The 140,566-nt window shown below is 49.1% G+C and overlaps 2 protein-coding genes, 3 long non-coding RNA genes and 1 other non-coding gene across 11 annotated transcripts; 2 read left to right on the forward strand and 4 right to left on the reverse strand.

Annotated features, from left to right (window-relative positions):
* Window positions 1-2,423: 2,423 nt before the first annotated feature.
* Window positions 2,424-37,189, forward strand: KAT7 (lysine acetyltransferase 7). Of its 2 annotated transcripts, XM_086355482.1 has the most exons (15): window positions 2,424-2,592; window positions 5,313-5,460; window positions 9,681-9,857; window positions 10,973-11,212; window positions 15,581-15,663; window positions 18,542-18,631; window positions 20,076-20,174; window positions 22,307-22,417; window positions 24,092-24,283; window positions 29,650-29,739; window positions 29,954-30,094; window positions 31,114-31,207; window positions 33,897-34,043; window positions 34,639-34,745; window positions 35,525-37,189. In XM_086355482.1, the coding sequence occupies exons 1-15, from the start codon at window positions 2,578-2,580 to the stop codon at window positions 35,624-35,626; spliced, it is 1,836 nt and encodes a 611-aa protein (XP_086211608.1). In that variant the 5' UTR covers window positions 2,424-2,577; the 3' UTR covers window positions 35,627-37,189. The 2 variants fall into 2 exon arrangements, with proteins under 2 accessions (XP_086211608.1, XP_086211609.1); XM_086355483.1 differs by lacking the exon at window positions 18,542-18,631.
* Window positions 37,190-43,662: 6,473 nt separating this feature from the next.
* Window positions 43,663-53,011, reverse strand: TAC4 (tachykinin precursor 4). 2 transcript variants are annotated; one of them, XM_086355485.1, is made up of 5 exons: window positions 52,764-53,011; window positions 47,654-47,740; window positions 45,782-45,811; window positions 45,053-45,103; window positions 43,663-44,030 (listed from the first exon to the last, which is right to left on the reverse strand). In XM_086355485.1, exons 1-5 carry the CDS (start codon window positions 52,878-52,880, stop codon window positions 43,791-43,793), a joined length of 525 nt encoding a protein of 174 aa, XP_086211611.1. In that variant the 5' UTR covers window positions 52,881-53,011; the 3' UTR covers window positions 43,663-43,790. The 2 variants fall into 2 exon arrangements, with proteins under 2 accessions (XP_086211611.1, XP_086211610.1); XM_086355484.1 differs by having other exon boundaries at window positions 47,647-47,740.
* Window positions 53,012-64,068: 11,057 nt separating this feature from the next.
* On the forward strand, window positions 64,069-72,457 carry LOC147351838 (uncharacterized). The gene is made up of 3 exons (XR_015146903.1): window positions 64,069-64,241; window positions 69,791-69,973; window positions 72,352-72,457. It is a non-coding gene; the product is annotated as an uncharacterized LOC147351838 (long non-coding RNA).
* A 9,751-nt stretch (window positions 72,458-82,208) lies between these two features.
* Window positions 82,209-83,582, reverse strand: LOC147351839 (uncharacterized). Of its 3 annotated transcripts, XR_015146900.1 has the most exons (4): window positions 83,457-83,582; window positions 83,245-83,322; window positions 82,995-83,097; window positions 82,209-82,345 (listed from the first exon to the last, which is right to left on the reverse strand). It is a non-coding gene; the product is annotated as an uncharacterized LOC147351839 (long non-coding RNA). The 3 variants fall into 3 exon arrangements; XR_015146899.1 differs by lacking the exon at window positions 83,457-83,582 and having other exon boundaries at window positions 83,245-83,378; XR_015146901.1 differs by lacking the exon at window positions 83,457-83,582 and having other exon boundaries at window positions 82,226-82,362; window positions 83,245-83,378.
* A 2,536-nt stretch (window positions 83,583-86,118) lies between these two features.
* Window positions 86,119-92,422, reverse strand: LOC147351840 (uncharacterized). Of its 2 annotated transcripts, XR_015146897.1 has the most exons (4): window positions 92,258-92,415; window positions 90,215-90,416; window positions 87,902-88,115; window positions 86,119-87,367 (listed from the first exon to the last, which is right to left on the reverse strand). It is a non-coding gene; the product is annotated as an uncharacterized LOC147351840 (long non-coding RNA). The 2 variants fall into 2 exon arrangements; XR_015146898.1 differs by lacking the exon at window positions 90,215-90,416 and having other exon boundaries at window positions 92,258-92,422.
* Window positions 92,423-113,398: 20,976 nt separating this feature from the next.
* LOC147351841 (U6 spliceosomal RNA) lies at window positions 113,399-113,506 on the reverse strand. Its single transcript, XR_015148533.1, has one exon. It is a non-coding gene; the product is annotated as a U6 spliceosomal RNA (small nuclear RNA).
* Window positions 113,507-140,566: the final 27,060 nt, after the last annotated feature.

The raw sequence follows: 140,566 nt of genomic DNA on the forward strand, positions 1-140,566 counted from the left end.
TGTTTGAAAATTCAGTTTAAGTGATTAATTAATGTTGAACATCTGTAATGTTGGTGTTTGTATGATGAATAGTTAAGTCAGGATAAGGTTTTACTCTAAAATACTAATTTCCAGGGAGGCATACTTCACCGTCTTTGAGTGCTATACATTCAGACTGTGAAACAGTAAACATATTATGATTGACCAGCAAGAATTTACTGTAGGCTTCACAGGTGGCGCTAGTGGTAAATAATCCGTCTGCCAATGCTGGACACGTCTGCCAATGCAAAAGATGTGGGTTCCATCCCTGAGTCGGGAAGATCCCCTGGAAAAGGAAATGGCAACTCCCTCCAGTATTCTTGCCTGACAAATGCCATGGACAGAAGAGCCTGGCGGGCTACAGTCCATGGGAACGCAGAGTTGCACACGACTGAGTGACTAAGCACAGCATAGAATGGACTGAGTACTATTAAGGATGGTATTAAAGAAGTGAGACATGCTCTTAACATAAGAGCTCCTGACCAACAGTTGGGGAGCCAGAACACTCAAAAATAACCTTAGGAACATACCAGTAAGTGCAGAATAAAAGTAATAGTGTGAAATTAAATGCTTAAGTCCTGAGGGGATACAAAATAAGAATAAGCAGGAGCCCTTTCCAAATAAGATCTTATGTGCACCTCAAACTAAGTAAGGTATCCAAAAGTATCTATAGTAAAGACTAAAGGCTAAAATAATAAAAACAAAATACCAAAAGCTGTCTGCCTTAACACTAGCCCAGAATATCTCCCTGGTGGCTCAGCTGGTAAAGAATCCGCCTGTAAGGTGGGAGACCTGAGTTCAATCCCTGGGTTGGGAAGATCCCCAGGAGGAGGGTCTGGCAACCTACTCCAGTATTCCTGCCTGGAGAATCCCATGGACAGAGGAGCCTGGCGGGCTGCAGTGCATGGGGTCGCAAAGAGTCAGACACGACTGAGGAATTAAGCACGCAGAGTATCTCCAAGGAGAGTGCTAGCTAAGGGTCTGGAACTTCAATCCTTCAGAGTCCTCTGTTTAGCACATCAATCAAATGTTTGCCTTATGCTGCTTCGTTCTTAATCTCAGCTCCAGGGGCGGGGGGGGGGGGGGGGAGATATCCATTTTAGCTAGCCTTAGGTGACACTGGGGTCCAGGATCCTAAATTAATGACTGAGCCTGCCTGGATCCCACCCATGCGCTCCAGGTCAAGCCTTGGTCCTCTCAAGGCTCTTCTTTCAGCAAGCTAAATCCTCAACGGGCTTCTCTTGTGGCTCTGCCGGTAAAGAATCCGCCCGCAATGCGGGAGACCTGGGTTCGATCCCTGGGTTGGAACATCCCCTGGGGAAGGAAAAGGGTACCCGTTCCAGTATTCTGGCCTGGAGAATTCCATGGACTACAGTCTATGGGGTCGCAGAGTCGGACAAGACTGAGCGACTTTCACTCACTCACTCAAACCCTCAACGTCTGCTATCCACGTCCCTGCCTTTAAACTCTTCTAGCTTACATCTTCCACAACTTCTTCTTTCGAGGCCCCCTCACTATTATTTAAAAATCAGTGCCTGAGATCCAGCTTTACTAAAAATACTCCTTCCTGTTTCTCCGTCCCCCAACTCTTGGCTGAAGCAGCTGAATTTCGAGAGGTCACTTGGGCTCATGAAGTTCAATGCTTCTGCGGCTCTGGCGCACACACATGCACACACATTCTCATCCTGCGGGCCACCCAAGGCGCTCATACCCATACAGGATGGGGTAAGGAGACGGGCGCTCACCACAGAGCTAAACTGGCTCTTCTTTGGAGCTACAGCTTCTGGAGAATGGTTCGGTCTCCTTTTGCGATTGAACGAATTAATCTACTTGATGTTTGCTAAAGGGCAAGGACAATGTCTCCTCTACCAGACAAGAAACTTCCTGGTGATGGACACTACCCTTTCGTTCCTTTCCCAAGCTCCCATTCCTCACCATTTTGACACAGGATAGCTGTTAAACTTGTTTCTTCTGCAAAACATCCCTTCCCAACTTTGAGTTTATGCCCATAAACGGAAACGTCCTTTAGCCAATTCGGCGACGAGGGGGTTAAATCTCAACAACCTGATGGATTCTGGGGCTTTCCTTCCTCGACTTCAGAAATTAAAACGACCAGGAAGGGAAATTTTGCCCAAGGTAAAGATGAGAACCGTTAACTTCAATTGTCAGGCTTCTGCCCCAAACAGGAATGGCTACCCACGCCTACAAAGGGTGTCATTCCCCTAACTAAACATGGCTGGCCCCACTTTCCACCACCGGAGCCACTTCCTGCCCAAGTCCAAAATGGCGCTCAGTAGCCTCACCAGGGGAACGAACCTCCCAGAATCCTCTCTGACCCGTAAAGTTAAGTGACGCAAACCCCAGCCGGAAGTGGAGGAAAAAGCGCCTCAGCCCGCGGCGCCTGCGCAGAAGGCTCTAGACGCTGAGAAGCAGGAGGCACTTGGGATCGTCCGCAGGATTGGGACTGCTACAGAGGCCGCCACGGAGCCCGCCGGAGCCACCGTTCCTGCTGCTGCCGCCGCTGCCCGAATCATAACCGTCGGGCCGCAGCAGCCGGCAATGCCTCGAAGGAAGGTGAGAGGAACAGGACGGGAGGGATGGCGGGTTTCTAAAGACAGTCGTTTGAGAAACATGACGCAGTTGGCCACGCCTTACAATGATTGGGTTCCAACTTGCCGCTCCCCCGAATCTAGCTTAGCAACCCTCTTCTGTCCATACCCAACAGAAAAATGTGGGCCCGACCCTGGCCTCGGCCTATGGTTGCAACTATTCCCGCCCTCTGCTTGCCTGGCTCGGAGGCGTTCTTCTCGTTAATTGGTCGCTGAAACGTCTAGAAACATGTTGATTGGCTGGTGACACCGCCCATTTGGGCTCAACGGTCACCTCCCCGCGTGTGGGGGCGGTGTCTGGGCCCGGCTCTATCGCTGTCCGAAAGGCCGTAGAGAACGATCTCTCCTCTCTTGATTGGGTAGGCCTGCCAGTCTGTCCTGTGGGGGCGCGGTGTATCGGGACCGCGGTTGGGTGACTCGAATCCCCTCCCTTCCGTCTGATGATGCTCACAGAGGCGGAGTTTTGGAGCATCCTTCCTTTCCCCGCGGGGGACACAACAAAGCCGAGAACTGGGTGGTGGAGAACCAGCGCCCACTCCCCAGGGATCTCACTCTCACCTGTTGCTCCTAAGCTGTGATTTTTCCTTGTGTGCTTAGTTAGCCAGCGCCTACAAAATGCAGTTCGTTAAATCAGAAACTTTCTAGAATTAGATGGGGTTTATGAGATCACCTAGGGACACCCCCACCCCTTCTTTTCTCAGCTAAACAAACAGGCTTAATGGAGTACCCCAAGCCGCTCAATTAGGCAATGCAGAGCCGGGACTCCAGAACAAATCTAATTCAATTCAACAAATGTTTATTGACTGCTTTTTACCTGCTGGCTGCTGGGGATTCAAAAATTAATTAGACATGATCCTTGGCTTAAGGAAATCTGAGTCTGATGGGGAAAACAGACTCGTAAATAACTTGAAAAGATCTAGTAAATTCTCTACTTGGCAATAATAGACAAAGCTTAATGGCAGGAAAGTGAGAGAGCAATTAAGTCTGCTATGGAGTAAGATGGGAAGTAGATTAGTGAAAGCCGGGAGAGAAGAACTCGATTCCATGATCAAGTCAGGAAGGTGATGGTCAGAGATGGTCAGGGATTCAATATCTGAGTAACTGGACCGGATGACTTTTAAGACGCCCCTTTTATTCTGTCAATTTTCTGTGACTGTCTCTGGAGCCTCCACTCAGTATCTGGGCAGATTAGCCTTGGAATATTTGGAAAGTTGATTGTATTTTTGTTCATTTCTGCAGAAATGTTTCTCTTCCCAGAGGCTTTCAAGTATTTATACTTTTTAATGTCTCCTACAGTGATGTACATTGATAGGTGGTATTTATGTTAAGGCTCACCAAATGCAACAGTAGTACTGGTGCCTTGGAATAGGCCCACAGTTCTCTTTCTGCAGTTCCCAAATACAGAGAACTTGTGAAAATGTGTGCTTTTTAGTAGCTTATTTGGTGGCATAAACTGTCCTGAGGCGATTTACAGTTTTTGTGTGTCTCATTTAGTGTGAATGTTTATACATTTTGCTGCAGAAAGGGTATTATTTGCAGATGCATGCAAATTTTTCCCTTTCCAAAAATCTAAAAGATTATGAATTCTAAACAACTGGTGCTTAGGATTTTGAATAAAGAACTTCTATCAATAATTTGAAGCTTCAGTGTTGTTTTTGGTTTTGTTTTTTATTTTTTTAGCAAATGTATTTCTCTTTCTGGTTTAGTCAAAGGTATAGTGTTAATAAAAGTTAACACTTTTATTAGCACAGTTGATAAAAGTTATCTCTGTGGCTAATCATGCCTAAGAAGGCTAACAATTGGTAAATAATTATTAATTGAAAAGGTGATTTTTAAAAACTTTCTATTTGCTACTGCTACTGCTGCTAAGTCACTTCAGTCGTGTCTGATTCTGTGCGACCCCATAGACGGCAGCCCAGCAGGCTCCCTCCTCCCTGGGATTCTCCAGGCAAGAACACTGGAGTGGGTTGCCATTTCCTTCTCCAGTGCATGAAAGTGAAAGTGAAGTCGCTCAGTCGTGTCCGACTCTTAGCGACCCCATGGACTGCAGCCCACCAGGCTCCTCCATCCATGGGATTTTCCAGGCAAGAGTACCGGAGTGGGTTGCCATTGCCTTCTCCAACCTTCTGTTTATGCTTACCTATAAGTCTTTATGTGCAAGTCACTCCCTTCCCCCCTTTCTTAAAGCACTTTTGGCATTCAAATGGAGAAACTTTAAAAGTAGATAACATAAGAAAGAAGAATGTTACTCTCTTTCTCCCTAAGTTCTTTTAGGACCATGACATTTTGAATTAGTGTGTGGTTTTTAAAAATGTAATAACTGTTCATGGAGACTTTGAACAAAAGCTACTCTAAAGTTCAGTGGGGTCTAGCACTAACATTTTTCTCATTACCCTTGACTTACTGTAAGTACATGTTTTATGTCAACCAGACTGTTTTGAGTAGAATACTTTATTAAAGTTTGTTGTACTGACCTAATGAACTTGTTTTAGAATTATAATAATACAGTAAGAATTCTTCTGTATTTAATAAAGGTGCATTATTTGTCGGTTGTTCCATTTAAGTAAATAAAAGGAACGTTTGAACTTGGTGTTATCAGCATCACAGTCTGTTTTATTTCCAGTGTTAATTCAAACCCACTGAGTAAATGTTTCTGTGCTAATGTCTGAATCTATGGTGTTACAGAGGAATGCAGGGAGTAGTTCAGATGGAACCGAAGATTCCGATTTTTCTACAGATCTTGAGCATACAGATAGTTCAGAAAGTGATGGCACATCCCGGCGATCTGCCCGAGTCACCCGCTCTTCAGCCCGGCTAAGCCAGAGTTCTCAAGGTAAAAGACAGCTTCCTTTTTCATGATCACACCTCACAGCTTATTGGACATCATATTATTGTGCTGGTTAATGTGGAAACTGGTCCCTTGTCTGAATGTTGATGACAGAATCTGGTAAAATACAGAATAAATGACTGCGAAGTATTACGTGTTTAAAATGGTTCCATTTGGGGAACTGTCTGATTTGTAGACCCAAAAGAACTGTGTCTGCTTTAATAGATGTGTGAAACATGAATGTCCTGAGTCATTTAATTTTTTATAGATTGCAGTTTCCCAATCAGTAAAATGAGAGTGTTATCTTTTCACTTCCTAAAAGTGGTTTAGGCCTAGGGACTTAAAGTGGTCTCTTGAAGAACTTGTTATTATAGGAGGCCTAGTACTTTGAAGCGAAGTGAAATGAAAGTTGCCCAGTCATGTCAGACTCTTTGTGACCCTATGGACTATAGAGTCCATGGAATTCTCTAGGCCAGAATACTGGAGTGAATAGTCTCTCCCTTCTCCAGGGGATCTTCCAGGTTGATCTTTGATCAACCCAGGGATCAAACCCAGGTCTCCTGCATTGTAGGCAGATTCTTTACAAGCTGGGCCACAAAGAAGTCCCAGTACTTCTAAAACCATGTTTAATTATACAATATAGTCAGGTACAGTTAATAAATAGAAACAGTTGACCAGCTGTCAATTGTAAATACCCAGAATTTTGCTTTGGTGGTAGAGAATGGGGAATCTCGGTTTTGGAAGGTTCTATAGTGCAATTGGCCATCTGGGCTTAGATTTGGAGGGTATCCCTGACCCTCCTGGCTCTGCTCTGGGATTCTCTGGGGAAGACAGAAAGTTGTAATTAATACAGAAAGCCGACGAGACGATCAATTAAGAGGGATAGTAAATTAAGAAGGAAAATATAAAATACTTTGAGCACTTAAATAGCACTGATTTGGTTATTGCTGTATGAGCATGTTGCAGAATAAGAGAAAAACATCTATTATTTTCCAAGCAAGAAGGTGGAAACCTTCTCTTTTAGCAACTGTTCTTTATTTTTGAATCTAATATTTGAGCTGAAGTATAGATGTTTCTTGATTTCTCAACTTTAAGTTTTTATCTTTTGGTACAATGGGAATATTGATAAATGGTGACTATAATTGAGGTACTATGCTATGTTCTGGAATACCATGATAGAAAAATCACACTTCTTGCCCTCAAGGAGCTTACAGTATAGTGCAGGATGTAAACTGATATGATAATGTATTGTGGAGTGGGCTCTGAGAGAGGTTGGCATAGAGTGCTGTGGAAGTCCAGAGGTGGAAATCTTAAAGGATCTAGTAGGAATTTACAAGTTGAAAATGGAAGAGTGGTATTATAGGCAGAGGGTATAATATATGCAACAGATTGTGCATAAGTGTTCTTAGAAAGTAATTGGCCATGCACTGCACAGCTGAAAGTTGTAAATATTCAAAATAACTAGGAATTATTAGGTTGGTGCAAAAGTAATTGCAGTTTTGCATTGTCGAATTTTGCCATTTGATACTGGAGTACATTCTTGAATAAAAGTAATTATCTTACATATCATCTCAGTGCTCATTTCTTGGTTTATGTTTTTGCTAATGAGTTATTACTTGCTGTTTATTTTTATATGTATTTTAAACTATGGAAATGATGTTAGACAAAAAGCAGATTTGAGCAATTTTCTTGTTCAAATTCAAAATGGGTCATAAAGCAGCAGAGACAATTTGCAACATCAGCAACACATTTGGCCCAGGAACTGCTAATGAACGTTCAGTGCAGTAGTAGTTCAAGAAATTTTGCAAAGGCCTTCAAGATGAGGAACACAGTGGCCAGCCATTAGAAGGTGACAGAGACCAGTTGAGAGCAATCATAGAAGCTGATCCTCTTACAACTACATGAAGAAGTTAACCAAGAACTCAATGTGGCTTGTTCTACAATTGTTTGGCATTTGAAGCAAATTGGAAAGGTGAAAAAGCTCGATAAGTGAGTGCCTCATGAGCTGACCACAAATCAAAAAAAGGATCGTTTTGAAGTGCCATCTACTACTAGGTTGGTGCAAAAGTAATTGCGGTTTTGGACTGTGAATTTTAAATCATTATAACTAAGCTCAAACACATCTTTATTAATCAAAATAGGAACCATTAAAATCAACACATTATTGCAAACAAGAAATAAATTTATTTGTGTAGTGTAAAAATCCATGCTTTAGAATTCAATGAACTCTGGGAAAGCACTTTCTGCCTCCTGCTGATTGTGGAAGCATTTTCCCTGCAGAAAGTTGTTGAAATGCTTGAAGAAGTGGTAATTGGTTAGTGAGAGGTCAGATGAATATAGTGGATGAATCAAAACTTTGTAGCCCAGTTTGTTCAACTTTTGAAGCATTGGTTGTGTGACGTGTGATCAAGCATTGTAATAGAGAAGAATTCTCTTGATAGTATTGGTTGCAGGTGTTGCGATTTTCAGTGCATCTCATCGATTTGCTGAGCATACTTCTCAGATGTAATGGTTTCAGAAAGCTGTAGTGGATCAGACACCTGCAACAGGCCACCAAACAGTGAACGTGACCTTTTTTTGATGCAGGTTTGGCTTTGGGAAGTGCTTTGGAGCTTCTCTGTCCAGCCACTAACCTGGTTGGTCGCTGGTTGTTGTATAAAATCCACTTTTCGTCGTCAAGTCACAGGTGATAATCCAATCGATAAATGGTTCCTTGTTGCATAGAGAAGACAACACTTCAAAATGACAATTTTTAAAATTTTTGGTCAGCTCATAAGGCACCCACTTACCAAATTTTTTCACGTTTCCAATTTACTTCAAATGCCAAATGACTATAGAAAGTCAACGTTGACTTCTTGGGCAATTTCTTGTGTGTTCGTAAGAGGATCAGCTTTGAAGATTGCTCTCTATTGGTTGCTGTCACTTTCTGATGGCCAACCATTGCATTTCTCATCTTGAAGGCTCTTGTCTTCCTTTGCAAAACTTTGTGAACCACCACTGCACTGTATGTTCATTAGCATTTCCTGGGCCAAGTGCATTGTTGATGTGTGAGTTGTCTGCTGATTTATGACCGATTTTGAGCTCAAGTAAAAAAATTGCTTGAATATGCTTTTTGTCTAACATCATTTCTATAGTCTAAAAATAAACAGCAAGTAATAAGTCATTAGCAAAAAGATAAAGCAAGAAACGTGCATTAAAATGATGTATAACATAACCACATTTATTTAAGAATGTATTCCAATATCAAACAGCAAAGTTCAGCAATGCAAAACGACAGTTACTTTGGCACCAACCTAATACCTGAGCACTTAGTCTCTCTAGTAACACTTTATCACCAGTAAGTTACACAACTCCTGAGGACACCATTCACACTATGATTCATGTTACATGGCCCTTTCTAAAACAAAATGTAGACTACATTGTAAATGGAGCCCCTTGGAGATATGCAAACTGAAAACTGAGCTGTGTGCTAAGTTTTACAGGAGAGTTTGAGAATTTCAGTTTTCTTTGAAGAATCTGTAAGATTTACATATTAGGATCTTCTGTTGTTTAAAATAGACTTTAACTTCTGAATTGCTTTTTTTCCTGTAAGTGTCTTCAGATTGGAGATGTAAAAGAACTATTGGCTGCTTCAGAATAGATTTCTGCATCCAAAAATTTTTAAAGTTGTATCCCTGCCTTACCCTTTATGAATCTAGTATTATTTTGCTTTAGAGTGTCAGACAGGGTAATCAGGAAGAAAGAAAGGTCCTTTAAGAAAGGAAATATTTGTGTATTGTTATATCTTTAGTAGTAGAGTATCTCTTTTCTGGTGGGTTAAAGGAAGAAAGAACATGTAGCTAATATTTATAAAGCACTACATTTAGATATCTAAGGATCTTATTAAGTCCCTTATATGATTTATTTCACTTATTTCTCACAGCAAATGTGTGAGGAATGTGTTACTAGTATTTTCCCATTTTTTTAATAGATCAGGAAATAGGCTTGGAGAGATTAACTTGCCCAGTATGCCCATCTAGTTAGTATGATGAAGTGGAATTGAATTACATTCAGCCTTGATTCCAGTGCCTAAGCCATTAATTCTGTGCTGTACTGCACCTCTCTACCATCTCTATGTTGCTTGTATGTAGGAGAACCTACATGCTAATAAGTCACACTAATGGAATATAAAACAGATTTCTTTCTTTTTTCTTTAATTGTTTTATTATTTTTAAAATCGGGATCAGATTCCAGTCCTGTTCGAAATTTGCAGTCTTTTGGCACTGAGGAGCCTGCTTATTCTACCAGGAGAGTGACCCGTAGTCAGCAGCAGCCTACTCCAGTGACTCCGAAAAAATACCCGCTTCGGCAGACTCGTTCATCTGGCTCAGAAACTGAACAAGTGGTTGATTTCTCAGATAGAGGTGAGTGGGTATGGGTGATTTGGACTCATTACAGAGAGGATCTAATCAGTTTCCTCTTAGAAGAGGCTTGGAGCCACTGCAGATAGATGCCCAGTACAAAATTCAGCTAGGTGATTGCTGTTTGTCTGATTCCTTTCTTACCTCTTGCTGAGGACAGTTTGATACTCTGCTACTCTTGAGGTCCAGAGTAGCTGGAGTATTATTTGATCTGGCTTGCAATAGGCAAAAGAAACTGACGACCTCTTACTGACAGATAAAGAAGGCTTAAAGCAGATTTTCTTGCAGTCATGCTTATGGGTCCATTTATCTCTGAAGTTCTGAGGAGGAATGACTGTCAGTAATGGGGAATGAATGGTAGGCTATTGAGGTTGTGATTCACCAGGCCAAATTAGAGGCCTTAGAGCAAAGACTATGGACTACTGAACTTCTAACCTGCCAACATGGTCTGTTGGTTTGATGGCATCATATTTACTTTCTTAAAAAAAAGTGGCCAGTATTTGAAAAAACAAAGATTCTATGTAAAAACATGAGTTACTAGTTTCTTTTAAAAAATGGAAAGCTCTGGGAACGTTAGGTGGCCATTCACTACATAATTGACTGGAACTGAATAGTAGTTATCCCTTTGAGAGAGACAGTCGGCTCTTGATTTGGCCTTGCTCAGCACTAGTAGGCATTTGGTTTGCAACACCTGATTCAGAGTCAAGTCCTTTCACACTCACACCAGGTATGTTCAGTGTCATCCAGAAAGAATCATTTTCATTTATATTCCATTCTATGTATCTCCCAGCAAGAGAGTAGGATGATAGTGTTTTTTAAAAGTTTATTTCCATCCAGGTTTGATTATTCATGATTTGGGGCTTGGGAGAAGCACAAATTAGTGAAATGTATCATGTAAACCTCAAATGGAATTTTAGTCAGAATTTAAAGTTGCAGAAGAGGAATGCTGTTATTAGTTTTTCTTCATTTTGCATTTAGTTTTATGGCAGATAAATGGCAAAAGTTCCTGGTTAAATCACAGGAAGAGGATCTTGGGAAGCCTGTAAACTCTTCTGAATATAATAACCCTATAAGTAAAATAAACTCCATTCCTGAGTTTTACAATTGTTTTACTTTAGAAACTAAAAATACAGCTGATCATGATGAGTCTCCACCTCGAACGCCAACTGGAAATGCCCCTTCTTCTGAATCTGACATAGACATCTCCAGCCCCAACGTGTCTCACGATGAGAGCATTGCCAAGGACATGTCCCTGAAGGACTCGGGCAGTGATCTCTCTCATCGCCCCAAGCGCCGCCGCTTCCACGAAAGCTACAATTTCAATATGAAGTGTCCTACACCAGGCTGTAACTCCCTAGGTAAGTGTGCCTCCACCTCATGACACCGTGGATTGTGTGATTTTCTTTCTCTCTGGAATTAGGATCACCCATAAATGTTTAGTGTTCATTACGACTTAGTTTCTTAGGCTCTTCAATGACCACTGCTTAGAATAACACTGAATTGCTCACTTGGATAAAAGCATTCCTGCTTCTTGGCTTATTGTCCATAATAACAGATTTGGTTACAAGGAAATTAACTATGATGCACCATTCAGTTTATTGAGAACTCCTCCCAGTGAAAAATTCTTTATTTTTTCCAACAAAAACAGAACGTCAGTTATCTCCAAATACCTCATTGTATGGTGCATAGTTCAAGCGTATCGAGGACTAATAATAGAGTGTAGGGTGAATAAATTATGGTTGTATGGCCATAGCTATTAAGGAAATGAGAAAAACATTTTTTGATCAAGAGGCACTGAAAGTGAGGAGTATAGATGAGACCCTGACCTTTTGTGACTTTAGTAGTTTTAGGTCTTGTGGCTTTGTATGCTTAGAAGTATAAACTAGATAAATATTTCTTCTCAGATAGATTAATTATATCATTGTTTCCTTAAGAGTTATTTTTTCTCCTTACTGAGGGATTCTAGTAATGTTTTAAAAATCTTACGTGTGTTCTTTAAGTGAGCTTAGGTGCAGATGTTGGTCTAAACTTTTGTCTAGAGTTGGAAGGTGCTGATTGGGAGACAATGAGCCTCTCTTTCTGTCTACCAGTTTAGCCTTTGAATGTGGCCTCCAGGTTCAGAAAAAAGGTAGAACAGAAAAAGTTGCTGCTTTGCAGACTACCAGTATGTTTTCCCTAGTATTTAATTACCAGCAGTTTCTTAGGTAATTTCAACCCATCAAATGCATAACTAGAGCAGAGTTCCCCTGGATGCTATACCAGTTGTTACTTGAGGTAGTTGTTTCAGGCCTAAGTCAATTTCCTTGAGATAAATAATGAAAAACTAAGAATAGATGGTATTATACAAATACTAATGCAAGAGATAGCTAATATACTTTAAGAGGATCTCCTTGCCACACAGCAAGAGAAGGAATTTTCAACTCTGCTTGTTGCTGTCCATGCATCCTTAAATTGTTCCATTTATTTTATGTACTGTTTAACCGGTCATTCAGTGCTTACTGAATGTTTTCCTGTTCCAGGCACTGTTTTAAATTCTGGGGGTGGAGTTGTGAACATGTCAAATTCCCTACCTCTTGTAGCTTGTGGTCTAACTGGGGAAGACAAACAGATGTATAACACATAATCCGCTAGAGATGTGTGCTGTGAGGGTAGGATACTGCACCTGCACACGAGCGTGCCGTGTAGGGACAGCCACTCTGATACGCTGATACGTGAGCAGAAACCTGAAATAAGTGAGAGAGTGAGCCATTTGAGTCTGTGGGAGAGAAGCATTAAGGGCACAGGGCACAGCAAGTGGACAGGGTCTGGGGCAGGAGAGTGCCTAGCCACCTTGAGTAATGCTTTAGGGGCCAGTGTGCCTGGGCATATAGACCAGAATGGGGAGGAGGAGATGAGGTTAGAGTAGGGGTCTGATTTAAGTGTTATTTATGCCCTGAACTCAGTACTCTGAATGTGGTAGACCAGAGGGTAAATATAAATCTTTTGCATCATAGGGAAGTTTACTTTGACTTTTGGTTTTAATGTCTGGCAAAGCTTGAAAAGTATGAACTTGAGCTTCTGCAATGATCCTTGATCCTGTTCCACTCCTCGTCTTAGCCAAAACAATGTCATTAGGTTTGAGGGTGGGGTGTGTTTTTTTGGGGTTTTTTTTTTTTTTTGGTAATTTTGGTATGAAAGTATGATGTGCTTGTGAAAAATTAAAACCCTTTAGGAGGGCTTGATTGCTAAGTAAAAGTTCTCCTTTATTCATATCCCCAGAATATGTCCTAGATATAAAAACTGCTATTGGTAGTTGTGTATGAATACTTCTAGTAAGTTCCTATACATACATAACACATGTATATGCACACATATATTTCTTTCTCTGTTGTTATTTATAAAAAGGAATATAAACAATGGTTGGTTTGACATCTTAGATATTTTACATTGTTGGCACTCAGCGGTCCCTCTTGTTTAAAGGATATAGAGAATTCCATTATATTTGAAAGTTCAGAAATTACTTGAATTACCCTGTATTGATTGATATTTATATTGTTTCTCCTTTTTTAGCTTTTAAAAGCTATTTAGAACAGGACTCTAATTGATAGCCTTGTATGTATATATATTTTAGTGTCTTTCTAGAAATCTACTGGATGAATTCATAGCAGTGGAATTTGCTAGGTTAATAGAACAGCTATCATTTATAAACTTTTAATACAGGCAGATTGGTTTTAGTTGACATATTATAAAATAAAACAAACTTGAATAATTTATTTAGAAGTTACAGATAGATGCATAATATCTAAAAGGCTTGCTAGAGCCATGATACTTTACATTTTGTACATAGGTTTTGATCACTGAGGGTAGTTTTTGGTGTCTAAGATAAATGTGTGGATCTCTAAGATTGCATTTTTAATAATATGTGCTGTGCTGTGCTAAGTTGCTTCAGTTGTGTCCAACTCTGTGATCCTATGGATGGTAGATTGCCAGGCCCCTCTGTCCATGGGATTCTCCCGGCAAGAATACTGCAGTGTGTTGCCGTTTCCTTCTGCAGGAGATCTTCCTGACCTAGAGATTGAACCCATGTCTCTCTTATATCTCCTAGATTGGCAGGCAGGATTTTTAATAATATAGTCTTGGAGAAATGGCAGCCTGCATATTATTATATTAACTCTTGTTCTTGGGTATGTGTGCTCAGTCATGTCCAACTCTTTGTGACCTCTTGGACTGTAACCTGCCAGGCTCCTCTGTCTATGGGATTTCCAAGCAAGAGTATTGGAGTAGGTTGCCATGTCCTCCCCCAGGAAATCTTCCTGACCTGGGGATCAAACCCACGTCTCTTACATCTCCTGCATTGGCAGGAGGGTTCTTTGCCACTAGTGCCACCTGTAAAGCCCTGTATTAATTTTCCTCTCCTGCAATACTTGCACTGTTTTTACCCTTTATTTGTTTATTTATATATTTTTTGGCTGCTCTGCCCAGCTTGTGGGATTTTAGTTCCTCAACCAGGGATCAAATCTGGGCCCTCGGCAGTGAATGCAGAGTCCTAACCACTGGACCACCAAGGAATTCCGTGTTGCTGCTGCTGCTGCTAAGTCACTTCAGTCGTGTCTGACTGTGCGACCCCATAGACGGCAGCCCACCAGGCTCCCCCGTCCCTGGGATTTTCCAGGCAAGAGCACTGGAGTGGGTTGCCATTTTCTTCTCCAAAGCATGAAAGTGAAAAGGGAAAGTGAAGTCACTCAGTCGTGTCCAACTCTTTTGCTACCCTTTAAAGCTTACTCTCTAAATCTTGTGTAATTTTTAAATCTCTTTTAAATGTCTCCTTTACTACAAATTAAATGTCTTTTTTCCATGAAAGAAAGAATTTTGTAGATTTGCAGCTTAACTTAGCTAATTTATCTCATTAGCATTGTCTCACCATCTGTCTCAGTCTTAGATGTTTGATGAACGTTTTGATTGAAGAGACATATAAAAATGAAATAATCAATTACCTGTGTATTTTCACAAACCATGTGAAAAACAGAAAAATAAATACCCCTTTAGATAAAAAAGAGCTTTCTGTATTGTCTTTTCTAGTATTTTTCCTTCTTTCCCTTGCACAAACTACCTGTTTAAAAGTTTGATTATGTATTTTAAAAACGAAGTAGTAATAATTTAAAAGTTTGATTATAAAAGAAGCCTAAATCTTTAAACAAAATCAGCCACCCCTCCACAAAAATGAATATATTTAATCTGGTCCAAAATTACCAAAGTATATTTCCTCATATGTTAGAAAAGACCACTTCCATCTCCATCTTCTTTTGATTATTGTAAGAAGTTCAATTTAGATTGGATAACATTGCACAATAGAAACCACACTTATTAAATATATGACTTGATCAATTTAGCATAGGAAAGTTAAGTTCTACCAAAAGAAAATATTCTTGCTTATAACTTTGTGCCTTTTAAGTAAATTTATGGGTTTCTGACATTTTGGAATTTGAGAACTACGTGATCAGAAAAGAAGGAACTACAATTTATATTGAATATATGCAAATATGTTCAGAGATGGTTAGGTCCAACCTGTAGAAGAAAATAATTTATTGTGGGTGCAAGTTATGACCCTTGCCTTTGATGGATTTAATCTGTAATCAGACATATACTTGATAAAAATGGTATTGTAAAAAGGTTTATTTTAGTGAAAACTATTACTTTCCAAGCTTAGATCTTTCATCTTGAGGTTAAGTTTTTTCTTCTTTTAACAGGACACCTTACAGGAAAACACGAGAGACATTTCTCCATATCAGGATGCCCTCTCTATCATAATCTCTCAGCTGATGAATGCAAGGTAATTATATATTGTCGTTTATTCACCGTATACTTATTGAGTGCTTACCGTTTGCCAGGCACTTGGCTAAACAATGGGGATACAGTGTGAACAAGATGGGCAGGGTCCTTGTTCTTACATACTAGTGGAGGAAACATTATGAAACAGCTGTGTTTAAAGAAAGGAAAACAGACTCATAAAAGGATTATTGTCTGTAAGGAGTGCTTTGAGAGAAATTAACAAAGGGATTATCTATGAAATATTTGGAACGTCACCCTCTAATTGCATCAATATTTTCTGTTGAAAATTTTCTTCAAAGATTGCTAGGGACCTTTTCCACTAAGGAATAATTTGCATAAATATGTGGTCTCAGTATTTATGCATTAGTTTCTCTTACAAATCTATGAAGGTATTTTACTTTTTAAAGGTTTTTCTAAATTCTCTTCCTCTATGTCTGCTTCTATGGAATACTTCTCCTTTTTGTTACTCTCAATCATACCTACTCTTGGCTAATTCTTGTCTTACAATCTTGAAAAATACAGTTCTAAATAACTTTTGGAATTTGAAATAATGGATTTAAGAGTAGAACCTAAGACCCTATTTTGTATGTGTCTGTCTGGATTGTTGCTACCAAGGAGAAACCAAAAAACGAATTATGGACAAACAAGTTGAAAATGTTATTAATTAAACGCATTGCTCAGGTAGTATTTGGATAGGGTATCCAGGTTGGTTAGACCAAAGTATTAATTGTTGCTTTTGTGGTGATTATTTTGCTAACAAGGCCAGTATGACAGGTTTGTTCCTGTCTGGGCCAGATTCCTCCTGAGAAAAATGAGATTCCCTAGTTAACGTTAATCCTCCCTGATTCAGGAATGTGTTCTCTTATTTACAAGTGGACCACAGGAGAGAAAGCTTTTTTATGTGTTGTGTTTAGTCTTTCAGTAAAGCAGTATACTCTCGGTACTTGACGTGAATTTTGAGTATGTGGACCCTTACCCTTGTTTTCCTTCATCTCAACTTTCTCTTATAAGCAAGGCAGTTTATTCTGCTGACTGTAGAAGTGGTAGGTCTTGCCATTATCTTCATGTTAGTATGAGACCAGATCAAAACAGAAATAGCTCTTCCGTCTTCTCCTTCAGAAGCTGACAAGGCATTAGGTGCTTCTTTCTCTGAAAATAACTGTGATCCCTGTTTTTTTGGGGGAGTTGTCTGTTACTACTTGTCTTTAAATGTAATAATCTAATACTATGGATGGTTTTACATAAAAGTCTTCCTAAGGTATAAAATTGTTGGATGATAGAGAAAGACAATTTCCAGTTTGGGGAAGAAAATTTTGGAAAGAGAAACATATTTCTTGAACTTTACTCTTTTGTGGTCTCTGTTTCAAAGGGAATCAGACTCAGGATAATCCATCTTTACTACTGGACCGTGTGGTTAGAGGATCAGGAGTATTTCTGAAAGATACATATTTTATTACATTTAGAATCTCAAATGGAAACATTAGACTAATTCCTCACATTTATTAAAAGCCCCAGAGTTTTTAAAATACTTGGCATGCACAGAATTACTCTGACTTTTCTGATAAATGATTGCAATCAGCAATATTACCATTTTTATTCAATCAAAAGACCGTATGCAGTGAGTGTACATTTTCATGGGGAGAGGTATAATCAACATAGAAAATTAGTATGAATTTTATTTAGTGGTAAACGTTGTGAGAAACAAAAAGACTAAACTGAGAGTGACTGTTTTGGAGGTGACAAGGTGGCACTGCTTTTGCTTGGGCTGTGAAGAAAGACATTTTATCTGAGCCGTGGGTGATGACAAAGAGGCAGTTGTGTCTAGATGCTGAGTAGAAGGATGGGTAAGCTCAAAGGCTGTGAGGTGGGGAAAAAATGGTTGGGTTTGAAGGATGGAAAGTAGGCTAGTGAGGCTGAAATGTGATAGGAAATGAAGAAGTAGGATCCAGATCATGAAGGGCCTGTAGGCCTTGGCAAAAGGAGTATGCTTTTGTTCTGACAGCCATGAGAAGCATTCAGAGGGCTTTAGCAAAATACCAAAACACTTTTGAAAAATCACAGCTTGCTGGTATGTGGAGAATGAACTGGAGGGGGAAAGAGTTGACACAGGGTAGACTTGTGGGAAGGCCACTCTGAGGTTCAGGCAGTAGATGGTGGCTTGGACTGTTGGCAGTGGAGATGGTCAGAATTGGCTGAACTTGGGATGTGTTTTGGAGAGGGGCAGCCTGATAGACTTGCTGATGAATATCATGTGAAGTGGGAAAGAGAAGAATCAAACATCATTGATGTTCAAGTTTTTGACCTGATCGGTTGTTTAAAAAGTGCTACTATTTATTGCTATAGAGGAGTTTGGGGGTGGAGCAGATTTGTGGGAGAGTGTTAGTCGCCCTGTTTTGACCATGTTGAGTTTTAGTGTTGATGTGAAATAGGGAGTTGGATATGAGTCCTCACTGCCCAGTAGATGAATCTGAGACTGTTGGTAATTGAAGGTGGTTTATCTAAGGTCATAAATGCAGTTAGGTTTCCCTTTAGACTTGAAGTATCTAACCTTTTCTTTGTACTTCTTTACTCTGTTCTTGCACTTCCTCACACTTAGCATTGCACAGTGGAAAGAGGCTCAGAGTCATCAGACTTAGTTAAAATCCTAGCTTTACCACCATCCAGCTGTAATTATGTCACTTTCTGATTCTCAGATAATGGCTGAGAAAACAGAATATGAAGCTTGCCTTATCTGTTTCTTATACAGATTGTGCTAACGTGAAGACCCTTTGAAAGTGAAAGTACAGTGTAAATTCAAGGGATTACTGCTGTATTCTTACACTTTAAGTGAACATAGTTTTAGAAGCAGGTGGATTGATTGACGTTGTTGATGGTTGCAGGTGAGAGCACAGAGCCGGGATAAGCAGATAGAAGAAAGGATGCTGTCCCACAGGCAAGATGACAACAACAGGCATGCAACCAGGCACCAGGTACGGGCCTTGTTAACGCTCCGGCCGTTCACAGTTGAGAGCCGAGTCTTGGATTCTCTCTGCCCCATAACCATTGTAGCTATGTCCACTCCTCTTGTTTCCTGTGCTGCGTCGTCATAAGTGGTCTTCAGTCATAAACTTAGAAACAGTGCTTTTTCCAAATAGTAAATTTTCTAGAAACAAAACTTCTACCTCATAAATGAAGGAATCATGCTACTTGTGATAATAATAGGTAATCTTGATTATTTGCAAGATTATATTCTCTGCTCTATATCCTCATTTTCATCCACTTTCTAACCCATTATAATTTACTTTCAGGCCCCTCTACTCTGCTGGTATGTTTCCAATGGCACCAGTGACTTTTTCTTAGCATTGACGCTTGTTGATTATGTCATTTTTCTTCTACTTTTCTTTGCTGTTGGATTCCAAGATGCTGCTTTGCTCTAATCTTCTTGTCTCTCTGAACATTCATGCACGTTGATTATGCTTAATTCCTTGTCCCCTCCCCTGCCCCCGAATGCCTTTGGTGTTTTCTCTTGCTGTTTTTCGGCCTAGAACTCTATACTTATACCAAGAAGAGATTGTGTTTTTCCTTCAAGGCCTTGTGCAACTCTTAGCTGTTGTCGGAATTCTTCCCAAATCTTGTACCATTAATGAATTTCTTCCTCATGTATTCCTATTTGTAATGTTCTCAGAATGTTAGTTTAGGTTTTGGCACATTTTATATACTCATATCTCATCATATGGATGTCTGTTTTTGTGGTTAGATTATAAGTGGATAGCAGAGGAGGCATGGTGACGGGAAAAAGTTTGACTTTGGAGCCAGACAGGTCTGGATTTGAATACTGCGATTCTGTTACTCTAGCTGCGTGGTCTTAGGCAGGTCAGCTAACTTCCCTCAATTTTATTTCCTTGAATAATATCTACCTGGCAGTGTAGTCAGCTAAATTATGCATGTAAAGTACCATAAGTACCTGTCCTCAGTGCTTGGCAGGTAATAAGCACTCAGTAAGAGGTGGCTACACTTTTCTTCATTGTTTATCTTGGGTTCTATTCTTATTCAGTGTTTAAATTTTTATTCATTTTCCGTATCAGTGCTTGGAAAGCAGTAAGCATTCAATAAATGCCTAATGAATTGAAATGATCTTGATTTTATTCCTGTTGTTCCATCCTTAATCTATATTCCATTTGGATTAATATTAAAGTAAGTACATTTCCTAAACTCATCTTAACTGACAGGGTAGTGGTCTAGGTGATGAGGGAACCCCATTTGGAGTTTAAAAATTAACTGCAGCATTCACAGGGTGGCTGTAATATACTTCACATCCCACCCTGACCGTTTTTCCCTCTACCCTTTCTTTGGTGTATGTTACTTTCATTTAGAGACTTAATTACATAATGAGTTTTCTAGCTAGCTTCTCGATTTTCTCCTTTTTCTTTTTAGGCACCATCAGAGAGGCAGTTGCGATATAAGGAAAAGGTTGCTGAACTCAGGAAGAAAAGAAATTCTGGGCTGAGCAAAGAACAAAAAGAGAAATATATGGTGAGGATAAGTTAAATATTTAGTAGCATGAACTCTTGCTATCACATTTGATTCCTTTTGGTTGCTAAGATTCTGCTTTTCACACTTGCCATTTAGTATGCTCTGTAACAGGACTCTTTGGCAGTTAGAGTTCACTGTATATATAATTCTCCAACAAGAGTGGAACTGGGCGTCCTCAAAAAACAAATACTGTTAGAATTTAGATTAAGAAAAGATAGAATCTTCTAGTTTATAAACCTCACTTTAGGTTTAAAGGGTTAAATTTTCTTGTTTGAACAAATACGATGTTAACGATAAGGAAGAATATTCAAGCCAAGCATCAGTCCATGTCTTTAAATGAAAGAATAAAATACCTACACGATAAAAGGTTTTAATTGGGTGATATATAGTAAATCTTTTTATAGTTTTTTATTTTTCTAGTTTTAAAAATAGTGTACATTTATGACTTCCGTGGTGGTCCAGTGGTTAAGAATCCACCTACCAATGCAGGGTACATGGGTTCAATTCCTGGTCTGGGAAGATCCCATATGCCTTGGAGCAGCTAAGCCATTGCACCGCAACCACTGAGCCTGACTGCTGGAGCCCGTGCTCTGCAGCAGGAGAAGCCAGTGCAGTAAGAGGCCCCGCACCTCAAGGAAGAGTAGCCCCCATTCCCTGCAGCCAGAGGAAGTCCATCCCAGCAGCCAAGACCCAGCTGTAGAATTGGGCTTTCGGGTGAAAATTGTGTGCTTCCCCTCTGTCTTGTTCAGTATTTTTATCTACAGGTTGGGTAGAGATGTAATAATACGACAATACCATTTATTAAGTGCTTATGTGCTAGGCAGGCACTGTGGTTATGTTGCTCCCATAATCTTTGTTACAAAGATGGGTGGTATTTCAGCTGTTGTATAGATGGAAAACTGAGATTTAGATTATGATTTTCCCAGAATCATAAAGGTAGAGAGTGTCTGAATAAAAGCTCCTGAAATTTACCTTACATCTGCTTTCTAGTTTGGGCTGAACCTTCCTGGTAAAAAAGTACTGGATAGGATTTTTTAAAGCTTTTTTAAAAAGTACACAAAACTAGAAGAAATACTTAGAACCCAAGGCTTAGATGACAGAACCCCAAATTAAAAAGATATCCATCAAAGGGGCCCAGATAAGCCAGAAGAAATTTTAATAGGGGTAAAAGTACTGGTGAGTGGTTTCTTCATACGCTAATATATGAGTAAGGTCTACAGCATTCTTCCTGGAATGAGCCTTCTGATCCTCTTAGCCATTATCTTCTACTATCTTCCGATCCTCTTCACCTTCTGCTAGGAGGCGGAGTCTAAGAAGGAGTGGGAAGGGCTAGAATTGAAGGTTAAAAGGAAAGTTGCTCCTTTGGATTTTCTTTCTTGTGTATGGATACTTGTGTACTGACTGCTATGGTAAGATTTGATATTATTTATTTAAAACTGGATTATTTTTATGATTCTAGTTTTCAATGACTGTTCCCTCTTTTGTACTTGCTTAATATTTAGTAAAGCATTTCTCAAGGAAGCTAACCTTTTTTCCTGTAGACTTGGACTGGAGTTCTAAAGTGGGAGTATTCCAGTGCCTTTGGTGGATTGTGTTATGGTAGGTGCAGCAATTCAAGGGAAAGAGTTTACAAAAGCCTGCTTAGTCCAGCTGCTCCTTCCTACCTGTAGATTTTATTTTCAGCCTAAAATCTTAGAAATGAAGGCTTAGAGATTCTAGTTTTTATTTGGTTTTGTTTTTAAATGATTATCCAACTAGATCTCAGGATTCTAGAAGTTGGTAGTGCATTTGGGTTTTGTTATATTTTATTTATTTGTTTTGCCATGCACATTTTCAGAGGAAGAAATGGAAGCATAAAATTCTGAAGAATGAAACTCCCTTTAGGGGTGGTTATTAGGACATTTCCTTTCCAGGTTCACTAGAGTGGGTAGTGGGTATCTTCTGGAATTAACCTGTCTGATAGTTTGTTTTGTACTTGATCCCTAGTGCCTAGTATAATGGCTGGCAAATATTAATAGTAGGTACTAAATAAATAGGTATGGTTATTCTTGGCCCTCTGATTGGCATCCGTTGAAATGCAATAGGTTAAGATCTTAGAAGCAGAAAGTATCATGCTCTGGTTATTTTCCTAGGAACACAGGCAGACCTATGGGAACACTCGGGAACCTCTCCTGGAAAACCTGACGAGCGAGTATGACTTGGATCTTTTCCGAAGAGCACAAGCCCGTGCTTCAGAGGATCTGGTGAGTATTAAAACTTCCAAGGTGAGGACCACTTGTGAGGGTCACTTGGAACTGCCAAGGAAAATTAGCACTCAGTTTCCTAGGGATTAAACATAACTTGCTGCTTGACTCTTTTTCCCTTCCCCCGGCCATCCTTATTTGAGACTTCCTTCCTATTGATATTTAAAATTAATTACCCCTCCTCCCTTCCTTTGTCCCTTAAAGTTTTCCCTCTCCACCTCAACTCCTGGAAGGACCTATTTGGTAGAGGTAGTTATCTGGGTAGAGCAGTAGGTGCCCCTTTGTGTCAGTTGGATAATTTGCAGTTCTGAGAAGCCCTAGACTGGAAGGTACCCCTCTCTGTTGTCCTCTTAACCTAAATAGGAACTCCCCTTTGTGGGATTGCTTCAGCCTTTCATTGCAGCTATAAAAGAATGGGAGAGGAATAATGATCAAGGTTGTTGTCAGATAGTTTAGATATTTAGAATCTTTATGTCCAAAGAAACTTAAAGTTTGTAAAGTGAATTTCATCTTCCTTTTTTTTTTTTTTTAATTATAATCGAATATTTTATTTAAGAATTCTGGATTCTGTAGCGGTCCATGGGCTGGTTGGAAAAGAATTTCCAGACATGAGGCAGAATGAGAGGAGAACAGAGTTTCTTAGAGTGGGAGATGTTATTAGAACAGCAGGCTGGCTCAAGGGAGAGCTGACCCCTTTCTTCGGCTAGTTGCCAATTTTTATACCCTCAAGGCAGAGAAAATTTCAACTGGAAAGGTGACATTAAGTGATTGGTTAGAATGTTTCAGGGTGGGTATTTTACCTAATGCAGGGTAAAGGACCTGGCTGATTTAGATCAGGAGGCTCATGGCAACAGTTGCTACTGACCTTGGTTAATTACAGAAATTTTTGTCCTGTGACCTTGGTATAAGGCTCCATAGAGGAGACTTGTTAAAATTTTGGGAGAGCCAGGGTTTGATCGCTGCCCTTGTTTAGGCTGGGCTACAGCTGCTGGTTTTCTCTATCTTACCCTGGTATTGAACATTTCCTAGGCCAGCTTTTTAGAGCTCTGCCTAATTATTCTTCAGAATTATTTCTGTGACTAACTCATAGCCACTGAGTGGGGACAGGTATTCAAAAATATCTTCTACTTTCTAGCTTTAAATTCCAGAATTAAAGCATCATCCCTGTTTCAAAAGTGTTTTTTAAAGGACCCAAGTTGAGAGCATGGCCAGCATGGGTGCATGTCATGCAGATCCATACAGCTTTCTTTATAAAAGCTTTTGCACATGTATGAAGCGCATTCTCGAGAAGCTTTTGTTTAGTTTTAGAATGTTTGTTAAGGTGTAGGGAGTTTGTGATAAATGGTCTTTTAAAATTCGATTTGTTTCAGACTGATAAAAAGTAAAATTTTACGAAGGGCTTGTTCTGATGTTCAAGAGATGAGGCCCAAGTGGGTAGGTAGCAGAGAAAAGCCACTCTCAAGACCTGTGCTCTGGGCAGTGTAGACAGTACATTTTCTCTAGCCTTCCTAGTGACCCATGCCCCCATAGTCCTCTTCATTGCAAGTTTCTCATGAGCTAGAAGCCAGATATTATTTTTTTCATAGCCAGTTGTGGTGGCATGCACACAGCTTACAACAATAGAAATGATTAATTCTTATCCTCCTGTAACTTGATTTCTTCTCTGCAATACAGGAGAAGTTAAGGCTGCAAGGCCAAATCACAGAGGGGAGCAACATGATTAAAACAATTGCTTTTGGTCGCTATGAGCTTGATACTTGGTACCATTCTCCCTATCCTGAAGAATATGCACGACTGGGACGTCTTTACATGTGTGAATTCTGTTTAAAATACATGAAGAGCCAAACAATACTCCGCCGACACATGGTAAGTTGTCCGAAGGTCCATGACCACGGTGGCGATAAGCTGTAGGATGTCTAGATCGTTGTTTTCCAGTTGCTCAGTCGTGTCCAGTGCTTTTCCACCCCATGGACAGCAGCACTCCAGGTTTGCCTCAAAGCTTCCCTTTTGCTCAAGCTCAAGTCCATTGAGTCAGTGGTGCCGTCTAACCATCTCATCCTCTGTCATCCCTTTCTCCTCCTGCCTTCAATCTTTCCCAGCATCAAAGTCTTTTCCAGTGAGTTGGCTCTTCACATCAGGTGGCCAAAGTATTGGAGCCTCCACTTCATCATCAGTCTTTCCAATGAATATTCAGGACTGATTTCTTTTAGGATTGATTGATCTCCTTGCTGTCCAAGGGACTCCCAAGAGTCTTCTCCAGCACCACAGTTCAAGAGCATCAATTCTTCAGCACTTAGCTTTTTTATTTTCCCCTCTCACATCTGTACATGACTACTGGAAAAACCATAGCTTTGACTATACAGAACCAGTCTGTTGTTCCGTGTCTGGTCTAACTGTTGTTTCTTGATCTGTGTACAGATTTCTCAGGAGGCGTAAGGTAAGGTGGTCTGCTATTCTCATCTCTTTAAGAATTTTCCAGTTTGTTGTGATCTACACAGTCAAAGGCTTTAGTGTAGTCAATGAAGCAGAAGTAGATGTTTTTCTGGAATTCTCTTGCTTTTTCTATGATCCGAGGGATGTTGGCAGTTTGATCTCTGCTTCCTCAGCCTTTTCTAAATCCAGTTTGTATAAATATAGAAGTTCTCAGTTCACATACTGTTGAAGCCTAACTTGAAGGATTTTGAGCATTATTTTACTAGTATGTGAAATGAGTGCAAATGTGTGATAGTTTGCACATTCTCTGGCATTGCCTTTCTTTGGGATTGGAATGAAAACTGACATTTTCCAGTCCTGTGGCTAGTGCTGAGTTTTCCAAATTCACTGACACATTGGGTGCAGCACTTTAACAGCATCATCATTTAGGATTTGAAATAGCTCAGCTGGAGTTCTGTCACCTCCACTACTTCCTGACTCCAGGATGTCTGGCTCCAGGTGAGTGATCACACCATTGTGGCTATATGGGTCATTAAGATCTTTTTAGTATAGTTCTGTTTATTCTTGCCATCTCTTCTTGATATCTTCTTCTGTTAGGTCCATACTGTTTCTGTCCTTTTTTATGCCCATCTTTGCATGAAATGTTCCCTTGGTATCTCTGATTTTCTTAAAGAGATCTCTAGGCTTTCCCTTTCTGTTGTTTTCCTTTATTTCTTTGCAGTGATTACTTTAGGAAGGCTTTCTTACCTCTCCTTGCTATTCTCTGGAACTCTTTATTCAGATGGATATATCTTTCCTTTTCTCCTTTGCCTTTCTCTTCTCTTCTTTTCTCAGCTATTTGTAAGCCCTCCTCAGACAACCACTTTGCCTTTTTGCATTTCTTTTTCTTCGGGATGGTTTTGATCACTGCCTCCTGTACAGTGTCACAAACCTCCGTCCATGGTTCTTCAGGTACTCTATCAGATCTAATCCATTATATCTGTTTGTCACTTCCACTATATAATTATAAGGGCTTTGATTTAGGTCATACCTGAGTGACCTAGTGGTTTTCCCTGCTTTCTTCGAGTCTGAATTTTGCAATAAGGAGTTCATGATCTGAGCTATAGTCAGCTCCCGGTCTTGTTTTTTGCTGGACTGTATAGAGCTGCTCCATCTTTGGCTGCAAAGAATATAATCGGTTTGGTTTTGGTGATGACCATCTGGTGATGTCCATGTATAGAGTCATCTCTTGTATTGTTGGAAGAGAGTGTTTGCTATGACCAGTGCATTCTCTTAGCAAAACTCTGTAAGCCTTTACCCTGCTTCATTTTGTACTCCCAAGGCCAAACTTGCCTGTACTCTAGGTATCTCTTGACTTCTTACTTTTGCATTCCAGTTCTTGATGATAAAAAAAGATCTTGTAGGTCTTCATAAAACTGTTCAACTTCAGCTTCTTTGGCATTAGTGGTTGGGGCATAGACTTGGATTACTGTGATATTGAATGGTTTGCCTTGGAAACGAACAGAGATCGATCATTCTGTCATTTTTGAGATTGCACCCAGGTACTGCATTTTGGACTCTGTTGTTGACTATGAGGGCTATTCCACTTCTTGTGAGGGATTCTTGCCCACAGTAGTAGGTATAATGGTCATCAATTAAATTCCCCGATTCCGGTCCTTTTTGGTTTACTTATTGATTTCCTGAGATGTTGATGCTCACTCTTGGCATCTCCTGTTTGACTGCTTCCAATTTACCTTTACCTTGATTCATGGACCTAACATTCCAGGTTCCTATGCAGTACTGTTCTTTGTAGCGTCAGACTTCATTTTTACCACCAGACACATCTACAACTGGGTGGTGTTTCCACTTTGGCTCAGCCTCTTCATTCCTTCTGGAGCTATTTTGTTGCTCTTCTCCAGTAGCATATTAGACACTTACTGGCCTGGGGATTCTAGATTTTGACATCTTTCTAAATACCTCTCAGTGGTCCACAGAAATGGAATGAAGGCACAGGAAATTGAAAGCCGCATATTAGAGTCGGAGTATACAGCCTTTGGCAAGGCTGGTGCTGGGTGGCTCTGAAACACATGCTGTCATTTTCATCTCCCTGTCTTTTTCTTGCTGCCTGCTCTTCTCTGTTCCTGGGGTATGAATTACCTCTGCCCACAGTTTTTCTGACTCAAAGTGGATAAAAACAGATGGACTTCACTACACAGAACTGGGACAATGTGATTCACCTTTGTATCTCTAGCAACTAGCCTTGGCAATAAATGCCCCATAAATGTGTGTTGAAGGAACTCTTGCTTAAGAAAGACAAATTATGAAATTAACAGAATAGGTCCTTGGGTCAGCCTTTCCCATGAGTTGTTTAATGTTTGCTGGTTTCTGAACAGCCTTCTTGTTAAAATAGGAATAAACAGTTGAATCATTTTATTTTATTTTTTTACAAATGTATTCCTTACTTATTTTATAGTTTTAAGCCATTTTTCTTCTCCTGATTGTGGAATGAAAAGTCTTGTCTTGAATTTCTGCCGTGGAGCAGGGGTGGAGATTGGTCTGTAAGACGAGGAAACCTCTGTTTTTTCTTATTTCCATAATCACAAGTGATTGTGGCTGTATCTATAGCCCAGCATTCCTATAGTTTCTGTCATAGTATTTGTCCCAGTTTGGTGCTAAAACTGCTTTTTTGTGTTCCCAGCTCTGGAGTACACTCTGGCCCAGAACCACCATTGCCAATTAAGACTGCAGTCTAAAGACTGCCCTTTAGACTGCAGCACAGTAGGCTCCCACTAGACTGGGTAGGGAAGAATGCTGGGAGTAGGGGCAGGTGGGTGATAAGTGAGGACTGGGCTTCATGATTGTAGACCATGAAGATAAGCTAATTCAGAGTTTGCTATGTGAAAGACTGGTATTTTTATTGATGTGAACTGCTTACTGTTTCTTTTTTCTTTCTGTTTATTTAGTGGTACTAACTAATGAAGTAGCCAAAAGGCAAGAAATAGTAGGGAGAGAAAACAAAGGGCCTATATATAGTCTGAGGATCAAGTAAACAGTCTGAATATTTGATAATAGCTACTGTATTATATAAGTTATAAAAATCAAATTTCACGGAATAGAAAACCTATTTTAATTCATACCTCCGAAGACTCTTGTTGCTTTAGGCATAATCACAGAAATGGGCTTTCTTGGCCTATTTGGCCAACAGTTTGGCTTCTGTTTCTGAACAGATAATGTTAGTTTATTCACTGTTGGGAAGAGCCAACATGAGTAAAGGGGTGGAGACAGGAGCAAATCACAGGTGGAGCTCTCATTACTGAATGAATATGTGGACTTATATGTGACAAATTGGGACATGCTTTTTTTTAATGACTATTTTATTTTTGACTCTGCTGGGTCTTCATTGTGGTGGTTTCTCATTGCAGAGCAGGGCTCTAGGCACATAGTCTTTAGTAGTTGCGGTGCCTGCGCTCTATCTAGAGTGCTGGCTCAGTAGTTTCGGCATGTGGGCTTAGTTGCCACGCAGCATGTGGGTCTCCTGCATTGGCAGGTGAATTGTTAACCCCTGGACCACCATGGATGCCCTTATGACTCTTTATTGACTAAAAGAGTCAGAATATAATTTCATAAAAAATATTCATGTATATGCTTTTTTTGTTGTTTAGTCACTCAGTCATGTCCGACCCTGTGACTGCATGGACTGAAGCACACCAGGCTTCCCTGACCATCACACTTTCCCAGAGTTTGCTCAAACTCATGTCCATTGAGTTGGTGATGCCATCCAACCATCTCATCCTCTGTTGTCCTCTTCTCCTGCCCTCACTCTTTGCCAGCATCTTTTCCAGTGAGTCAGCTCTTTGCATCAGGTGGCCAGAGTATTGGAGTTTCAGCACCAGTCCTTCCAACTAATATTCAGGATTGATTTCTTTTAGCATTGATTGGTTTGATCTCCTTGCTGTCCAAGGGACTCTCAAGAGTCCTGTCCAGCACCACAGTTTGAAACCATCAGTTCTTCAGCATGCAGGCTTCTTTATGGTCCAACTCTCACAACTGTACATGACTATTGGAAAAGACATATGCTTTTTAATGATATTTTTTAAAGTATTTACATAAAACCTTTCAAAAAGTCACCTATTTACAGTAGTGGCTTCCCTGCATTAAATCTGTGAGCACTTGCAGGTGAGGAAAGGGGTACCTTGTGCCCTCTTGTGGCCAAGTTGTTGTCTCCCCACCCCCCACCCCAGCCCTGTCTTCCTGTTGCTCAACCAGGCTTCCTTGCCTATTTTTCTAAAGCCACAGAAGGACATGTCCTATTTCAGTATAGTACAACAAAGGGAACATTTGGAGACGGGGCATGGTTTGTATCACTGGGTCTGTTTTCTAATCTGAAAAGAAGACCATAATGGTTTAGGTGGTAATGAGAAGTTACTGGTAAAGGTGAGAGTACCTTTACTTAGCAACTCTTAAGCTGCTGGAAATAAGCTGCTTAAGAATTTCCTGTTGGCACAAGCCATTTTATAATAAGCCTGGGTATTTTTTATTTATCTTACTCTTACATAGTAGAAGATCTAATCTCCTAGGTTGGAGCAGCGCCAGAAAATAATCCAGAAAACTTGTTCCAAACTACTATAAAAATCCAGAAATATATTGCAGTGAATTTAGAAGTCTTTGTTTCACTAAAAGAAAAAAATCCATTTTGCTGTCAGTTTGTCAGACTGTCCATCTCAGCTAACCCAGTTCAACCTGTGGTTCCTTTTCCCTTTTGAGCAGCAAGTCTTACTGGGAAGGATTGTTTGCCTGATGTGAATTCCATTCTCTTACAGGCTAAGTGTGTGTGGAAACACCCACCTGGTGATGAGATATATCGCAAAGGTTCAATCTCTGTATTTGAAGTGGATGGCAAGAAAAACAAGGTAAAAATGGTGATATCAGAAGAAGGGATGGAAATGTACTTTCACCAGTTTCAGAAATTTATCTCCAGCTTGTAAAGAAGATAGAACTTTTCTATTGGCCAAAATACAGTTTCTGCTTCATTAACAATAATGGCGTGATCTTTAATTTTAGGCCTTTATCTGATAAGTATAAGAATCACATGCTGACACATAAATGCTGTTCCTTTACTTCCAGATCTACTGCCAAAACCTGTGCCTGTTGGCCAAGCTTTTTCTGGACCACAAGACATTATATTATGATGTGGAACCCTTCCTGTTCTATGTTATGACAGAAGCAGACAGCACTGGTTGTCACCTGATTGGATATTTTTCCAAGGTCAGCGGGATCTGGAGATTAAGAAGCTGATGACCAGAGCAGGGTAGTTGATGTTGGCATATGAAGCCTCAAATCACTGACAGAAAGAGGCGGTTCCCTGGGCATTGATGATTGCCCTTCTCTTAAAGGGTGGCAGGGGGTGGGGTGGACATCCACGTATCAAAGATTATTTAATGAAAATGTGCAGTCTTTATGAAAAGCTTTTGGTTTATTCATTTCTGGACTTGTGGGTTGAAGCTGCCCATTAGTTGCTGGCCAGCACCCGGCCTCCTAACCCACAAGCCCACATCTTGCCATCCAAGCCAGCCAACTCTCCTGGCTTTGCTGTCCTCTGTGTTATTAGCTTAAAACCAGGAAATATGTTCCTTTTGCCTGGTTTTCTAGCTGGGCTCCTTCAGTGATAACACCACTACACCTTTAAAGATTCAAGGCCAGATTTTGCTTATAGCTTTTCAATATAGCAACTTTATTGAAATATAATTTTCACATACCATACAATACACTCATTTACAGTGTACGATGCCGTGGGTTTTAGTATAGTCACAGAGTTGTGCAGCCACCATGCAGTCACCACTATCAGTTTTTGTTACTCCCAGTTTGAAACACCGTACCCATAAGTAGTCACTCCTCATTTCCACTCATTCTGTTTGCAGGCCCACTGTCTCTATTTAAGCTTGCATATTCTGGACATTTCACATAAATGGAATCATACAATATGTGATTTAAAGAGTGCTACTCTAGACTGGATTCAGTGTTCTAAACCTTCTTGCCTTGCTCTTTGCCTCTAAAAAAGAATCCTAGAGTCATTGCCCTAACGGTGAGACTGGAGGTCTCAGCTAGGGAAACCCTGAGATCATCAGCATAAAGGGTGTGGATATACCAGCTATAAGGCCTGACAGCCACTTCCCAGGACTAGTTAGCATATATTTTGCAAGCAGCCTTGCTTGTATCTGGGACTGCTGAGACACCTTTGGTCCCGTATTCTTCTAATCTTCTCATCTGTTTGCTCTTGATTTTAGGAAAAGAATTCATTCCTCAACTACAATGTATCCTGTATCCTTACCATGCCTCAGTACATGAGACAGGGCTATGGCAAGATGCTCATTGATTTCAGTAAGTAAAACAGCCAAGTCCTAAGTTGCACAAGCAGGGACTATTGTATTGTCTTTTTGTCCTATGGTCTGTCTTCACAATTCCTGGCATATAGTGGAAATACACTCATATTAAGTGAGTGAGTAAGTGGAAAAAACCTGAACATTGTCAGTTGGCCTGATACACATTGAACACTCAGATGAATACAGGACCCTGAGTTGGTACCTAATAGTCTGCTGAGATATAGAGGATAGTAAAGTAAGCTCTTTAGTATTATCCTAATGTGAGACTTATGAATAGCACTGCTGCTGCTGCTGCTGCTAAGTCGCTTCAGTCGTGTCCGACTCTGTGCGACCCCATAGACGGCAGCCCACCAGGCTCCCCTGTCCCTGGGATTCTCAAGGCAAGAACACTGGAGTGGGTTGCCATTTCCTTCTCCAATGCATAAGAGTGAAAAGTGAAAGTGAAGTCGCTCAGTCGTGTCCGACTCTCAGCGACCCCATGGACTGTAGCCCACCAGGCTCCTCCATCCATGGGATTTTCCAGGCAAGAGTACTGGAGTGGGGTGCCATTGCCTTCTCCGATAAATAGCACATTCATCTGTAAAGCTTCGAATTTGTTTATGGGTGTTAAGTTCAGTTTTGTAAGTTGTTCTCTAAAGGCATTCGTGTACCTGATAGAGGCTTTGGGTCTTATTAATCATGAATGCTGTATTTGGGAATTTGCCTACTCGGTAAAATTTATTTGTAACCCTAAAATCAAAGAACATACACATGGCAGGGAAAAAAAAGTCACCACATGTTTCCAGATGAGGTCAAACAGATACTTATTTGGGCTTTGTTTAAGCTGGTGTCCTTTAGAGCCATGTTGTTCATATTTTTATGCTTTTTGTTGCTATTTTTATCTTTTATTATTATTTTTTTGGCCATGCCACATAACTTGTGGGCTCTTAATTCCTCTGACAAGGGATCAAACCCAGGCCCTCAGCAGTGAAAGGGTGGAGTCCCAGCCACTGGAATTCCCTGTCGGTTTTCAGTGGCCCCTGAGCACAGTGCTGAAGTACTGTCTAGTAAGGCTGTGATGTGCCTTCCAGAAAAAATGTGTTTTATAGACAGGTTTTTATTTAGGCATTCGTGATTGTGCTGTTGGCTTTTAGTTCAGTGTTAAGTCAACAGTATGTATTAAATAGGTGTCTTTAAATAAAAATGCATAAAACAAAGTTGGTTATATATTGATTGGTTGATGAAAATGTGATGAGGGGCCCACAGGAACCTAACCCTGTATTTACCCCAAGAGCAATGGTTCAATATAGCTTATTCAGTGTTTGCTGTGACTTTATAGAATATAATTTACTGTAAATAATGAGATTCAGCTGTATTTTATTCCATGTTCACTGTAACATGATGTATTTTGGTCAAATTAAAATTCCTAGAATCAGCTTTTTGATCCTTTTTTTAAGCCACCTGGTTAGAGAGAAATCAGGAAATGGCCTAACCCACTAATGGAGTTGAGGGGATTGTGTATCTTTGAATAGGTAACAACTATTTTGTAAGCTTTGTGGAAATTTTCAAACATACACCAAAGAAGCGTAATAGTATAATAAATCCTCCTGTAATGATTACCATTTTATGGCTAGTCTTGTTTTACCTGTAGTCCCACCCTCAGTTATCTTGGTATCTCTAAAAGTATAAGGTCTGTTATACCTAAAAAAGCCCTACAAAACAAAAAAGTCCTTAATGTCATAAAATATACTATTCAAATTTTCATTATTTTGTGATTTGGTTCTTTAAAAAAAGAAGAAGTTGTTTTTACTCAGATAGAGATAGAACTGTGTAGCTTATAAATCAGTTTTTAGTTTAGAGGTTCCCTGCCCCATCTCTTTCTTTTCTTTGCTATTTATTTAAGTTGGTTAAATAAATAGTAGTTTGAGTTTCCTGAAGTATGAGTTTGCTGACTGCATCCCCCTGGTGTTGAAAGTTAGATGTTTAGCTGTTAAAACTGGAGACTTTGTGAAATTCAGATCATGTCTATTCCCATCTGCTGCCCACTACCAATATTTCATAGGCAGTACTGAGATAATCCATTCCTTTTTTCTTTTAAGAGTTTTTAGGGTTATATAAAAAAAATTTTTTTTTTAAATTATTTTATTTTTGGCTGCATTGGGTCTTTGTTCCTTTGCTTGGGCTTTCCTAGCTTCAGCGAGCCGGGGCTACTCTTTGGTGTGGTGTTCAGACTTCACATTCCGGTGGCTTCTCTTATTACGAAGCACAGGCTCTAGGCACTCAGGCTCAGTAGTTTCGGCTCTTGGGCTCTAGGGTGCAGGCTCCTCAGTTGCGGTGCACAGGCTTAGTTGCTCCGAAGCATGTAGGATCTTCCTGGACCTGGCATTGAACCCGTGTCCCCTGCATTGGCAGGAGGATTCTTGTCCACTGCACCACCAGGCAAGTTCTGAGGTAATAAGTTTCTAGTGCAGGCTTCCACTAGAAGGCTTTTATATTAAATGTCCATTATAAGTAAATGTGAAAACACATTAGTCCCCTTTTGTTTGTACAAAGGCAGTCAACTATACTACAGCTAATACATAGCATTGCGTTAAATCACTGAACCCTGATGGATATTGCCAAGCAGACTCTACTCCTTAAATCTTTATCCATTTTGGTATGCTGTTCTTATTAGGATGAGATACAGTATCTGCATTGTTCTCTGGCAGGTTATTTGCTTTCCAAAGTGGAAGAAAAAGTTGGCTCCCCAGAACGTCCACTCTCAGATCTGGGGCTCATAAGCTATCGCAGTTACTGGAAAGAAGTGCTTCTTCGTTACCTGCATAATTTCCAAGGCAAAGAGATTTCTATCAAAGGTTGGTTTTTTTGCTCTTAGAGAATGTTACCTAAGATGTTTGCTCCTCTGAATATTCTGACTTTTCTGTTTGGCCCTGTTCATGTTTTGTAATCAGCGAAGATAATGCCACATTCTGTGTTTCATCTGAATATGAGAGTGGAAGGCTCACTAATGTGGACCACTCACTAAGGTGCCTAAGGATTCCAAAGCATTTGGCCCTAGAGACTGGTTATATGATTTGGTTTCTCAAATTTTAGGTTGCTAACACTTTATTTCACAAAATTCTCAACAAAAGCAAGAAAGAAAAACTTCAAGTTATTTGGCGCACACCGGAACTTCTAACATCCCAGAATATTTATGCGAGAGTGAAGTAATTTAGTTTGTTCTTTGACTTCAGTTTCTATAGGAGCCAAAGTGGTTTCCTGCTGTACTGTCCCTCTTTTGTAGTTATTTTAAGTGGTCAAATGAATACTTTATAAACTTCTGGACAGCTTGGGTCAAGTAGCAAAGATTCCAAACATTTGGAGTCTGTGTAGATTTCCTTCAAAGGAAAAGGGTCCTTGGTAGGGGGGTGGGGAGGTCTGCATTTTGAGCAAGTAGCTCTTCTGTTTCAGAAATTAGCCAGGAGACAGCTGTGAATCCTGTGGACATTGTCAGCACTCTGCAAGCCCTTCAGATGCTCAAATATTGGAAAGGAAAACACCTAGTTTTGAAAAGACAGGTAAAGTTTCTGTTAGCCTTTTACTCATTGCTTTATGTCTCTTGAGGCCTAGCAAAGTGGAGCCTTCACACCTTAAAGTGTAACCTTCCCTTTTTAAAGAGTCTGACTCCATGCAGCTTTTCCTTGGTCTCATTGTTAGGCTTGTCTCTGACTGTTCCCTTATCAGAAGCTTTTAGTAAGCTCCTGTCTCACACTTGGATGACACAAGCATCAACAGCTCCAGTTAAGCAGCTTTATGTTGCACTGTTGTACTTCTGTCCTTTGATGATTTTCTTACATCAGAGAAGAGTGCCCATCTGTGGAGGAGAATCTCCATAACCTTCAGGGCCTGCAGAAGTGGTTTTAAATTCCTTTAACAAATGCCATCTCAGCTGATGTCAATTTAAAAAATGTTTTCAGTTGACTTACAACATTTACTCTGGAGGGGCCATGGCAACCCACTCTAGTGTTCTTGTCTGGAGAATCCCATGAACAGGGAAGCCTGGAAGGGTTGCACAAAGTCAGGCACGACTGAAGCAACTTAGCATGTGTGCACAACATTTAATAAGGGAAGATGGGTAATGATTTTCAGGTCTTGCTGAGGGCATAATAGGAAGAAATGGATTAGGTAGGAGAACATTAGGTAAATCAAAAGAACTTTTTTTATACCTGTCTCACACCTTAGTATATTATGAAACCTTTGGTGATTTCTTCTTTGCTAACAATCATTTTGGAATCCACATATAAAGATGTTTTAGTTGAATGCATATAATAGTTTTTTTCCCATTGTTTTCTCTCAGGATCTCATTGATGAGTGGATAGCCAAAGAGGCCAAAAGATCCAACTCCAATAAAACCATGGATCCAAGCTGTTTAAAATGGACCCCTCCCAAGGGCACTTAAAGTGACCGGTTACTCCGAGCCAGCGAACCCCAGCAGTAGGAATCCGTACCCTAGGGATCTGTCTGTCATTTCTGTTGCTCTTGTGATTGGCAAGTACAGTATCCTTTGGGAAGGCCATCCCCCTCAGGACTGTCCTGGCTCCGACCTTCGTGTACACTGCAGACGCTGGTTCTGAGGAACTGTTGTTTCGGCCTCAGTGAGGTTGCCTGGATGGGATCTCTATTAGACTTGAGTGCAGATCCCTTGTAGCACTGACCCAAGGTGTTCTGTTTTGGTACTGTACCTGTCCAGTCACTGGTTCTCTCCTCTGGCCCCATGAGGTTGTGTCGTGTCTTCTAAACTTTGTAATAGTGCTTCTTGCCACCTGGTCACCAGACCACCAAGTACGGTTACTGCCACCAGGACCTTTCCAGTTATTCCTTACATGTGTTTTTGGAGGGGCAGGGAAGAGGTGACACTTCTGAGTGTGTGTTGGGAGGGGTCCCTTCCCTTTGGATTTCATCTCACTTTAAGTTATTTCCTCCATTTTTACTGAAAGACCTGTTTTTAATCAGTATCAGGCTGACCAGAGCCAAATACTTCTGAAGACTCTTGAGGGATTAGTCTTGGTTACAGCATATGCTCTAAATGAGATGGAGAAAAGAATTGAGAGGTGGTGATTCTCTATTTGGATTTGAGTTCACCTGTGAACAGTGGGCAACATCTTGGTGAAAGGGAATGAAATACTACTTTTTGCCTCACGAGAAAGTGCCCAGTAGTAAATGTTTTCTTCTCTTTACTCCCTGCCTCTTTTTACTTTTGCAGGTGCCAAAGTAATTTCCAGTTCTCCCTTTCATGTTGCATGATAACCGGTTAATTATATTGCAGAAACCTTTCACCAGTACCGGTCTGATATTGCACACCTAAGTTGCACATAAGTTGCATTGCTTTTGTCTGAACATCCTTGGAGAAGTGATTGAAAATGACTTCCGTATCTCAGCCCATGACTCAGCAAGGCAGAATGGCCACCCCTGCCAAGGTTTGCTTTTCTTTTCAACAGTGCCTCACCCTCCCTCTAAGGACTAAAGTGCTTATGCCCTTCCAAGAACTCCATTTCCTTTTTGGGATTTACCACCACCCCCCATTCTCTGGTCTCCTCTATTTTTGGTGTCGTTTAAGTGAAGGAGGAGATGCTCCCTCTAATTTCTCTAGCCCGTTATAACCTGCTATCTTGGGGCAGCTTTTGATGTATGACATGTCACCCTTCCCAACTTGGTCTCCGGCAACACCGCTGTCTTCATGTGGAGCCCGTACCACAATCCTAACTCTGGTCATTTGTGCCTTTCTCTTGTCATCTTTGTACACTACTTATATTCACTGTGGGTTGGGGGGAGCTAACTTTAAGCATGTTCAGTGGCAGCTCCCTGCCAGTTTCAGTGTCACTGTTAAAATTTACCCAAAAGCAATTTCACTGGGGGTTTTCTTAAGGGGTAAAGGCCTTTTACAGAAGCTAACCCTTCCCCAAATGTGGTAGAATGTGCTGTTCTGTATCTACTCTTCAATAAAGCATGTTCTCTGCTGAAATTTGTTTCACCCAGGAACTCTCATTTGAGTGTGAAATGGTGCCACTGGCCTACCACTAATAAATGCACTTGAGGTTTATTTTCTAAGCAGTAAACTGACTGTTCAGGGACATGATTTGTGGGTGGGGAAAGTTGTTTTTTCCTCTGATGCAGGCTATCTGGAGGGAGTGCTTAACTCTGAGCTTGTCTAGTTGCTGGAGTAAATTCTGTGTGCCACACTCTGGTTCCAGCTAACAGGTATGCATAGCTGTGAGTAGTTTCTGTTATCCATTTGAAGACCCAGCAGGAGGTAAGGCTAGGTGGGATAGCTGTGGGAAGTGGGAACAGACGTGTCCTCTTTTATCTCCAGGCTTACTTGCCAGTAGTGAGCAATGCCATCTCTAATAATCATTGTCTCTCTCAGGTTGAGGTGATTTCTGAAAGTAGCTGCACTTTCCTGTAGCGTTTACCTAGTGTGAGAAACGGGAGACCGGGCACTTAACTGGATGGTAGAGAGGAGGGAGGTGGAAATTGTATCTGTTGGAGTGGTTTTGCCCGCTCTGGCCAGCATGGTGAGAACGTCTCCTGGCAGAAAAACTAAGTGTCTTCCTTGGTAAAGTTAGAGTCCTACGTGTCACCTACTAGGGTGGGAAATGGGATGAGAGAAACTCAGGCTTATAAAAAGACCATTCTTACACACATCTTAGAGAAATGTGTGCCCTGATTTCCCTCTTCTAAGTGTTTGCATCAAAGGGAAATTCTCTTGTCTCTCCCATTTTGGAAAAATTGAGGAAGGTAATATGGACCTCAATGATAGTGGATAGACAGTGCAGATCACAAGTCTTCGGTGATTGTCATCCCTCTTTCCTCACCTAGAAATCAAAGGAAGATTTCTCTGCTTTAAATCCTTACAGGTGTGGGAATTGACCATTCACTTCTTTGGCTGTTTTGAGTCAGACTGTTCCCTCTGGCTCCTTTTCTACCTGTACAAAAGAAGATTAGCTTTTTAGGCTCCTTCGTTAGAAGAGCAAAAGTCTCGAGTCATTCCTGCATCTCTGAGACTCTGTAAATGGAAGCACCAACCATTTCTAGAGGAAAAAAGCCTCAGCGTGTGCTGATTGCTTCCTTTCTGCTCAGCACTGTGCTGGGTACTTTAACATTGCCCTGTTTGACCCTCCCCTCTGCCATTTGCTTTCTTGGCTTGTTTGATTCCCTAATGATTTACCTTCTCCCTTCTAGTTAGTTTTCTTTGCTTCAGCCACAGTCCCCCATGCTTCTAGTGGCTTCCATTGCCAGAAAAATGACAAGACTGGTGAAAACTTTAAAATGAAAGAATTGAGTTTAGTTACTTCTGTAGGCAGCATTTGGAGAAGGCAGTGGCGACCCACTCCAATACTCTTGCCTGGAAAATCCCATGGACGGAGGAGCCTGGTAGGCTGCAGTCCATGGGGTCGCTAAGAGTCGGGTACAACTGAGCGACTTCACTTTCCCTTTTCACTTTCATGCATTGGAGAAGGAAATGGCAACCCACTCCAATGTTCTTGCCTAGAGAATCCCAGGGACAGGGGTGCCTAGTGGGCTGCCGACTATGGGGTCGCGCAGAGTCGGACACGACTGAAGCGACTTAGCAGCAGCAGCAGGCAGCATTTGTAGGTCAGAGACCTAAACCAGGATACAGAGATGTGCCTCATTCTGGTTCTGCTTCTGATTTAGGAATAAACTGTTTAGTAAGCACTGTCCCTTTACTTTTGTGGTTTCCTTCAGTCCTTACCACATCATCACTGTAGGTAAATATTGTAGCCCTCTTCCACAGGAGAAAATTTGAGGCTCAGAAGTCTTAGTGCTGGGTTATAGAAAAAGAATGAAAGCGTTGCTTCTCTTGAGTCCAGATCCCATGCTTCTGACAAAACTACTGTGAGTCATCTGATGCCTCGGTGCCTGCTTTCCCGTTTCTCACTAGGGGGAACAATGAGTCACATTAAGTAGTTTTTAAGAATATGGTGTGCCCTTTATATGGCAAGATGATTCTCTTGACATGACCTGAGCTTTGGTTTATCCCTGTGGTTCTGGGCGGGTTGCCTGACTGGGATTAGGAATGGCCTCTAATGGAGTTCATGTGAAGCCAGTATAAAAAAATACCACAACTTGCTTCCATCATGCATTCCTTCTGGAATATGAAATGAGTGAAAAGCAGTTTTTTGGAAGTATATTAGTCACTAGGCATAAACATGTCTGCCTTTTTCTCCTTTGAAGAGCAGTTGATATGCCAAACATTGAAGGAGCATGGTTTTTATGATCCCAGGTACTGGGATCAAGCAGTGTTGCTCTCCGTGGTGATCCTTACCCATTTTACTTAACTTCTGACCTTTTGAAAATCTAATAAAAGTATTGGGTCTTTTAAAAGAAAAATATACAGAAGTGCAAATATGCACACATTTGTCTACAGTTCAGGAGATTGAGGGTTTGAGAAAGCTCCAGTGAAAAGGTAGACGGGAGCCCCACCTGCCAGCCTTCACTCAGCCCTCGGCTTGTGCATGGTTTGTGCAGGCCCAGGTGACAGGTCCCATTAAGTGAGGTCCAGTGACGACCAAAGAGAAGTCCTTACTGAAGGTTAACATGCCGCCTGCCCATGGTTTCACAGATGCACTTGTATACACAGTGCTGTATAGAGTTTTGCATATTCAGAGAATGAGGTGAAACTTTGCTAAATATAATGTATGTTAGGAGTTCTAAAAACTACTTTTTGCTCTTCACTGGGATCATGGAGTTACAGAATTGGACACTGGTTTTACTCCAGCACTTTCTGCTGCAAACCTGTATGACTGCATCTCCCAGACTGTCTGCTGCTGATGAGGGCAGTTTAATTGCCCACTTCCTTTGTGGTATCTTCAACAAAATGCCAATGAATGTCACTAAGAAGAAGGTAAAAAAGGACTGCCCAGTGGTGAAAAATGTCCCTTGTGCTGAAATATCAGTTTGTCTCTTCTGTTATGTGGTACCTGTAGATGCTACCACCGTTCTGGGGTTTGGGGTTTGTTGATTTGTGCCCGAGTGGAGAAAATAACCTGTGTTGTCGCACAGCTTTGGCTCCGCTGCTCCTCCTGGATGCTCTGTGTGAGAACATCTTTACCCTGGACCAGTCATGTCCATTCACAAAACCAGTGTTTCTTAACTCGGTACATGTTTTGGAAACCACTGACGTTTTATTCAATCATATGCAGAGTTTTTAGAAATCTATACCCTTATCTCAAAAAAAAGGTGTGGTAAGTCACCTCCAGAAATGGTCACCAACAATCCCATCTCTGTATATGAGTGCTGCTCCTTCCAATAAGAGCTAATTTTCCTTAAGGGTGTGGGCTGGACTTCTCACTAATCAAAGGTGCCAGAAGTGATATTTTAGCTGTTCGTACTTTTGCAGTTGGAAACCTGACATTTTCAGACCAGAAACTTAAGTGTCAAAAATCCAGACCCTGTACCCTGCTGACCTCCTGAAACTAAAGAATCCTCCAGCTAAGGGTTGCCAACCTAGAGAATCATGAGAAGTACTGTTTTATTTTTTTGGCCATGCTGAGTGGCATGTGGGATCTTAGTTCCCTGACTAGGAATCAAACTCAGGACCCCTACAGTAGATGTGCACAGTCGTAACAATTGGACTGCCAGGGAAGTCCCTGGAAGTACTTTAAACCATTGACTATTTGGGGATGGTTAGATATACATACAGATACATAGCAGTGTGTAAGTGAAAAAAGGACTTGAGAGTAAAGGACCTTTCCTTCTGACCTTTTGAGAATCTAATAAAAGTATTGGGATTTTAAAAGAAAAGTGTACATAAATGCAGATATGCACACATTTGTATACGGTTTAGGAAACAGACTTTGAAGTCATTTCTGAACTTGGGTTAATTAATAAACTGGCTTGAGAAAGCTCCAGTGAAAAGGCAGGAACCTCATCTGCCTGCCTTCACAGTTGGGCCTTGTAGTTTTATTTTGGTGAATGATTGCCTGTGATTGGAAACCAGATGTGCCCAGAGGAGGACCTCCACCTTGTGTAGCTCCAGGGGAGCAGTATTCATGCAGTGGCACCCACAGACCCAGTTTAACCCTGGTTGATACCTCAGCTTCCAGTCAAGTTGCCTCTCAGGTCCTTGCCTAGCCTTAGAATTCTTAGTCACCACCTTACAGAAGTGGATCAGGAAAGGTGAATATCCTGTTACAAATAGGTCTCCAGTTCCCCTGGAGTTCATGTGGCTTCCCAGTCTTGGATTAAGTTCCCATTTATCTTGGCTTTCAAGTTTCCATAAGTGGACTCCACCTGGGTAGTTTTCATCATTCCCCTACACAGCCTCCACATACAGCTGGATTAGTCTTTTCCTGTTTTCATTTGGGAAGCCTCCATGTCAGCATTCCCCCAAGTGAAGTATTACAGGTAAAATGGGCACTGTAGTCAAACTTGGAAAACAGTTGCAGTTGCATATTGATATGTTTCTTGAGTTCAGGGCGTCTCAGAACCTCTCGGGATTTTCCACGGAGACAGAATGTAACGTTTCCTAAAATGGTCTGGAAGGATTCTCTGGAGACCAGTATGCTGTGGGGGCAGACATTTAGATGTTTCTTTGGTACTTACTGAAATGGCCGAACTAAAAAGGAATTCCTTGTGAAGACTTCCTTATTTTTCTGCCTGAGACATGTCTGTAATTGTGGCAGAGACCAAGTCATTGTAGGGGTCAAATGTGCTTGGAGTGAAGGACCTTCCCTCAAATCCTGGCTCTGGGATTTCCGGTGCAGATTGACGATAATACTTGTGGAGGTAACTTGTCTTTTAGAGTGCCTAATATATTCAGTCATTCATTTGTACACAGAAGAGTAGAACTTGGTCTCCTGGAGAAGATGAGCATTAAATTCCTAATTGTGATTAGTGCCCTGAAGGGCAAAGGACAGGTGTTGGGTAAGCATAACGAGAGAACTAGCTGAGCTTGGTTATTCAGGAAGCCCTGACTGAGAAGGGAGCTTGCATAGATGATTGGGTTAGCCAATTGGCTGGGGAGGGGGGCGTGGGCAGATCACAAAAGCTGGCGAGCCTCTGGTGTGCCTAAGGGTCTGAGAGAATGTCTGGTAGTGGCTGAGGGGGGATGGGGGATGAGGATCAAGGAGCACAGGGCCTTAAAGGCCCCAACAAGAATGTCAGGTTGACCTAGGAAACTGAACTGTGGCCAGTAGGGGATGGACAGGCCCACCATGTTAAAAGGTCCTGCTCTGGATGGAGAACAGTAAGGTGGGAAGCACGGATGCCTGTTCCGGAGGCTGCTGCCCCCTAGGCAAGGGAAGATAGTACCTCCTGTGAATAAGTGTAGTAAGAGTGGCAAGAAGAATTTAGGTATATTTTCAAGAATGACTAACTACGGGGAGGTGTTTAGAGGGGGCAGTGAGGGCTGGGGAGTCACTCCCAGGTTTCTGGCCCACAGCAGGGTGTGCGGCAGTGCCGTCTGTAGACCTGAGCCAACGAAAGCAGTTTGTCGTGGGGCTGCAGGTCAAAAGCTGAGCATGAGGACCATGCATTCTCCGTGAGTCCTTCGTGAAAACCCTCTCCAAGGACCTCTGAGCTCTATTGGCACGGGGGTAAAGACAATTAAGAAGCGGTCTGTGTACTTGACAAACCCTGTTGTTGAGATATGTCAGATATGAGTTCTGCAGTGGAAGAATGTGCAAAGTGCTGCAGGAACTCGGTGGAGGGAGTGAATGAGTAGTTGCGGGGTTGGGACCTCTGAGTAAGAATTCACCAGCATGGGAGAATGGCATGTGCAGACACCAGCTTGAGGGGATGTGATGGGTGTGAAACGAGTTGTTGGAGAGCAAGGGCTGCCTTGAGTGAGTACATTGCTTCTGCCCTCTTTGTTCCTTAGTTCTTCAAGGACAAATTCCAGTCTCCCTCCCTGCTCCCGGTCCCGCCTGAGGGCCCAGCAAAGTGCCAGCCCAAGGAGGGAACTTACTGAATGGTCAGCGGCTTCAGCCGAAGCTTGAATGTCTCCAGCTTCAAACATGGGAATAAAATCTTCAGCCCTCTCTTCGTCACGTGGGGTTGTCACAGTGAGCCACCTCCCAGGACCACAGCTGGGCCAGGACAGTGGCCCCCTGTCACCTCCCTGAGGTGTGGCCTTTTCCCTTACTCTAGAGCTCTTCAAATGACTAGCTGCCTGTGACCTCAAAACAGAGCGATCAGTTGAGGGGCCACCTCATACACGAGAATTGATGAAGGACCTGGGCCCCAATTCTCCAAGTCCAAGGACACATGGGTTTGGGTCCTTGAGGTTATGATGGTGGGTAGGCACGGGCTACCTGTGTCCCAAGCCCGTTTTCCCACCTCAGAGGACCAGGGCTATTTAGTGTTTCCCTTTACAACTCTGGAAGAGGTCTCCTGGCTGCTGACACGCCAGGCCCCTGGGCAGGGTGTTGAGCCCAGGTCATCCCTGTCCGCTGCCCTGCACCAGAGAAGAAGTCATTCGCTCTTCATTGGTTTATTGAACACTTGCTGTGTTATGGGCACAGGATTGAGAGAAACGGGGGTAGGAAGGTATCAGTGGGACGACTCCTGCTATGCAGTGAGGTCCGAGTGTGTGGGGTCATTCACTAGCTTTCAGAGGTGACAACAGCACACTTGTGCACAACTGCTGCTTGAGACCGAGAGTCCTGGGAGGAGCCCAGTGAGTTCAGCGTGGTGGGAGGGACACACGAGCACAGAAGACACGGAGCAGAGGGCTGGCCTGGTCGGCTGGTTGGCTGCCACATCCAGGTAAGGAGAGGGGTTTCGTCCTCTGGGAGGCGGGGCTGGGGGCTCTCACTCTGACCCGTGGTTCTCAGCCTCTTTGCCTGGGAAGAGTGCTGCACATAAGCAGTGGTTAGGGGAGCCTTGCTGCTGCCTCCACCCTTGGAGGCCTTCCCTGGTCGTCCACTCAAGGCCCTCCATTTGCCCAATTCAGGTTTCTCCAACTGTAGTTATTTAGGGCAATCAAATTCCAGGTTAATCTGGCAGAGCTTCCGTTTTTCAATCATAAATGCCTCTAGATAGTGGATGAGCCAACCCTCACTAATCCTCTCTAAAGAAAGGGAGTGGTAATCCAGCACTTAAAATTCCAATGGCCCTCTGAGGGTCCCATGAAGTGCCCGGACTAGGGAGCAGGAGACGGTGTTTAGTCCTGGCTCTGTTAACAGTTCACCGTGTGACTTTGGGCAAATTGTTTCCATCCCTGAAAAATGATGATCTCTAAGGTTCCTGCCAGCGCTTTGCATGGAGGGACGTGCATTTCCATGTTGGCACTGGGGTGACTTCCATGGCCCTTCAAATGAAATGGCTCAAACACTTGGGAAAAACTCTTGGGGGGAATATAGAGAACTTTCCCACCTTGATTCCCAAGAGCCTCTGTTGGAAGGAGCAGGTGTTCTATCAGGGAAGCTAGAGAGGGGCCCACAGGTCTGCAGCTCTGGGGGGAGAGTCAGGATTAAGGAAGCAGACGAGCTTGGTGTCTGCTCAGCTATGTCACCCCATGCCCTTTCTCTTGAGCTTGCTAGCCTGAGCTCTGAATCTTTCTACAGCCTGAGTCACTTACCTACTGATTCACTTACCTTCTTGTTTATTTATTGAACATCCCCTTGAACGCCTTTGTGGTTGTGGCCCAGGCCAGAAAGCGTCAGCTGATAACCCCTCCCAGAGTGATATTGCCTTTATTTAGGTTGTTGAAGACGGAAAATACCTAAGACTCTCTAACAATTAGGGAATAAGGGGCGTGTTCCAGGGTCTGGAGAACCACACAGCATTCTCGGTGGCTTCAGCTGGCCCTGAGAGTGGGGAGCAGAATGTGCCTGTGTGTGCTGGTGGAGAAGCTGTCACCTACCTTCTGTAGTTGCTCCTCCTCGCCCCTGGACCACTGGTTCTCGCTGATACCCTTGTGATGAAGAGAGGAGACAGAGAAGAAAGAAAGTGAAGCAGAGGAAGACTGTCTTGGGAACCAAAAAAGACAGGACCAGAACTGGGGACTCAGGAATAGAGTAATTTCTCTAGGAACTGAGGTTCTTCATTCACTGATTCATTCATTGATTCCTTCCTCTTTCTCTTCCATTTTCCCTCCCTTCTGCCCTTCCTTCCACAAATACTTCATAAGCGCCTCTAATAGAAACTGTGGGGACAGGAGATGGCAGACTCTTACCTGCCCGTGGGGTGGATTTTACTCTCAGGACACCAGCCATGTGACCCAGCAGAACAGTGCAGGGCAGTATGCCAAGGAGGGCGCCATGCCCAGGCCATGAAGACAGGGTTAGGGTTTTCAATTTTAAGGTCCTTCTGGATTGATGGTTTCTTCAACTCTAGGCTTTAGACCCATGGTAATTTTGTACCTTTGGCAGAACTGGATTCATCGCCATCTCCTCATCCTTGCAGCTGCTCCCTCGGCGCACACAGACCACCTCTCCAAGGAACCAACCAGGAAGCCTATGCAGCCAAACCACTCTGGCCCCACCCTCAACAATGCCAGCCTGTGCACCCTGGCCAGAGCATCTCCCTCACCTCCCTGACAACTCGGTCTTCCCCAGGGAGCATGTAGGGGGAAGGTGTAGATAACACTTACCTGTTCCGTCTGACTGGATGGGAGGTATTCCTAGGGGAAAGAGAAGAAATAAGGGTTGCACTGCTTCCCTGGGGGCCCAGTGAGATGAAACAGCTCATGGCTCTTTGGGATCCATGCCTTTGGTGGGTCTTTGGGGACTCTGGTCACCCCCTGTTGTCCTGGTGTGACTGGGCCGCACCAGATACATCTGGGTAGGAGGCAGTTTAGGGTAGTGGGAAGTGTGCATACTGTGGAGTCTGCCTGGTGCTAGTCAGGCGTCCTTGGGAAAGTACTTAGCCTATGTGAACCTTAGTTTCCCTGCTGGTGATAAAGGAGATATTAGGAGATTTAACCACAAGTGAGCACAGCGTTCAGTAAATATTTCCCGTATACCCCCACCTCCTGCTTCCTGGGTTTCTGGATTTGAAAGAGATCTCTGAAATGGCCCAGGCCAAAACTCATTTTGTGGAAGAAACTGAGGCCAAAGTTTGGTCACAAGTTAATTTTCTCTTTTATTTTATGGTGCATGTAGCAGGAAGATTTTCTCTATTTTTAAATGTGTTTTTTAAAGTTACAAAAGCAGTTTCTGAATAAATGCCCACTATCAAGTGGTAAGGTAGAGTTTAGTGTAGTAAAACTCCCCCTTAACTTTTGCTCTCCCTCACCTTCACTTCTATCCTAGATGTAAAACACTGGTGACAGTTTGATATTTATCCTTCTGGAATTCTCCCTATGTTTTCATGTGTGTGTGTGTGTGTGTGTAAGTATGCAGTGATTTTTTTAAACATGTAGGCTCGTATCTTATATATTGTTACATAACTTGCTTTTTCCACTTAGCCAATATCTTGGAAATCTGTATCTTTCCACAGATCTGCCTCATCCACTTCAATGGCCACAAAGGCTATGGATGTGCCAGACTTCCCTGGTGGTCCAGTGGTTAAGAATTCACCTTCCAATCCAGGGGACTCAGGGTCGATCCCTGGTTGGGGAACTAAGATCCCACATGGTACAGGGTAACTAACTAGGCCCATGCTACAACTAGAAAAGTCCAAGTGCTGCAACCAAGACTCAGCACAGCCAAAAAAAAAAAAAAAAAAGGCCATGGATGTGTCTAATATATTTTTATTATCCCCCCCCATTGATAGTTTTTAGGTTATTTTCACATTCTTGCTATTTGGCACACATACCTCAGGGCTTATGTAGCAATAGCATTTCTATTTGATGGATTTCCTGAAGCGAACCTATCAGAAGGTATGCATGTTGCCAACTTTGATGGATATTGCCAAAATGTCCTCCAAATGGACAGTGTATTAAAGTGTATGTAAGTGCCAGTTTTTTCATATCCTCACAAAAACCACTTTTAAAAATTTAGTTGTCAATAAGAAAACTGCTCTCTGTTCAGACTTTTTTCCTCTTTGTCCTCCCAGGATACAGATTTCATGTCGAGAGTGCCCTCAGGGAACATAGATTCATTTTAATAATTCTACTTGAACCAAACAGAATTTCACAGAAAGCTTAGTCTTTGGGTTTACTCACATCAGAGGCAGATCTCAAGTTCTACCACCTCTCTCCATAGACCTCCACAGTACTGAAGGAAGGGCACCAGCAGGGTGCAAAATATTTGTCCCCACCCTTAGGGTCACTGCACTCCCCAGGTGCTGGAGTGGTTTTACCTGTTGCCTGGCATAATTAACACTCTCTGAAATGTCCTGATTTGGATAACAATTGATATGGACACTGTATCCCATTCCATAGCGTGAGTGATCACTATTGGACTGGAGTAAGGGATGCTGAGTCCTGGGCTTTAAGTTAGGGCCTCTGTTTGGGGTAACAGAACCCACCCAGAAGCCTTTGTCCCTGGGTGTCCGCCCACATCTGTCACTTACCTCCTACCTGCTTCCCCATTAGCCCAAAGAACTGGCTTGCTTTCCCCTTCTTCACGTCCCGGAGTTGAAGCAGGATGCTGGGGATGACATCTTCCTGAAGAAGCAGAGAGTTCCTTAGAGTTGAGGGCAGGCTGACAACAAAACAGTCTGAACAATAACAATCTCAATAACCCATGCTCTGCGCTGGCATTGATCTCCTCACATTTTATACAATACTGCAAATAATAACAGCAGTAATAAATGGCTAACGTTAAAGTGTTCCTAAGCACTTTCATATATTAACACAATCCTTACCAAAACCACATAAAGAAAGTACTATTTGGGTCTCCATTTTACAGATGGAAACTAAGGCTCAGAGGGATTACCAGTCAGGATGTGAGATGAAGCCAGCCTCGAACCCAGGTCATCTAACTCAAAGGCTCAGACACTCCAGGCATAATCTCATTTACGCTTCACAACCACCATGTGAAATATCCATCTACAGATGGGGACACAGGTTTGTGATTAGGTGACTTGTCCAAGGTCATACAGGAAGTGGTAGAGTCAGAATCCAAACTCAGTCTGACTCTAGACTCCTGCTCTTCTCTCTCCCTCTGGCACTCCCCTCATCGTCCTGGATTTAACCTGGGCCTCTCATGGCATGTGGCCTGGGGCAGAGGCCACTCCCTCAGGCAAAGACATTTTCATCCTTCAGCTCAAAGTGAAGTCACTCAGTCGTGTCCGACTCTTTGTGACCCCATGGACTGCAGCCTCCTAGGCTCCTCCATCTATGGGATTTTCCAGGCAAGAGTACTGGAGTGGGTTGCCGTTTCCTTCTCCAGGGGATCTTCCCCCAGAGGATCTTCCCAACTCAGGGATTGAACCCGGGTCTCCCACATTGCAAGTGAATGCTTTACCCTCTAAGCCACCAGGGAAGTCCCTCATCCTTCAGCTGGTGGGGTAAAAGTTCTGGACCAAGGACTATAGATTTAAGTTCTCATTTCTCCATTAACCTTTGTGACCTTGGCCAACGGCCTCTCCTTCCCTGGAGCCTCTGATGAAGGGCCTGCTTGGCTCTGCTGAGACTGAGCGATGCTTGCTAGTGGAGAAAGTGATAGTGGGTGACAGTCATTAGACCATCTTCATGTCTTTGTATCCCCAATACCTGGCACAGTGCCTGGTACACACAGGAGCTCAGCATGTATGGGATGCAGGATGGTGAACGAAAGGCCCTTTCTCTGATAGTCTGGGAATAGGGAAGAGGATGGGGATTCCTTTTCCAGGAAGGGTGAGACAGGTGACCAGAGCCCTAGAGTAACACGGGGTTGGGTCACGGGCTCTTCCATTCCCAGTTTCCCCAGGGGCAGCCCTGAAGCTTCAGGGACAAGCAGGGACCTGGCTGGGGTGAAGTGGAAACCCCCTCGGCTCTCCCAGCTTATCCCAGCTTTTGGGATCAGGAGTGGATTGTTTTCTAAGCCTTGGACTAATTCAGTCACTTCCAGTCTGTCTCTTCTCCAGGACATCAATGGCTGGGGCAGCTGTCTCAGGCTGGAGTCATCTAGCCTGGCCAGGAACCGGAAAAGTGTCTTTGGAGATTTGGACCCATTTCTGAAAAGCTTATGAAAAGCACTTTGCCTTGGTAAAAGGCAGTCTTCAAATGCAAGCTGGACAGAATGTTTTTTTCTTTTCTCCCACCCATTAGGTTTCTGGGGCCCGTTGGGAGGTGTCTTTTACTCAGGAAGGACTCTTGCCCTGACCAGAAGCTCTTCTTACCCCTTTAACTCAAATCCCCAGCTCCAGGGCTAACTGGGAGTCCTGAGAGCAAGGGAGAAAATCAGATCATCCCTAACAGAGGCATCATTCCTCATTCAGATGAGATGGTTCCTATATCCCAAATTCTGTGTCTTGGGAAGTAGAGGGATGTTAAATGAGAGTGAGCCAAGAAGAAGCTTCAGATGCAGCTGCAGCATGGAAAGCCCCACGAGGCACTGGTTGACATCGATGATGTTTCCCACGTAACCGTGTAGAGTGGTCCCTATTACACAGCTTCCCAGCGCCTGGGCCATGTCCCCTGATGGGCACAGACTCCAAGTCAGAGCTGGAAAAAAAACCTTGGGGGCCATCTTCCCCCCGCCCCTCCCATTTTACAAGTGAGGAAACTGATGTCCCCAGGTCACACAGAGTCAGTGGAGAAGCTGAGACTTGAACCTTTATCTCCTCAGCCTGCTGTCTTCTCAAAGGCACACACTTCCACGTTCAGACAAACCAGGAAGGAAGCCCACCAGAAGGAAAGCCACCAGGCATAGCTGTTACTTGATGGCTTGTCCTGCAGCCCCAGTGTCCTCACTGTCCCCGGATTAGGGGGAGCAGGCCCAGCCCTGTCCCATCTGCCCTCCCGGAGGCTTTCCCTGAGCACTAGAGACACACTAGTCCACTGGCCTCGTGCCCCTGTCTGATGGGAACCTCCGAGGCCAGGATCTTTGTCTCTCTGACTAGATGGGGTGGGGCACGTACACTGTGTCTCTAGCTGTGAGATTTCTTCCCAGTGACAGCACTCAGGTCAGCTTAGTAGGAGAGGCTGGCAATCAAACCACTACTTGTCAGGGAATAAGTTTCTACACATGAGACAAAACAGTGATCCCACTCCAAGTTGACCCGCTTGAAAGGATGTGCTGGACAATGTCCTCCGAGGCACAGATACACAGATTAAGACATTGGGCAAGGTGTACAGTTGTGCTTTTGACGCTGTGTAATATTGGACGCACTGCTTGACCTTTCTATGCTTCAGTTTCCCTATCTGTGATATGGGGATAGAAATGGTGCTTTTCCCACAAGGTGCAGATGAGGATTAAATGGGTTAATATTTATGAGGCATTTAGGACAGTGTCAGGAACATGTATATGTTAAATAAGTTTGTTAAATGAAGCATGAACACACTGTTAATTCCATATATCACTAGGCCATTCAGGTATGAGATAAATCAAATCCCTTACAATTATACAGGTGACGTGACAAATAGATTCAAAGGATTAGATCTGATAGAGTGCCTGAAGAACTATGGACGGAGGTTCACATTGTATAGGAGGCGGTGATCAAAACCATCCCCAAGAAAAAGAAATGCAAAAAAAAAGGCAAAATAGTTGTCTGAGGAGTCCTTACAAATAGCCGAGAAAAGAAGAGAAGCAAAGGGCAAAGGAGAAAAGGAAAGATATATCCATCTGAATGCAGAGACCAGAGAATAGCAAGGAGAGATAAGAAAGCCTTCTTAAGTGATCAATGCAAATAGAGGAAAACAATAGAATGGGAAAGACTAGACATCTTTTCAAGAAAATTAGAGATACCAAGGGAACATTTCACACAAAGATGGGCAAAATAAAGGACAGAAACAGTATGGACCTAACAGAAGAAGATACTAGGAAGAGGTGGTAAGAATAAACAGAAGAACTATACAAAAGAAATCTTAACAACCCAGTAACCATGATGGTGTGATCACTTACCTAGAGCCAGACATCCTGCAATGCGAAGTCAAGTGGACCTTAGGACTATGAACAAAGCTAGTGGAGGTGATGGAATTCCAGTTGAGATATTTCAAATCCTAAAAGATGATGCTGTGAAAGTGCTGCACTCAATATGCCAGAAAATTTGGAAAAACTCAGCAGTTGCCATAGGACTGGAAAAAGTTTTCGTTCCAATCCCAAGAAAGGCAATTCCAAAGAATGTTCAAATTACCGCACAACTACACTAATGTCACATGCTAGCAAAGTAATGCTCAAAATTCTCCAAGTTAGGCTTCAACAGTATGTGAACCGAGAACTTCCAGATGTTTAAGCTGGATTTAGAAAAGGCAGAGGAACCAGAGATCAAATTGCAAACATCCATTGGATCATAGAAAAAGTAAGAGGATTCCAGAAAAGCATCTACTTCTGCTTCGTTGACTACGCTAAAACCTTTGACTGTGTGGATCACAACAAACTGTGGAAAATTCTTAAAGAGATGGGAATACCAGGCCACCTTATCTGCCTCCTGAGAAACCTGTATGCAGGTCAAGAAGCAACAGTTAGAACCGGACATGGAACAATAGACTGGTTCCAAATTGGGAAAGGAGTATGTCAAGGCTGCATATTGTCACCCTGCTTACTTAACTTATATGCAGAGTACATCATGGGAAATGCCAGACTGGATGAAGCACAAGCTGGAGTCAGGATTGCAGGGAGAAATATCAGTAACCTCAGATATGCGGATAACACCACCCTTATGGCAGAAAGTGAAGAGGCACTGAAGAGCCTCTTGATGAAGGTGAAAGAGGAGAATGAAAAAGCTGGCTCAAAACTCAACATTCGAAAACAAAGTTCATGGCATTGGGTCCCATCACTTCATGGCAAATAGATAACAGTGACAGACTTTATTTTCTTGGGCTCCAAAATCACTGCAGATGGTGACCGCAGCCATGAAATTAAAAGATGCTTGCTCCTTGGAAGAAAAGGTATGACAAACTCAGCATATTAAGAAGCAGAGACATTATTTTGCTGACAAAGTTCTGTCTAGTCAAAGCTATGGTTTTTCCAGTAGTCATGTATGGATGTGAGAGTTGGACTATAAAGAAGGCTGAGCGCCAAAAAATTGATCCTTTTGAACTGTGGTATTGGAGAAGACTCTTGAGAGTCCCTTGGACAGCAAGGAGACCAAATCAGTCAATCCTAAAGGAAATCAGTCCTGAATATTCATTGGAAGGACTGATGCTGAAGCTGAAGCTCCAATACTTTGACTACCTGATGTGAAGAACTGACTCACTGGAAAAGACCCTGATGCTGGGAAAGATTGAAGGCAGGAGGAGAAGGGGATGACAGAGGATGAGATGGTTGGATGGCATCACCGACTTGATGAACATGAGTTTGAGCAAGCTCTGGGAGATGGTGAAGGACAGGGAAGCCTGACATGCTGCAGTCCATGGGGTTGTAAAGAGTCGGACAGGACTGAGCGACTGAACAACAACAAAATACGCTTGCATCTCTTTGGAGGTCTATCAGGCCAGGGGCAACAGCCTTGAACATGCCCAGAGAGGGGAGGCAGACACCCTACCGTGCAGTGTACAGCCTGCTCTCTTGCTATCATGCCCTGCTTTCCCCAAAGATACCTACCTCCAGGGTCACAGCCACCCAGGAGCCAACTTCAGCATTGACTGCCAGTTCCTTGTCACCTGCCACAGTGCATGCAGACAGCCCCAGGAGGAGAAGCAAGGTGACGCAGAGCAGCATCTTGGGACCCTAGGGGACCCCTCAGCCCAAAGACTGCCTCAAGCAGGCTTGGTCCTCTCTCTGGCTCCTCTCAGCAGGTGGGGGAAGCTCCACCTGTTCCGTCTTTCCAGCTACTCGGCCTCTTTCTTCAGCTTATCTGATGCCCCAGGCCATTTCCTGTAACTCCCCACCCCACTTGCTGGAAAAGCCAGTGATACCATGAGCTGCCCAGAGAAGGGACCAGGCCTCCTCCACTGCCGCCCCCAGCAGCTGATCTTTGTTGCAACACCACCTTACCTTTGGCCGCATTCCCCCAGGAGGCAGGTGCACAATGGGGCAGTGTGTAGGGCCTAGTGCTTTTGGCTTCCTGACTAGAAGCCCCGAGGGGGCCTTGGCATCTTGGAAATGGAGAGGGAGAACTGCCTGGTTTCTTCCTTCCCCTGTAGGAGAGGCCTCTCCCCAGAACTTAGTATTCTACCACTAGTCTCCCTTTCCTGTCACTGCACCCCTTCCTTGGCATTCCCTGCCATGTCTTGCCCTAAGAGATCAGTTTAGTTCAGTTGCTCAGTCCTGTCTGACTCTTTGAGACTCCATGACTGCAGCACGCTAGGCTTCCCTATCCATCACCAACTCCCAGAGCTTGCTCAAACTCATGTCCATCAAGTCAGTGATGCCATCCAACCATTTCATCCTCTGTCATCCCCTTCTCCTCCTACTTTCAATCTTTCCCAGCATCAGGGTCTTTTCCAGTGAGTCAGTTCTTCACATCAAGTGGTCAAAGTATTGGAGCTTCAGCTTCAGCATCAGTCCTTTCAATGAATATTCAGGACTGATTTCCTTTAGGACTGACTGATTTGGTCTCCTTGGTGTCCAAGGGACTCTTAAGAGTCTTCTCCAATACCACAGTTCAAAAGGATCAATTCTTCGGCACTCAGCTTTCTTTATAGTCCAACTCTCACATCCATATATGATTACTGGTAAAACCATAGCTTTGACTAGACAGACCTTTGTCAGCAAAATAATGCCTCTGGCTAAGTTTGTCATAGCTTTTCTTCCAAGGAGCAAACATCTTTTAATTTCATGGCTGCAGTCACCATCTGCAATGATTTTGGAACCCAAGAAAATAAAGTCTGTCACTGTTTCCATTGTTTTCCTATCTATTTGCCGTGAAGTGATGGGACCTGATGCCATGATCTTTGTTTTCCGAATGTTGAGTTTTGAGCCAGCTTTTTCATTCTCCTCTTTCACCTTCATCAAGAGGCTCTTCAGTGCCTCTTTGCTTTCTGCCATAAGGGTGGTGTTATCCGCATATCTGAGGTTACTTATCCGCATATCTGAGGTTACTGATATTTCTCCCTGCAATCTTGGTTCCAGCTTATGCTTCATCCAGTCCAGCATTTTGCATGATGTACTGTGCGTATAAGTCTTGCCCTAAGAGATAAGGTAAGACTTAAAAAAAATACAAGGAGGAATTGGGATTTGCCAGAAAAATGGCCTCTTGCTCAAATGTCATCAGCTCTAAAATATCTTCCCACTGCTGTCAAAGTGGTCTTTTCAAAGCCCTAACCTGACCCGTCTCTCCCTGCTTACAACCGTCCAGTGTCTCCCCATTGCCCATGGTGTAAAGGTCAAGCTCCCTAGCATGGAATTCAGAACCCTTCTCCACTTAGTCCAACAGATATAGAACAAGGGTCCTGTGGTCGGAGAGCTGTGAATTCCATCCCCAGGGCCCTCACTAAATAGCTGTGTGACCTTAGGCATGTTACTTAGAATCCTCATCAGTAAAATGAGATTATTAATAGCACGTATTTCCAAAGTTGTTTGAGGATGAAATTAGATAATGCATGTGGGGCACTTAGCACAGTGCATGATGGTAAATATTTAATACCCATTAACTATTATAGACGCTGGGTGAGGCACTGGGCGACAGAAGATGAATAAGGCACTGTCCCTGCCCAACAGCATCTCACAGCCTCTAGGAAAGAAGAACTCTGGTTGGCAGATAAGCTGCATTCAGTTTGCTTGTGCCAGCAAGAGGTGGAGGGGAGAGAAGGCTGTGCTCCATGCCCTCAGTCTGCCCATTTCTTGCCTGCAGACAGCTTCCCCACCTGTTCCCATACAGGATAAGATTCCCCGCCCCTACACACTGTCCTTAGCTGTTTCTCTGCCTGGACTTCCTTTTCCACATGGTAAACTCCCACTTGTTAAAGGTCTGCTTAGTGGTCACCCCCAGTAGAGTTTTTCTCTTTCCTGACTCCAGCAAGAATTAACTGGCCCCTTTCCTGGGCTTTCCCAATGTCTCCCACTCATATCTCTCACAGCTCTGCACAGGACGTGGTCAGAGGCTGAGCAGGTCGTGTCCTGCGCTGAGGAGGCTGCTGACCGGGGGAGTGCAGGCAGAACCTGGCCCTCGCTCTCTCATTGTGCAGTACAGCCTGGCATGAAGCTTCACCCCCTGCACGAAGGTGTCTGGCTCCATTTCTCCCACAGGGTCAGTTGGGCTGAAGACAGCCCTGCCACGCTGCTCTATTATGCCACGAGCGCTCTGAGAGTGGGGCTGTGATATATGTGTGCTTGGCACACAGTGGGTCCTTAAGAAACATGCAATCACTCCACGCCCAGGCCAGTGAAGGCAGAGATGTTATAAGGGCAAATGTGGAGGTTTAGGCAAGGCCACGTTACTTTCTCTCCTTTTCAGGAATCTCCTTGGTGAATCCCAACCTGATAGTTTAGGGACTTCTTGGTGGTCCAGTGGTTGAGAAGCCTACTTCCAATGCAGGGGACACGGGTTTGATCCCTGGTCAAGCAACTAAGATCCCACATGCTTTGGGGCAACTAAGCCCGCGCCACGACTACTGAATCTGCTCTCTAGAGCCCAATCTCCGTAACAAGAAAAGTCTGAGTGCCACAACTAGCAAAGCCAGCATATAGCAACAGAGAGTCCAGGCACCACAATGAAGACACAGAGCAGCTAAAATGAAAACAACCCCCCCAAAACCCTGATGGCTTCAGAATCCCTGCATTTGCTAAAATGCAGGTTCCCCAGCTCAGCCCCTTCTGACCTAGTCAACCCTAGTTTGTGGGTCTGAATCTACACAGCCCCCAGCCAACTTTCCCACGGGCAGGGCACTTAATAACTTACAGTCCACTTTGGTTCTCCACTTTTGTTAACAAGTTTTTCCGTACAGAGATGAATGGCCCCTTCACTTTACAGACGTGGAAACTGACACTGGATTTCACAAGCCAGCAGGTTGGGCTTGGTCTAGGTTACACTGAGAATTACTGGTTGACTAGCATCCCCGGTCCCTGGTCAGCTGCTTTCCACTTTCCCACAAGAGCAAGCAGTCCATGGCTGGAGGCAGAGTAACAGCATTCACCTGTAGACAGGGGAGATGGCTTCCCATTCTGCAGGTTGAAACCCAGTGACCTTAGGACCCAAGGGCCCTCTCTGAGCTTCAATTTCTCCATCTGCAAATTGGAGCCAACCCTCATCTGGTGGTGGTAAGTGTTTTATGAATGCCCATCCTTAAAGAGCTCAGCTCAGTGACTTGCACATAGCATGAGTTGAGTTAGTCCTAACTTAAGTTTTGTGATTATTCTACCTCTGGAACCCTGGACCTTAGCGCTGGTCTCCTGGCCCCAGTTTGACAGAGTGTGGTGGGGGCACAGCGGGGAGGGGGCAGGGGTCACAGGGTAGAGGAGAGGGCGGCAGGAAGAAGGGAGAGAAAATCCCGAAGGTCCGGAAGGCTGGGAGGGAGGCCGGGCACCAGCTGGAAACCGCGGCTATTTGCAGCTTTGCCCTCGGGCTGCGGTCAGGCTGGCGCTCTCGGCCGGGCTGCCGAGCCCGCCGCCCCGCCCGGTGCCCTCGGCCACCCGGGCACTTCCCTGGCCTGCGGGTCCCTCCTCGCCCGATCCTCGCGGCCCGGCGGGGGGTTGGGGAGCCGCTGCTGAGCCGGGCCGAGGCCTCTGGAGCTGGCAGAGCGCGGGGCTGGGGCGGAGGCAGCGCCGGGGGCGGGCGGGCCGCGAGGTGAGTCGCGGCCGCGGCGAGGCTGCCCGGGCGCCGGGTGGGCGCGCACGATTGTTAAAGGCTGCGGTTTGGCTAAGATTGCGGAGCCGAGAGAGGAAAGGACGCAGGAGGGAGGACAGCTAGGAAGAGGGAAACACGAGCCGAGGGCGGGATGCGGGCAGGAAGCTGACGTTTCCTGAGCGCCGACTGCGTCCAAAGGAGGTGGAAAGACTATCCCCACTTTACCGGCCGGCTCGGGGAGGCTGGGTGCCTCGGGCGAGGCCGTCCAGCTGTGAAGCCGCGGAGCCCGGAGCCTGATCGGCCTCTTTCCCTGCGGCTGAGAACGCAAACGCAAGCCGGGGCAGGGGCGGGGCGGGCCGGAACGGGAAGGGGACCGGGGGCGCTGGCTCTCTGGGTTCCCCAGCCCGGAGGACGCCACAGAGACCCTGTTTCAGTCTCTACCGCGCCCTTCCAGCGCCCCCATGTGGAGGCTCCTTTTGAAGCCCAATCCACTCGCCCACCCCACCTCCGCGCGCGCGTTTCTAGAGCTTGGCGTTGGCGGATCCGGAAGGGGCCAGAGCTGAGTCCTAATCTCACGGCCTGTCCCTTGGACAGAAAGTCGCGAGGAGAAAGGGAAGCTGGGCCGCCAGAGGAGGCGAGCCTCCCTGGGATGCGCAGCGTGGTCGTTCCAGTGGAGGGGGCAGGGTGGTTCCTGGTACAAGTAGCCCGGAGTGTGGAATTGGGGCAATAATCTTTGCACCCTGTGCTTGGACCCTTTCAGCGGCAATGGCTTAGTTTCACTGCGAATCTTTGAGATTACATTAATGCATTCATCCATTGATTCTGGATTTGATGAGACCTTACAACGTGGGAGTTGCCCCACAACACAGCTGAAAAAAACAGACAAGCATTGTAACATTTTTAACAGTGTGGAAAGTGCCATGGCAGTGGTATCTGGGGGAGAGAATAAGAATCCTGGGCCCTCTTTACCCATGTTTACAGTGTGGTTACAGTATGGGTACACTTCAGAATCCGCCTACCAATGCAGGAGATGGCAAGAGACGAGGTTCCATCCCCGGGTCGGGAAGGTCCCCTGGAGTAGGAAATGGCAACCCACTCCAGTATTCTTGCCTGGAAAATTCTGTGGATGAAAGAGCCTGTCCATGGGGCCAGAGAGAGTAGGACACGACTGAGTGACTGAACACATGCACGCACACTTCAGACACTTGACCTAGACAGAACACTTTGGGTTCGGAAAAGAGGGTCTCTACACATGGATTATAGATGGAGCAAATGAAGCCATAACCCTCTGTGCCCACACGTTGTGTAGGCATGGCAGACAATTTGGCGGCGTTTGTTGCCTGTCAATAATATCCCAAGGATTTCTGAGAGGGCCTGAAGGTATAGGTGGCCCAGTACCAGAAATTCTTGCGTCCTGAGAATGATTGAAAACAGTTCCTTTCTTGCCCTTTTCATCAGACCCCTCACCCACCATCAAAGGTGCTTCTTGGCCCAGGCCTATGGCCCTGGGACTTCTTATTCCATCTCCCTTCTCCATCACCTTTCTCCCCAGGTCCCTGGCCCCCACCTACCCACATCTTTTTCACAATTAAATTCTATGAGGAAAGACAAATGTGCACAGTGGCTGGGAGGGGGGGCGGTGTTTATCTACAAGAAGGGTAGAAGTCAAGAGAAGCAAATTAATTGAAGAAAAAAGACTTTTATTAGGGGAAAAAAAAAAGAGTAGAAGCAAAGTGTAGTGTCTAAGATGACTCCGGGTTTGAATTCTGACCCCATCACTTAACAGTGTGTAAACTCAGACATCTAACCTTTCTGACCTTCACCATAAAATAGGAATAATAATATACTTACTTCAAAAGGTTGTAGAGATGTTTACATGAGATAGTGCATAAAAGAACTTCATGCAGCATCAGGCACATTGTAGGCCTTAGTAAATGGTGGCTATTATGATTGCCATTAATACTATAGTTAAACAATAACTCTCATCCCTATTTTACAGGAAAGCCAGGTTAAAGAAAGTCATTTCCGGCATTCCCTGATAGTTTGTCGTCAGGTCAAGTTTCCTAAGGACAGGAACTGGGTTTCTCTCAGACTAGGAACTCCCTGTGGCTAGGTCTCTCCGACAAGTTTCAGTGTGCCCGGCCTTAAAGTCAGGGTTCAGAAGCTTCAGGCCTGGATGCTGAGGGAGGTATGTCGATCCCCCACATTAGGGAATGTGGGTTCTGCGCAGCCCTTGCCTCATAAGTGGCGGTGAAGTCTCGCCTGTGTGTTTGCTTCTCCCGGAGCCTCTGTGCAATAAAGGCCGCCAGAGCCTGACCCCATTAGTGGGAGAGGCGAAGCTCATGAATCCAATTGGCGTTTTCTTCCTGGATCTTAGTTAGCGAATGTGGCAGAGAAGTGAACTGCTAAGTGAAAACATAATTATAATGCACCATACTTTGTCTACCAAGTGAGGCCTCCAGACCCCACTGTCTGCAGAGCAGTTTGTTTCTCAAGTCAAGGAGGACACTGGAGCCAGCCTCTCAGAAGTGGAAGTGGCACCCATGAGTGGGCTAACTTGGCTAGTGCGGGTGGGGCATGAGACTCAGGATTGACCCCTGTCCTGCTCTCTCTGACCGAGGTCTGGAACACGTGGGCTCTCAGAGGAACGCTGGTTCAGTAAGACCCTGTACAGGCTGCCTGAGGACTGGGGAACTGAGAGACGAGGCCCTGAGTGCCAGAATGGGGAGTGTGGTTTTTATCCAGCAGACACTGGAGTTACTGAAGGTTTTAGAACGAAGGAGTTATGTGGGATTGTGTTTTTTCCCCTTCATGGGTTCCCAAATCCTCCTCACCTCAAATATGCATATGTTAATGCCTAGAAAAAGGGCTGGCAGAATATGCATAGGTGGTCATGGTGGTAAATTTTGAGATGGAGAAGTAGGTAAAGGGAGGTTTCCATTATTTATTCAGTACCCTACATGATTTGAATATTTTACAGTGAGAATATGTGCACTTATTACCTTTACAATTTAAAACAAGGTGAGAAATAATCTAAATGTCCATTATCAGGAAAATAGGTAAGTCCATTGTGGCAGTAGAATACTACACAGCAGTAAAAATGAATAAATTAGAGTGTCTATATCAACGTGGATAAAACTCATAAAGTGTTGGGCTAAAAAAAACCAGGTTATATCAGGATACCTAGACTATGGGTCCATCTACATAGAATTTAAAAGCATGAAAAACATATATCCATATTATAAATGGACATAATACTACACAGCAGTAAAAATGAATAAATTAGAGTGTCTATATCAACGTGGATAAAACTCATAAAGTGTTGGGCTAAAAAAAACCAGGTTATATCAGGATACCTAGACTATGGGTCCATCTACATAGAATTTAAAAGCATGAAAAACATATATCCATATTATAAATGGACATACACATGTAGTGAATGTGTAGGAGGAGGAGGGAGGGAAAAAGCAAAGCAGCCCCCCAAACCAACCTAGGTAGTGAGCATTGAAGTTTGCTGTGAGATTATCTATACATTTTTATGTGCCTGATATAACTGAAGCATTTTGAAAAAAAGAGGGATTATAAGAAAAAAGGAAAAACAAAGTTGAAAACAGGAAAGGTTAACAGTATGAAAAGTGGAGGAAGTTTTTGTTTTTCTTTCGAATTTTTTGTTTTGTGTTGGGGTGTAGCCAGTTAACAATGTTGTGATAGTTTCAGGTGAGCAGGGAAGGAACTCAGCCATCTACATACATGGATCCGTTCTCCCCCAAACGCCCTTCCCATCCAGGCTGGAAATGCGGAGAAAGATTCAGTGACAGACTTGGGGGCAGAAACCCGGCTGACCCGGGGTAGGCGAGCTCCCACCAGCGTTTGAGCCCATAGGCACAGGGTTTGCTTTCAGTTTCCTGTTAAGAGTCGTGACAAGAGGGTCCTGAAGGCCCATCGTCAGCCAGTGGTCCTGGGGACTTTGTGTGGTCTGGATGCTGCTACCCTGGGGCCCATGAGGGGTGCTGACAGTCTTTGCTGCTGCTGCTGCTACAGTGAAGCTGTCCTTGTTTCTTACCAAAGAGTCAATGGAGTCATCACCCTGGGAGGGATTCATCTGAGGACCCAAGGGGTGACAGTGGCTGGACCAGTCAGTGCTGCTGGAGCCGTAGTTTGGCCCTGAGGCAGGGGGTGACCATGCCGACTTTGGCAGGAGTCAGCAAGTCTCTGGCACCCAGGGGGGCGGGTGGGCGAGGATAGTGTTGAGGCTTGAAGGCTCGGGGAGGCAAAAGCCAAACCCTGGTGCCTAGGCATGGAGAGTGGGCGATGCCCAGCCTTGGCAGACAGCAGGCTGAAAGATGCTGTGCCAAGATGGGGAGAGGGGCTGCCAGGGTTGGAGATCAGAGGAGCGGATGGGGGAGGGCCGGGATACTGTCAGGGCTTGAAGCGGGAGGCCGCCGGGGGCAGGGTGGCGGTGGGTGGACTGTGAGGATCGGTGAAGCCAGAGGGTGGCCAGGAGGAAGTGGGCAGTGCCAAAGGAGCAATGGGAAAGAGTCAGAGCCAGCTTGGGGCTGGGGGGCAGGGAGACTTCACACTTATTCTTTCCTTAGTTCTCATTCAGTTTTGTAATAAAAAGAGATGCCTCTGTCAGTGAATTATAAAACCCTAGAGTTCAGGGTTCAGAGAGACCTCTGGGGTCATCGTTTCCAATTCCTTCTTTGTACTGGTGGGGCCAGTAATACCCATGATGAGGGACTGACCTTTCTGAGGCCACCTGGTGAGTCTAGTGACATGACCTGGATGGAACCAGGCTTTGTGTCCTTGTCTGTGCCACACCAGTGGAGGGTAGCGTGGAGAGCTGGCAGGTGAGGGGCACCAAGAGTAAAGGACTCTGGTCTTGACTAAGGGGGCTAGTGGTCCTTGGGGAGGTGAGGTCAATCCCAGCAGCAGTGGAAGACCACCTGTGCCCCTGGGGAAATGTTCTGGGTTAATAGTGGAGTGCACCTCCTGTGAACCGGGACCTTTGGGAGGGATGTCATGGAAATTGTAGTTTTGGTGGAACTCCAAAAAATAGAGAGGTGTTAAAAATCATTAGGAATTTATTTTCAATGGAAATCAAATATCCACAGTACTAGAAAGGATTTTACAAGGCAAATATACAACATGAAGGTGGGTACCTGGAGCTGACCTTGGTTACTCTGCTGTCAAGGGGGATCAGTCCGTGGTCTTCCTGTTGGCAGATAATCCTAAGGCCTGCAGGCCTGTCGGGGTGACGGAGCTGAGGACTTTCTCTCAGCTTCCATCAGCTGCAGCCCCCCAAAGACATACTGCAGGCCAAGGCAGGTGTCAGTTAGGAACTGCCCCTGGATGACATTGATCCCTCTTCTCATTTCAGAGTGTGGCAGACTGAGACCCAGGGAGAAGTATCATAATCTCCAGCACAACCGCTTTTGCATCATTCCATTTATTTCTGAGATGTGTTTGGGGCCTTGCACATGACCGAAGGAGTGCTTGGCATTCTGGGAGGGCGTTGGTCTGAACCAGGATGTCCCAGAGGGAGGTGCTGCTCCTGGATGGGTGTTGAGGGGACCAGGCCTGGCTGGGCATAGATCAAGGGGGTCATCTGCCCTGTTGTCCTCTGGTCAGGGGAGGGGCCAGTTGGGGCCTGAGTCTGGGAATCCCCCTCCCCACCCCATCCTGATTGCTTTGGAAGGGCGGCCCACCATCAGCGAAAGGGCGGGGTTGCCAGCAGCTCCTGGGGGCTGCAGGATGGGACCCATTTAGCCTCTGCAGTCATCTGACCCTCATGACTCAGGCCTAGCCCTGCCCGTGGAGGGCAATGGGCCAGTCTGAGCTCATCACCATTGCTCAGAACAGAAGTGGTAAACAAGTTTGCCCTCTGCCTCCTGCCCCTGAGAGGAAGCAGGGAAGAGGGTGAGGTAGGGGCCTCCAAGCACTCCACCCGGCCCAAGCCATCTACGTAACACAGGTGCGTGTCACGGGTGTCCATGGGGCCTGTAGGGTGTGTGCTGGGCTCTTACATGTGGGCAACATGTACAGAAGCGTGTTTACCTTCACACGCGTCCTTGGGGGAGCTGTGGCCAACCTTTTCCAGGGATCATTTCACTTCATCGCTGGTGTCTGGGGGCCAACAGCTAAAGGCCCATGGGGGTGGCCTTAGAACTGGGGGTCCCTGTGGAATAACACCTGGTTTGACCTGCTGGATCTCAGCCTCCTGACCATCAGGCCTCATGGCTCAAACTCATGCTGGGGCTGGAGCTGCGTGGCCTCTGGGAACCTCTCGGAGGCTGCACATCTTCCTGGGCTGTTGATCTGGGCTGCCTGGGCCTGTGACAACATCCAGCAGGCCCAGTCCTGGGCATCTCCCTTTTTGCTGTGGGCCCTGGCTTGCCTCCCTCTTTCCATCTCGCTCCCTCCTCCCCTCTCTCCTGGGTGCCCGTCTCTGTCCCCTCCTTTCCTTTTACACCCACTTTCCAGCTTTCCTGTCCTTCCTCTCTTCTCTCAGCCCAGTAACTAGCATTGTTATCTGTAGCCACCAGATGGCACCAGCGTACCATGTGTCCCATCCTAGATGAGGGTACACCCGTTCCATGCCCCTGGCCCAGGGTGAGTAACCACCCTTAACCCTTCACAACATCCACACCCTGCCCAACACCTTCCTGAGACTTTAAACATGGAGGAAAACAGATGCAGCCAAATATGGGCAGGGCCAGGGTAGGGGCCCCGAGCTCCTTGGAGAGGCTTTAATGCCCCTTAGGGTAACACCTATCTCACAAAGGGTATTTGTACACATCACAGGGTTTCCACCTCAAACCCGTGAGCTCCTGGGTAGTGTGCACTGTACACACAAAGAGAATGAAACCCAAAGGAATGAAGTCACTCACCCAGGGTGAGACGGCAAATGCAAGGCAGCGTGAACCTCAGCTTTGCAGGTTCCCAAACCTTGGGGTTCCTGGGCTGGCAGCAGTTGGGCAGGGGTCACCAGAGCAGCTAGGGCCCTTGAGCACTCTCTTCCATGCTAAGGCCCCTCCACTGTCTCTTTGGTGTCTCTTTCAAACCTGACATAGAACTTCACTAGGAAAGTGCCCGCTATTATTTTAGTCTCTGGGTCGTCTCAGGATTTAGGCATCTTTACACTAACCAGTTTCTTCTTTTCCCTTTGGCCTCTCTATGTAGGTTCACGCTCTGTTTCTTCTAGCAAGGCTGAAATGCAGAAGAGGCAGCCCCTCTCTGCCTTCTGGGAGCCCCCAGGCTGGTGGGAATCACAACCTTGCCCCAGGAGCCAATTGAAAGGGGGACGCAGAGGTGCAGCTTTCTGGAAACCTCTCCTGGTATAGAGCCAGGGCCAGGTGAGGGTATTCAAGGCAGGCCTCCTGGAGGAGGCAGGGGTCAGGGCTAGGGAAAGGTAGGCTCAGTGAAGGCAGCACCCTGTGGCAGCTGCTGAGTGAGCCTCATGAATGAGGAGCAGCGGGGGTGGGCTCACAGCCCTGGAATCAGGGGAGGGGATGACACTGTCCCTAACTTGGGCTCAACTTCCCTCCTGGCCCATCCCCCCACCCCACCCCTCACCCTCCTGTCCCACTGGGAGGCCTGTTGTGGGCTGGGGACAGGAGGCCCAGGGTGGGGTCCCTTCCCCAGGGCCGGAGCAGGATCCTGGGCCGGCTGTGGCAGTGCCCAGGAGCCAGAGAGGAGCCGCCGCCCCCCACCCCGTTGGGCCCCTCTGTAATTAGGGCTATTTTTAGGCCCTTCTTCCTTCCTATTTCAGGCCTCTGGACTGGGCCAGAGAGTGGGCTGTCCTGGGGCCGCGGGCTGGAGCCGCTAAACTGGGCCGTGGCGTGGGAGCTGGAGCCACAGCACAGACCACAGCCCGGGGCGGAGTTCTGGCAGGGGGAGGGAAGTGGGGACGTGGCCAGACCTGAGGCAGGGCCCAGTGGGGGCGTGTCCTTGGTTCATCTGACCCCTCCCGGGGCCCCTCACTGATTTGCCCCCGCTCCCACCTGCCAGGGTCCATCCTTCTGCCCCTCCTGGCAGCCTTGCTGACTCGAGGCCGTTAGCCCTGGGCCTGTCCCACAGGGGTGCCCAGAGTGTGTATAATAGTTTACTGGGCACTTACTGTGTACCAGGCACTGATCCAGCACTTTACCTGTATGAATTCATTTACTGTGTACAACAACACTACGCGGTCAGTGATGAATTATCCTAATTTTACAAATAGAAAACCTGAGGCTCGAAAGGAGCCCATTTTTTGTGTGCGGGGCTCAGGGAGCATCCTGTGGAAGGATGGGGGTTGGGGAAGTGTGCTTCGTCCACTTCCTCGGATCCCAATGCTCCGTCAGGCGCGACTCCCAGGAAGTGGCTGCTGATCTACCGGTCCCTGCTCTGATGGCCCATGGCCTGTCCTGCAGGCGGAAGGGTGGGTCTTGCCCAGCTGGTTCCAGTTAGGCACAAGAAAGCTGGCGAGGGGTATATTTAGCCCTGGTTTCTGGAGGAGCCAGAGGTCTTTCATCCTTGGAGGCGCTGGCCACAGCAGGACTCAGCTTGCCAACGCTGGGCTCCTGGGCTGCAGGGCAGACAGGCTTTGGGCAGGGAGCGGGGTCAGGGAGGAGAAGGGGCACATGTGATCCTGTGCATCTCTGTGGCTGGCGGGGGCAGTGTGAGTGCCAGTCAGGGCCTCTCAGTTCTGAATGCCATGCTCAGGATGTGTCTAGGTTTGCAGGCTCTGGAGAACTGGGCTACAGTCTATGGAGTCGCAAAGAGTTGGACACGACTTAGCAAGAAAACAACAGGCATTGGAGGGCTGGCCTGGAGGTAGACCTGCTGCCTGCCCCTGTGAGCCCGGGTCCAGCTAAGGCCTAGCGTGTCTGTGGCATGGGGTTAGCCGGGCCTGGGAGTCTGGGGGCCTGTATTTAAAAGTAAGCAGGAGAGGTGCTCAGGGGACAGAATTGCAGGGACAGGAAGAGGGTGGCCTTTCCATTCTCTCTAAGGAGACTGACATGTTTGGGCATTGATGTTTTGGAGAAGGTGGAGGGTTGTGGGGGCAGGTATATCTGTGTAAGAGAGAAACAGGCACACGGAGAGGCAATTACGTGGTGCCAAGTGGTGCTAGGTGGTGAGGGTTTGGGGTGTGCGGAAGGTGTGCGTGTGTTTGACTCAGTGCCACAGGCTTTAGGCGGTGGGCACCCTCCGTGTGATGGGGCTGGTGGGCTGGGACCTGTGTGGTGTGGGTGACTGTGTTGCTGGGATCTGGTGGCGCCTGGGAGTGAGATGACACACCAGTGGCTGTGGCACTGCTCCGCTGTAAGTGACTAGAACAACATGTGACCCCATCGTGATGTTTCTGGGGGGCAGCCTGTGAGTATGGTGGTAGATGAGGGCTGTTTTAAACTGTCCAACTTTGATCCTGTGGGGTTGTGTAATTATCCCCCTGGATGTTGGTCTCTGTGCGTGTGAGCCTGGGAGTAAACACATGTGTGGATGCAGAGTTTGGGACTCAGGCTGTGTGTGTGTGTGTGTATGTGTGTAGGCTGTCATTCTGGGTGTGACTGGGTATGTGGATGTAGCAGGGCTGCCAGCTTCCCACTGCACATGAGTCCCACTCCCACTGCAGGTCATGGCCCACTGCCCTTCTGGGGACCCCTACCCCAAAGCCACAGGCCCTCTGGGCTGGAGGGAGGGAACCCTACAAGTCATAAGCGCCTGTCTCTCTCCTAATCCTCTCACCCCCACTCCCTCCGACCATCCCCACAGACGGCAGGCTTCTACCTGCCCTGGGGCGGGAGGCAGGGGAGAGAAAGAGGAGCCTGCCCGCCTGCCCGCCGCCCCTCTGTCGTCTCTGCACTCAGACAAAGAGCTCACCCTGGTCTCTGTGGGCGTCTGGGAGACGCTGGGGGGATTAGCTGCCCGCGCCGCCCTCTCCCAACCTCATGCCAGCCCACCCGGCTGGCACCGACACCTCCGAGCCCAGGGGCGGTGCCCTCACCATGGAAGCCTCTCCCGCCTGGAGGGTGTGTGTGTGTGTGTGTGTGTGTGTGTGTGTGTGTCCCCTGCCCCACACCTGGATGGGAGCAGAGGTGCAGCCTGATGAGAAGTGGGGTGCACAGCTTCCACTGCTGGTGGCGCCACCTTCTCCCCTAGGTTCCCACTTCTCTGTCACTCAGCATGTGCTTGGCAGGCCTACATCTGGGGCGGCACCCCTATGTCTTTGAACCTCTCATTCCTGGCTCTTGCACCCCTCCCCCACAGTTGACTGCAGCTCCGACCTCCCATTCCTTCCCTCTGCATTCCTGGGGGAGGGTGTGATCTGGCCAGTAAGTGCTGAGAGCAAGGGAGAGAAGGCTGTGGGCGCCAGTGGGCGCCCCTCTGGGGAGGTCTCGGCCCACCCTAGAGAGGTGAAAGCGAAAGTCACTCAGTTGTGTCCGACTCTGCGACACCATGGACTATATAGTGGAATATATAGTCCATGGAATTCTTCAGGCCAGAATACTGGTGTGGGTAGTCTTTCCCTCTTCCAGGGGATCTTCCCAACCCAGGGATCAAACCCAAGTCTCCCGCACTGCAGATGGATTCTTTACCAGCTGAGCCACCAGGGAAGCCCGAGAATACTGGGGTGGGTAGCCTATCCCTTCTCCAGGGATCTTCCTGACCCAGGAATCGAACCAAGGTCTCCCGTACTGCAGGCAGATTCTTTACCAGCTGAGCTACCAGGGAAGCCCTAGTGAGGGCAGACTGTTCAGAGGAGCTCAGTGCAGGAGACGTGGGAATGACATCGGGTCTCCTCTTTCTGGGGAGCCACCTATGGCTTCTCCATGGGGAGGGTGACTGTAGACTGGTCTGGTCGCACCACCTAAGGTTGAGGCTTTAAGTCTAGCACTTCCTTGGTACTGTGCAAAATCAGAAATGATTTTCAAAGTTCTTTCACATTTACTCTCAAGGATTTTCTCAACAGGTAGGGCAGGTATTGGGGTTTCCCTGGTGGCTCAGTGGTAGAGAATTGGCCTGCCAATGCAGGAGACGTGGTTTCGATCCCTAAATTGGGAAGGTCCCCTGGAGAAGGGCATGGCAACCCACTCCAGTATTCTTGCCTGGGAAACCTCATGGACAGAGGAGCCTGACTTCAGGCTACAGTCGGGTTGTAAAGAGTCAGACTCAACTTAGTGACTCGACCATAACAACAAAGGATGGGTATGGCTGTGTTTCCCAGTTCAGAGGCGTTTGGATTGAGGCTCTGAGAAGTTAAAGGATTTACTCAAAGTTACACAACTGGTGAGCAACAGATACAGCCAAGATCTTGGTCTGTAAGTGTCAGGGGAGACCCTTTGGATCCCTCCTAATCCCCGTGGCTGGGCCTCTGCCTCGTCAGTCCCTGCCACCCCTGAAGACTCTGCTGCTTCGGGAGACTCTGGAATGGGGGCAGGCCAGTGGGAGGTGGGTGAGCGGACCCTGCTCCGCCCTGAGTCACACCCCATCCTGAAACAATCGGGGGCCTGTGGCTTGGACAGTCCTTGCATCCATCCTGGGATTTGCAGGTATTTACGGATGCTCTCTTCCTCCTTTTGACAAATGCGTTGGGATCTACTTTGTCCCATATCCTTCTTTTCTATCAAAATATTATTCCGAGGTTTAGTCCCCTCCTATCTCCTTTCATTCAGTCTTTAGTGGAGACAATGAGGCACCAGCCCCATTCTGTCCATGGAAGGGAAGCTGCCAAGCATACCAAGAAGCTGGGATTTCCCAATAACTGCAAATGGTCATGGAGGTTAGGGATCTAGCTCCATGCCTTCAATATAAGAGATGATCAGTGTGTGAAGATGGACGAATAGTGGTGAGTGGGTGGATAAATATATAGAAAAGGGTGAATGCACAGGTGAGTTGGGTGGGGGATGCATGTGTCAATTGGCAGGTAAATGGATGGATGGATAAGTGAGCAAGTGGAATGTGTGATGGGTGAGTGGGTGGTGTTAAGACGGATGGGTGGGCAGGTATTTAGATAAAGTGAATGACTGAATGGATGGATTATTAGGTGGGTGGAGGATAGTTGGATGGATAGATAGATGGAAAAGTAGGTGAATGGTGGATGCATGGAAGGATGGATAAATGGATAGAAGAGTGGATAGATGGATGGATAAATAGATAGATGGATGGATGAAAAGGTAGATATGGGAAGGTGGGTAGATACGTGTGTGAGTGGATTTGTGGTGAGATTTGAGAGCCTGAAGGAGCTTTTGAAAGACAGGCTATACATAGAAAATGAATTTTTCACAAGTATTTTGGTTTTGGTCAGCTCTCAATCATCTGAACTGATGGAGAGAAACAATGTTTAGAAAAATCTAGAATATGCTGGTTGGTTGCAACCTGATTTGTATCACACTCAGGGGTAGGTTTTGTCTCTGAAGTCTGAAGGTCTGAACGCTGGTGATGTGTCAGTCTTACGCGCAGGTATGGCTCATCTTGGGAGTCTAGACCTCAGGTTCCTCTCAGCCTGCCGTCATCTTTCTCCCTCCCATGCTGGGCAGGACAGCACCTCCTCCCAGATGGTTACAGACTGCAGACAGGGTAGTGTGATTCTCCTGCACTCTCTGGTGGGCTCCTTCCTTCTCTAGGGACAGTGGTTGTACTTCCTGAGGATCTAGGGCTGTCCCTCCAGGTTTCCCTGAGGTTTAGTCAGCACTGGAGGAGCCCATGACCACAGAGATTAGCCTGGCATCTGCTAGGTGGTGTGATGCTTGATAGCGCAGTTCTGCTCTAACAATGGAAGGTGGACACTGACCTGCATTCCCAAACGAGAGGAGGCAGATGGAAGCTGTAACAAGACATGTGGAAGTCAGATGCCAGGAGGGGGTGTGCTTGGTGCGGGGATAGGCGACGTGGATTGTGCAATCATTTCTTTGCCCCTTCCCAGGTGTCAGGCCTCTTCTTGGCTTCAAGAGGATTCTCATTTGCCTTTCTCTTGGGGAAAATCTTCTCTCTGGGACCCTGGATGGCCTGACTTCCATAATTATAGGAGCCTCATGCATCGAGTACCTGTTGGAGGCCGGGCACTTTACATACAGCATCATGTTCAATTCGCACAATATGCTTTCAAGTGAGTATTTCTCACATTTTATAGATGAGGAAACTGAGGTCCAGAGAGATTAAAGAATGTGCCTGGTGTTTCCCATTTAGGAGGCTGTAAAATCAGGATTCCTATTCACGTTGGCCTGGCTTCTCTGCTGGTGCCACTTCTTATACTGAGCCCACCACCCCTTCTCTGCATCCTGCTCCAGTTGGTTAGAACAGGTTTAAGGAACAGCAGCTGGGAAGACACACCAGAGGGTAGGTGATGCCCCAGAGAATGAGAAGGCTTGAGACCAAGGAGATAGTCTCTAGCAAGGACCTTCATGTCGTGTGTCTAGGCCATTGTACAGAGACCTGCTAGCCTCTATCTAAAATATGAGGCAGCATGAAGGATTTGGGTGAGAACACCAGAAGGCTTTTCTGGCCTAGAGAACTATAGAACTCTGGAAAGAGCAGAAGAGGAAGGGCAGAAACATACATTCTTTGGGGAAGGTGACGTATAGTGGTTCCAGCATAGCTGATTTGCTGACCTGAGACAAGGGGGTGGCTCAGAGGTCATTTCAGGACATCCTCTTGCAGCCAAAGAGGCCAGAATGACCTGGGTGGGAGTTTTCCTAAGAGCTTTCCCAACTGAAGGTGAGACCAATCATGGGGACTGGTGCTGAGATGCCGAAGCTGGAATGGTTTGGAACTCATCTCAGGATCCCAAAAGTGGGGGGCCCAAAAGATGCCAGTACATACTTTTTGGGAGATAGGGAGGGGACAGCTGCAGGAGCCACAAGGGAAGCTCGTCCGTCCCGAGTCCAGGCAGTCCCTGAAGCCAGAAGCTTGCCCTGACCCTGGGGATGCTGAGAAGGCAGCAGGGATTTGCAGGAGCCTGAGCCCCAGGCTGGTGACCAGGTGGCCGGACCTCTGGCCTGTCCTGAGCAGATGGGTGGCGGGGAGCTGGAGGCTGGGCAGGACGGGGGTGGAGACTGGGAGGTCCAGGTGGGCCCGAGCAGAGGGTGGCCCCTCCTGTGTCTCCCCCTCGCCCTGCTGGCCTCCCTCCTTTCCCTTTGATGCTTCTCACCACAGACTTCAAACAGGCTGCCCTCTGCTCCTGCCCGCCCGCCCATAATTAGAGCCTGGCTCAGGCTGCCTCTCGCCCTCACTCCCTTCCCTGCTCTCAGTCTGGCTCCAGCTTTCTGACTCGTCTTTATCTCTCTTCTCTCTCTCTCTTTCTCCATCTCTCTCTCTCCCTCTTTTCCTGGTCCTCTGGCTCTCTGTGTCTCTGATCCTCTGTCCCAGGCAGGGACCAGCCTGGTCCCCATGCTGAAGTTCCCACAGATGCACACTGTCTCTCTTGTGTGTGTGTGTGTGTTTGTGTGTATATGTGTGCACGTGTGATTTGACTTGGGTCTCTAATGTGAGAGGATCTATGTATACATGTTTATATATAAATGTGAGTGAGAGCAGGAGGGAGCAGACAGGTGTGACTCTGTGTGCACATGTGTGTGCATGCATGTGCTGCTGTGTGAGCGGCGTCCTCCCCTTCTCTGTCTCCTTCTGTGTATTCTCACTCTGACTGGAGACTTGACTTCTCTGTCTTTATTGTCATATCTTCTCTCCATCTCTATAAGCTGTTTTCATCTTTCTCTTTTCCCCTTCTTTCTAATGTGATCTGCATCCCCTCCCCACACTGAAGGCTGCCCTCCTTCGCGCCTTTCCCACCCAGAACCTGGGTCTCAGGCCCTACCCACTCCCTGGTGGAAACTGCCGCCAGGGGCAATGAGCTAGGCCAGCTCCAGGCTGCCCACCTCCTTCCTGGTTGTGCCCTCGGCTCCCAGCACAGTCCCCGGGCCTCCTGCCCCTCTCTGGACTTATTTTGGGCCCTCCCAGGGTCTGTTTTTCCTGGGCCAGGCTGACCTCCCACCCCTTGGGCCCCCTTTGCAGCCCTGTGGCAGGCAGCACCATGTCATTCCCTTTCCTGGGGGGAAGGAGGTCTTGCCAGGAGCCTCTCCATGACCTAATATGGGAAGTAGGGGATTGAAATCCCTACAAGTCCCCGCCCCTCCAAGGCACTGGGCTCAGGCTGCACCTTGACCCATGACGGAGCCCACATATCTCAGTAGCATCTGCCCTCTGGTGTAAGGGCTTCATCCCCATCAGAGAAGAGGCTGACGCTCTCCTCCCTGTTACCCCCCGGGGCACCTGGCGGCACAGACCCAGGCCCTTTTGGAGAGACTGACCTTGAGCATTGAGTGGTCTGGGTGTGGATAGACCCCCAGGGCTGAGAAAGCCCTCCCTTCATGCTGCAGCTCTGGACTAGCCTTGGGGCCTCCCTGGGCCTGTTTTGCAAGGATGCCATGAGGAGGGTGATACTAAGAAAGAGATGACTAACCGGAGGTTAAACTTGATGTTTTCCAGCTGACAGTGCCCTTTCCTGGTCACGTGGGAGCCTTGTGACTCCTGACAGGAGCGTGGAATGAGGTGACCCCATCTTTTTACAGGTGAGGACACTGAGGCACAAGGATGTTCTGTGCCCCCTTCAGAGGGGGAGGCAAGTCTGCTGGGCTTAGGGCTCAGGGCCTGTGGGAGTCTAGGCTCCAGAGAGGTGGGGGAAGCAGGATGCATGTCCCGGCTGGGGCCTCACCTCCCTCTGGCCTCGGTAGTTCTGACCAGTTTTAGGTTCTAGGCAAAGATGGGCACCCGTGGGTGGATGCGAGCTCGTGAGTCAAGGGCTTCAGCAGGGATTTCGATTTGGGGCATTTTTGGGCAGGACCCAGGAGATACCATGCCTGGGGGATGCTTAGGGGATCAGGAACTCCAGAGGCTGGGGGGCACCCCCTCTGAATTGGCAGCCCGAGCATGTGTGATTGTGTGTGTGTGTGTGTGTGTGTGTGTGCATAGCCGTGAGGGAGTGATGCTGGGTGTGTGTATGAGTGTGTACACAAGCATGAGTGACTGTGGGTGTGTGTGCACACGTGGTGTGCCTGAGAGCGAGGGTTTGTGGCTCTATAGACAAGTGTGTGAGAGGCTGTGGCTTGTGAGTGCCTGTAATCCTGTGAGGTCATTTTTGAATGTGAATGAGGGAGAGGGTTGTGTCTGTGAGTCCTGAACATCCATGTGTGGATGTGAGAATTGACTTGGGTCTCTGATGTGAAAGGATCTATGTAGTTTCTATGTACACACATTTACACATAAACGTGAGCGAGAGCAGGAGGGAGCAGACAGGTATGAGTCCAGGTGCAAGTGTGTGTGGATGCGTATGCTGCTGTGTGAGAGGCGTGATGCCCCGGCTTTCTCCATCTTTAAGGTCCGCACCACCTCCTCCCTCTCTGCTCTGTCGTCCCTCCCTGTCCCCTTCTTTCTCCCTTTCCTACTTAGCCACCCTTTGGGGATCAAGTGCCAGGACCACTCCCCAATTCCAAAGGCGCCTGGGGACACTCTTTTGTCCCTTTGCTGACAGGAAGGAGGTCCTCGGGGCCCAGGTGGGGGTGGTTGGTTCACGATGGAGGGCATGGCAGCCCCTGTCTCTAGGCCTGGTTTGAGGTGGAGTGGAGAAGTGCCTCCTGGCCTCTTCTCCCGCGCACCATCCCACGGCCCAGGGCGGGAGGGGGATGAGATGATTGTCCAGCGTCAGCATCCGGGTCCCGGTGGTCGGTGGTCATGGAGGCAGCTCCCAGGCCCGGACACTGGCTCCAGCTCTGCCTGAGTCTCACCAGCCTGTACATCTCCGAGCCTCCGCTCCTCACCTGTGAATCTTCTCCTGAGTTAACACCTGGCTGCCTGGGTCTCACCCTCTCCCTACCTGACAACTGTGGCCTAGTTCCCCAGCTCTGCCAACTTGGCAGAACCCCCAGTCTGAGGTTCTTGGCTGAGGAGAAGTCTGGAGGTGTGAGGGAGTTTTTTCTGCCCTAGAAATGGGAGATTTGGGCTGAGATGGGCATGTTCTCCCTAGACAGACTTGTTCTAGCACACCTCTGCAGCAGGAAGGGACCCTGGGGGTGGCCATCTGAGGGAGACACTGCCGCACTGGCTCTGGGGAGCCCCAGTCTGAGGGGGAGCCCCTCAGTTTCATGGGAGCAACAAGACACACTGGATACCTGGAGAGCTGGGCCCACGCAGTGAAATAAGGACATGATTCCCAGCCACACAGAACTGTAAGATCCACAGTACTTACGGAGGGCTGGGCTGAAGGCAGCCGCTCAATTCTTTGAATAGATGAAAGGAGAAAAAGGAAGGAAGGGTGGGTAGAGGGAGGGTGTCAGAGTGAGAGGGACGGAGGGACAGATGGAATTGAGCTGTGAGGCCCTGGGCAGCTTCCTGAAGGCTACAGGGATGCAGGGACAGCTGCGTCTTCCCCCTGAAACTCCGGATGTTTAAAGCCTCTGGCATTTACTGTGAGCATCAAGGCCTCTCCAGGACCCTGGAGCCAGGACCTCGCTAGAGTCCCTGCTTAGTTCTTTTCCTGCTTCAATCTCCCACTAATATTTTGAAGAGACTCCCTCCTGGAAGCCCAGAATCAAAGGTTCCCTTCCTGCCCTTGCTAGGAGAGGAAGGGGGTCCATAGCAGGGGGTGGTGGGGTCAGCCTGGGTTCCCTACCTTCTTAAGGGCTGCTCACTCCCCCTGGCTCCACTCCCTCCCTCGCTCCTAAACCCAGGAAATCTGGGGGCAGGCATCTCTGCCCTGCCCCTCCCACCGCCTGCCAGGGGGTGACTGCCAGTGGAAAGGGCCTCCAGCTCATCCCTGCAGGGGTCTCCACTTGCAGAGCCCAGGAGGACAGGAGCCCCTGGGGTGTCTGGAACCCACTCATTCCCAGGTAGCCTGCTTGGTCACAGCCTCAAAAGCAGGCTCAAGGAACCCCAGAGATGAGTAGGAGGGTAGAAAGCATGACCCAGGCCACCCACTCCCTGCCAGAACCATTCCACCCGCCACGGGGATCTGCTCTTTGCCCGGGGCCTGGTCTCTAGATTCAGGTGGTGGGAGTTAGTCCTGAGACCTGAGGCTGGCCCTGCCACATCAGCTGAGCATCTCAGAGAGAAGGGGGTATGTGCCCTCATCTGACAGGTTCCAGTTTCAAGGAAGAGGAGGCATGTGAGACCAAGTATAGGCAGATCTAGAACTAAATTGTGATGGCAGATCAGCCCGTTCTGTTCTTCATAGAAGATCAAAGTTCTGGAGGGCTGAGACTGGGCCACTCCTTTGCCAATGTTGAAAGCTCTTCTGACCCAAACCAGCTCGTATAGCAGTAGCTCCAATAGCTATATTTGCAATTGACTGATGCAACCCATCTCAGACAGGTGATCATTTTATAGTTTGTGATCATTTTATAGTTTGCACATTCACACACCTGATCTCATTTTGAGCCCCTGGCAATCCTGAGATGCAGGCAGGAGTTATGTTATGTCTCCCATTTTACAGGTGAGGAAACGAGGAGGAGAGCCCTGCTCATTCAGAAAATATTCTTTCATTCAGAAAGGTTTTGGGATCTCAGGCCCCCTCTTTCCCACACTCTCATTACTTACCGCGTTTGGGAAATAATTTGGTTCAGTCCTTGGAGCCGGGGAAGCCTTGGATCCCTTGTGGGTGGGCTGTGTGTCTGGTTTAGACCAGGGTGATGAGGCCGAGGGACAGTGGATGGGCTCAGCCCGGCTGAGTGCAGACCCTTCCCATCCCAGCACAGCTCTTAGCCCCTCAGCTGGGGCCACAGCAGACTCGGAACTCAGGACTCCTTCTGGGGTAGTTGTGTGTGGTAGCTGCCCACTCTCCTCCAGGAACAGGGCCTCGTGGCTCCAGCCAGCATCCGGTGGGCTGCCTCCTGACTCTGGTCTTGCAGGGCTGGTGGGAGGCATAGGGTCCAGGTTTGGCCCCAGACTGGGTGGGCTGTTCCTCCTTGGGTGGGTGGGAAATGGGATCTGGTGCCTTCTTATCCTGGGGGAAGAATGCCAGAGTGGGTCCCTGCCCCCCGCTGGTGACTGGCCAGGCCACTGCAGAGCACAGCTTTCTCTGGGTGATGTCCCTCTCTTTACCCTGGGCCCTGGCAAGAGACCCCTCCTCTTCATGCCCACCCAAGAGTCCAGCCACCTCAGCTCACTCCCTCAGAGCTCTCTGTCTTCCTCCTTCCTTCCTACTCTGGACTGAGCTCCTACCAGTGCCAGGCACCTGGTGGGTACTTCATCCAGGTGGTCTCATTAACTCTGCCTGAGAAGAGGTATCAGTAGCTCTCATGTTAGGGTTGAGGAGCTGAGGCCATAGAAGGTAGAGTGACTTGCCCAAGAGCACACAGTTAGGGTGCTGGCAGAGGTGGGATTCAGTTCTTTAAGCTCCACAGAGAGTGGAGGTGGAAGAAATGCTACAGAGGGAGCTTGGAGCTTGAGAAGGGCTTGGACTACTTCGGTGGGGATCCCCAGCTTGATTTTGTGGGTGCAGGGCTTTTAAATAGGGAAGTTTCACAGAAGAGCAGAGACCCAGACTTCCTGGGTCCAAATCCTGCTCTGAAACCTAGATGTGTGTCTTTTCGCAAGTTACGTAACCTCTCTGTTCCTAGTTTTTCTCACCAGCACAAAGGAACCAGTCATAGTGCCTATCTCAGAGGCTGGCTGGGAGGGTTGAGAGTCCATGAACCTAAGGTGTTTTGAGCAGAGAGCAGTGCAGGCTGCACGTTATGCACCATGGGTTTGCATCAGCATAGGTGGCTCCTAGCTGGACCCCTTCCTTCTCCCTTTCTCACCACCTCGCCCTCCTCCCACCCATCATCCTGTTTGAGGACTGAGAGATGCTGCCCTGAGCAAGGAACTGAGCCCCTGCCCTGCCATGGACACAGGCCACCATGTGCCCTGCCCATCTTTACTATGGCCGCTAGGCGCCTGGTGGGCAGAAGGTATGTAAACAAGACTCAGGTGGGGGAAGGGGAGCAGCATGGAAGAGTCTGAAAGAGCCTCCCCAGTGACTGCGGGTGGCTGCCAGGGTACAGAAGGGGCTGCTCCTTGTTCCGGCTGCGAGTTGAGAGAGGGGCTTCAGGTGCTGGCTGAGGAGGAGCTGGGGCTGGCTTCCAGTAGGAGGACAGGGGTAGCTGGGCTGAGAAGGAGGGAAGTGGGGGTGACGGAGAGTTGGGGCTGGGGTGGGAGATGGGGCAATGGAATAATGGAGGTGCCGGGGAATCCGACTGAAACCCACCCTGAAGCAGGGAGTTGAGGACAGGCCTGGAGGTGGAGGAGGCTTGGCGAGAGCGTCGGCCTGGTGTGTCCCTTGATTTCTGTTTGCTCCTGCAGAGGCTGGGGCATTCTCCCCAGAGCCTGACAGCTCCCTGGCCAGTCCTCTCTCATCTCTCAGGGGCACACCCCGCCCAACCCCAGCCAAAGCCAGGAATGGAGCTGTGGGCAAGGGTTTGGTCGTCTGGGTGACACTGGCTGGAGAGGTGTGCCTGAGAGGCACCTGGCCTTTTCTGATGGTGGGCAGGGGCCAGTGGGGTGAAGGGGTCTGGACACAACCTCAGCTGCAGAAAAAGTGTGCTCTCCTCAGTGGGAATCAATAGAAGAGCACCTTCAGTTCAGTTCAGTAGCTTGGTAATGTCCATGTCTTTTTGACTCCATGGATTGCAGCACGCCAGGCTTCCCTGTCCCTCACTGATTCCCAGGGCTTTCTCAAACTCATGTCCATCAAGTTGGTGATGCCATCCAACCATCTCATCCTCTGTTTTCCCCTTCTCCTGCCTTCAATTTTTCCCAGCATCAGGGTCTTTTCCAATGAGTCAGTTCTTTACATCAGATAGCCAAAGTATTGGAGCTTCAGCTTGAGCATCAGTCCTTCCAATGTATATTCAGGACTGATTTCCTTTAGGATAGACTGGTTGGATCTCCTTGCAGTCCAAGGGATTCTCAAGAGTCTTCTCCAACACCACAGTTCAAAAGCATCAATTCTTCAGTGCTCAGCTTTCTTTATGGTCCAACTCTCACATCCATACATGACTACTGGTAAAACCATAGCTTTGACTATACAGACCTTTTTTTGGCAAAGTAATGTCTCTGCTTTTTAATATGCTGTCTAAGTTTGTCATAGCTTTTCTTCCAAGGAGCAAGTGTCTTTTAATTTCATGGCTGAAGTCACCATAAGCAGTGATTTTGGAGCCCAAGAAGATAAAGTCTGTCACTGTTTCCCCATCTATTTGCCATGAAGTGATGGGACCGGATGCCATGATCTTTGTTTTCTGAATGTTGAATTTTAAGCCAGCTTTTCATTCTCCTCTTGACCTTCATCAAGAGGCTCTTCAGTGCCTCTTCGCTTTCTGCCATAAGCATGCTGTCATCTGCACATCTGAAGTTATTGATATTTCTCCCAGCAATCTTGATTCCAGCTTGTGCTTCATCCAGTCCGGCATTTCACATGATGTACTCTGCATGTAAGTTAAATAAGGAGGGTAACAATATACCCTGTTATGTTATATATATATATATATATATGTGTATATATATATATGTATATATATAACAATATACCAGCCTTGTATATTGGAAGGCTTTCTCAATTTGGAACCAGTCCATTGTTCCATGTCTGGTTCTAACTATTGCTTCATGACCTGCATACAGATTCCTCAGGAGGCAAAAGGTGGTCTGGTATTCCCATCTCTTGAAGAATTTTCCACAGTTTGTTGTGATCCATACAGTCAAAATCCTTAGCATAATCAATGAAGCAGAAGTAGATGTTTTTCTGGAATTCTCTTGCTGCTTCTATGATCCAACGGATGTTGGCAATTTGATCTCTGGTTCCTCTGCCTTTTCTAAATCCAGCTTGAACATCTGGAAGTTCTTGATTCATGTACTGTTGAAGCCTAGCTTGGAGAATTTTGAGCATTACTTTGCTAGCGTGTGAGATGAGTGCAATTGTGTGGTACTTTGAATGTTCTTTGGCATTGCCTTTCTTTAGGATTGGAATGAAAATTGACCTTTTCCAGTTCTGTGGCCACTGCTGAGTTTTCCAAATTTTCTGGCATAGTGAGTGCAGCACTTTAATAGCATCATCTTTTAGGATTTGAAATAGCTCAGCTGGAATTCTATCACCTCCACTAGCTTTGTTCATTGTGATGCTTCCTAAGGCCCACTTTACCTCACATTCCAGGATGTCTGGCTCCAGATGACTGATCACAGCATTGTGGCTATCTGGGTCATTAAGATCTTTTTTGTATGGTTCTTCTGTATATTCTTGCCACCTGTTCTTAATATCTTCTGCTTCTGTTAGATCAATACTGTTTCTGTCCTTTATTGTGCCCATCTTTGTGTGAAATGTTCCATTGGTATCTAATTTTCTTGAAGAGATCTCTAGGCTTTCCCATTCTATTGTTTTCCTTTCTTTGCATTGATCACTTAGGAAGGCTTTCTTATCTCTCCTTGCTATTCTCTGGAACTCTGCATTCAGATGGGTATAGCTTTCCTTTTCTCCTTTGCCTTTCACTTCTCTTCTTTTCTCAGCTATTTGTAAGGCTTCCTCAGACAACCATTTTGCCTTTTTGCATTTCTTTTCCTTGGGGGTGGTTTTGATCACTGCTGCCTCTATGATGCCTCCTCTTATGAACCTCCATCCATAGTTCTTCAGATACTCTATCAGATCTAATCCCTTGAATCTATTTGTCACTTTTACTGTAGAATCATAAAGGATTTGATTTAGGTCATACCTGAATGGTCTACTGGTTTTCCCTACTTTCTTCAATTTAAGTCTGAATTTTGCAATAAGGAGTTCATGATCTGAGCCACAGTCAGTTCCTGGTCTTGTTTTTGCTGACTGTTTGTAGCTTCTCCAACTTCAGCTGCAAAGAATATAATCAATCTGATTTTGGTATTGACCATTTGGTGATTTCCATGTGTAGAGTTATCTCTTATGTTGTTGGAAAAGGGTGTTGGCTATGGCCAGTGCATTCTCTTGGCAAAACTCTGCAAGCCTTTACCTTGCTTCATTTTGTACTCCAAGGCCAAACTTGCTTGTTACTCCAGGTATCTTCTGACTTCCTACTTTTGCATTCCCGTCCCTGATGATGAAAGGACATCATTTTTGGTGTTAGTTCTAAAAGGTCTTGCGGAGAAGGCAATGGCACCCCACTCCAGTACTTTTGCCTGGAAAAATCCCATGGACGGAGGAGCCTGGTTGGCTGCAGTCCATGGAGTCGCTAAGAGTTGGACACGACTTGAGCGACTTCACTTTCACTTTTCACTTTCATGCATTGGAGAAGGAAATGGCAACCCACTCCAGTGTTGTTGCCTGGAGAATCCCAGGGACAGCGGAGCCTGGTGGGCTGCCATCTATGGGGTCGCACAGAATCGGACACAACTGAAGTGACTTAACAGCAGCAGCAGCTAGAAGATCTTGTAGGTCATCATAAAACAGTTCAGCTTCTTTGGCATTAGTGGTTGGGGCATAGACTTAGATTACTGTGATATTGAATGATTTGTCTTGGAAACAAAGAGAGATCATTCTGTCTTTTTTGAGATTGCACCCAAGTACTGCATTTTGGACTCTTTTGTTGACTATGAGGGTTACTCCATTTCTTGTAAGGGATTCTTGCCCACAGTAGTAGATATAATGGCCATCTGAATTAAATTCGCCCATTCCGGTCCATTTTAGTTCACTGATTCCTAAACTGTCGATCTTCACTCTTGTCATGTCCTGTTTGACCACTTCTAATTTACCTTGTTCGTAGACCTAACATTCCAGGTTCCTATGCAATGTTGTTCTTTGTAGCATTGGACTTTACTTCCATCACCAGTCACATCTACAACTGGGCATTGTTTTTGCTTTAGCTCCATCTCTTAATTCTTTCTGGAATCATTTCTCCACTCTCTTCCAGTTGCATATTGGGCACCTACAGACCTGGGGAGTTCATCTTTTGCTGTCATATCTTTTTGCCTTTTCATACTGTGAATGAAACATGGATCACAGCATTGTCTAACTCAAAGAAACTATGAGCCATGACGTGTAGGGTCATCCGAGATGATGGGTCCTGGTGGAGAGCTGATAAAACGTGGCCCACTGGAGAAGGGAATGGCAAACCATGTTAGTATTCTTGCCTTGAGAACCCCATGAACAGTATGAAAAGAAGAGCACCTGTCCTTCTCTTCTTCCCTCCCTCTCCCTCCTCCTTATATTCTTTCTCTAGCTCTGGCATTCAGTAATTGTTTGAATTTATATGCAGAGCTAAGGATGTGAATTCTATGGTTTCCAGGATCCAGTTCCTTGCGCTCTGAGGAAGGAAGTCAGGACATGAATGGATGGAATTGGTGATGGGGAGGTAGGGATGTAGGAGTGAACTCCGCCTTGAGACCCAGCGAAAATGAATCACCTGTCCTGGATCTTTTCTCATCTTCTGGGATTGCGCAGAGGAAAGCAAGGGAAATGGGTGGAGATATGAATAAAAACATTCATTTATTTTTAAATTAATCTTCACAAACAATTAAACAGATAAGTAACTGGACATAAAATCCCAATTATGTGCATTGAATTCAGTGCTTCCTACCCCTTGGCTGTGGGAATACTAATGGCCCGACTTCTGCAGTGAGATCTTTCAAGTTGACTGATTTGATAACAACCTGCTTTTTAAACGTAGCTTCTCCACCAATTCCTAGCTTTGCAATTTGGGCAAGTCCCTTCTCTGTGCCGTTGTTTCCTCACCTGTGAAATGGGATAACAATGTACTTATATCATGGGGTTATTGTGAGGATTAAATGAGTTAGTGTTTATAAAGCAGTTGAAAGAGTGCCTGGCTCGTGGAAAGCGCTGTTTGTCAAATAGAATGAGTAAATAAATACTTCCGAGCAATAATAGCTGTGACATGGTGACTTGGTGAGTTAGATTCTCTCACGTACATTAAAACAGAGAACTAACTTGAGTTCCCTGCCTGTCCAGTAGTTAGGAGTTGGTGCTCTCACTGCTGTGGCACTGGGTTCAATCCCTGGCCAAGAAACTAAGATCCCGCAAGCGGCCAGCTCCGCCAAAATGGAAAAAAAAAAAAAAAAAACCAACTAGAGAAAACTAGGAACTATTACTATAAAATTGTCTTCAATACTGCCAATGGGCAATTGTCCCAGATGAATCTTCCACACTGTCTTGCTGCAAGTTCATTTCACATGGTTTAATTCAATCCCAGTTGCAGCCTATACTGTCTTCCTGGGGGCAGTGTCATTGGATCCATATCAGCCTCTTTGTCACCATGGCTTTGCCAGAGCACCTCTGCCATGAGATGTCAGAGCTGTTTGGATCCCGTGCTCGCTGTGGCCCAGCTCCTCCGCGGGAAGGCGCTGTTCCCAACGAGGCATCAAAGCAGGTGGGCCGTCTGTGCTGGAGACCTCTCCCAGGAGTACCTACTCTGGATCCCAGGATTCCATGCTCTGTCCCAACCGAGCCCCTCATTTCAACCTTCTGCTTTTTATGAACCTGGAAGAAAAGGGAGCCTGGGAGTTGGGAAGGGAACAGGATGATTCTGAGGCCTGGGCAGGTTGCCTTCAATTTACCCTCTGGGCGCCTCCTATTTGATCGGCTTCAGGACTTTAATTTGCTTGTTGTTTGAGGTTAACCACCTTCCTTAATGAAGCTGGGGATGGAGAGGGCAGGTGGGGAGAGAAACCCCTGAAGGTGTGAGGATGCGAGGGCTTCTCTCGGAGGCCCCCGGGTGGCTGCTGGGCTGTGAAGCAAGAGGCAGTGCCTGCCAGCACCCAGCTTTCCTCCCCGGTGTGATCCACAGAGGCACATCCTGACTGTCATGGGTGGGGAGGGGAGAAGGACCTCTGCCTTCTGGAAGCTCTGCCCAGTTGCAGCAGGAAGGTTCAGAGAAGACATCCCACCAGACCAGGGTGGGCAGAGCGGCTGAGGAGGATTCTCAGGGGATGGGAATGGCTGTGTTGGTCAGACTCGGGTGGGAGTCTAGGTGGCCAGTCATACAGTGAGTCCTCAGGCTCTGCTGGGGCTTCAAGTCTGGACCCCAGGGTCGGCGAGGGGACAGCTGGGCTGCCTTCCTCAATCCACAGCCGGAGGTCTGAAGCCCTGGTGTACAAGAGAGTCAATTTCCACGTGGATTCAGGTCTACCTGTCCTGGTGTCTGTGTGTGTGTGAGGGAGGAGAGAGCTGCCTCTTCCATCAGACCAGGGGCTCCATGGCAGGGCGGTATTTCATCGGAAGATGGGGGCTTTCTGAGGGCAGAAGCAGTGCTGCGTCAGTGATCCGTTCCTGCTTCCAGAGGGTGCTCACCGGCCCCGAGGCCCCCCACCAGCAGTTCTCGGCCTGCCCACTCCCCTCCCCCCGTCTTCCCCCCTTTCCCCCCCACCCAGCACACACACCATCAAGAGACTCCTTTGAAGTGCTGAGTGTGTTGTTCCTAGGACATAAACCGCGCAGGCACAGCCGGGTGTGGAGCCCTGGTAATGAGGTTTTTCGGAGTGGGGCTCCCATCAGATAAGCAGTCCTTCATGGCTTTCCACTTACTATTCTAATGAGGGACGCTGCTGAGGGACAGGTGGGTCCAGGTCCCACGTGGTACCTGCCTTCTCACCTTGGCTGAGTTGAGCCCTGGGGCTGTACGACCTCTGGGGTCCCATGATGTCCTGTGTCCAAGAAGGCCTTTGGACAGTTCCTCTAAATGGAGGCAGGGACTGTGGTTGCCTTTCTTACCCCATGTAGAGCCTCCGCCGTGCTGTTCAAAAAGGCTTTGGGTCAGACGCCAGGAAGAACCTTCCAGGTCACAGAGGTACATGATAATAAGCCTGAGTTTCAGGTCCACGGGGAGGTAGAATTAGAGAGTCAGTCCCCTGCTTCAGGTTTTGGAGGGCCACCCTGCTGTTGTGGCGCCGGGCGATGTTCGCGACAGGCAGGCAGGGGACAGCAGAGGGAAGGGGGCACCCGCATTAGCACCAAAAAAGACCTGAGGGTCATACACACCCAGGAAAAGGGAGACATTGGTCCTCTTCTGGCTTATTTTCCTCTCCCAGACATAAAAATCAGGTTCTATGAAAACACTGAGAAAAAATGTCAATAATGTGGTGAGCTGAGGCCTGGCACCTGCAGCAACAATTAGCAGAGGTGTGGGAGACCCGGGTTCGATCCCTGGGTTGGGAAGATCCCCTGGAGAAGGAAATGGCAACCCACTCCTGTACTCTTGCTTGGAGAATCCCATGGAGGGAGGAGCCTGGTAGGCTACAGTCCATGGGATCGTAAAGAGTCAGACACGACTGAGCTACTTCACCCTCCAGACCTTGATGCTGGGAAAGGTGGAGTGCAAAAGGAGAAGAGGGTGGCAGAGGATGACATGGTTGGATGGCATCACCGATTCAATGGACATGAACTTGGGCGAACTCCAGGAGACGGTGAGGGACAGGGAGGGCTGGTGTGATGCAGTCCATGGGGTCACAAAGAGTAGGACCTGACAGCAATTAAACAACCCTCCCCTCGATGGACACCTAAAGGTCATTCTACTGGCTCCTCCAGGAGGACTGACCGGAAGTCGCCCCAGCCGTGCTCCTGCCTCCAGACTGACTGCTCTGTTATTCCACCAAGAGGCTGCCCCACACTCCCCCTTGCTTACTGAGCGGTCTTAGACAAGTGGTTGCCTCAGTTTCCCCATCAGTTTCCCCATCTGTAAAGTGAGGATAAGAGAGTGGGAGAGGGATGACATAGTCCCTGTAAAGCTCTTAACACAGAATCTGGCATTCACTGGGTTTCTCCAAAGGCCCCTTTCGAGTGCCCTCCTGGAGGTTCTTTCTGCTGTCTGCCTGCCACCCCTCCTTGGTGTATGGAGTACGACACAGTGTCACCTTCCCAGCCTACGTGGGGAAGCAGGGTAGGGGGATGTTGGTCCTTTCTGCCCTCAGTTTCCCTTTCTTACATGTGGCTCCCCTCCTCTCCCCCAACTACCCACTGCGCCCCCCTCCCAGGCCTGCATGGTGAGATAATGTCTAAGAGATACTTGGAGTTACTTGGAGGAAGAGGCCAGACAGTGAGTGACCAGAGGTGATTATCTGGCGTGACTAAAGCAGCGGTTTCCCTCCCCCCCCAGCCCAGGCAGAAGGGAGGGGGACATCCGAGGTCACGCTCCAGAAGGAACTTCCCAAGAAGGGCTAGACCTGGGGAAGCCAACCTTGGGAGAGAGGATTCAGGTGATTTTTCACAGGAAAAAACAATAACTCATCCCTTTTGGGAGGGGTTTTGAGGCAGGGGGCTGGCCAAAATGGCTCCATTCTCCCCTTGAACAACCACCCTATTTCCTGCTCTCAGCCTGTCCCTCCTTGGATGCCACTGTTCACCCTGGCCCTTGGCTCCTGCCCTTCTCCTCTCTACCTCTCAAGGGGACCTGGCTCCCTCCCAGGACCTCCTCCCCATCCTGCCGGGGTCCCCACTATGGCAGCCCAAGTTTAGACGCCTCTCTCAGCAGCAGAGATTCCTCTGCAGGAGGAAGATCCATTTTCCTCTCTCTCTTTACTTCTCTGCCCACCCCAACCCCAGAGGCCTGCAGAGGACCTGAAGGCTGCCCACTGAGAGTGGGGGTGGGCAGCAGGACTCCCATCAGCTCCCCCAGCCTCCTGTCCGTGGAGTGAGCCAGCAGGCAGGAGGGCTGCAGTTCCCACCCAGACCTCTGGGTGCTGCCCAACTGCTGTGGTTGGCCCTCCCCTGAAGGACCTGGCAGGTATTCACCTTCACTCCAACCCTCCTCTTACCCCCTCAGAAGGGGCCGCCTTCATTTAGAAAAGAGAAGCAGCCACTAATACGAAATATTTTCATAAACATAATCTCTTTGATCCTAGTTATTAGTATGGCCGACTCCCATTTTACACATGGGAAAACTGAGGCACAGAGAAGCCAAGTGGCTCACCCCGGGTCCCACGGAAGCGTGAGGAATCCTGACAAAGCCTCGGGAAGACAAGAATGAGCCTGCAGAGCCAGGCAGCCTCCAATGCCTGTGTGTGGGAAGCAGATACTCTGGCTTGTTCTGGTCTCCCAGTGCCGCAGAAAGGAGAGTGGAAGGTGTGCCTAGGGGACTGAGCCTTGGTGAGGGGCTCCAGTCTAGCCTTTGCTGTGGTCTTACTGCTAAGTACATGCTTAGGATACAGAATTTCTGTAAGCAGTACTGAAGTCGATAGAATACAAAGTGCTCCATAACTCCATCAGGTAACTCTGGTTAATGGTGTGCTTCCTGCCAGAACTTTGTAGCATTCAAAAAATTTTTTTCAACACAAATGGAACTTTATTAACAAACAGTAAAGAACAAACAGTTCCTTGACTGGGTTTTCCATCATTCCTATCTCCATACACAAACAGCGATCTTTCAAACAGAGCACCCACTGTGGACGAAATCTAATTTGGTGACCCTTTCTTACCAGGAGGCATCGGGCAGTCCCATCACAGGTGACGATCAACAAGGAGGTCGGTCCCTTCACATTGGTGGGAGCATACTTCTACAAAACATTCGCTCCAGCTTGGGTTTCCTGAGAGATGGTCCCGAACGAGCTGTGTGTATGTCACCATCCCTAGAGGAAGGTATCCTGGTCTCCTCCTTGGTGGTTTGATCCTGGGAGCAGGGTCTGCCTTTCAGGAAGGCCTTCCACAAGTCTGACCCAAATCCCGGTGGATGGATTGAGCTGTTTCCTCCTCGCATCTCCTGGGCAGGGTCTTCCTGGGCAGCCTGGCTCCCAGCTGGCTGCTCTGTTCTATACAGCAGTGTGAGCGCACTGGGAGGAAGGGAGCATTCCTCTCCTCTCCTTGTTGGAAGCTTCTTGCAGAAAAGAGGAGAAAGACTAAGGGAAGTCTGAAGAATCACTCCTGGTGTGTTCACTGAGAGCTGGGGGTGGTAGGCCCCCGAGGCACCTTTTAACCTGCCAGTCTTAATGTCCGGGAAGTGCACAGAAGTCCTTTTAAGGCTAGAAATTTCAAAGCACTTCTCAGATACATACAAAAGCTTCTCTTGGGAGATGAGGGGGTTGCTGACTGTTGCTCCCCGCGACAGTGGGGAGGTGAAAGGAAGCAGACTCAGGTGTCCCTCTCTCCTTAGCTGTTTCTGGCATTGGCTCCTGCTCCACCACCCGCTCTGGTCCAGCTGGAAGATTGGAGTCATCCTGTATGCTGTGTCTGTCTCCACACTCACCTGGCAACTTAGAATACGTGGCTCCTTGGGACTAATCAAGTCAGAGGAGTCAGCATTAACCCTTCACGTGTTAACCTGATCCACAGGTCTTGAATTCTCAGCCAAAAACCTGCCGATAGATTAATCGAAGGCAGAACCTTCCAGGCAACACCCAACTCCTTCCGGAGGCTGTTGCTAATTTCACTCTTAATCTTCGCACCCAGCACTCATTCACACAGCAAGCTCTTACTGCACACCTAGGTGCTGAGATCCACAGTCTCATGTATGAGTTGTGTGTGTGTCCCAGAGACCAAGCTCTCACGATGTGATAAGCGCTTTGACTGGAGAAGCTGCAACAGGAGAAATCAATGATTAGAAACTCACTCACTGATGTGCTATTAGCTCAATTATCCCTAATTGGCACTGTTCCTGGCACTCTAACAAGCCAGGGGAAGTCCCAGGTGGAAGAGCCAAAGCTCTGGCTGGTTTTCCCCAGGAAGCCAGAAGGCTGGATTTGAACTGCAGACCACCTGACTGCAAAGCCCTTGCTCTTTGCACCCTTCTACTGCCGGCAACAATGCCAGTGGGTGGAGACAGTCAGGCCAAGGACCTTGTGTATGGTGCACAGGTGGGTGAATGATTAACTGCCTGAACACCTTGGGTCGCAAATGTCTGTTTCCTGTGAGCCTCTCTTGGTGGCACAGATTATGTCTTATCTGTGCCATAAGTCTGTTCGAGTCCCAGGCTGGGACTGGAGCCTGGTGCATAAATGAACGTGTGAATGGATGATGAAGCCATCAGTGAGTTCCACTTTGGTAGGAACATATCAGTGGGATATCAGACTATAGAGCCAGAGGCCCCTTCCCCTCCATGAGGCTCAGCACCTTCAGGAAATGTCACTCTTGTCTGGATGGGGCAGTGCCGTGACGAGGCAGAGAGAAGACTGGCCCATCCTGGAAGCCGTGGTGGGAAGGTTGGGCAAGTTTGGTCTGGGTCTCCAGGGGATCTCCAATGGTCATCTGTTCATCCTCCAGCCTTACCCCTCCTTTGCCCCTCAGGCAGGCGAGCAGGACCTCTTCTGAGATGACCACTTAGTTGCTGAAAACAGAGATTATTAAGTGAATATCAAGTGAAAAGGACAGAGACATTGGGAAAAGGTCTTTGTTACTCAGGTCACTTATCATGGGGAAATTTCTCCTCCAGTCACACTGTTCTCCCTGGGACAACAGAAGGCTTGAAGGCTACTGCCTACCTACTGTGAGTTCCCCAGGTTCCACTCTCTAGGAACTGCTCATTGGGCTGGTCCTTTGCAGAAATTTTTAAACTTCTCAGAATCATTGATGGACTTGGGGGTGGGGACCTTGATGGGGAAAGCATATAAAACACAGGTTCCCGGTCCAGTGAATTTCAGTGGGGACATTGTGGGAACATTTTGAACAAGTGCTCCCTGATTCTGAGGCAGGTGGGTGATCTGTGGCCTACATTCAGGAAAGGACCTTGAGCAGAAATTTGGTCTTTTTCACTCCAAGAGGGGCTGGGCTGGAAACCTCAGGGGCTTGGCCATGGTCCATTAAAGCCCCCCTGCCCCCCCAACCCACCCCCCACACACACTGGGACTGCTCTGCACCAGTATCACAACAGGCCTGAGGAAGGAAGGTGGTGGGGCTCCCACAGCCCAGAGAGGGCTTGACATGTCCCTGGGCCGATCTGGGGACTTAGCTTTGGTCACCAGTTTCCTTCTCTGGGTCTACAGTAAATCTCTTGCTGCAAAGGATATTCTGAAAGAGGTAGTACTAGGGGCTGGAGTTTTTCTTAGGTCTAATATGGCCCAGGGAGTGGCAGCGATCCATGCGGACAGGACAGCCCCCCTACCCCACGGTAAGGAAGGAGTTGGTGAGGAACCAGTCAGCTCATCCTCAGGCTGCACTTCCTGGGTTCATCCCAGGCTGAAAGCCATTCTCTCCTTTTCTTCTTAGAAAAGTTCAAGGGGCAAGTTCTTGATGTCTATCCTTAAGCTCTCCTGCTTCTAAGCAGGACATCTCCCCTGTCAGGCCGGGAGAGGGAAAGCCATCTGACCCTCATCCCATCCTGCTTTTGAATCTATTAAAAATGCCCCCACCATCCCATCAAGCCATGTTCCTCACAGGCGAGAAGCTCCTCTCTGCCCTCCCTGCTCCACAAGTGTGGAAAGGAGGAAACCTCCAGTTCCTGTGACCCCCTATTCCTCAATCCTCGAACTCCAGGCTAGTGTGTATTGGGGTGGGGGGGGCAGGAAGACCAGTTTTTCCAGCCCTGAGACCAGCCTGCCCCTGGGGGTGCATGCGAGCCCAGTAGGATGGCAGCCTGGGCCTCTGTGGAATGCGGCCCATCCGGCTCTTGCTGCCTAAGTAAGGGAGGTCGGTGTAGCAGGAGTCCAGGGCTGGCTGGTCCAGAGACATCCCCTCCCACTCAGGCCAGGAATGAGTGCCAGCAGCATCCCTCCCAGCAGCCTTTCAGATCCTATTCCACTTGGCCAGGCCATTCCTCCTTCCCTTCCCCCTGCTTGGGGGAGGTGCTCAGATTGGCCTGCTCTGCCTTCCCACATTACCTTCTCCAGCCCCTGCCTCCTTACCCTCCCTGTCTGTAGGAGGGCTTCTTCGATTGAGGGGTCACTGCTCCCTCCAGGTTACAGGCACCCCAGGCTCAGGGACCTGACAGTCTCGGTTACTGTCTATGCTCAGAACCTGGCAATCAGTGTTCAGTAAATAATGCCCACTTTCATTGCCAAACTGCTGAATTAAATGCATGAAGATGAATACATTTGTAGAGGCACAGGTTGGCTGAGAAGCCAGGCTTCCCCCACCTGACGCTAACATGGCTCATTGGTACCCAGCCTGTCCTAGCCAGCGTGGGGCCTGGAAAGAGCCAGGGTGAGCTGCTCTGCCCGCTCCCCTGCTTGCTGATCTCATCTCTCCATCCCCTTACACCCTGTTGTATTCCCCCAGCCCTCCCCGCTTCTAACCTTCTTTGTCCCCATCCTATCTCTGGCCCAGGATACACAGAGCCACTTCCCCCCATATATTCCCCCTGCTCCTGGAAGCTTTGTCCTCCTTGAGGCCTTCCTGGAACTTGATTGGCTAAGACTCTCTCTTTGGTGCCCTTTTCTCCCTCGGTGAGTCTTCACCATATGTAGCCCATAGCCACGTGCCCCCACCGACCATTCCTGCCTCTGCCTGGGGCCTTGGAGTCCCTTCTGGTAGATAGCAGGGTCAGTCTGAATCCTGAGGGTTGTTACTCTGAGATGAGCTGCAGGTGGAACAGCAGTGCAGGAGCAAACACTGATTTGAGTAAGGCCGGAACCCACTCAGTTGCAGAAGTCCAGACTGGCATATGTGGTTCTCCAAGTGGTCTCCGTGAGTCCTGTTAATAATCATAGTAATGACACCTGCCATTTATTGAGCACTTACTCTATGCCAGGCTCTGTGCTAAGAACTTTTATGTGGTATTTCACCTAATTCTCATAACAGCCTTATGGTATATACTGTTATTATCTCCATTTTACTGATCAGCAAGCTGAGGCTATTGGCTTCCTACAGGAAGGAAAAAAAAAACCTTAGCCTTTTTTAAGCCCTTGTACTCGATGGTCCTGAGCACCTGGTGCTGAGCATAGGAATGTGCAGATGTTCATCTGACATACAGTCTGGTGAGGTGGCGGAGGGCTCTGTGAGAGGGTGTGCCTAGGACTCCTGTCTCAGGTTCAAGGGCCCCATAGTCCCAAGGAGCTGGTGCCAGCCTGGGGACTGTCCTACTCTGTGTTCATTTCCTCAGGATTTCAGACAAAGGATAGACAGACAGCAGGAAGTACTTTGGGACAAAGCTAAGTGTAGCCTCTGAGGCCCAGGATCTCATCTCTGTCCCTATGTAGCCGAGAGCTCGGTGGGTGTGCACGTGGGTGAAAGGGCGTGTGGAGACTCAGGGTGCTGGGGTGGGAGGATCGGTAGGATGAACTGCCAGGCGCTCTGTGCCTCGAATCCTGGATCTTGTGTCTCAGGTCTTTCTCTGGAGGCCCTGGGGGAGTCTCTGATGGGTGGAGCTGCTGTCAGGTCTGTGTCGTGATGTTCTGGGCAGAGGGCGGGGTGCAGTGCAAGCCCTGACCTGGTTGGGCAGGTTGGCCCACCCTGAGTGGCACCTGTGACCAGGCGCCAACCCCACCTACCGCCCTTTGAAGTCATCCAGCCTGCATTTAAGGCCCGGCCCCTCTTCTGGGTCAACTCCCTGAAAAGAATTGGGGTCCTCTTAGGAGAAAGCTCCTCTTGCCTGGGGCTAGCTCCAGCGAGGGAGGGGGAAACTTGCAGGCCTGGGCCTGGCTGGAGGAGGTGTTAGCCTCCTTGGATGGGTCTCTGCAGGGACTGGCAGGGGCCAAGGCAGAAGGGGCCACGTGAGGGGAGGCTGAGGCAGAGGGAGGGGATTGGTGGTGGGGGTGGTAATGAAGGGAGAAGGCTTAAAGTAGGGGAGAGCTCAGTGAGGGGCAGGGGATTCTGCCAGCAAAGATGGGGACTGTGGAGGAGGCAACCCCTTCCCAGCCTCAACCCACGGAAAAGTCCTCTCCAGCAGGCATTGGGGTAGTTTAGTCTCCCACACCCTACCCCCCCATGCATTGCTCTGCACTTGGCATTTCTGTCTTACATAAGGTACCCCCTCGCCCCACCCTCCACCACCGCCAGCACCTTCTCTTGGGTAGATCTTCATTCCTCCCCAGGGTCTAGAGCCAGCAGCTGTCTGTGCAGCCTCTGGGCACTGGGTTAGCACAAAAAGCCACCCCAACTTGTGGCCCCACTGGGCATGTGCAGGCCCTAGCACTATCCCATTCCCAAAACCGGGGTCCCTCTCCCCAGCACGGCCCAGCGGCTCCTGCCTGACCTCTCCCTTGGCCCTGCCCTGCTCAGAGCAGACCTCTAATCCGCCAGGCACCTCCTCAGAAAACCATTAGGCCGCCAGGCCCTGCGGGCCTCCGACAGGCCCTCTCCCCCACCCTCCACCTCCCACTTCCCACCTCCCGTCGACGCCACACCCACCCTGCAGTTCTGGGCGCAGGGCCCAAGCGGACCCCTCGTTTTTGCTCACTGCCTAATTTCTGCTGCAGGCGGCTCTGTCCTTAGACCCGGCCCGGCCTGAGGCTGGCCCCGTGCCTTCTGGCCCTCACGCCAGCCTTTTCCCAGGGGCCCCCAAGTAGCCAGGGAACGCTGGAGGAGGGAGCTTACCCCTACATCTAGGCTTCCGGGCTCTGCTCCGTCCTCCCCCAGTCCTGCCAGTCTGGGGGTGGCCGGGGACGCGCTGTGGGCTGGGCGGCGGCAGGGCTCGTGCGAGGGCCTCTCCCGGGTTGGGCTCACTCCACCTCGCCTTCGAATCCCAGGATCGTGCTGTCCAGGCCACACCCGACCCCGGCCTTCTTCCTCTCTCCTCCTAGCCGCCCCTTTCCCAGCCCTGAGCCTCTTCTCCTCCTCCAAGTCTGCCCAGAAGGCTGCACCTCCTCTCCTGGGGCCTACGCTTCAGCGATGGAAGTGCCTCACGTTCAGCCCTGGTCATGGGGACTTGGCTTTGGTCCTGTCCTTGGACGAGTCGCCTGACCTCTCCGAGGCTGTTTGCTCAGCCAAAATAGGGCTATGAACCCCACCTGCCGCATTTGGGTGGTAGATGAGCCTAGCCCAGTAAGTGGTGAATTTATGGTAGAGCCGCGAAGGGCTGGGACCTGTCTCTCCCTTCAAACTGGTCAGGGATTGTCACCTTCAAGCTTTAGCCCACCCGGGGCCCTGTGAGAGCAGGGAGGACCACGGGGACCCATTTATCTCCAGGTCATACCAGACATTGGAACCAGGTGCTTCCCCTTCTGCCCTCGCTGGCCAAGACAAAGAAAGGCCTCATGTGGGGGTGATGGTGATGGGCGTCTCAGCATGGAGGGGAGGGAGGGGGTGCGGCATCCTCCTCTCCAGAGCTCTAGGTTGAGGGGACTCCAGGCTGGGAGGGGCAGTGGGGACTCCCAATGAGAGGCAGGAGACCCCTCATGGGGCCTCTTCCACGGCCCTTTCTTTATTTGGGGCCCCAGCCAGGAAGAGAAATGGCTCCGTTTGGTCACAGTGATCGCCGTCTCAGCTCTGTGATCACTTAGCAGCATTGCGGCAAGGGGTGGGGGTCGGTCCCCCTCCCAGGCCCAGGTGGCCATAGAAGAGACATCTTGCTAATTTCTTCCAAATCGCACCCTCATAAGTTGGATAACAGGTGCTTAAAGAAGATGAAGAATTAGTGATTACTGAGCAGGCTGAATTTTTGGAGTGTCGGGAGTAAACCATTTTCTAATCGAGATGGATGACACAAATGGCAACAGAAGTGTTTATTGCGTGAAGTAATATATGTAATTTTGGCTGAATTTTATTTTTCTCCTCATGAAATTCCAGTCCCTTTCAGTCAGGCTGTTGGTGTGTGTTTAATATTGACAGTTTCCATTATTATCACTCACCCTGTGCCAGAGACGGGGCAGCACTTTACTGGCTTTACCTTGGTTTTCTTCCCGCATCTCCACTATTCATTTATTCAAGATTCAGTCAAGGAAACATTTATTGAGCATCTACTATCTGCCAGGCATTATTCTGGATACTGAGGCTGGGGATACAGTGAATTAAAACAAGAAGTCAGATTAAAAACTCTGCCTCTTGGCACTTACATTCTAATGAGGGAGGGAAAAAATAAACAAGGGAGAAAACAGATATATAACGTCAGGTAAGCGCTCTGAAGAAAACTGGAGCCACATGAGGGGACAGAGAGTGGTGAGCTGGGCCTCCTGGAGAGAGCCAGCCATTTGATTATTGGGGACCCAGCAGTGGAGGCAAGAGGAACAGCGAGTTTAAGGGCCCTGAGTTGGGTGTTTGCTTGGCTTTGGCACGCGGTGCAGCAAGAAGACCAGTGTGTGGGAGCAGAGAGGACTCAGGGGCTGAGCGGGGGTGGCAGGAGGCTGGATGGAGTGAGGCCACAGCAGGAGAGGAGTCTGTGGGGAAGCACTATTATCAAGTCCAGGTTTCATGGGGAAACTGAGGTCTGAGGAGATTCTGTAGTGACTGCAGAGACTGGAGACAAACCAGGCTGCCTCCACTGAAACCTGAGTGCTGACTCACTGCACTCTCCTGTCCCACAGTGAGGGGTCTTCACTCTGCACAGGAGCAGGACCAGGACTGGGCTGCCACCTTGGGTTTCCTGAGGCTCTGGTACTTTAAGATTTGTTGAGTGATGAAAAAAGAAAGGCAGGCTTCCAACATCATGCTAATCCCTACATCTGAGTGTTGTGTGGGCGGGAATCGTGCTTTATCTGCAGCCCTGGTAACTTGCATGGAGCCGGGCATATGGTAGTGGCTCAATAGGTGTTAGTGGAATGAATGGAAGAATACTAGTTTTGAAGTAAAGAGACTGATTTTTTAGTGAAGCCTACAGTTTCTATAAGGAGATTAAGATTCGTGCCGTAGAAAGATCCTCAGAGAGCAAAATTCAACTCCACCAGTTTGCAGATAAGGAAACTGAGGCGTGGAGTGATGGAGAGGAAGAATGCTGTTGTGTGCGAGGGGGTCAGGGAGAGTGCTGGGATGGAAGCATTTGCTTCGCTACTCCCCCAGAATTGGAACTGCCAAGGGCTCTTCTCTGGATCAGAGCAAAGATTTGGCTTGGCTGGAATTGGGGGTGGTGAGCCTTGGGGGGAAATCCCACTGCAGAAAAATCTGAGATAAATGGGGCATGTTTGGGACTTACGGCTAGAGAACTTGGTCTCAGATAAGGTCAGTTTAGCAAAGGAAGGAAAGAAATAATGTTCTGTTCAGCCTCAAGGATCAGGTGCCAGAATTTCCTGCAACATTCCCTGACTGCTTGTTCACTGGCTTCATTCAAATCTCCTCCTCCCTGTTCCCTCAGCCTGAGCTTCTCTGGCAGAGGCACTGATATGCCCTGTACTACATGGGCTGTGCCATTGCATGTCTTTCTGATATGTCTATTTGACCTAAAGATTTTTGGAGAAAAAATAATTCAACTATATATTTTAGAGCATCCTTTTTATTTTTATTTTTTTACTTTTTATTGGCCACACAGCTTGTGGGATTTTAGTTCTTCAACTAGGGATGGAACCCCGGATCCTCAGCAGTGAGAGCATGGACTCCTAACCACTGGACTGCCCAGGAATTCCCAAGAACATGCTTTTCATGTTAAAGCAAACTTGGACATAATATAGAATAAAACGTGCATGTACATACGTACTGGTCTATTACAAGTAAACCAGAGGCCAGAAATCAAAGTGTTTATGACTGAGTTGCTCTGAATGGCCTTCCCACTGGCCAGTGGACCCTGCTCTTACAGGTCCCCCACAGGGAACTTTGAGAAATACTGTTTGCCCAGAACCACCATATTTCCTCTCTGTCATTTGCGATAGGGCGCACTTCAAGTCAGTTCAGTGGGGAAGGAACGTCTAGAGAGGGCCAGAGCCCAGGCAAAGGGCACAGGCCCCACCTGAGGTGACAAGCTGGCAGAATCATCCCAGGACAGGACCTGGTAGGTGCGAGTGTTGGTTTCTAGGCAAAGGTGTTTGGAGCTCACTTCCTGGGGGCGGTGGAAGGGGATGAGTGTGTGTCCACAGGGGCTGGGAGGTTGCAGGTTTCAGCAAGAGGAGGCCTGAGCCGCCGGCCTGGGCTGGTTCTGGCACCCCTTGCTCCTCCCAAGACCTGCTGCAGATTCAGTCTACACACAACCACCACCCGCCACTGGGAGATGGAGGCCCAGGTGCCAGGCAGAGGGGCAATGGGGAGGAGGGCTCAGAGGGAGGTGACTGGTCGAGAGCAGGGCAGGGACATGGGAAGGATCCGTCCTGGAGACAGGGAGGGAGGGAAGGGCAGGTGGCCCAAACTGGGTCCTGGGAGGGGCAGGGAGGGTGCTGAGGAAGTGGAACTTGTCTGGAGTTTTTTTAGTCTTGGGGAGAGTATTTCTGAGAGAAGGTGTTTAATGAAGAAAGGATTTTCTGATCTCCAAGGTGGGAGGACTGGGCTGGGTGGGGGCAACAAGATGATAAAGGGAAGAAGAAGAGTCCTGGGGCATCTTGTTCCTTAGCTGTTTAAAGACAGAGTGGTATGGGCTGAAGGGAAGGCCCTGCTCTGTGTTGGGGAAGAGACAAGATAGCCTTTAGCGGACCAACACCTACAGAACTCTTGCTAAGTACCAGGTTCTGCTGGAAGGTCTTTACCTGGACTTACGCATCAAGCCTCACAATAACCCCAGGAGGCAGGGAGGCTCATTACCACGCCATTTTACTGCTGAGGACCCTGGGACACAAGAGCTTAATCCCTGTCGGAAATCCAGATGGTGCCCACGAATCTGTAAGGAAGTCAAGCAAAAGACATAAACAGAGAGCTCTTCAAGTCTGTCCATCTGCCCATCCACCCATGCATCCAAGGATACTTAGCCAGTAGCTCTGTGTGCCAGGTACCATGAAGCCAAAGGCTTCTGTGATCTGCAACAGTCCTTACAGAATCCTCTGTGGTAGGTTTCCAACATCACAGATGAGAAACCTGAGTCTCTAAGGGGGTTACATAATAGCTCAAAGTTATGTAATAATAGATCATGGTCACAGAGCAAGTAAGTAGCAGAACTAGAATTCATACCTGGGTCAGAGTGACTCTTTGGGTAGGAGCAAGAGCTCTTGTTCTGAGGGAAGATAAGCCCACAAGTCAAATAGGAACTGTGTGAGTGAGAAAACAGAAGGTAGAGAGTGTTTCTACAAGAAATCAAGGGACTTTCCTGTATTCCTCCCTTCCTGGTTGGGCTCTGCTCTCTGGAAGTCAGGTTGACAACCCTGCCAGGAGGGGGCGCTCCGCTTAGCTGGGAACAGCTAAGGAGGCAGGTGAGGTAGGGAGGAGTAGGAATTATTGATAAATAAAATTAAGTTGCTGATGGAGCAGGGTGGCCTCTATTTGGTCCTGTGCTCCTTTCTCCCCAGGATGCCCCCTGACTTCACCGACAGAGTTTGGCTGCCATCTTTGTCTATCTCCTAAGCCCCCTTTTTCCAACTCTGTCTTCTTCCTTCCTGCAGGAGCAGGCCACACCTGGTCCCACAGGTTATCACACCAGGCGACCTCCCTGCCTTCCAAAAGCCTGGCGGCCTATCTCCCCCTCAGGGATGGCCCCACCCCCCTGGCTTCCTGAGTGGAATTCCCCTCAAGGGGGTAGCACTGATTACAACAGGATTGGGCCTTGGAAACGTTGGGATTTGGGGTGAAAGGTGACCTAGGAAAGTTCTTAAGAGCCATGCCCAGGGGCTGCAATTGCTTAGCCTAGAGGAGGCCAGAGCAAAAGGAAGGAAAGGGGCCTGGGAATGGGAGCTGTCCTCTTCCCCAGAGCTAGCCGGGCTGGGGTGCCTGGATGCCCTTCACCTTCACCCCAGCCCTCAGGCAGGGAGCATGCGCTAGCAGCTGTACTACTCTTAGGCTGGGCTGGGAGGCCCCTGTCTTAGGCCTCAAGGTTACTAGCCCTGTTCTGGCCCTCTTCTAGCTGGATCGCCCTTCCCAAGAATGAGGACTCCATGAAACCAAGGGGAAGACTTGGCACAATTTCCTTTCTAGACCACAGAATGTCAGAATTCCCTGCCCAAGCAGCCCTGAGCCTGCTGTCCAGGTCTACACAGGTGTTCCCCTCCACTCCCATCTTTCCTAGCCTGGGCCCACTGAAACTTCTAGGCCCCAGTGGCTGTTTGGGTGGGGGTGGGGGTGATGTCAGGAGGGCAGGGGGAGGATGGACCCTAGATGGCGGGCTACAGCACCCAGAGCCACGTGCATGGCTCCCTTTCCTGGTGCAGGGCAGAGAAGAGAGAGTTCCAGAGGCTGGGGCCTCCATTTATGTCCCTGCCCTGGCTGACCTCTCATCATTGCCCCTATCCCACCTCCTGGAACCCCCAAACCCCCATAGATGCCCATCTCATTATTGCCCCTGTCCTATCTCCTGGAGCCCACAAACCCCCGTAGATGCCCATCTCATTATCGCCTCTTGATCTGCATTGGAGAGAGGCCCAAGTGAAGTGGAAGGTGAGGAAGTTCTTCCCACAATCTCACTGGCAGCCCTCCTGCTAGTCCCCCTTCAGGACACAGTTTTTAGCAGACGCATTTAAGGGGTCAGTTTTCCTCAGGGCTGGAGAAAGGGACCAAGGGCTCTCCTTTGCCTCCTCTCACCACCATTGTGGCCCTAATGGGACCTGGAAAACGTTGCTGCCTCCAAGAAGTGACATCATCTTGTTTGAAGTGATCCCCTAGACCTTCCCAAGACCCCTCCCTGCTTTTCCCAAGAATATCTCCAATTCCCTAGTTCCTGCCTATGATACCTGTTTCCCAGGGAGCAGATGCCTTAACCCCCTTCTCTTGCTTGCCCCCTTCCCCAGGGTCCCTAAACTCCTCAGCACCCAGGGCCTTGTGGATTGGCAGAGATGGAGGGGAGGCTGGCCCAAGCCAACTTTTGGGCTCCCACAGGGAGGGGTGTGTGTAAATCTGGCCTCATCCCCTTCCCCCCCAGCCTGCTGTCAGCTGGCCAGCCTCATCCCTAGAGCAAAAGCACTTCCATGCGGGAGGGAGACTGCTCAGTGGGAGAAAGATGAAGCCAGTCCCCCCACGTGTCAGTGAACAAATTGGGCCAATTTGGTGTGATTAGTGAAGAATTCACATCTGGCCAGCAGAGTCCTCCCCCCACCCCTAGCCCAGGCTGGCTCCTGCTCCCCATTAGAAGCTATTTTCTCTGACGGCTCCATTTGTCTCTGTAGTTGGGGGTTTGACAGCTCCCTGGCCAGCCTGGGGGGCCTGGCTCTTAGTGAGAGGCCCAAGGCCAGGCTGCCTGCCCACCACCCCCTTAACCTGCTGCCATGGGTGATGGCATGCTCCAAACAGGGCCCAGGCACCTGTAAGCCCTGTGTGTGTGTGTGTGTGTGTGTGTGTGTGTGTGTAGATGCACAGCTAGGTGGGGCCTGGGGAGCAGCATTCTCTAAGCTTTCCACCAGGTTTCCCTTGGCCCTTAGTTTCTCATCTTACACAGTGATGGTTATGCTTTGAGATCAACAGAGATTCATGTATGTGTGTCTGTGTGGTGGGGGAGGCAGGGTCTGGTGTTTCCTAAGAGAAAACAGCTAGGCGTGTATAAGGGAGGGCCTGCCCCCGCTTCCTTTGCCCCTTCCCTGCCCCTCCCAGAGACTGCTGCTGCAGCTACCCCTCAGGAATGCCTGTGGGTGACTGTTGCACAGCTGGAAGGCTTGCCCCTAGAAGTAGTTTCAAGGTAGTACCATTGGGGGTGTGGCCTTCAAAGTCTTGGGTCTTCCTCCCCCAGCAGTGACCCTAGGTTCCCCGTGTCAAAGGCAATTTGGGGCTATTTAAAGGAGCCTGACCTAGAGGTCACCTGGGCAAATCTCTTCCCTGGGGAATTACCACCAGATGGCAACCTGGGGCTTGTCTCCTCAAAGATTCTCCCTGGTTGCCAGGGAGCACCAGGGCTCTGCTGTTGCCTGAAGTATGTGAAGGAGCCCAGGACCAGTGTCCCTGGATGAGAATTCTCCTGGAAGAGAGATAACTGGGGAAAGGGGTCCTAGCCTACAGCACTGGGGAGAACTGCTTTCCATCGTGATGTCATATAATTTTGGGGTGGAAGCTTCTCAGGCTTCCAGCATTTTTCCATTGCTACATGGATACCTAAAGAAAACCGAGAGGTGTAAAGAGAATCGGACATCTGTGATCTCTCCAACCTCCAAAGCCCCTGAAAAAGGGTGACCAATTGTCCCAGGTTTTCCAAAACTAAGAGGTCTCCAGGGATGTGGTCTTTCTGTGCTGAAGCCAGAACAGTCTTGGGCAGACTGAGACAGCTGGTCACGCTATCTAAGCATCAGCCCCGGCAACCAGGCAGAGAGTTGGTTCTTCTGAGATCTGCTGCCTGATTTCTCATTTGACTTTGTTTTGTCCTTACCTGATTGTGCCTTATGCCTTATTATTATTTGTGGGTTCCTCAGCTTTCTTTTCAAGGTAGTGCCTGGGGTGTTGGAAGGATCCCCTGACTTGGGGGGCCACTGGGGCAGGCAGTGGGTAACTTAGTGATTCATCTCATTCATGCTGAGGACCATGGGCTTGGGGTGTGATCACAGCAGCCAAGCTGGCCTGCTCTCCCAGGGCACCGACCACCCAGCACCCATCTCTAATTAAGAGAGGAACCTTCAGAACACCCACTGTGTGTGGTTTCTGGAGTTATTATCCCATTTCAGAGATGGGAGAACTGAGATGGAGTCATTGGCCCCAGGGCAGAGTTGTGGCAGTGCAAAGTAAGATCTCCTGGATATCTGCCTCCTACAACCCCTTACTCCATCTCCTGTTCAGACAAAGACTGCTGTTTTCTTGAGGTCAGGAATAAGCCCTCTGCCCTAAGTTGGGTGGGGGTCTTCCCTGGTTCAGATGGTAAAGAATCTGCCTGCAATGTGGGAGACCTGGGTTTGATTCCTGGGTGGGGAAGATCCCCAGGAGAAGGGAATGGCTCCAGTATTCTTGCCCGGAGAATTCCATGGACAGAGAAGCCTGGTGGGCTACAGTTGGTGGGGTTGCAGATAGCTGAACTAACACTTACACTTTCTTTCCCAAGTCAGGGAGTCAGTTGCTCCTCCCCTGAAAGCGGCCTCAACCCCACTCCCCAGGCATTAATTACATAATTAACTGAGGACAGAGAAGGAGGAGAAGGCCATCCTGGCAGGAATCCAAAGGCCGCGAAGACTTCTGAAAATCTAGATATCAGACCAACTTCTACCTGTTCAGCAGCAACTGGCGTCCCTGAGACAGAACTGAAAGAAGCCAAGATGTAAAGAAGATGGCTGAGAACCCTGGAGCGGGGAGGGAGACCAGTGGGGAAGTAGTGCTTCCATGGTTCCGGAGTAGGGCTGCTCAGGGGCTGGCCCCCACCTGCTCCTGCCCTGACCCATCTCCCCTCCACGTGCCTCTTCCCGCCAAACCCCTCCCTCCCTCTCCTCTGCACATAAGCCCAGGGCCCTTGGAAGCCAAACAGAGAGGCTGGAGACAAGGGCTGAGCTTGCACTTCAAACTGTGCTTGAAGTGCCAATTTGAAGAGGGATGTGGAAAGTTCTCAGGAGTCTCTGCTAGTTTCCTGGGTCTGATGACCCTGGGGCTACTAAGGCATTTGGGGGGCTGCACAGCTCCTTTTTCTGGGCAACCCTAGATGCCACCGGGGGGAGTTCCTCTCCAGGAGTGGTGCCACATGCTCTAGTCTGGAGGAGGGGTGCTGGGCCTTGGGCTGAGCCCCACTTCAGGTAGAGGCTCTTCCTGAAGAGGAGGACCCATCTGCGAAGCCCCTCTCTAGTCCATTTGGCCTTCGTGGAGAATCCCAGGCCTAGGGTGAAGGGAGCGCAGTTCTGCCTCTGTGTCAGAGCAAAGACGCACCTCACTGTCTTGACACTTGGTCTCCACCTTGGGGAAGCCTGCAGGTGGGGTCCTTGCCTGTTTACACCCTGTCTGAGTTTGCTTCAAGCCAAAGGCAACTTCCTCTTTCCACCAACAGGCCCCAAGAGGAGATCAAAGGCAAGAGCCCTGAGTTCAGGGAAGAGGAACTGAGGCTGGCCCATGCCGCCACTGTGTAATAGGAGGGTTGAAACCTATGGGGAGAGCTGGAGCAGGAGAAGGATACAGGGAACAAAGGCAGAAAGCCCAGGGACCCGGGCCTAGGACTTGGCTGTGCCTGTCCCGTCCTGACCCTTCCTCCAGGAAGCCCAGGTCATCTGTCCATCCCTGAATCCTGACCTCGTGGCTCAGGGTGCGCCCTGCTCCTCCGCTGTGTCGCCAGCAGGGTTTTCTTGGTCTCTCTGCACTTTGGGACTCACTCCAGAGCACTGGTCACAGCAAGAGGAGAGAAGAGGGGGCGCGGTGTGTGTGCGGGTGGGGGTGGGCTGGGGGTGGCAGGGCGGAGGGGGTGTCCTTCCCTCCCCTCCCCGGGGGCCCGCCCCCACCTCTGCCCCGCTCTAGGCAGGAGGGCGGGGCGCCCGGAGAGGGGCTCAGGCGCGGCGGCGGCTGTCACTCACGCACTCACGCGGGAGGAATGCAGACGGCAGGGCTGCCCTGTGGTCACGTCTCCGCCCCACCGACGGAGGTAGGCGCCCAGGTACCCAGCCTGTGGGCCTTGGGAGCCCGCCAAGCTGCTGATGAAAGGCTCCACAGATTAACCCTTTCTTGGCCGCACCCCTTCGCTGCCGCCAGCTGCCGGGTGGTCGCCAACCACGAGGGGCAGAGGGGCGGGATGCTGGAGCGGCGGTTGGGCGGGAGGCTGGGCGCGCCGGCTAAGTGGGCGTCTGGGCGCTGGCGGGGGGGTGGTCCCCCACCTCCACCCCGCTGGCCTCAGGCCCCTTTGGTCCTAGGGCTGACACAGCTGAGAGCCAGGTCTCCTGTGACAGATGATGCCGCCTCCCCCGCAAGGCTCTCCGCGGGGCGGGCCAACCTCCCATGATGCTGTGCCCTCTCTTGGAAAGTCCCCTGAAGCTCTGAGCACTGGACCGGGAGTCCAGAAATCCATATATTCATGCCGTGCAGACATCAAAGCTCTAAGAGGATCAGCTCAGCTGTTAAGAGTCAGGGAAAGTGGGCTCTTAGACTGAGTTTCTCCAATGTATAGAATTAGGTCAGTAATTAAAAATGTGGGATTATGTATTTGTATGTTTTAGTAGCAACCTACATTTCCGTCCCTCCCCTCCCACACCCCCCAGGCAGGAGTCTCAGGCAGATGCCTAGTATATAAATCAAACAAAGTGGAGAGTTTCTGGTTGGAGTAGAGGGTGAAGTCCCCTTTCCCTCCCACCCATCTGATGGAAACACCTAGGGAGGATTCCAGGGAATGTGGTTTGGAAAGCTGTGAGGTCTAGGTGTGGGTGATGCAGAATGCATCTCTTTTCACTGGGGGTCTTGCCAACCAGGCATTTGCTCTCTGTTCAGGGCTCACCCTGGGGCATACTGGGATGCCCTGAGGTCTGGGCTCCTGCTTCCAGGGTCTGAGAACTGAGTCCTGAGCCCTCCATAGAGAACTGCAAGTTCAACCTTGAGTTTATCGTTCAGGGTCCATGTCTGGGGCCCACACTCCCTCTTAATACTCTGCATGTGGCTGGACCCAATGCCTCCCCACAGCCCTGTGTTTTTCCCAGACCCTTCTCTTATCTCTTCTGCTAAGAGTTCCAAGAATCCAGGTGTGCACAGGGGTATCTAGTGGGCAGGGGTGAGGAGGGCAAAGCTCTAGGAGCTAAACTTGCTTCAGAGTTCAGATCTTTCCTTCCTGATCTCTTCCCTATCTTATCCAGCCTCCCTGGGGAGCTCCTCTTGGAGGGGTGGTAACACCAAGAGGAGCAGGAAGTCAGAGGTCCAGTCAAAAGGCAGTGCCAAGCAAGGGCAGGAAGAGAGAAGGACTGGTGCCCAGCTCCAACTCCCACCTGCCCACCCCCACACTCTCCCCTCGTATCTATGAGCATCACCACCCTGGGGGAAGCTATGCCACCCTGAAGCCTGTGTGGAGGGGTAAGAGAACACTGACTTTGGCTATAGTAGGAGAATGGACAGTGGATATCAGGAGTATGTCCAAATATAGCTCAGTTCAGTTCAGTTCAGTCACTCAGTCATCTCTGACTCTTTGCAACCCCATGGACTGTAGCACGCCAGGCTTCCCTGTCCATCACCAACTCCCGGAGCCTATTCAAACTCATGACCATTGAGTCGGTGATGCCATCCAGCCATCTCATCTTCTGTCGTCCCCTTCTCCTCCCGCCTTCAATCTTTCAAATATAGCTCATCTTTCTCAACAACTGCTGCCTTAGGTATGCCTTATCCAGCTTGAAGGCATCACCGTCTCCAAAGCAGTATGACTAGAATTTGCAAGTCATCCTTAATGTCCACTCCTTTTACCATCCAACTGGTCACCAAACCCCATCCTTTCTATAGTATCAGTAGTTCGAACTTGCCCACTTTTCTTTCCACTTTGATTGCTCCAGATGCAAAACTGAGGCCTCTTAAAACCAGTCCCTGAGACTACGGCAACGAAGGCGGGTTCCCCTGGCTCCAGGGGGGCACACCCCAACCCCCCACCCCTCCTCTGCACTGTACTAAGGGATCCTGGAATCTCAGAACACAGGTTGGAACATGCCACTCTCATGCTCAAAAACCTTTGATGGCTCCCCACTGCCAGCAGGATAAAGTCCCAACGTTGCCTGGCATTTACAGCCTGCCCTGATCTGGTGCCAATTTCCCCTGCCCGTCTGGGCTGCCACTATGCACTTCACCCCCTTAACTCCAGCCACATCTAGTGGCTGGTTTCACCCTGGTCATGCTGCATGCTTTCATGGCCCACCACCTTGGCTCACAGACAAGCTTGTTCCTGGCACTTACGGTGCTCTGGGGGAGAAGAATTAATCACATAATCCCATAAATAAACATATCCTTACAAACTGTGATAAGTTCAGGGTATCTTTAGGAACTCAAGGAGAACTTATAATGGGGGTGGGACAGATTTAGACTGGGGACTCAAAGAAGGCTTCTAGGCAGAAGAGGCACTTCAGGGTATTGGGTCCGAATTACTTTCTGCATTACCCTTTGGATGCTTGGGAAGGTTATCTTTGATCTTTTGTCAGGATGAATTTCCCTGTCTGTACACCAGATTTCTTGGCGTCTCTGCCTAGCTTGTATTTCATTCTGTCTTGAACTGGAATCTGCCTTGTGTGTTACAGCCCCTAGACTGAGCTAGCGAGGGAGGGGAGTGTTGCTCATTCATGCTTAGAACACCACCCTGCACACAGGAGGTCTGGAACACAGTAGGCCTTTAATGAACATGTTTTGATTTTTGAGGTGAGTATGTGGAGACTTCTGCATTGTATGCGCATAGCGTGTGTGTGTGTGTGTGTGTGTGTGTGTGTGTGTGTGTATTAGTCACTCAGTCGTGTCTGACTCTTTGCGACCCCATGGACTGTAGCCCATCAAGCTCCTCTGCCCATGGAATTATCCAGGCAAGAATACTGGAGTGGGTTTGCCATTTCCTTCTCCAGCATCCACATAGAGGTAGACCTGAAAACAGGAGACATTCTTTGAGAGGTATTCAAGGATTGGCGTGGAAGGGAGGCAAGATGGTCTTCTAGTCCTCTCCTCTCTCCAAAGCTCTGTCCTCTCTCTGTCTAAATGACTCCCAACTGATACTTCCCACCTGCCTCAGAATCCTCCCAGTTCCTCGGAAAGAGCATTGCATTTAGGGCAGCTCCCCTCCTCCTTCATTCCCCAAGCCCAGATGATCCATATTTGGAGTGAGCAGGGAATGGTGAGAAAGGGGCTCTCTTTCCTCCTAGGAGAGTGGGTGCTGACATCTGAAGGTATGAGTATCATTGGCTCCGAATCTGGGCTTTCCCATCCTCAAGGTCTCAGCCACCCAGGAGCAGCCCCCAGAGGCTGCTATGTTGGCCTGACTGCAGGTCTGGGGGATAAACATTCCTTCTTCCCCTTGGCTGCACCCCACCACTAAACGCCAACCAGTCCCTTCCAGCTCTAGCTCAGTGGGGACAGAGCACAGAGGGAGAGGAGGGGTTAGCCTGGCTGGCTTCGAGGAGGGAACGGAGGAGGGAGAGTGACTTGGGAATGACCCTAATGTAGAGTCTGCCTCTCCACAGGCCCTGTCCTTCCCCCTGACCTCTGCCACTTCCAGATCACAGGGCAGCAGACAGTCTCCCAGATTTTCTAGTTCTTTCTGGCTTTGCTGCAGACTTTCCCAGCAATGGAGAATTTTGGATGTGAATAAGGAGCGCAGTAAGGCTACTGAACCCAGAGAGGGGCTAGGCCCATCAAATTTCAGTCCAGTCCCCATGGGCCAGGGTCTTTGGGTTAGCTCCCCTTCACGGATCCTTTGTTCTGATGGTGAGGGTCCAGTCCCTGCCTCAGGGGGATACCAGTCTGAGGGTGGAGATCCAGCAGGGTCCTCCCAGGGTGCTGAGGGTTACAGGATGAAACCGGGCGAGAGACACTTAGCCTCTCTAGGAGGGCGGGCAGCTAAGGTGCCCCAGCAGGCTGTCCAGATCGGGCTGCTCCCTCAGTTCATTCCTTCCCTCGGAGCAGCTGTGTCTGCTAGTCTCACTGTACTCTCTCTTGCAGCAGGAGCCAGGTGAGCAGTGGCACTGACATCACAGGTGGCAGCTGGCAGGTGGGGAGAGAGCGGGGGAGGAGGAATGTGCCCCAGGCCCCAGCAGGTGCCACTGGACAGTCCAGTAACCGCACCCCTTCCCCATGACCTGCTCACCTCACTGCCTGCCTGCCACAGTCCTGGTCCCTATGCCAGGGGTCACAGCCAGGTCCTGGGTTCCAGGTAGCCATTCCTGGGAGGAGGATTACCCTCTGGACACAAGAGACATCTTGTTGAGCATTAATCATTGCCACAACTGCCATTTTAAGAATGTGGACTCTGGCTGGCTTCTTTAATCCTCATAGTTAATACTGTATTACTTATATTTCACACGTAGGGAAACCAAGGCTCAGGGAGGTGAAGTCACTAACAGTTTACCCCGTGCAGCCTGAGTGGGGAAGCAGTGGACAGGCGATCCTGAGGGTTAGAAGAAGAGGTCGTCTCGTGGATTTGCAGCTCCCGTGAGGCTGAGACAGCGGCAAGGATTCAATCAGAGGGCCCTTCGCAGTCCAGGAAGGAATTGTTCCTTACAGTGAGAGGGATCAGACAAGGGCTGGGAGTGGGGACAGGGCCAGTAGGCCAGCTCTACACCACATGCCAGGGACCCCGCACTGAACCACCTCCACCAGCCTCCTCCCCTCTCCCCGGAAGCTGAGGAGCAGGTGGGGCGATGGTGGCTTCCTAGAGCCATGATCTCAGCAGAGAGCTCGCCAGGCCTCCTCCCCCAACCCCATCCTCTCCTCAACATCCCCACCCCATGTGGTGGCCCAGGTGGCCCACTGCTGCAGGCCCAGGGCAAGCACCCCTGAGACCCCCAGGTGCCTCTGGGACTCTCCTTGGTGATGCCTCAGAACAGGGGCGGGGGTCCAGACCACTGAGTCCAGGGAGAGACGACCCAGCTTTGCTCTACCCTCCGCCTGCTCCCCCACTCTCTCTGCTCCCCCCCACCAGCTTCCCTCGCAAACACTCACTCATTCATTCCCTAGACCACCTACAAACCACCCATTTGCCCAGACCACACAGCTCCTCTGCCCAGCTCAGCTCCCGGGGATAATGGCCGCCCCACCCCCATCCTTTCAGGGCCCACCCCCAAGCCTAATTACCACCTTGGCACCTCCGGGGCGGGTGGCGGGGGGGGGCATTGACCTCCACTTCTGCTTGGAAGTCTCTTGGGCACAGAAGGCCTGTTTTCTTCTGGACATCAAGGGGCAGGAGCAAATTAGAGACCCTCAACTGAGCCGCACTCTGGTCCTTCCCACCCCACCACCCATCTTCAGGCCCAGGCTACTGGGGCAGGGCAGGAGGCAAGATGGCGGAGAACTTCTTTGCTCCTCCGTTCTCCTGGGCGCGGTAAAGGGATGGAGGAAGGAGCAGACCCAAAATGCCCTCAGGTGCAGGTCAAGAAGGACTCCCCAGGAAGAGCCCTGGACCAGGAGTCAGAGGTCCAGGATTCAGTTCTGCGGTGCTGACTGCCTGCACTCGCCCCGCCACCCGTCCTGGCCTCAGTTCCTGTGTGCATGTGGGAAATAGAGAGGACAGCTGTTCTCTGAGGTGTCTAAGGCTCTGAGCCCCGTGTGTGCTGACTGAGGGTCTCCACACATGCTGAGGGACCGCTGAGCAAGGAAGTAGGGAGAACACAAGTGGATGGAAGAGGCTGCCAGAGGAGGGCAGGGGCAGGACAGGAAGACAGAGCTGGGCTGGCCTGACATCTGTCAACACTGGGTGGGAGGTGGCACTGGGTGGCCTGCCAGGTTAGGAGTGTGGAGTCAGGAAGTCCTCACAGCTTCTGGAGCTAATGGTCTCTGTCCCCCAAGCCCCCTTAGCATCAGCAAAATGGTGGTGAGGGGAGGGCCTCCCTGAAATGGCCTGTGCCTTTAGAGGGGGCCCTCTGCCTTCCCCTCCACAGTGTTTGCACTGACCCATGTCCCAGGGCGGGCACCAGTCACTTCAGTGCCCAGCGTGGGCCCTGGCTCAGAGAAGGTTCCCAGTAAATGTGAGATGAATGAATGAGGATGGAAAAACTGGGGGCCAACTGAGGGGAAAAGGAACCCAGATGTGTGAGCTTACCTGCAGCTGCGGGCTTGGGTCGGCAGGGAGAGAGGGGAGCCGTGGGCAGGGGTGGCATTGGTGGCTTCACTCTCACCAGGAGGAGCTGAGCGAGGCCTAGGCCCCGGGGGCCAGGGCCACCACGGCTGGGCCAGGGCGGATGAGGTGGTCTCTGTGGGGTCCCTCTAAGGACCCCTCCTTCCCCATAATTACTTCTGATTAGCTTCACCACAAAAGCCAGGCTGGAAAGAGAGGGGTGTTTGGGACATGGGGGAGGGGACAAGGTGGAGCAGAGCACTCAGGACAAGCAGGGCCCCCAGCTGTGCTCCTTCAACACACCACACACACAGACACACACACACACCATGATCTGGAAAATTCCAGTGGAGCCCCATCCACTGAGAGTAGCAGTGATCCAGGGACATCAGGCACTTTAGACAATTCACTCATATGTATTAACTCAAAATGCCCCCTCCAGAATTCTCAGAAGGGAGGGTGGGTGGGCAGAGCTCCCAGGCCGAGGGGAGCAGGAAAGAGAATACACACTTCAGGTCAGAAGGGAGCTTTGCAGGCATGTCCACCATCCCAACACAGAGGCCTACCTGGAGAAGCCCCCGGAGCTCCCTGCCAGGTCTCAAAAGTTCTTCCTGGTGTCCAGCTGGCCTTTCTGCCTGATCTGTGCTAAGGTGAGGATCGGCAGATAGATTCCCCATGTCTGTGGCTCTTACCCACCTACCCCTTTGAGACAATCCATGCTGGGTCCTTCCCTGGAGGCCCAGAGGCTGGGGTCCCCTCCTCTTTAACCTGGGGGCAGGACCCTCCCTTCCACTTCCTCAGCAGGCAAGTAGGAATCCAGCTCAGGTCACTTAGACTCATCTTCCAAGGAGGTCCCTGGGGAGGGCGCAGTGTGAGAAGTGTCCTCTCTTTCCTGACTGTTCTGGGTAGGCACTTGTGGACTGGGGGAAAGGGAGGAAAGGTGGGACATGCCTGCTTCCCGAGCCGCAGCTTTGGGGAAACTGTAACCAGTAGTAGTAACTAACAAGCAAAGCACAAAAATTTACTCTAGGTCTGAGCACCAGGCTTCCATGCTTTACAGACATTCTTTCACTGACTCCCTGTCTTTTAGGGAGACCCCAAACCCTTGTGGTCCAAGATCTCCCCAGTCTGCTGGGGGAAGCGTTGACCCAATACCTTCCCTTACAAGCTCCTAGTCTGAAGAGAACTAACCCCTGCCCTCAGGGAGCCTCTAGTCTGAAGGGGGTACTCCTTCAGAATGGGTACTCCTGACCCGGTTTCCTCCCCGCAAGGGAGTTGGGTTTTTAGAGATGCGAGGGACTTCAAGGCAGCAGCGATGGGGGAAGGCGCGCAGGCTTCCTGGTGGCGCTGGGCTGCGTGGAGGAGGCGGCGGGGCCGGGCTGGGCCCTCGGAGGAGGCCGCCCCAGCGGCGCTCCCACGACCCGGGCAAGGCCGTCTGGGCGCCGTCTCCGGTCTCGGGGCCTGCGGTCGGGGCACCGCGGGGCCGTGTTTGAGCCGGTCAGCTCCCCGCGGAAATTACAGGGGCGCTCGGCGCTGCGGTCGCGCCCCCCGGGGCAGCGCCCGCTGGTTGGAGGCGTTTAAATTGAAAGCAGCTTTGGGGAGAGGGGGCGGGCGCGGGGCGCCGAGCAAGGGGAGGGGGCGACTGGGCACAGCGACCCCTTTGTCTGCGCCCGCCGAGGGGCGGAACCTTGCGGTGAGCGCGGCGCCCCCTCCCCTCGCTCCAGCCTGGCCGGTTCCCACGCCGCCCAGCCGACCGAGGCCCGCGCCGCTTCTCCACCTGGGTCTCTGCCTTCCCTCCTGAGGCAGCGCGCGGTACACCTCCTCCAGGAGGCCCTCCCAGACTAGCAAGCAGTGTCAGTCCGCGCGGGGGGCGGTCCGGAGGGTCAGGAGACCTGGGCTGAGTCCTCTAATAGGTTCCGTGATCTTGGTCAAATCTCCTCTTTCTCTGGGCCCCAGTGTCCTCTATAGAAAGACAGATACTTAGCCCTTTCTGCCTACCTTAGTAATGTTAAAGATGATTTGAGTCAGTTGTCAGGGCAAGTGTTATGAAAACTGTAAAACGTCTGAGGAATAATGCTGTGTGTGCTGTGCTTATTCGCTCAGCCGTGTTTTTGCGACTCTTTGCGACCCTATGGACTGTAGCCCACCAGGCTCCTTTGTCCATGGGAATGCTCCAGGCAAGAATACTGGAGTGGGTTGCCATGCCCTTCTCCAGGTGATCTTCCTAATCCAGGGATTGAACCCAGCTCTCCCGCATTGCAGGTGGATTCTTTGCAGTCTGAGCCACCAGAGAAGCCCATGAATACTGGAGTGGGTAGCCTATCCCTTCTCCAAGGGATCTTCCCAACTCAGGGATCAAACCCGGGACTCCTGTGTTGTAGGTGGATTCTTTACCGCCTGAGCTACCAGTGAAGCCCCTGAGTAATAATAAATACCAAGAATAACTCCCCACCCCCACCCCCAACTCTTCCATGTGAGCTAGCATTTGTACGCAGGAGTGCTTGTGCTTGATACGGGATGGGGGAGGAGTTAAGTAGCCAGCAGCTTGGATCAGGGGAGAAACCACGATGGACTTCTTGGAGGAGGGGAATGTGGAGTAAGCAGGGCTAGGAAGGAGTGAAGGGAGCAGTACTGGATAAAGGAGAGGGTGTCTCTGCTCCTGGGGATAAGATCAGGGGAAGGAGAGGCAAGAGCCAGGAAAGAGGGGGCTCTCTATAAGATGAACTTGTCCTGCCTGCGGGCTGCAGTCGAAGAAGTGACTTGGGGTGAGTGGCCGTTTGCTCCATTGGTGGGTGGCATGTCTCCCGGGATGGCAGACTGGTGGCAGAGCCTGGCCCAGTCCAGTGGTTGAGAAGGAATGCCTGTTGCCCCTAGGGGTGTGCTCCCCTTGGCCCTTCACTCTTATGTTTCCTGACGGCTCTGGGCACCCAGAGGATCATCCCTGGGCTCTGGGCACCAGGTGCAGGGAGCTTGGCTTGTTTCCTTCGCTTCCAGCAGCAGCAGTGGAAGGTTGTTTGCCAGGTCTGGTGCCCAGGGACGTACCCAGTTGCTCCACACCCAGCAGAGCTGCATGTTTCTGGTTTACTTCCTGGAGGTCCCTAGTGGACTGCCAGGGATGGGGGCAAAGCCCCACAGTTCCAGGTACCTGACAGCTGGGGAAAGATGGAGAGCTGAGCCTGGCCAGAGCGGGGAGGAATCTGTAAGGGCTCCCAAAGAGGAAGTTGAGGAGCAGCCCTGGAAGGGAAGGAGAGAAGAGGGTGAGGCCTAGTGGGGAAGGAGGACCAATGAGCTGCACCAAGTGTTTCCACCAGAGGAGCTTCTTTCCCCTTCCTCTATTACACCCCCTCGGGGGCCCAACGCCGCCTCCAAAGCCCAAAGCCCCTCAAACGCCTACAGACAAGGGCTTGGGTCTGGCAAGTGGGATGAGATCTACAAGTGGGCTTTGAGGCACAGACTGGGGGGTGCAGCTTGCCAGCTCTGCCTGTCCCCTTTTACCTCTTCCCCTGGCCCAAGCAGCTGCTAAACCCACCCAGCTCACCGGCCCCCCTGGCACATCCCAGGCTTGTGCCAGTAGGGCACAGGGCAGGAATGCCACAGGAAAAGAACAAAGGAGCCCACCAAGGGTGGTGATGGCCCAGAGTGACCTGACTGGTTAGGGCTGGGCCACACCTGTCTGGAGAGCTGGCCAGACTCAAGGAATGTCCCTGACCCCCAAGCCTGGGAACCACCAGACGACGTCTCCCAGGGGCAGGACTGGAGGCTTCCTGGACCCCACACTCTTCACTAGCAGCCAGATACCAACAGGCCTCCGACCTCATCCAGGCTGAGGGCTCCATCAGAAGCCCTCTGGGGGTGTCTCTCCTGCCCCTTTCCCTCCCCATCCCTCTGCAGGCTGCCCATTGCCATGCTTCCACCTCCTTAGAGCTCAGACTGTCTTCTGCATATGATGCCTACCTCTCAGATCGTGAACAAGCTTTTCCCAAGCCCAGTTTTTGCAGGTTGGGCCAGGATTGGGAAGGAGAGAGCCAGGTACTCATAGGTCTTGGCTTGCAGCCCCATCATGGGCTAGGTCTGAAAGAGGCAGTGTTGGGTTTTTATCTTTGCCCACTCTGCCCAGCCCCAGAGTCCTAGAGATCATGAGCTTTGAGCAGGAGGGTCCTGAGGCTGAGGCCTCCATAGGCCCTGAGCCCCAGCTGACAGGCTCAGCGTGGAGTTGGAGGTGATCCTCCTGGTTCAAACACTTCCTTGGGGCCAGGGATGGAACTTTTGGGAGAGGGAGCAGGACAGGAAGAGGCTTACTCATCCACCTGGGTCACCCCTGTCATCAAAGTACCCGTGGGAAGGTGCCACGGGTGTGACCATTACAGAGGAGACTTCTATCTCCAGACTGCAGGTCTGATGCTTCCAGAAAGGTAGGCTGGGGGAAGGGACCCAGAAGGTGAATTGCCCCCCATGACCTCCAAGGCTCCTTCTTTTTTTTTTAATTAATTTATTTTTAATTGAAGGATAAGTGCTTTACAATATTTTGTTGGTTTCTGCCATACATCAACATGCCTCAGCAATACATATACCTATGTCCCCTCCCTCTTGAACCTCCCTCCCACCTTCTACCCCTCTAGATTGTCACAGAACTCCCCTTTGAGTTCCCTGAGTCATACAGCAAATTCCCACTAGCTAGCTACTTTATATATTGTAGTGTGTATGTTTCCATGCTGTTCTCTCCATTCGTCCTGCCCTCTTCTTCCCCTGCTGTGTCCACAAATCTGTTTTCTATGTCTGCTTCTCCATTGCTGCCCTGCAAATAGGATCATCAGTACCATCTTTCTAGATTCCATATTTATGCGTTAGTATATGATACTTTTTTTTTTTCTGACTTACTTCACTCTGTATAATAGGCTCTCAGTTCATCCACCTCATTAGAACTGACTCAAATGTGTTCCTTTTTATGGCTGAGTAATATTCCATTGTATATATGTACCAGAGCTTCTTTATCCATTTATCTGTTGATGGACATCTAGGTTGCTTCCATGTCCTAGCTATTGTTAAGAGTGCTACAATGAACATTGGGGTATATGTGTCTTTTTCAATGAAAAAATATGGAAAGCTTCACAAATTTGCATGTAATCCTTGCACAGGGGCCACGCCAATCTTCTTTGTATCATATCTGTATTTAGTATATGTGCTGCTGAAGTGAGCGCCCAAGCCTCCTCTGACCTAAGCCTCTGTGGTCCTATGATCCTTGTTGTTGTTGCTCAGTCGTGTCTGACTCTGTGCGACCCCATGGACTGCAGCACGCCAGGCTTTCCTGTCCTTCTCTATCTCCCTGAGCTTGCTCAAACTCATGTCCATTGAGTCAGTGTTACCATCCAACCATCTCATCCTCTATTGTCCCCTTTGCCTCCTGCCCTCAATCTTTCCCAGCATCAGGGTCTTTTCCAATGAGTTGGTTCTTCTCATTAGGTGGCCAAAGTATTGGAGCTTCAGCTTCAGCATCTGTCCTTCCAATGAATATTCAGGACTGATTTCCTTTAGGATTGACTGGTTGGATCTCCTTGCTGTCCAAGGGACTCTCAAGAGTCTTCGCCAGCACCACAGTTTGAAAGCATCAATTCTTAGGCACTTAGCCTTTTTTATTTATTGTCTAGCTCTCACACCTGTACGTGATTACTGGAAAAACCATAGCTTGGACTATACAGACCTTTGCCAGCAGTGATGTCTCTGCTTTTTAGTCCACTGTCTAGGTTTTTCATAGCTTTTCTTCCAAGGAGCAAGTGTCTTTTAATTTCATGGCTGCAGTCACTGTCCGCAGTGATTTTGGAGCCCAAGAAAATAAAATCTGTCACTGTTTCTGAGCTGATGTGGTCCTGAGATATTATGACTGGAATAATTGCCATCACAATAATAGCGCCAGGCACTGTTATAAAACTCTTCCTGCATGATCTCATGTACTGCTCCACAGTGAGAGAATTGAGGCACAGAGAGGGCAAGTTTGCTCATCCCCAAGAGCCCTGGGACAGGCAGCCCAGCTTGGATCTGTCTGACTTCAGAGCCTGCTCATTTACCTGCTTCACTGCAGCTTTTGTGACTCCAAATCCTGCTCTCACAGGGTCCAGAACTCAGCCAATCACCAAATTCAACATCAAGTCATGACTCAGCACCTTTGCTGGGGAAGCAGCAGGTGGGAGGGGTGGATCCTAGCCGGAGATCTGAGAAGACAACAGTCCTCTGTCCTCTTCTGGGTCCTGGAAAGCTTCCTAGAGGAGGAGGATGGGCAAGAGAAGGAAGAAGAGGGGGAGGAGGGGAAGAGTGTATTTCAAGATGTTTAGGAGGTATGGCCATTCCAGATAGCAGGGTGGGCACTTGGAGGGATATGACCTTGTTTGAGAATAGAGGGTTGGAGGGACCCAGAGGGACAGGACAAGGAAGGGAGTCAGGTCTGGCTGCATTCCCTTCCTCCACCAGGCCACAGACTCAGACCCCAAGGGGCAGATAAGCCGGTGCCACATGGCCCTCTGAGAAAGCCTCTTGTTTCTCGCCCCCTCCCCTAGCTACTTAGCCCTCTGCTCCAGGCAGGAGGCCACTTTCAGTCACTCACAGGCTGAACCCTTAGGGGAAGGGCCTCTGCTGATCTCCCCCAAGGCTAATTAACAGCAAAGAGCTGGAGGCAAACACTTCTCCTAGAAGGCTGTCTTTGTTTCCCCAAGGGTATGGCACCTACAGACCTCTCCCCTCCGCACTGAGGAGACAGGTCTGCCCTTGCAGGCATCTGAGAAGGATGGATAAAGGAGAGAAAATCAACACCCAGAGCCAGCCTCTGGGCCAGTGGGAACACCCTCACTTTTCAGAGGGAGATGGACTGGCAGGTGCAGGCACTTGCTCAAAGTGACACTGAGGGAAAAGCCTGCCTGCTGGTTGGTCTGGTTCTCTTCTGGCTTCAAGGTGCTAGGGGTCTGTGCCTAGCTGGTGCATGTTGCCTCCGTCTAACTCCCACCCTGGTCCACGGGTTTTCCCATGAAGGAACTGCAGTGGTGACTAGGTCCCTCCCGGGAGGCAGGGCACAAAGCACCCCCCGGTGCAGGCCACTTCCCTCTTCTTCTGGATATTGCAGCTTTTCTGCGGGCTGACCTTGACCTAGGGCCTCCTACATTTTAGGCATGGGGGTAAACATTTGAGCAGATGACGTGTTTAATCCTTATAACTGTCTGATGAAATAGGTCCTGTTACCTTCTCCCTTTCACGGATGAGGAAACTAAGGCTCAGGAAGGTGAAGGAATGTATCAAGACCACACAGCTGTGAGCAGTGGAGGCAAGATTTGTATCCAGGATCCTCTCTTAGGCTCCCTATGACTCCCTTTGCTGGGTGTGTGTTGTCTCCCCTAATTGGAGTCCAGGTGGATGGAAGAGCAGTCTGCCCTCTGACCTCCTCTCAACTGGCCGAGAAGGAGGGGCCTCCGGCTCTGCCTCTAAGAAATGAGGCCATCTCTCCCAGCCCAGGGTGCAGGGCTGCAGGAGGAAGTCAGACAAGTTGTGAATCCAGCTTCCTCTCTGCTCACCCTTGTTGTCGGCTGGGGTTCCAGCTCCCTCCAGGATCAGAAAGAAATGACTCCTTTTGGAAAGTGGATAAGGGTGCAGGCTCACATCCTATTACTTGCTTGCTGTGGGATCTTGGGGAAATTACTTCCCCAAGTTGAAGTTGAAGATGCCAACTTCAGTGTTGGCATCTGTAAAATGAGGAAATCAGAATACCAGGTTCATAGGGCTAATCAGAGGATTGCATTGGGGAGAGTTTGCAACACTGCCTAGCACACAGGTAAATGTCCTTAAGAGAGGACTATTTTAAAAGAGGGGCCATCAAATGTGGGGCTGTCCATAAAAAGGATTTGGTTGGTTTTTAGCGGGGGGAGTCTAGATTTCCTAATTTTTCAAGGCTGAGAATTCCTGAGAGGGGAGGAAAGGGTGGATGGTTTCCAGGTGACATTCCTCCCTTCCCCCCACCTCCCAGGAGGATAAAAATTCCTCCCAGGTTTCTGTGCACTTTCATGTGGAACCTGCTGAGCCCTGCCAGCATTCCTCTGCCCCTCCTGTCAGCTGGGGGCCGGCCGAAGGGGTCATTAGCCCCTTTTACAGCTTTGTAAAGTGTGATGGCAGACGCCTCTACCTGAGATCCCAGCTGGGACCTGCTTGAAGCAGGTGACCCGCCCCCCAGAGGAGGGGCTTTAAGACTGAGGACAGGAGGAAGTCCCACGGGCAGGTGCTCAGGGCTGCCTGCAATGTGCCCTGACGCCTGTGGTGGGGACCAAGTCTGGTTACTTCCCTGCCACCATTCCTATCCTGAGGTCCCCTGGAGATGGGTTCTATGTGGACACCAGAGACATGAACCTCAGTTCTGTCCCAGCCCCTGAAGCTCCCAGGCTACAGCCCTAGAGTGACATATGACCCAACAAGTCTGAGCTAGGGGAACCAGGGAGATGGAGAGGAAAGCTGCCTGGATAGGAAGTAAGGGCAGGCTTCCTGCAGGAGAGGGCAGGAAAGATCAGGAAGATCAGGACTGGAGCTACGAGGCTTGGCATGGAGGATATCAAGATGTGCTCTTTTCACCCTCTGCTTCAGTGTCTGTGTGTTCTTGCCTCCATTCATCCATCTATCCATCCATTGACCTACTTACTATTTAAACAGGACTCCAGAAGCCCTTTTCCATAGCTGCTGGAGCTGTTCTACCATAGGACAGGCTAATGATGGGGAGGGAGCGTCCCTTCACTGAAGTTCTCTGAGCAGCTATTGCAGGAAGGAGTTTTGCACAGGGTGGGGTCTCCCTTAAGCCTCCAAGATATCCTTCCTGCTTGAAATGTTGTGAAGCCCTCCACCTCACTTCTGTCCTCTGATAGCCTGGCTGCTGCTGCTGCTGCTAAGTCGCTTCAATCGTGTCCGACTCTGTGCGACCCCATAGACGGCAGCCCACCAGGCTCCCCTGTCCCTGGGATTCTCCAGGCCAGATGATAGCCTGGAGCTCATGCCTTTTTCCCTCAAGCCAGTTGCTTTATCCACTTTTCCTGTCTCCTTCCCTGCCGCTTGCAACCCGCCCCTCCTCCCTGTTCAGCCTGGCCCCACCATACCCCAGGTGGACTTTTATGTCCCTCCCCTCCCTTACTTCTCTACCTCTAGCCTGGCCTTTTTGTGGCAGCCAGGGCTATTTCCAAAGGACCCTGCTGAAAATGTGGACTCCCTTGCTCAAGAGCCTTCCATGGCTTCCCATTACCTACAGAAAATTAATCTTCTGCCAGTGGGCCCCAGATCACTTTTTCACATGACATGTGCTCCCCCACCTTTACACATGGCATGTACTCCCCTTGCTAACCAAGTCACCCCGAGTCTAGGCTGAGAAACTGCCTCCTTGATGAAGACTGGCTGGCGCCCCCACCGAGGCAGTGATGGAATTGCTGTGGTGGTTTCCTTGAGGCCAGGGACACACCCGGTCATGTCTGTTCCCCCAGCGCCCAGCAGGGGCTCAAGAAACGTCAGCCAGCAGTTTGAATGAGTCAGTGAGTGACTGATTCTTCACCCTTCTGTCTTGAGGACCTCCCATCGCCCCATCCCTGCTTGTTAGAACAATTCCCATCCTGCGAGGGCATCTCAGTGCCTCCCTGTCCTTACTGTCGTCCCTGGGGCCCTCACCTGGGAAGCTCCACTCTTCCCTGAACCACTTTCTTATCATCTCTGTGCTCAATGAACATAGGCTTCTTGGGAGCATGACCTGAATCCTCCTTCACACTGGATTGTTAATCATGTTGATACAACCTCTAATTTAAAAAACTTTCACCCACACTCTGTTCAAAATTAATTCACCAGACAGTTCATGAGCTCCCAAGGCTAGCACGTGCCAGGCATGTTCCAGGCCAGGGCTCCTGACTGTGGGGCCGGGCACTCCTGTGGGGGAGGCAGAGGCTGACCAGTCCACTGAGGTCAGGCTTCTCTGGCTTCTGGCCCCTCTTCAGAGCTGAATTACTGAGCCCAGAGAAGGTGACTCTCCTGCTGGGTCACCCAGCCTGAGCAGGGTCCAGGGTACTCTTCCTCTCGTGCCCCGGCAGGAGTCCTTTGACCTAGCCCTGGACAGTTCCGCTCAGGTGGGTGCTCCAAAGAGTGATGAAGCCTACAGTATTTAATTTCTTCTTCTTCTTCTTCTTTATTGAAATACAGTTGGTTACAATGTTGTGTTAGTTTCAGGTATACAGCAAGGTGATTCAGATATATACATATATATATGTATATAAAATACGTATATAATGTATTTTCCTGATTCTTTTCCATTTTAGGTTTTCTGATTCTTTTCTGTAAATTCCCTCTGCTACATAGTAGAGGTTCATATAGTCAAAGCTCTGGTTTTTCCAGTAGTCATGTATGGGTATGAGAGTTGGACTATAAAGAAGACTGATACCAAAAATCGACGCTTTCGAACTGTGATGCCGGAGAAGACTCTTGAGAGTCCCTTGGACAGCAAGGAGATCAAGCCAGTTAGTCTTAAGGGAAATCAACCCTGACTGTTCATTGGAAGGACTGGTGCTGAAGCTGAAGCTCCAGTACTTTGGCCACCTGATGCAAAGAGCTGACTCATTGGAAAAGACCCTGATGCTGGGAAAGATTGAGGGCAGGAGGAATAATATTCCACTGTATAGAAATGTGACATCTTCTTTACCCATTCTTCTGTTGATGGACATTCAACTTGCTTTCATGTCCTGGCTATTCTAAATCGTGCTCTTGTGAATATTGAGATGTATCTATCTTTTCAAATTACTTTTTGTCTTTTCCAGACGTGTGCCCAGGAGTGGGACTGCTGGGTTCTATGCTAACTCTATCTTCAGCTTTTTAAGGAACCTCCATGCTGGTTTCCATAGTGGCTGAACCAATTTACCTTCCTACCAACAGCGTAAGAGGCTCCCTTTTCTTCACACCTTCTCCAGCTGAATTTCTTCTTAAAATTATAGCAAATGTAGCTTCTTATTTTATTTGAGGTCTTGTTGATTGGAAATCCAGTAGATGCCCCAAGTAGGTAATGAGTCATTTCTGTTTCTGGCACAGAAAGCCATGTCAGACTTGTACTTTTTGGATAAAACCAAGGTCTGTGTCGGAGAAGGCAATGGCACCCCACTCTAGTACTCTTGCCTGGGGGATCCCATGGATGGAGGAGCCTGGTGGGCTGTAGTTCATGGGGTTGCTAGGAGTTGGACACGACTGAGTGACTTCCCTTTCACTTTTCACTTTCATGCATTGGAGAAGGAAATGGCAAGCCACTCCAGTGTTCTTGCCTGGAGAACCCCAGGGACGGGGGAGCCTGGTGGGCTGCCGTCTCTGGGGTCGCACAGAGTCGGACACAACTGAAGCGACTTAGCAGCAGCAGCAGCAGCAAGGTCTGTGTTACTCTTAGTCCTCCACCTGCTTCCTCTGTTGCTTCTCTACTAAAGGAAAGGGTTAGTCCTCATCTCTTGGGCTCTTCTTCCCACACCAGCAGCTCCTGTGATCTGGGGTTGGGTCCTCGTTACTCCCGTGCTCCCTCTCAGAGCAGAGAAGGGCTCCATCCAGTCTGGGAAATGAGTTCCCTGCCCCACCCAGAAGTCTGACCCCAGTCCCTTCTGCTGTGGCCACCACTATCTCCGTGCTCTGGTCTCCAAGGGAAACCTCTGCCCCCTGGACCTCTTGCTCCATCCCTGAGGTCCTGCCTCTCTTGCTCTAGAGCAAGCTCCCAACCCCCACCAGGCTCACCTGTTTGGCGCCTGTCCCAGGGGACACAGAGATGTTATCCCTGGGGGTATGGGCATCAATGGGGGCATTGTTCCCACCCTGTCCAAGCAGAATCAGGGAGGGACAGGACAGAGACTGGGAATGTCCCAGGTGCCACACAGGCTGGCTTTGTCCTCCTCTTCTTCCCCCTCCCACCCTGCCCCCACCCAAAACACAGGCCTTTCCCTGCCCCCTTCACAGGCTCCTCCATAGCCCGGGGCAATGCAGCTGTTGCAGGGGTGGGGTCAGGATAGCTTTGGGCAGCTCTGTGGGAGCAAGGGGTCCCCTCTACCTGATCTCTTTGGAGCTGGGCTTCTGCTCAGGGAGGCCCATCCCTGCCTGCCCAGCTTGTCTGCCTGTGGCAGCCCTGTCTGGGTCCTTTCCCTGGGCCTGCCCTCTCCATGTGCCATCCAGACCCAGCCCAAACTTAGCTGCCCTGTAGAGACTTCCCAGACCGTCACACGGATTTAGGCCCCCAGGAGACAGAACAGGTTGCGTATAAAAATCAGTTCCCAAGAGCTGACCTCATTGTGGGGACTGGATTCAGGTCCCAGCTCTGTCAGTAGTTGTGTGACCTGGGTGAGTCATTGCACCTGGAGGTCTCTCTGGTCCCATCTATAAAATGCTGGTGTTGGCCCATCTTCCCTAAGCTCCCACGGTCTCCTCGCGCAGCTGCCTCCTGGGAAGTGGAGACATGACTGCCCCGGGGAGAAAAGAGCCTCCATCCCCAGGCTTCTGGCTCTCCTTAACCTCCAGCCGTAGCTTTGTCCCTGAAGCGTGAGTGACAACCACAGAAAGCTAATGGAAACCTGCAGTGCTGTGAGTGAAACTGATCTCCAGATCCAGATCCAGTTTCTCCTCTCAGCGGGCCCCAGGCCTCCCTTGCACCTGCTCTGGCCTCTTTGTACGTTAGGCCAGGAGCACTGGCTGTCTTTCATCCGCCTCCCGCTCCATTCATGCCTTAAGCCTGGGGCACCGCCTCCCACCTCCTGGCTGGGGCACCATTGCTGTAGGCTGGCCAGGAGGGCACCCCGGAGCCCAGCCCTCTCCCCCTTCCTCTCACTGGAAAGATCACAGGCTGGGGAGCAGAGGACAGGAAGGAGGCACTGTGTCCCATCAGATATAGTAAGGAGAGCTCAGCACTAGGGATTTTGGGGTTCTTTTGCTGAAAAAAGTGTAAAGTCAAGACGGCTTTTTGGAGGACGGACAATTTCCCACATGGATTTAGCACATAATAAGCCCAGCAGTGCCTGTGAGCAGGGCCTATCTTTCTTGTTAGGAATGATCGTGGTTGTTTATTTGTTTTTAAACGTTTAATTTTGTATTGGTATAGCAGATTAACAATGTTGTTATAATTTCAGGTGGATGGCAAAGGAACTCAGCCATACATACACATGTATCCATTCTCCTCCAAACTCCCCTCCCATCCAGGCTGCCACATAACATTGAGCAGAGTTCCATGTGCTACATCCTATGTCCTTGTTGGCTGTCCATTTAAAATATAGCAATGTGTACACGTCCATCCCAAACTCCCTGAACATCCCTTCTCCACAACCTTCCCCACCAGGAACCATAAGTTCATTATACTGAGGGAAGTCAGAAAAGAAGAAATATTGTGTGACATCCCTTATATATGGAATCTAAAAGAAATGATGCAAATGAACTCACAAAACAGAAAGATTCACAGACTTAGAGAACGAACTCAGCAAATATTTATTGACGTCGACGGTACAAGTTATCGTTTTCGGTGCTTCGTGTACAGCTGTAAACAAAACAAAGCCTTTATTTTCACTGAGTTCATATTCCTGACTGGGGGTTAGGGAGGCAGACACAAACAGGTAAGATGCGAGTTGGTTAGGAGAACTCTCCTGTTTAGGAGAAAAATTAAAATGGGTAAGGGAACAGGGAGCGACCAGATGATAGTTTAGATCTGGAATAGCAGGCCTCTCTGAGGATGTGACGTCCGAGCAGAGCGGGGTGGACAGCTGACGGAAGGTATCTTGGGCAGAGGGAACAGTCAGTCAAAGGCGCTGAGATGGGGAGAGCTTGGCGTGTTGAGAGAACAGCAAGGAGCCCACTGCGGCTGGAGCGGACGAGTGGAGGGGAGGGTGGTAGGAGATGAGGCTGAAATCGGATCCCACAGAACCTCGTGGCAACGACTCTGGATTTTATTCAGAGTGAAATAGGGGAAAACAGCCAGGGTGCCTCTCCTTTGGAGCCCCTGAAAGGCTCTAGCAATCTGCTCTTCCTTACTGCCTCTCAGGATTAGGGAGAAGTTAAGAGATAAATTTGGGGATCAGGCATGTTTACCAGGTTTATTCATCCATCCATCCTCCACCCCTCCCCCCATTTACCCATCTACCATCTGCCCATCCATTCACCTCACTATCCATCTATTTGTTTGACAAATATTTATTGTATACCTACTCTACATTACCACTTTCTTTGGACAAGTAGCTTATTTTCTATATCTGTAAAGGGAGGCTGTGATCATTTGTCCTTACTTCAGAGACTTGGAGGACTGAGCAAGACAGAGCACTTACATTGTTTAGTACAGTGCTGGGCATGTAGTGAGCACTTCATACACACCCAGTTGCTATGTGACTAGTGGCTGGTATTTGCAAGCTCCCTCCACCTGCCTTTTCCAACTCACTCCAGGGTGTCTAACTGTGCCCACCCCACCTGGGGGAGCTCTCCCAGAGAGGGCATGCTGTTCCATTCTCAGAGTTTCCATTCTCAGAGTTTCCCTGTGCGCCTCTCCCTTCCCACACTGCCCCACCCCTGCGGCCTGCCCTCGGCCTCCTGTGCCAGGTGTGGTGTCGGAGCTCAACAGAATGTTCTCTCTGGGCCTCATGTTCTAATTTGCCCTCTTTACTCATCAGCTGGCCTCTGTCTGCCCCAGCCCGTGGGCCACCCACTCGCCACCTCCTCCAGAAACATGTTGCATTGTCTAATGTAGCTCCAACTAAGGGTTCAAAAGCCTGAGACGGAAGCTTAACTTCTAGGGAGCAAAACCTGGTAAAAGCCCAGGCCTTGAAGCCCTTTGGAGTCAGAGATGCTGAAGAAATCCTGGCTTCAGTACATCTTCACTATTGTTCCCTGCAAGTCTCTCTGTGTCTCTGGGCCTCAGTTACTTTATCTGTAAAAGAGAACAATAACACTCACATAAAGCTCCTTCAAGAAGAACGTGCTTCACAAGTCACTATTAACAGCACATACACACCCCACTGAAGCTGGGGCCTCGGGTGTGAATCCTGAAGATTGTGTTCAAATATGCATAGACTTTTATCTGGGGTGAGGGTTCTTTGCTTTCATCAAGAAGACCTGGGCCAAAAAGATGAGAACATGGCAAAAACTTAAAGACATTGAGGAAGTCAAGTTTGTGATTTATTCCTTCATTTTGTAAAAATTCAATCATTCAGACATGTTTTTGGTACCTACTCTGTGCCAGGCCCTGTGGGAGAGTTGAAGACACACAGGGACTCCCCCACCCTTCAGAGTGTCCCCCTCTTAGCAGCGGGTACAAGCCTAGTTGGGGCACTGCTCTTTACAGTTCATAGAGCACCTCCTTGGGGTCATCTTCAATGATCCTTTCTGCTCCTGTATGGGAGAGGCCATTTTACAGGTGATAAAATTGAAACCCAGAGACGCTAAGTGACCAACTGGAGGTCACACAGCTGACATGCCAGGGCTGAGAGCCCTGAACCCATGCCTCCCTCCTGGCATGTCCCCTGGCCACTGGAGATGGGACAGCTGCTTCCCTGGCCTGGGGTGCAGGGGCTCCCTCTTCTTTCAGCATTTAGCACCGTGTTGGCTGCCTCATCCTCGTTCTTCTCCTTGTTCTCCTCCTCTTCCTAGCCTCAGCTGCTCGATGAAGCCCACCCTCTGCCCTCTGCTATGGGACCCTGCAGGGCCCTGGCCTATTAAGGGTTCCCTTCCCATAACACTTTTCTGTTTTTCTTCTTCCCCCTGTTGAGGGATGCAATCGAACTAGTTGGAAGAGGCAGGCTGGCTCTGGAGTCAAAGATGATGAAGGCGGGGTGGCTTGTGCATGAGGTAGAATGGGTGGGGTTGTGAGAGATGGAGGGCACCAGGTGAGGGACCCTCCCTCCCCTCACAGCTTCCCGGGCCCCCACAACATGCAGTCTTTTTGATGCTGTTGAGGATAAGCCAGGCCTCAACCCACGCGAAACTCTTCACACACACCTCCGGCTCCAGGCGGTCCCTGAGACCTCGTCAGGGGCTGGCTCTGTGCCTAGGTCCCAGCCCAGGGCGCAGGGCAACAGTGAGGGGTGGGAGGCCCAGCGTGCTCCAGTATTTATTTATTTATTTGAAAGGCCCAGCATTTACATACACGGGTTCTGATTACCCCCAGGGCTGGGAGGAGGGGGACGCTGCTGCCTGGGCCTTTGATGTTCCAGAGAAGAGATGGTGAGATGGCGCTGGGAGTCACTCCTACTGTGGGGTGTGTGCTTGGGGGGAGCCCTGTGATGTCACATCAGGAGCCCAAGGATGGCAGGTATGGGGGCCAGGCTCAGGGGTGACTAGGAGGGGTCAGAAAGTGGGAAAGAGGAGGGAGACCCCTCTTGGGCTGGACGCTTGGCCCACAGCTGCACAGCACCCACCAGGACCATAGCCATTGCCCGGGATTTGGGACCACGCATGCCCTCCAAGGGCAGCAGGTTGAAGAGGAAGGGAGGAAGAAGGCACCAAAGGCCCGTGGGCAGGGCTCCACCTCTAAAAACTCTCCATCCCCAGAGAGGCCTGGAGGATGAGGACAACCTCAAGATCAATGTCTGGGTCAGGGGCATTGAAGTAGAGGCCTGGGACCCACACAGAACCACAAAGACCCCCCAAAAGGGGCTCTGTACATTTGTCTCCAGGTCTCCCATACATGCAGAGGAGCCTGGCAGGCTGCAGCCCATGGGGTTGCAAAGAGTTGGACACGATTGAGTGACAAGCTTCCATATGCCTCTAGGGAAACCAAGAGGACGTGTGCTGAGTGATGGAGACTGTTTACCCATAAGTCAGGGAATGAAGGGACAAATGCAAAGGCAGAAAGACAGGAATGCCTCTAGTGTGTCGACCATGCTTACTTCTGAGGGTCTTCTATGGACTGGGCCTGTTGTATGAATGAGTGAATGAGACCCAGGACCCCCCATCCCAGGGCTTTACGGGAGGAGTGCAGAGATAAGGAAGAGTTAGAAATGGGGGAGCCGTTCTTTTTAGCTCTGTCATTGGAAAAAATTTCAACCATTGTTAATATTTAATCCCATTTGCTTTCTCTTTCTCTCTCAATGTAGATATTTTTCCCTGAACAATTTGAGGGTAAGTTACATATATCGTGGCCTTTATCCCTAAATAATTTCAGCCTGTGTTCCCTAAGAATAAGGACATTCTCTTCCTTAACCACAGTATGGTTATCAATTTCATAATTTAGCATCAATTCAATATTGTATCTAATCTACCGTCTGTATATATCCATGTTCCAATTTTGATTAGAACTAATTCACTTGAGGTAATAACATCTTTGCCAGGATTCTTTGCCCTACAGACCACAGGAACCAGGGAGGTCACAGAACTAGGGAGGAGACAGTGACTGAGCTGGGTGACAGCCAGGAGGGCAAGCTCCTGAGAGGGATAGAGGTGAGCACTGGCAGGCGTCGGGGGGAGGGCCCCAGGCCTCAGCTTCTGGGTGGACGTCCCAGGTATCTGAGGAAGCTTTCCTCTCACCGTAGACATCTGGGGACTCTCAACCCAGGAAACAGAAAACCCTGCATTTCAAGGAGGTTTACCAACCTGCCCAGCCAGCACCCCATCCGTCGCACCTGCCACCCTCCCCAACACACACTCAGTGGGTGGAGATGAGTGGGTAAAACATCGCGTCAGTTATTCCAGATGTTCCAGCCGGCGAGTCCCTGGCTCAGACAGGACCATAGAGGGCCAGTGGGAAGGTGATGGCCTGTGTTGAGGGAGCCTCTGGGATTTATGGTGGGTGGAGTTTCTACCCACAGTTTCCCTGGACAGCCCACATCCTCCTCTCCCTCTGAGGCCTCCTCTAGAAACAGGCCCCTCAGCCCTGATATATCCCTATGTCTAGAACAGGGCTTGGTACCCAGTAGATATCAATCAATATCTGGAACAAATGAACAGCTCTTCTTTCTATTCAGGAGACCAGATTAGTACTTGGATTTTGTGGCTCTGGGTTGTCAATCCTGGGGTCTGAGACTCTGCTCGCATGCTCCATCCATCCATTGGCTAAATCCAGCTATCTCCATGCACCAGCTATTGGAAACAAACAGAACTAGAGAGAGAAAGCCTGGTGGGGCAGAGAGGAGTCCCAGGAAAAGCAGTGATCAGCTGGTCTTTACGCCAGATGAAGGCCCAATGGGTATAGCTTGTAGCGAGAAGATGCATGATTTGACATCAAGAAGGACTTCCCAATATATATTTTGTTGAGTCTTAGATGGTTTCCTTGTTGACCTGTCCAGAGGCAGAGGGATGCCAGTGATGACTTCTTGACCCTCCCAGATGGCCCTGTGGGGCCTCCCAGGCCCAGCCAAAGCTTTGCCCACCAGGCGTGGGTGGTGGGACTGTGGATGGTTGGCTTTAGCCTGCATCCTTGGTGTGCGCCAACCAGGCCAAAGGTGCCCCACGCACTGTCTGGCCTGGGATAGTGTCCAGACTTGGTCCCCAGGGTCCTCCCACCCCTGCTGGACAGCGGCCTCTCCCAGTGACTCAGCCCTGACGTCGTGGGGCGAGCGGAAAGGCCAAGGGCGTGGGAGGTGGTGGCTCCCTCCCTCCTGTCCTCACCTCCCTGGGCTCAGTCCCCATAACCTCCTTCCCTCCCACCACCCCTACCCTCTCTCACTTCCTCGTGAGCTTCCCATGAGCCCATGCACCCAGGGCTGTTGTCTTTCCTTGTGGACACATGCCTTGTGTGTCTGGGTATGTGCTGGGCCACTGCGGCTCATAAAATAAAAGCACAATGTGAGAACTCCTGGTCTAGATCCCAAGGCCCCTCTCCTTACCTATTGGGGTGGGAATGGAGCACCTTTCTTGGGTGACTTGGGCATTCTTGGTTTCACACTGGGCTTTTCTGTGCCTCCAGGCCTTGATTCTGCTTGTCTATCCCATGTCCTCCAGGACCTACCTTAAGTGTGTGAGCTCAGCTTTCTGCGTTCCTTCAGATGGGAGAGAGTCCCTGAATTCGTACCTTTCCCCTCTGCAGGATGCCGCATTCAGGCCTCCAACTCTGTCCTGCCTACACCCCTCCCAGCCAGCCCCCTCCTCCACCCCACTTCAAAGTCCAGAGCCAGCAGGAGCTAATTACATGCCCCCCACCCCCATCGCTCGTTAAGTGTCATTAGCCCCAGTTTACAGATGAGGAAACTGAGACTGGGGAGTTGGAGGACGTCACCCCCTACATCCCCACCCTGGTCCCTGCGTCAGGACTGGCACAAGGTCTGGGGACCTTGACAAGACCCTTTCCTGGAGAAGCTGGGGGTCCAGTGCCTATTCTAGCTCCCACTTCCTGCCTTTCCCCAGCCTTGCTCTCCTTCCCTTGAAGCCAGCTGTGGGTTTGAATAGACCTCTGTGGAGCCCCTGGAATGGGGTGGCAGGAAGCCTCTCTGAAGTCTCGCAAAGGCAAAATGCAAATGAGCCCCCCAATTAGTATAGAGTCAGGGCGGTGGCACTTTAGGTAATAGGACGTGGGGAGCAGAGGGACCCCCACCCTCCTGCTCATCAGCTTGCCAGAGGCCCCCGCTCTGGGAAGAGGCTGGTGATGCTGTCACCCTGAGTGGAGCTGGCTGGGTGGGGCTGGGCGGGATGAGACGGGGTGAGGAGGGGGCGAGTGCTGACACTGGCAGGACTTTGGAGGGCACCAAGCTGATGTTGTCAGCAAGGACGGCCCTGCCCTCAGGGGTGAGGAAGAAGCCTGCATCTCAGCCCTCCTGGGGCAGGCAGAGGCTCCCTCTGCGGTCTGGGAGTATGACCTGGTTTGACTCAGCCGACTGGGGCCTAGTGGGCTGTGAGACCTTTGAGACACCCCCCAACAAAAGGGAACGAGGCCCTTCTGTTTATAGACAGGGAGAAGAGGTCCAGAGAGGGGAGCGATTTGTCCAGCTGGGTCTGCGCAGGGCACAGCGGAGACTTTGGAGAACACAGTCGGCAGAACTGGGGCTCCTGAGGGAAAGTGAAGGCTGGGAGTGGAGAAGTGTGGAGGCTGCTGCAGGGAAATGTGTTGCTCACGAAGCTGTAACCTTCTCAAGTGCTGGGATTTATGGTCAGTTTCTTCCACGGCTCGTATGGACAGACAGTATGCTGGGTCTATGGCAGAAGATAAATACTTACCTGCTCACTAGCTGAGCTTTTAGTGCTGACATGAATGTACAGGGAGGGCGACATACTGCAGCCAGAGCGATGGAGGGCAGACTTCAGGAGGAACTTTGTACTTTTGTGGATGAGGGCCTCTGAGATAAGTGCCTAACTAACACAGGAGCTGGCTTCGGCCCTATCTGCTACCCTGGATCCTTCTCTGGGGTAGCATGCGGGGTTGCCTCTGCTATCCGTTCAGCAGGCTCCCCCCTCCACACTGTCCTCACCACGGAATGAAAAGCCCGTGGACTTTGTCATCATGGGAAGGTCCCACATCCAGGAAGACTAGGCATGGTGGCATCACTGCAGCTTTAGACCAGGTGTGTGGGTGCCCCTGGCTGAGCCTTCACCCCTGCAACTGCGGGGGGGTCTCAGCTGAGGTCTCCCGGGGGAGCTGTGGGGAGAGGCAGAGTCAGGAAGCAGAAGGAACCAGAATAGAAGAGCCTGGCTCCCCACTTCTCCCGTCTATCCCTACCTTGTCACCCTAACAGGCTTCCCCAGCATGTGATGTGTCTCCTCAGGCTCCTTTCGGCCTGATGACTCCTTGTCGGTGGTGAGAGCTGGAGGATGTGACCTGGGGAGGAGAGAGCTCAGGGCGCCTGACTCTGTGAGCTTAGTAGGGGTGTCACAGCCCTTCTCAGCCCAAATGAAGGGCTTGGACCTGAACAGTGGCTTTGACAGGGATAAAGGATCCCACCTACTCCAAACCTGAGTAGAAGGACAATTCGGGAGACAGAGTTAACTTGCTGTAAGAGGGAGTCCAGCGTGGGCCTGCTTCCGGCCTCCGTGTCCCCTCCCCTGGGGACAGCTTCTCCCGCCTCAGCCCTCGTCAGCAGACGCCCAGGCTCTCCCTGGGACATGGCTGATGCACCTTGTATTACTGTCCATGGGCTACTGCCCACCTCCCTTCTTAGAATTTAAAACCTTTAAGGCAAGGACCAACTTCTCTGAGACTGGCTGCCTTAGGTGTAGATGTTTCAGACATTGAGTCTCACGTGGCCTGAGCTGCCACAGCTCTCTTAGCTGTCCCACTCTGGGGGAATTTGGGGACGTCCCCCCGAAGGCCCAGCTTCTTCCATTTGGCCTGGTGCACAGAGCTCTGGCTCTGGTCCCAAAGCCAACCTATGTGCCACAGGCCTTCAGTGGAGGCATTTCTCCTCCCTGGGCCCCACTTTCACCATATCATATCCAGTGTCTCATCCAGTTTGAACATTACGTCAAAATCTAGGCTCAAACGCCATTTGATCCCACCGTCCTTCTTTCGTTCATTTGCATAAATCTGCATGGAGGTCTAACAGCGTCTATGTTTTCCTGTTGACCTGCCTTTGCTTCCATTTCTGGTTTTATCTTTCTCCTAAATGACGTGAACAAGGAGGGAGTGCAATGGACAGAGGCCATGTCTTGTCTCCATAACCCCCTCAGCTGGCACAGGGCCTGAGACATAGTACGTGCCCTATAAATGCTTGTTGAAGTGAAAGGGCTGAGAAGAGTTGCTGGGTGGGTACCTTGTGGTAAGGGGGAAGCAGGAAGGGAGCCTGACTGGGGTGGGGAGAGTGATAAGCAGCATCAGGGAGAGATGTCAGTCAATGTCTGCATCCCTAGATTCACCAAGAGGGTGAAATGGATCTGGGAGCTGGGGCAGGGGGAGTGATGGCTGCCCAAGGTCATGTAGCCGGTTGGTGGCAGAGCTCACACTTCAACCCTTGAACTCCTAGGCTGATGCTGAGAATTTTAGAAGTAGGACTTGGAGGGAGGGGGCTGAGCAGAGGGCTCTCCCCTTCCTGTGTTACCTCCTCTCAGACCGGAAGAGGAGCTGAGCTCACAAGGAGTCAGAGACCAGCCTGTGAAAGACTCAGAATCCAGTTGGAAAGGTGAAAAGGCAGCATGCCCTGGTCCTGCCATCCCTCTGGGATCCGAGAGGGGTTCTGACGGGAGTGAAATTCTCTGCCCTCGAGGTCTTGGAGACTCAGGGGCCGCCTGGTGAGGTCAGCTCTGTGTGGTGGCAGAGGACCACTCAGAAGCTCTCCATCCCTGTAATCCAGGAGAGGGTCGAGGAAACATGGAAAGGGCACACTGGGCCAGCCCCCCTCCAACAGCTGGCATTCAGGCAGCCTGCCACTCCTCAAACCATTCTCACTGACCAAGGTCATCTGGGGCTGGCACCTGGGGGAGGGCTGGGAGATTAGGTTACTTCAGGCTCCCACTCGCTCTGAGGGGATTAGACATTCACTCCCATTGGTGGCCCAAGGCAGAAGACTAAGGGGCAGGCTCTGAAACTAGGGGTGTGGGTCAGGAGAGGTGCTGAATGCACTGTTCAGGGGATGAGGCCAGGCCCAGCCAGGCCCTCTATCCCACACCCCCATCCGCATTTCACTGACCCTGCTTATGGATCTCAAGGCCTCTCTGAAGGGATAGGTGGGGATCCCCGAGGTCTGAGCCCCTATCCCTTGCCCAGGACTCTGTTGCTTTGACTGGACACCATGGCTCTCTGGATGGATGACTTTCTGAAGGGAGAACAATCAATCCTTGAGCATATCAAACTCACATGGTTCAGGTTCTGCTTGCAGGGAGGGAGCTCTCCAGAGTGATGGGGGAGAGACATTAATCAATCCAATGGGGGAGATAAGACACCAATGTACTCAGGATGTAGATGCAGGAAGACAGGAGAGTGTAGAGGAGATGAATATTGAAGGGCTGGCTCACAGATAAAAGGGTTAAATAGAAATTGCATTGGGAATACCAGCAGATAGCATGGAAAAAAGGAGCCTGGAACCAAGGAGGGCAGGAAAAAGGGATGTTGCCTCAGACAGGATAAAGCTTAGGAGGAGGGGGGCATGCCAGGGGCCGAGAGCCCTGAGCTGAGGAGGATGGAGCTGAGGGAGAGCAGCACAGGGCTGTAGGAGCTGCCAGAGGAAAGCGGAGAGCCTAGGAGAGATGAGGAGGACAGAGGATGTGGAGCCAGGAAGATGGCGCCTCGGTCGCAGGCAGAGGGGCTGAGCGGGTGGAGAGAGGCCGCTGAGTCCTCACCGGGCAGAGGGAAGGGTGGAAGGGACTCAGCGGCCCAGAGGCAGGCCTGGCCTGGAGCCCTGACCGCACTCCCCCTCTCCCGGGCCCATCCCAGCCCACCCTGGCTCTGCCCAAGGCCAGCAGTATCCTGACCCTCAGCTTTCCCCAAGCAGAGCCAGCGCCAGCCGGTGCCCAGAGAGCAGGGTGCCGCAGCTGCTGTGAGGGTTCAGCGTGGAGCCTCGGTGGGGGTTGATGGGAGACTGCCAGGCGCCGCTTAATAGGATTTTAATTATACAGCTCCAGCAAGAATTTTTTCCCCCCTGGGCTTGGGCCCTCACAGATACCTCCATCTCCACCTCAGCATCTTCTCAGCGCTGGCAGCCTGCGTGCCCGGGCCTCCATTGCCCACCCCCACCCACCGTGGGGGACTCTGGCTATCTCCTGGGGGTCCCGGGGAGGGCTGGCATCTGCCCCCAGCAATTGTGGGGAGGTCACTGGCTCTTAGGGAGGATCCTGATGAGGGGTGGGTGTGGGGAGCTCCTCCAAGGTCTGCATCCAAGGCGGAGTGTGGCTAGAACTGACTTTGGCGGAGAGGGGGTGCCCAGCACTCTGCCATTACTGTGGACGTGGTGCTCATTTTCCCAGGGTGATTGTGCTCCACGCCAGGCCTTTCCACAGTGAGTGTCTCATGTGAGGCTTGCCACACCAAGGCCTCCGGGAGGCAGGCAAGGCAGATAGAATGATAATCTCCATTTTATAGATGAGGACACTGAGGCCCCATGAGTTCAAGTGACTTGCCCAGGGACACAGTGAGTAAGGAGTCTGGATTCCACATTCTGGCGGTGACCCTGTGCTGCCTCTCCCCTCCTCTCCAGAAGGAGCCACATGCAGGCCCTCTCTCTAGCAGGCTCTCCTCCCCTCGCCCCCTTTCTATCTCCCACTTACCTTTAGGCATGAGATGTCCCCTCCTTCTAAGAGCTTGCTTTCATACTCCCACAGCTCCTGCATTTCGGCACCATAGCCCATCGCACAATCTGGATGACCCAGAAACTGTCTGGAGTGCTATTAATCCAGCAGTTCCTTGGCCCATGAAGACAAACTAACTCCTGATGCCCCTGGTCAAGCGTTCACAGCCTCCCCCACCAGCTGAGCTCTGTGGAATGACTGACCTTTCCCACAGTGGGCATGTCCCATCCATCTGCCCCCCAAGCCTCACAGTCAGGTCTGTGTCAGCCACCAGTGCGGCAAGGTGACAAATGGACTTTCTTCGTAGCAGCACTTTGTCTGAGTGACGCATTTCTTTCTTTTTGTTTTTTTATCATATTTTAACACCTTTTTTGATTTGAGAATAATTTTAGATGTACAGAAAAGTTGCAAGGATAAAACAGAAAGTTCCCATACACTTTCCCCCATACTGTATGTACACAAAAATTTCCTTTGGTTGTATTGCTCAGGTAACTTTGTCCCAGCGAGAATCAAACACTGGTACATTTCTATTAACTACAGCCAGCACTTTATTCAGAACTCACCGTTTATTATATATTTTTTTAATTCCACAAGTACTAGATGAATGCATTCTTGCGTGAGTTTCCACAGTGTCAGAAAATAAACAGTAAAATAATGATGTCCCTTCACCCGCTTCCTCCGAGGGTAATCCTGCCCGCTCTGTGCACAGACACTTTCCTCCCGGCCCTCTCAGCACACCATGGGTCTGGAGCTCTGGCAGTCAGTATGCTGAGCGGCCAGCGTGGTAGCAGTGGCTCCTGCCTGCCTCTTTCCCCTACTGCAGTGAATGCCCTTCTCTCCAATTCCTGCCTATCCCTCGAAGCTCTGCTCAGTCATGCTGCTTCTGGGCAACTCTGAGGACCTCTCAGCCCCCAGGAGCATGCCTTCCTCTCATCTGTCCATTCAACCTGACTGGAAAACAGCCGGGGGTGACGACAGAGCTCCCCACTCCCTACTGCTCCCCACCTGGCTCCTGGAGAGCAGGAAGCAGCAGGTGACGAGGCTTCAGGAAAGTCACCTGGATGTCATCGGCAGTGGGTGGTGGCCCCCAGTACTGTGGGGGAGCAAGTAGGAAGGTTAGAACACTCAGTGTCTGACCTCAGGGCCCCCCCAGCCTGAGCAAGAGGCACCCACACTTCCTGGCCTGGCTCCTGGATGACCGTGGCCCACAGAACTCAGGCCAGGCCCACCTGGCTGCCCAGAGGGTGCTTCAGGCTGGGAGAGGGGAGGTTCTGGATCAAGCCTCTGCCCTCCCTTTGCCAAAGGGGGCTTCTGTTTTTTTCTGCTGGAGGCAGGGGGATGGCCAAGATTCACTCAACTCACTCCAGCCAGAGGAGAAGACTGTATCTCAGGCTTTTCAGTCCCATGCAGACCTCAGTCCACGGTGAGGCCTAGAGATCAATTTGGACCTATTGGGTCAGCCTACCTGTCCCCATCAAAGCATCTTCTGCTTCCCGCCCCACCTCCCCCAGCCTCCTGGTGACTGCCACCCACCAGTATCAGAGGACTTATCCCATCCCACCTATGCCAGTTGTCTTCACCTTAGGTTTTCCCCCAAGGCCCTAGGAACGGACGGGGCTGGGGCTGGAAGGGGACTGATGCCTGCGGTAACAACCTATCACCTGAGGAGTTGACCATCCTGACATGCCACTGGTCAGTTCATCCAGCCCCCTGCCTCAGCACTGCGCCTGCCTCTGCCAAACTCAGGAAAAGAAGAAAAATTGGGTGAAGAAAATGGCGGCCATCCTCCCTGACATCTGTTCTTTCCATTGTCCAGCCTTCTCCTGCAGTCTCATGGGCTTCCCCTGGCTGCCCAGGCCTTCAAGTCAGAGAGGACAGGGCAAGAAAAAGGCCCTGGAAGCAGGAGGGGTCCTGGGGTGAGGACCTATAGAGGGGGGGTCGCCAGGGAGGAAAGGACACTGTGGGTGTGCCTCGGGTGTGTGCTCCTCTTCACTGGGTGAGGAGTGGTGGGCCCCCCAGGCCACCCTGTGCAGGGTCTGCAGCAGGAGGCTATGGCCCCGGGGCATCCGGGCCTCCCGCCTGTGGGCTCCAAGCCTGGGAGAAGTTGCGAGCTGGACAGCCCTGGGGGGGCGGGGGATTGCCGCGTCGGACCTGGCTGCTGTGGCACGAGATGAAAGGCCAGGAGTCGGGTTGTTGGCAGACGGACAGGCGGGTGGAGGTGTGGGGTGGGGGGAGGGGAGATAACCATCTGCAAGGGCTGCCAGGTGTAGACATGGTGGAGTGCAGAGGACGCGGGCGGAGTTTTAGCCCTTGGGATCAGGGCAGAGAGCCTGGAGTTGGAAGAGTTCCCTGTGAGGTCATCTTGTCCAGCCTGATGCCTCCAGGCACTTGGCCCCAGACCAAGCAGGCCCTGCCTGGGGATGCTTCTCCCTGGCCCCAGCCTGTCCTCCACCTTGCACCCATCTTGAGCAGAGCTGCCTGAGGTCTAACTCTGATCCACCTCTTCACACTTACAGGCACTGCCCCCATGGGGATGGTCGGCCAACCGAGGCCTCTGGTTCATCACTTGCTATCTGCTGGAGAACATCAAACAGTTTAGGACTCGGTCCATCTTGGTCATCATTCGCCCTTGATTCTGAATTTCTCTTACTTTAGGTGTATGTCCCCCTACCCCATCTTGGAGAGAAGATTCTAGAGACCATGGAAAAAAGGAGAAAAAAACTTTCTTCCTAAATATCCCTCTTAACCTTTCTTCACCATTTAACACCCATACCCATGTCTCTGTCCAGGCTTCCATCTTTTCTTACCCAGAAATTATTTCAACAGGGCCCCGGAAAAGTTCCCCCAGACTCCTTATTTCCCTCTGATCTATTCCCCAGAACTTCCATAGTGGTCTTGCTAATGTGAGGATGTAACCATGCCGTGTCTCTGCTCAACGCCCTTTGACGCAGTACTGCCCTTAGAGCCAGCAAGAGGGCCCCCTGCTCCAGGCCCCTCAAAGCATGAACACGGCACTGGTGCAACGTTTGTTGAAACACCCTTGGATGCCTAGATAATGCGGGATCTGGTACTGAGTGCTGCTTGGCACAACCCAGAACTTTAAACATCTGCTCTTGTGATTAACACTGATCACACCAGGATGGTCTTGCTCTAAGATCGTGAAACAAAAAGCAACTGTGTCTGTATACCATCCCAACGTTACTCTACGAGTGACATCAATGAATGCTGTGCAAGTGCTCAGGTGAAATAAAAAGTAAATGGATATACCTGCTAAATCCTTCCTTGCAGCTAGCATACACGCAATGTTATTTTAAAGAAAAAATTCAAGAATAATGCCATGGATTCTTTTTTTTTTTTGCAATGGATTCTTATGTAATAAAATTTCCTGGTAGTATCAAGCATCCACGTTCCTGCTTCTCTTTGAGTTCCAGAAGTACACACAAATTAGCGTAATATTAAAAACAGATGCACATTGCAGGTGAGAAACATTTTATTATACTAAATAATTTATTGAACAATTTACATAAGTGTAAGTCTAGATGTACCACATGTGAAATTTGATAGTGAATCTTTATATTGGTAATTCAATGGGTACTGAACATTGGAATTACAAAACATTATATCTTATAAAAATATCTCTTCATACATAGTTATATTTATAAAATTTTAAATTAAGCATTTAGATTTACTTTAATAATTCTAATTTACTGTATTGATGTTCATTAGCTATAATCGGTATTTTGCCTTTTAATTTTAATTGTTATATTAGAATGTTTTAGTCATGTTAATATTCAGCCATATAAAATCCATGGCTTTATACACATTTTAAATTTTAATTGTTATGAAGGCCTACTTGTCAAGAAAGGCAAGAAGAACATTTTATTTAGCAGTTTAGTATCTTGATCTGTAGGCCTCCATTTGGACTGTAGTCCTGGGCCCTGCACACTTTAGGGACGGATGGTCAGCTTCATTGCTACCCATTTCCTGCTGGACTCAGCCTGGTCCACCGCGGCCTCCACAGCTTGGCCTCTGCCTGTGCTTCCGGTCCCATCGCTGGAACACACTGTGCCCACCCCAAGCCTGAGATGACCTCTCCTCCCCTTCTCATCTCTGCCCGCGTGTGCTCTCCGCCAGCCCCAACAGGCAGATGGGCACACTTGCAGATGCCCCACGCTGTTTGGAAATCATCTGTTAAGGCAGCTCTTCCACCATGAGGTGAGGTTGTAGGCTGCCTCCCCCATGGATCGGGACCCTCTCATAGGCAGGGGCCTCACTGAAGAGAGACCAGAGCTCAGTCTGTCTCAGTGCTGGGACCACAGAGGCTTTGATACCTCTGATGTCTACAGGACTTGGACCCTGAAGAAACTATTGATAGAAGTTGTAGGGACAAGCAGCTGAGATCCTGGTCTTTGCCCAGGTCTCAACTACCTGAGCAGGACCCAGAGAGCCTGTGAGGAGGTTGGCAGGAAGCTCCACTGCTGCCCCCCAGTCCCCGGCAGCTGCCCTGTAGCTATGGGGTGAACGAAGGAGAAGGGAGGTGGGGTGCTGGGAGGTACAAAGTTGGGGTACGATGGAGGCAGGAAAGAGGCAGGGCAGCCAAGGAGGCTGACTGAGGGTTCCTCTGGCTCCCTGGAGGAGGACTCTCTTGTTGGCAGAAGTTGAGGGGGGCAAGTGGAGTAGGAGGGGAGCCTTGCCTTCTCTCTCCTCAGAGGACAGCTCCAAACATGTTGGAGCCCCAAAATTTGTTGAGCAACTACGATCTGCCATGCATCACACTGATGTGCTTCACCTCCCTTTCTCTAGAGAACCACGGCCTGTCTACCAGGGAAGCATCAGAGACCATCCAGTCAATCCTCCCATTTGACAGAGGAGGAAACTACGGCTCAGAGAGGGGGAGTGACTTGCCCCAAAGTGAGTGAGAGGCAGAGCCTAGGCTGGAGTTTGGGTCTCCTGACTCCTTGCCCAGTGGGCTCTCTCACTATCCCTGGGACCTCCAAGGCAAGGACATTCTCTGCCCAGAGCCGATGGAACCTACATCCCAAGTCCGCAGCTTGATAGCAGGTCCCTTGGGAGAACTTCCTGATGCTGCCATCCCTCTGCCACTGTGCCCCCCTCCCGCTGGTGCATAATGCAGAGCAGCACGGGAACTAGAGGGGCTCAGTTCTGCCTCAGTTTCCCTTTCTCCCCTGGACTGGAGGGCCTGGTCTCCCTGCACCTTGCCTTCTGCTGGCCCAGCCCTCTATCCTCTGGGTCCCTGAGTCCCTCTAGCCTTCAGCTCCCCGAAAGCTCAGCCCCCTGGGATCCTGCTCCCTTTAACCCAACATCCAGAAGAGGATTCTGAGACAACTCCCAGGACTAGGAAGTGAGAGGCTGGGTTCCTTATTTCCCTCTACTTGTTTTTTCATCATCATCATCAATGTCCTCACAATAACAGATGACATGTCAGTGCCTGCTCTATACTAGTGGCTCACTTACAAGTTAATACTGTTACTATTTTCCAGATGGAAAAACTGAGGTCAGAAAGACTGAGTGAGGCCCAAAGGTGCCCTATTAGAAAATGACAAAGGGGCTGACTCTGTGGTTTGTGAAAACGGCATAAAGCCAAACAGTTCCCCTCTATCTCCCTTGTGGCTCAGCTGGTAAAGAATCCGCCTGCAATGTGGGAGACCTGGGTTCAATCCCTAGGTTGGGAAGATCCCCTGGAGAAGGGAAAGGCTACCCATTCCAGTACTCTGGCCTAGAGAATTCCATGGACTATATAGTCCATGGGGTTGAAAAGAGTCGGACACGACTGAGCGACTTTCATTTTCACTTTCCACCCTATTGAGCCATAGCCCTTTGATAGTCCCTTTGAGCCATAGCCACTGGCTCCTCCTGCTTCTCCTAGAACTCCTAAGAAGCTTGCATGACCCCTACCCGCATGTCTGCATCCCAAGACTGCAGCTTGGTCAGTCAGTGAGGCTGTCAGGAGCTGGATGGGTGCAGACCCCCCAGAGTAGGAACTGGTTTCTTCCTCTTAGGCTTGGTCCTCTCGCCCATTTCACCATGGCTGTGCCAGCAGGTGGCTCTGGGTGTGCTGTGGATGCACAAGAACTCTACTGATGACTCCTGTTCATTCGACCAACAGGCATGGACTTGAGCTCCTCTAGTGCACCCCACACTGCACTGGGCACTGAGCAGACAGATCCAGGAATGGCCTCTGCCCTCCTGGAGCTCACTGTCCAGGGGTGATGATGGAGAAGAAATCTATTACCATCATTCATTTGACAGATAATGACCCCATGTGCCAGGTGCTATTTTAAGCTGGGGATACAGAAATGAGGGCTTCACAGGGGGCACCAGTGGTAAAGAACCCATCTGCAAATACAGGCAGGCATAAGAGACAGGAGTTCGATCCCTGGGTTGGGAAGATCCCTTGGAGGAGGACATGGCAACCCACTCCAATATTCTTGCCTGGAGAATCCCATGGGCAGAGGAGCCTGGTATGCTACAGTCTACAGGGTTGCAAAGAGATGGACAAGATTAAAGCGACTAAGCACACACACACCCACATGCATACAGAAATGAACAGAACAGTCCCAAATCCCTGTGCTTAAGAAGCTCATATTCTAGAAAAGTGAGATAGAAAATAGTTAAATAAGCAAGTGATAGAGCCTGTAGAAGGGGATGTGTGCTGTGCAGAAAAATAATGCAGGGAGGGAGTCAGAGACTGGGACTGTGGCTGCAATTGCATCACAAAATTAATCGGTGCTGTGACAGTCTGGGGGCTCCAGGAGAGTAGCTGAGGCACCTCTGATCCCTTCTTAAGTTGTGCTCACTCCCCTGCAGGGAAATGGGAACAGAACAGGGCAATTTGGAGCATCTGAGTCTCAGGTCAGTGGGGTCTCCTGTCATTATTTCTGAAGCCCACCTGTGTCAGAACCTGCAGTCGCCATGCTGTGCATTCCCAGAATGCACGGGGACAGGCCTGCACACATGCTCAGCTGAACATGGGTGTGCATGTGAGCATTTCCCACCAAAAAGATGCCCAATTACTGAGCACTTGTGTTATTCCAAGCACTCTGTCCCCAAGAGGCTCAGTCTCGTGGCAAAGAAGAGGAGCCATGAAAATGATAGCCGACATGAAGGGAGGGGATGCTCAAGGGAGAACCATGGAGCAAGAGGTTACAGCAAACTTCCAGGAGGCAGCAGAAGCTGAACCAGGCTGGGCTGCTTTTACTAGATTAAACTCAAATGACTACAGCTTTCTGTAACGAAAGGAAATGGGCTAGCTCAGAAGGCAGTGAGTTTTCATCACTGGAACCTCAAATGAAGGCTTGACAACTTTTAAAAGGGATTCATGGACTGGACTGGGGACAGAACTGATGTCTTCTAAGATTACTGGTGTTGCGTGAAGTAGGGGGAGCCAGCGAAGCAGGAGGGGGGCAGAACTTCCCTGGTGGTCCTTCCAATGCAGAGGGTGTGGGTTTGATCCCTGATTCCAGGTCCCATATGTCTTGTGGACAAAAAACTCAAAACATAAAACAGAAGCGCTATTGTAATGAATTCAATAAAGACTTTAAAAATGGTCCACATAAAAAAAAAAATCTTCCAAAAAATATTTTTAAAAAAGAACAAGAAACAGAAGGAAGCCACTTTGGGCTTCATCTTAGAGGGCGATGGGGTGCCACATAGGATGTCTGGGCAATAGAGAGATATGGGGAAAGCTGAGTCTTGGAAGATGAATCAGACAGCACTATGCTGGGCCAGAATTTATGGAGGGGTATGGAGGGGAGGAGAACAACTATTGTGCTAGCCAAATGCACTAACAGATGTGTGTGCATGTGAACACATGTATATAATGTGTGTGCATGCAAAAATCCCCAATGACTAGACAACCATCAGTTGTGAGAGCATTGAATGGTCTCTAGTCTCCAATCAGGGGTTGACCTAGACAATCTCTCAGCCCTGTTTCCAAAATTTTAGGCACGTGCAGAAGTATACACAGGTGTGTGTGTGCACGCTTGGGCAACCATGTGTCTGTACTGGTTCAGCACTCTGTCCATTGACGGGGGTTCTCTGTGGTGAGCAGGAATGCACACTACAGCATGGCTTGGGGATGGGGTGGCTTTGCAGGCCTCTTTCTGGTGGGTGCA

This window comes from Bos grunniens, chromosome 19 (genome assembly GCF_055505025.1).
Source record: "Bos grunniens cultivar Pamir isolate PY7600 chromosome 19, Bosgru_T2T1.0, whole genome shotgun sequence".
NCBI lineage: Eukaryota > Metazoa > Chordata > Mammalia > Artiodactyla > Bovidae > Bos > Bos grunniens.

Coding starts and splice junctions, on each gene's coding strand:
- TAC4 (XM_086355485.1), bottom strand. CDS start 52,880: ATGCTGCTCTGCGTCACCTTGCTTCTCCTCCTGGGGCTGTCTGCATGC. Junction 47,741..52,763: donor GGGTGGCTGTGACCCTGGAG/GTAGGTATCTTT, acceptor CTGCTTCTTCAG/GAAGATGTCATCCCCAGCAT. Junction 44,031..45,052: donor AGGAGGAGCAACTACAGAAG/GTAGGTGACAGC, acceptor CACTCTTCCCAG/GCAAAGAGGCTGAGAACCAC.
- KAT7 (XM_086355482.1), top strand. Junction 5,461..9,680: donor GCTAAGCCAGAGTTCTCAAG/GTAAAAGACAGC, acceptor AATCGGGATCAG/ATTCCAGTCCTGTTCGAAAT. Junction 18,632..20,075: donor GGCATGCAACCAGGCACCAG/GTACGGGCCTTG, acceptor TTTTCTTTTTAG/GCACCATCAGAGAGGCAGTT.